General features: G+C 43.1%; 3 protein-coding genes and 1 pseudogene across 6 annotated transcripts; 2 read left to right on the top strand and 2 right to left on the bottom strand.

Annotated features, from left to right (window-relative positions):
• Positions 1–8310: 8310 nt before the first annotated feature.
• BTBD1 (BTB domain containing 1) lies at positions 8311–54799 on the top strand. The gene is made up of 8 exons (XM_082616843.1): positions 8311–8810; positions 19899–20055; positions 23997–24102; positions 31296–31493; positions 41887–42079; positions 48902–48989; positions 52399–52545; positions 53058–54799. Exons 1-8 carry the CDS (start codon positions 8401–8403, stop codon positions 53214–53216), a joined length of 1458 nt encoding a protein of 485 aa, XP_082472969.1. The 5' UTR covers positions 8311–8400; the 3' UTR covers positions 53217–54799.
• On the bottom strand, positions 26932–29154 carry LOC309803263 (heterogeneous nuclear ribonucleoprotein A1-like; annotated as a pseudogene). The gene has a single exon. The product of its transcript is annotated as a heterogeneous nuclear ribonucleoprotein A1-like (transcript).
• A 3764-nt stretch (positions 54800–58563) lies between the features above and the next one.
• LOC309802173 (UPF0235 protein C15orf40 homolog) lies at positions 58564–64970 on the top strand. 2 transcript variants are annotated; one of them, XM_082617481.1, is made up of 5 exons: positions 58564–58721; positions 59864–59990; positions 62442–62569; positions 63149–63200; positions 63898–64000. In XM_082617481.1, exons 1-4 carry the CDS (start codon positions 58608–58610, stop codon positions 63161–63163), a joined length of 384 nt encoding a protein of 127 aa, XP_082473607.1. In that variant the 5' UTR covers positions 58564–58607; the 3' UTR covers positions 63164–63200; positions 63898–64000. The 2 variants fall into 2 exon arrangements, with proteins under 2 accessions (XP_082473607.1, XP_082473606.1); XM_082617480.1 differs by lacking the exon at positions 63149–63200 and having other exon boundaries at positions 63898–64970.
• A 9707-nt stretch (positions 64971–74677) lies between these two features.
• RAMAC (RNA guanine-7 methyltransferase activating subunit) lies at positions 74678–79130 on the bottom strand. 2 transcript variants are annotated; one of them, XM_082617483.1, is made up of 5 exons: positions 79023–79130; positions 78210–78258; positions 77873–78007; positions 75622–75800; positions 74678–74907 (listed from the first exon to the last, which is right to left on the bottom strand). In XM_082617483.1, exons 4-5 carry the CDS (start codon positions 75789–75791, stop codon positions 74721–74723), a joined length of 357 nt encoding a protein of 118 aa, XP_082473609.1. In that variant the 5' UTR covers positions 75792–75800; positions 77873–78007; positions 78210–78258; positions 79023–79130; the 3' UTR covers positions 74678–74720. The 2 variants fall into 2 exon arrangements, with proteins under 2 accessions (XP_082473609.1, XP_082473608.1); XM_082617482.1 differs by lacking the exon at positions 77873–78007.
• Positions 79131–128369: the final 49239 nt, after the last annotated feature.

Here is a 128369-nt window from a genome sequence, read left to right on the forward strand (position 1 = left end):
TTAACGGAAAAAAAAATTGTTGTTTTAAGCCGCTAGGTTTTGGACAGGTTTGTTACACAGTAATAAATAACCAGAACAACAGCCCTATAACTACCACTAAATACAGAACATTTCTGTTACCCCAGAAATTCCCTCATGTACCCTCCCAGTCAACAACCCCCCAAAAGCTAACTGCTATTCTGACCTATAACCCTGCATATTAGTTTTGCCTATGGTGAAGTTTGATACAAATGAAATCATAATATATTCTTTATGTCTGGCTTCTTCTGCTCAACATGTTTTTGAAATTAATTCATATTATTTCAATATTAGGGTTTGCTCTTTTTCATCCATTGCATGAATATACTACCATTTATCCATTCTACTATTGGTAATTATTTGGTCACTTATTATGAATAAAGCTGCTATGCACATTCATGTACTTCTTTTGGTGGGCATAAGTACCCTGCTGCATATATACCCAGGAGTGGAATGGCTGGGTCATAGGATATAGGTATGTGTAGTTTTAGTAGGGTGGTGGTTTTAAAGCATGTCCATGAATTCTTAGATATTACTCCATCAAAAGGTGGGGGTCTGTGTCCCCCCTCTGTGAATCTGGAATGGTCTTAGTGACTCGTTTGTAACCAATAGAATGCAATGGATATGACCTTGCATCCTTGCATGACATCTGAGGCTAGATCCAAAAAATTATGCAGCTCTACCTGGTTTTCTTGGGGCACTTGCTCTGGGAAATTTCCAGCCAGTATTTCTTCAAATACTGTTCTGCCTCATTCTCTGTTCTCCTTCTAGTACTCCATTTTTCATTCTGTCTCATATGATAAATAGACACATTCCTTTCTGTATTTTCTGTCCTTTTTTCTCTCTGTATTTCAATTTGGACATCTACTGACTTGTCTCCTAGTTATACTAGTCGTCTGTTCTGCTGTGTCTAATTTGCTATTAAACACGAAGTGTTTAGGTATTAATTTGTTATAGCGCTTTTCAGGTCAAGAATCTCCACCTGACTCTTTTTTCATGGATTCTAGCTCTCTGGTGAAATTCTCCATCTTTCGTCTATTTTCTTCATCATATTAATCATAGTTATTTTACAGTCCTCGTCTGGTAAATCCAATATCTGAATCATCCATAGAACTGATTCTGTTGTCTATTCTTTCTCCTTCTCTATCTCTCTCTGTCTCTCTTTTTTTTAGCATGCCTCATAATTTTTATTTTTTTCCCAACAACACTGTAGAAGAAAAAATGTTGAGTCTCCAGATGATATATCTTTCTTCGAACAGGATTAAATTTCCTTACAGCAGCTCATACAGATCACCTTGAACCTGTCAAAGACAGGTTTTAACCTAGTTAATTTTTCTCTTACTACTAGTGTTTAACCCTTACTTCTAGGGCATGTCCTTATGGGATCTCAGCCAAAGTCCCTTGTAATCACTAAGGCTCCTCCATCTTGGTGGACCTTGAACTACAACCTCTGTCTCCCCAACACTGCAACACATGTGAAGTCTCTCCTTGTCTCTGTTCTCTCAGCTGCTATTGTTTCTCCTTGTCCATGCAGAACTTAAGTTATCCAATAGCATAAAGTTAATTTGTATGAAGATTTGGGGGTTCACTTCTTTGTAGTTCCCTCCTTCCCAGGACTTTGCCCAACTACTCTGGCCCAACTACTTTCATAGTCTGTCTCTTGAGTTCTTTCTGCTTGAGAAATAAGCAACAAATTAGAAAATGCCCTCAGGGAAAAAGCAGGAGTAAATCTCATGTACTTCCCTTCTCTTAAAGACCCTAGTCCCTCAAATCTTATCTGCATTATTTATTCTTTAATTCTGACAAAGACTCTCCTTAACCAAACTTTAGTCAGGCTCCTCTGAGCCTTCTTTTCAGATGTGCCTCAACCTGGGCCCCAGGCCTGTCTTTGCTCTGCCTAACTCAGTCTTAGCAAGAATCCTCTAAGTTAGTTCAGTAAGAAGGCCCTCACCCTTTATCTGATTACCCTCAATACCTGATCAAGTTTCTCACTCCCTACCTGTGATATCTGATTACTCTGGCTTGCCTTCAGCAAAAATCCTAAATTAGTTTAGCAAGAATCTCCCTACCCTTGATGTTTCCTTTTAGTAATTTTCCATTATTGACCCCCTCATTTTGCTTATTGGCTATAAATCCTCAGCTATCATTGCTGTATTTGGAGTTGAGCCTGATCACTCTCCCCTACTGCAATGCCCCCATTGCAGTGGACTTGAATAAAGTCTTCCTTACCATTTAACAAAGTGTTTTGCAAATGAACAAAGAAAACAAAACTAAAGAATAGTAAAAAACAGACTTATAGATACATGGAGCAAACTGGTGTTTGCCAGAGGAGAAGGAGGCAGGGGCTTGAGTGAAATAGGTGAAGAGGATTAAGAGATACAAACTTCAAGTTATAAAATGAGTAAGTTACAGGGGTGTAGAGTTAGAGTTAATACTGTAATGATTTTGTATGGTGATAGATAGTTATTGGACTTGTGGTGATCATTTCATAATGTATTTAATTGTTGGATCACCATGTTGTACACCTGAAACTAACACAATATTTTACAGTCAACTATATTTCAATTTAAAAAAAAAAAAAGAAGAAAAAAAAAGCAGGGCCTTAGAAATTTTGGTTCTTTTTTTTTTTTTTTTTTTTTGCGGTACGTAGGCCTCTCACTGCTGCGGCCTCTCCCGCCGCGGAGCATAGGCTCCGGACGCACAGGCCCAGCGGCCACGGCTCACGGGCCCAGCCGCCCCGTGGCATGCGGGATCCTCCCGGACTGGGGCACGAACCCGTGTCCCCCTCATCGGCAGGTGGACCCCCAACCACTGCACCACCAGGGAAGCCCAGAAATTTTGGTTCTCTTTTCCTTCCCTGTTTCAAATTCATGTTATGGTTTTGGTTGGGTAATGGACAAGAAGTGTCATCAGTGGGTGTGTTGCCCAAGGTGGGCTGACTAGTGGGACTCTGTCCAAAGGTGACCATGTTTAGATTCTGACACAGAATGATGAATAGGTCACAGTGGCTTTTTTTGTATTGTATTGTATTGTATGTGTTCATTTTCTTTTATTTATTTATTTTTTAAATAAATGTATTTATTTTAAATAAATAAATAAATGTGTGGGTTTTTTTAAGACATTTATTTAGGCTGTGCTGGGTCTTAGTTGTAGCACTCAGGATCTTTGTTGCAGCCTGTGGGATCTGTGTTTTTTAGTTTAGTTGCAACATGTGGACTTAGTTGTGGCATGAAGGATCTAGTTCCTGACCAGGGATTGAACCCAGGCCCCCTGCACTGGGAGCACAGAGTCTTACCCACTGGACCACCAGGGAAGTCCCTTAAAAAAGTGTTTTAAAAGGTTTCTGTTGTTGTTGTTTTGAGGTTTAGGAATTTGTCCATTTCATCTAGGATATCCAATTTTTTGGCAAACAATTGTTCACAGTACTCTCTTATAACCCTTTTTATTTCTGTAGCATGTAGTAGTGTCCCCACTTTCATTTCTGATCTTAGTAATTTGAATCTTCTCTTTTTTCCTTAGTCTACCTAGCCAAAGGTTTATCAATTTTGTTGATCTTTTCAAAGAATCAACTTTTGGTTTCATTGATTTCCTGTACTGTTTTTCTGTTCTCTGTGTTATTTATCAATGCTCTAATATTTATTATTTCCTTCTTTCTGCTAGCTTTGAGTTTAGTTTGTTCTTCTTTTTCTAGTTCCTTAACTTGTAAAGTTAGGTTGTTGATTTGAGATATTGCATGTTTTTTAAAAATTTTATTTATTTATTTATTTATGGCTGCGTTGGGTCTTCGTTGCTGTGCGCGGCTTCCTCCAGTTGCGGTGAGCGGGGGCCACTCTTCATTGCGGTGCGCGGGCCTCTCATCGCGGCGGCCTCTCCTGTTGTGAAGCACGGGCTCCAGGCACGCGGTTTTCAGTAGCTGTGGCTCGCGGCCTCTAGAGCTCAGGCTCAGCAGTTGTGGTGCACACAGGCTTAGTTGCTCCGCGGCATGTGGGATCCTCCCGGACCAGGGCCCGAACCCGTGTCCCCTACATTGGCAGGTGGACTCCCAACCACTGCGCCACCAGGGAAGCCCTGCATGTTTTTTAACATAAGCATTTATAGCTGTAAATTTCCCCCTTAGCACTGTTTTTATTGCATCTCCTAAGTTTTGGTATATATATATATATATATTTAAATTGATGTGTAGTTGATTTACAATGTTGTGTGGTATATAGTGGGGTTTTTTAAAGATTTTTTTTTGTTGATGTGGACCATTTTTTAAATTCTTTATTGAATTTGTTACAATATTGCTTCTGCTTCATGCTTTGGTTTTTTGGCCACGAGGCATGTGGGATCTTAGCCCCCTGACCAGGGATTGAACCCACACCCCCTGCATTGGAAGGCGAAGTCCTAACTACTGGACCGCCAGGAAGTCCCTGGTATTTTGCGTTTTCATTTTCACTTGTCTCTAAGTATTTTCTAATTTCTCTTGTGATTTCTTCTTTGGTCTATTGGTTGTTTAAAAGTATATTGTTTAGTTTCCACAATTTTGTGAATTTCCCCATTTTCGCTTTGTTATTGATTTCTAACGTCATCTCTTTGTAGTCAGAGAAGACATGTCCCATGTCCACTTGGGAAGAATGTGCATGCTGCTGTTGTTGAGTGGAGTGTTCTGTATATGTCTGTTAGAGCTAGTTGGCTTATCAGGTTGTTCAAGTCCTCTGTTTCCTTACTCATCTTCTGTCTGGTTGTTCTATCCATTACTGTGAGTGGGATATTGATGTCTCCAACTATTACTGTAGAACCGTCTATTTCTCCCTTCAATTCTGTCAGTTTTTGCTTCATAACTTTTCAGCCATTATTTCTTCAAGTGTTCTCTCTGCCTCTTTGGCTCTCTCTTCTCCTTCTAGAACTCCCACAGTGTTGTCTCTTTTATGAGGGCCTATAGTTCTCTTAGGCTCTGTTTGCTTTTCTTCAATCTTTTTTCTTTCTGTTCTCTGCCTTGACGATTTCTATTGTCTTATTTTTAAGTTTGCTGATTCTTTTTCTCTGCTTGCTCAAGTGTGCCCTTGAATTCTTCTAGCAAATTTTTCATTTCAGTTATTGTACTTTTCAGCTCTGGAATTTCTTTTTGGTTTCTTTTCAAGCTTCCTATCTCTTTATTGATACTTCTGTTTTGTTCACACATCATTTTCTCGATTTTCTCCACATTTTCTTAAGTTATCTGAGCATCTTTAAGATAGTTGTTTTAAAGTCTGTCTATCTGCCATTAGGTCTTTTTCAGGAACAGTTTCTGCTGATTTATTTTTTTGCTTTGAATGGGTCAAACTTTCCTGTTTCTTTTCTTTTTTTTTTTTTTTTTTTTTTTTGCGGTATGCGGGCCTTTCACTGTTGTGGCCTCCCCCGTTGTGGAGCACAGGCTCCGGACGCGCAGGCCCAGCGGCCATGGCTCACGGGCCCAGCCGCTCCGCGGCATATGGGATCCTCCCAGACCGGGGCACGAACCCATATCCCCTGCATCGGCAGGCGGACTCTCAACCACTGCGCCACCAGGGAGGCCCTCCTGTTTCTTTTCTTTTCTTTTTTTTTTTTTTTGCGGTATGCGGGCCTCTCACTGTTGTGGCCTCTCCCGTTGTGGAGCACAGGCTCCGGAATCGCAGGCTCAGCGGCCATGGCTCACGGGCCTAGCCGCTCCACGGCATGTGAGATCTTCCTGAACCGGGGCACGAACCCGTGTCCCCTGCATCGGCAGGCGTACTCTCAACCACTGTGCCACCAAGTAAGCCAAACTTTCCTATTTCTTTGTATGCCTTGCGATTTTTTTTGGTTGAACACTGGACATTTGAATCTAGTAATGTGGTAATTTTGCAAATTAGATTCTCCCTTTTCCCCAGCATTTGCTATTTTTTGCTATTTTTGTTGTTTTGATTACTGTAAAATCTGTCTCTTTGCCAAGGATCAGCCTGAGGTATAAACTTAAGGTCTTCTCAGGTCTTTTCTCAGCCTTTTGGGCATGTATGGTTACTTTCTAATTTTCCCCATGAATACGGTTGCATCTTAATATACTAGTCTTTAATACCTGGCTCCCCAAAAGGTAAAAAGTGAAAATGAAGGACGGGGGTGGGGGGGAAGGGAAGGTGCTGGTCCTTTATTTTATTTTATTTTAACTATTTTTAATTAATTGATTAATTAATTTTTTTGGCGTTGGGTCTTTGTTGCTGCGTGCGGGCTTTCTCTAGTTGCGACGAGCGGGGGCTACTCTTTGTTGCGGTGTGCGGGCTTCTCATTGCAGTGGCTTCTCTTGTTGCCGAGCACGGGCTCTAGGCGTGCAGGCTTCAGTAGCTGTGGCACGTGGGCTCAGTAGTTGTGGCTCGCAGGCTCTAGAGCGCAGGCTCAGTAGTTGTGGCGCACGGGCTTAGTTGTTCCGTGGCATGTGGGATCTTTCCTGACCAGGGCTCGAACCCGTGTCCCCTGCATCTGCAGGTGGACTCTCAACCACTGCGCCACCAGGGAAGCCTAGTGCTGGTCCTTTAAATCCCCAGGAAGTTACTTCAGCTAAAGCATCTTGCAACAATGGAGAGAGGTACTACAACAACAATAGCTGCCCCCTCTGTCTGTACATCTGTGTTCAGAAGCAGAAATCAGAGCACAGATCCCCAGTGTTTGGAGGATAGGTGCCTTTTTGCCCTCCCTGGCTCCTACAAGCTGTTGACTGAAGAAAAAATGCACAACGTTAGAGTTGTGAGTTAAGTTTTATTTGGGGCAAGATGAGGACTGTAACCTGGGAGACAGCATTTCAGATAGCTCTGAGAAACTGCTCCAAAGAGTGGGGAGGTCAGTATATATGTGATTTTGGTGAAGGGGGAGTACATGCAATCAGCACATATTTTTTGCAGTTTTCTGCTAGTCTTGTGAAGTTTACTGCTAGTCACAAGGAGCAGACACCACCGTAAAGGATTTTAGTGCTTTTCTAGATATGAGGAGATACAAGAATTGCAATAATTGGACTTCTGAAAATATCTAACTATCCGAAGACCTGTTCTGCCAGTTTTTCCCAGAGCACAGAGTGCCTCATTCCTGATCTCCACCCTGAACTCCTTTCAGGGGGTGTTGAAGGTCAGCAGCTGCATGGCTCATAATTTGATCCTTATAGAGGTAGATGGCAAGTGCCAATTTGTAGGTGACAAAGCTGTGTGCAAGCTGCTCCAGGAACACTTGTACTGCCATGCAGCTGGTGGTGACGGATGGGTAGCTGCTACTGTGCAAAGAGCTGAAGTTGACCAAAATTAACAGCGATTTACTGTTCAAGTCTCCCCCTAGAAGTTACCAGACTTCAACAAGAGTCCAGAGTTCCAAAATAAGTACATCAGACAGATTCAGCTAGTGGAATTGTTATTTAGGTGGGGAGTCAGATTCCTGGTGCTTCCTACTCTGCCATCTTCCCAGATCCTCTATTTCACTTATTTTCATTGTTTTCATTTTGGTAAACAACTGCTTTTGGCTATGCTCTAGCCTTGAGCTCAACTTTTGTGTTCCACAAGTTTTGATAACGCAGTGTCTTCATTTTTTTTGCTGTTAAATTATGACTTTATTGTCCCGTACCAGATAATGCAGCCTATACTACTTGTATTATTTTTGCTTTGGTACCTTTGAGGGGTTTTTTTGAGATTTAAAATACGGTTAATTTTTGGTAATGGGTTAAAATACATTTTTAAAAATGCCTGAGTCCACACAGATACCAAAATTAGAGACAGAACAGGAAGAAGGAGGAAAGGGAAGGCTGTTAGATGCAGAAGGTCTCCAAGCTGTGCTCCAGGGATTACCACAGGAGCAGCGGCCCTCTGGAGCGGTGACTTGGACGACACTGGGGGAGGGGGCTACGTGGAATCAGGTCGTCCCCTCCCACATGCTTTGCCGGCCATGCCCTCGGGCCCCCTCCACTTCCAGGCGTGCGACTCCTAGAAGGAGAGCCTAGGGATCTGTCCTAGATACACGTGGGGGGGCGCTGCAGCTGGTGACGAGGGGCCTGAAGGTAGGGAGGGGCGAGGGCTTCGGGGCCCGCAGGTCTGGGGAGGCGCCCGCGCCGGGCCGCATGCAGCGCACCGAAGTCCCACTACCCGGAGCGCGGGGCTCGGGTGAGCTCGGTGCGCCCAGGGCGGCCCAGACGCCGCAGGGATCACCGTCCCCTCCAGGTCCGGGCTGGGCGGCCACGCGCGCCTCCGCCTCCCGGCCCAGCGGGCACGCGCGTAGGGCAGCTCAGGGCGGGGCCGGCGGAGGCGCGCGGCCTCCGGAAGCGCCTTTCCCGGAAGGTAGGGAGGCGGTGCCGGCCTTGGGGGGGCGGCCTCGGCGATGGCGGCTGGGCGGCGGGAGCGCTGTCTCTAGCCTGCAGAGCCGCGCCGCTGGAGGATGGCCTCGCTCGGACCGGCAGCTACGGGCGAGCAGGTCCCGGGGGCTGAGGCGGAGCCGGGCGCCGCGGGACCGCCGCCGCCACCGCCACCGCCGCCGCCGTCCTCTCTGGGGCCCCTGCTCCCCCTGCAGCGGGAGCCGCTGTACAACTGGCAGGCGACCAAGGCGTCGCTGAAGGAGCGCTTCGCGTTCCTCTTCAACTCGGAGCTGCTGAGCGATGTGCGCTTCGTGCTGGGAAAGGGCCGCGGCGCCGCCGCCGCTGGGGGGCCGCAGCGCATCCCCGCCCACCGCTTCGTGCTGGCTGCCGGCAGCGCCGTCTTCGACGCCATGTTCAACGGCGGCATGGCCACCACGTCGGCCGAGATCGAGCTGCCCGACGTGGAGCCCGCCGCCTTCCTGGCGCTGCTGAGGTGAGCGGCGGGCGCCGAGCCGGCCTCCCCAACCCCGCGGTGTCCTTGGACAAGGCTCTCCTTACCCTCCCGGCCTCAGTTTCCTCCCGAGTTTGTGATGCTCGGGAAGGGCGAAACCGAAATCTGTCGGCCGGGACGGCTGCCAGCCGGCTGTGAGAGTAAATATTAGTGTCTAGGGCCAATTAGCGTGCGTTTTCGCATTCCAGTAGCGGGTTGTTGCCCACGCTTGGGAATTAGAGAAGTGGTGAGGACAGAGTATGGGTCAGGTTGTCCTGATTGCCCATTTGCGACGTTTTAGGTTTTTGTCGGGGGAGAGGGATACTTGGGAAGTCTTGTAGACGAGATGACCTTTTAAATTTATTTTTACTTTTATTTTATTTTTATCCTCTTACGCCTTTTTCATTCGTGTTCGTTGTCATGATCCAGGACAGTGAATATCAAAACAAGTAAGTTTGGCTTTAGCTACCTTTTGTTCCTGCAGATAAGATTATGTTTGCTCAAAAACGAATCTCCCTTTCGATGTTAAGAGTTTGCTTTTTGATTACTTGAGAAGAGAAGATTGACTTCTGATTAATTTTATTTAATGGAAGGGAGCTAATAGTTTGGCATTACTAGCCGTTATTCACGAAAGGCCATTTAGGAACGTATAGGTATTGTTTGCTACAAGTTTACAAATGGGACTGCGGCCCAGAGAAGTCAAGTAACTTGAAGAGGTAACAGAGCCAAGTCATACCAGAGGCCGTGTGTGTTTCATTAGACCAAGATGGTTTTAGCTGCCTGAGTAGAATGTATCATTAAAATAGCAGTCTTGGGTGGTACTGAGACAAAAACAGGTAGGTCATTGGAACAGATAAATACTCCACAAAGGCTCACAGCTCTCAGGAAGATCAGGGAAAATGATTACAAAGTTAACACAACACAGGTAGAAAAGAAATACTAAAATCCCATTAATAAGTGGATAAAGACAGGATAGATAACTTAGGGAAAGAAAAAATAATTAACAATGAGTTTAACTTCGATAGTAATTAAAGAAGTGCAAATTAAAAAATGTACTTTTCCTCTTCCATTAAACCCTCCAGTTTTTTTTTTAAGATAACATCTGGGGAGCCCTCTCTGACAGAAGTGGTAAAACAGTCTGGCACTGTAGACTGTTTTCCCCACAGGTAGGAAGTATTCAAGTACTGAAAATGTTCCCCACAAAAATATTTAAGGCAGGATTATTTATAGTAGTGAGGAAGTAGTCAAGCAGAGAGAATGGTTAGATAAACAGTGATAGGGGCATTTGATGGAATGTAGTGCAGCAACTAAGTATAATATTCATGAAGACTAGGTAATAACATTAATGTGGAAAATGTATATAATTAGCATTTGAAACTGTGCTCACTATGATTAAAAACTGGGAAAAGAAACAGCAAATGTATACTTAGGGAAAAGGAGAGAAGGAAATGCTAACCAAAGTTGTGTTGGAATGGTAAGATGATACTGACTTTTTTTTTCTCTTTGTTTCTCATATTTTTTGTCATTTAGTTCAATTACATTTATAAAGGGGGAAAAAACAACTCAAAAGCTAGGATCTAGATCGTTTTGGTTTTTGGTTTGAAGTCAGCCAGGAGGACTGGTTATAGCTCATTTAGATTTTCTAAACTAGAAGTATTCTTTAATGAGCTGTTGGTCCACCTGCATTGTAATCACCTGGAGTACTTGTTAAATTTGTAGGTCTCTTCCTCCCTCCTTACAATATTGTAATGTTTGGAGGTGGGACCTTGAGAGCATATTTAATACTCTCCCTAAATACTGATACGTGAGAGCCACTGATCTAGAAATATTGTTGGGTAGCTTTTTCCTTTAAAAAATATTGAGATTGCTAGGATAAGGATGTGGAGGGAAAATGCTGATTTCATATTTTCACTGAAGCTGTTGATCAGTCAATCCTTTCCCATCAATAGAAAATAAGTGAATTAATCTGAGTCCTTGAAATTTTCCTATTTTCAGCGTAGTCATGGTATTTGTCCTTCAGGTTCTAGTCATTGTTCTTTTCTGAAAGTGATTTTTAAACTTAGATTATTGGCTGGTTGTGAAGCATAGGCGCTGTACTTAACCTATTACTGTGTGACAAAAAGATGTCTCACAGTACTTGCTGAGGTGGAAAAGCAGGTTAGCTTGGGCATACTTTTATATTTACAACTTGAATTAGTTAATATTACTTAAAGGCTTTTGAACTTGAGTTTGAAGCACTTTAAGAAACTGCTCACTTTGATCTGCCAGACCTTTAAATGATGTTCTTTAGTTGCTCATTTGAGAAATACTGCCTCCCTTGTTATGGACTTTGTCTTCTTTCTCTCTTATATCCACATATCCAGTCCTGTTCATTCCATCTATTTAGCAATCTTTTGAATCTTCTCTTTATTCCAAGCACCTTTACCATAGCTGAGCCACCTGCTGTAAGAATCTCCTCTTTTATTTCCCCACATGTACCCCTAATCCCTTCTGATCATTCTTTATACAATAGCCAAGGTAACTTTATAATAATACAGACCTTATTATATTATTTTCCTAGTTTAAACCCTCCCAGTGACTCCTGATTGTTCTTAAAATAAATCCGAATCCTTAATGTGGTCTCTAAGGCCCGATCTGGTCTGAGACCTGTCTAAAAAAAGAAAAAGAAAAAAGAAATACTGCCTCCCTGTGCCAGTCACTGTTTTAGATATTGGATACAGCAGTGAACAAGAGAAAGTCCCTGCCCTCTTGGAGCTTATAATCCAGTAGGGAGAAACAAAGATATAATGTCAAGTACTGGTAAGTATTTTAAGGAAAAATGATCAAGTCATGAGGGAGGGAGCATTCTAAGCAAGGAAAAACATGTTTAAGGCCCCAAATTTCTCCTGTTAGAGGAATTGCAAGAGTAAACCAGTGTGATTTGAGCAGATAGAATACAGGGGAAAGTGGTAGAAGATGAGGTCAAAAAGATAGGCTGGCCAGGATCATGCAGGGCTTTGGAGCCTGTGGAAGGACTTGGATTCCTTCGGGTGTCTGGTAGGAAGCATTTGAACAGGGGAGCGATATGATCTGGTTTATTTTTTAAAAACTCATTCTGGCAGTTGTTTGGAGATTAGACTGTGGAAGGAGTAAAATGAGTAGCAGGGAATTGAATAAAAGAGGCTTTTGCAGTAGTTCAGGCAAGAGCTGATGGTGGGTTATATATACCAGGATGGTAGTGATGGACATGATGAGAAGTAGTCAAAATCTGGATATATTTTGCAGGTAGAACCAAGAAGATTTACCAGACATCCAAGGAGGGATATAAGAGCAGCCAGTTAGAAATACGAACCTGGAGTTTAGGGAAGAGCTTCTTGCTGAATATAAATTTGAAAGTTAAGAGTAAATGGTATTTAAACCATGAGGCCAGATGAGATTACCTAGGGAAGGAATGTGTAATAGACTGTGAAGAGAAGGAGGTACAGGGATGAGCTCCGGGACCCTCCAGCATGTAGAGATGTAGCAGAGGAGGAGGAGCATAGGATGAGACTGAGACACAGCTATTAGTGGAATTAGAAGGGAAAGCAAGGAGCCCACGTGGTGTCCTGAAAGTCCTGTTGAAGAAAGTGCTCCAATAAAGAGGGAGTTGTTGACTACGTTAAATGCTGCTGAGAGTTGGGTAAAATGAGAACATTGAATTGATTATTGGTTTTGACAAAATGGAGGCTTTTGATAGCCCTGGCAAGAGTGATTTCAACAAAAGGATTAGAGTAGATTGGGGAGAAAATATGAAGTGAGGAGCTGGAGACCACTAGTATAAATAATCCTCTCAGGGAGTTTTGTTGCAAAGAGGAACAGAGAAATGGAGCGGTGGCTGGAAGGAGACGTGGGTTCCTCAGGTGACAACTGTTCCTCAGGTTCTGTCTTCAGCTGTCTTCTTCCTTTCTCCCATTAACCCATGGCACTACATACTCCCCCAGCTATATTGCCAAACTTGTACTCAGCCCGAACCCAATTTCCAACTGGACAATCACAGACGAATGTCTAGTACCCATACAGATGGACATGTCAACAGTAAAAATATCTAACACTTAATGAGTGCTTGCCACGGTCCGCTTACCGTTCGTTCCTAAGCACCTTGTGGGAACTCAAATTTCAGAACAGTCTTTGAGGCAGGCACGCTTATTAGGCCCTGTCTCAGTCAGCTTTTGCCACAATAATGCTATAAAGCACCCCAAAACTCAGGGGTTAAAAAAGACAATCATTTATTCTTCCTTTGAATATTCTTATTCTGTGGGTGAGTTGGGGATTGACTCAGGTAGGCTTGGCTCCAAGCTGTAGTTTGGTTCCAGTCTGTTCCATGTGTTTCTTATCGTGTTTGGACCAGTCATGAAGGTTCAGCCCCCTTCTCTTAATTTTTTCCAGCATTGCTTCAGACAGACCACTGCCTTTAGACTTAGCTCTCTCCATTCTTCACACTGTTAACAAAGTTATTTCTCTCACATCCAGACATTGTCACGATTCCCCTGAATCTCTTAATGTCTTCTTTTTGCATACAGGATGCAGTTTAAACATTTCAGCAGGTATACAAGACCTTTATGATTTGATATCTATTCCCCTTCCTCTCCATCTGCTCAGTGCCCCGACTCTACTGATGGCCTTTCCCTTATTTTAATACTTGCCTTCTAAAGCCTCCTTGCCTTTGTACTTGGTCTTTCTGCCTAGAAGATTTCCACACTTAATTACCACCCTTCAGATATACTTCAGGCTTCATCTCCTCTATAAAACATCATTAATTTTGCACTCTGCCTCATCTAATCTCTTGTAGCAAGTTTTGTATCTATTGCTGTACAACAAACAGCTCCAACACTTAGCAGCTTAAACATGGTTTCATTATCTTTCAGGGTTGTGTGGGAGGTTCTTATAGCATATTCTTCAGGTCTCCCATGCAGTCATAGTCTCATAGCAGTTGGGGCTGGAGTCATCTGGAGGTTTGATTCAGACTGAGTTGGCTGAACCTTTTTCTCTCTTTCTCCATGTCTTCTCCAGCTGATCTTTCCAGCAGGGTAGCTTGACTTCTTGGATAACAGCAGCCCATGGCTGCAGAAAGCACAAAAGTAGGAGCTGCCAGGCATCCTCAAAGTTTAGGTCCCAGACTGGCATAGTGTTAACTTCTGCCACATTCTGTTAGTTAACGAGAGGCAAACAGGATTAGCCCAGATTCCTTACGGGACAGATCTGTATAAGGTTATGGACAGTAGGAGGCGTGATTTATTGGTGCCATCTTTAGAGATTAGTTATCAAACCATGCCTAATTCTGTTATAATTATGACATTACTTCTTTTTTTTTTTTTTTTTTTTTTGCGGTACGCGGGCCTCTCACTGTTGTGGCTTCTCCCGTTGCGGAGCACAGGCTCCAGATGCGCAGGCTCAGCGGCCATGGCTCACGGACCCAGCCGCTCCGCGGTACGTGGGACCCTCCCGGACCGGGGCACGAACCCGTGTCCCCTGCATTAGCAGGCGGACTCTCAACCACTGCGCCACCAGGGAAACCCGACATTACTTTTTAATCATTTTATTACCATACCATAAGCTTTTTACGGGCAGAGCTATCTCTTCCGTATTTGTATTTCTAGGACCTGTCTCACTGTCTTGTTATTATATAGTCCCTCAATAAATGTTTTTGAGTAAAATGAAAGAATCAGTAGTGATACACAGTTTCTTGTACATGATCTTGTGATTTTTCTAATTTAAAATGAAATTTTTACCTTAGTCTTCTAATTTTTAAATTAGATTAAATGTAACCTAAGTTTTATCTTTTGGAAAGCCATTCATCTTTGGGGAGAAATCAGAAATAGTTTGATGACCTGTAATTATTTCTCTGTGCTCTTGTCCTTAGAGGTAGTGTATCAGAGCTGAAATGTTCACTTTAAAATACAAAGTATTGTGCTAATATTATGTTTAATTTTTAATTATATTTTGTAAACACTGGCTTACATAGTTTTTTTATTATAGCAGTTTTAGTAATTAAATAGAGTGTAGAGAAAACATGTATGTATTGACAAAATATGAATCAAGATGATTCTTGGATTTTCAGGTAGCCTTTTTTCTTATTAGAAATGAAAATAGTTTCCCTATCAATAATAGTTAGAAACCTGTACTGAATTGTCTAGTCGGCTAACATGTATTCATTAAGGCTTAGCCAGGTGCCCACACTGTGTCCGATGCTGTAGGAAAGATATAGGGAAAAAATATAAGAAACACAGAGTTCCCTTTCTTATTGTTTATAGTCTAGTATTTATTTATAACTTGCATTGCTCCAAAAAGAATTTAAAATGTCATACAAGAAACACAAGGATAAGAAATAAAACAGAGCCAAGATGAAGCCAGTACAAAAATGCATGCTATAGGTACTCTACAAACTTAATTTTGATAATTTTAGCAACTATTACAAAAAGAGAAAGCTGGCTAGTCAGTTACAATTCATAGTGTTTGTAGATTAAAAACAAACCAACTGCTTAGGAGATGTACAACTCTGTCTGACAATAAGATCAGTTAAAAAAAAAATTCCTGATGCAGTCCCCTCATAAAGAAGGCATTACTGGGACTTCCCTCGTGGTGCAGTGGTTAAGAATCTGCCTGCCAATGCAGGGGACACGGGTTCGAGCCCTGGTACAGGAAGATCCCACATGCCGTGGAGCAACTAAGCCTGTGCGCCACAACTACTGAGCCTGCGCTCTGGAGCCCGCGAGCAACAACTACTGAGCCCGTGCGTCCTAGAGCCCACGCTCTGCAATGAGAAGCCACCGCACCACAACGAAGAGTAGCCCCCGCTCGATGCAACTAGAGAAAAGCCTGCGCGCAGCAACGAAGACCCAACGCAGCCCAAAAAAATAAATAAATGAAGGCATTACTGACATCAGTAGTATCCTCAATCTGTGTCTTTAGATATAAATGTAGATGTTTCTTAAATATATTCGAGCCAAAGTTATATTACTGAGGTATAATTTCATAAAAGCAATTTGAATGGGGTTTTGGACCATATAAAATAGTCTAAAAACACAATTCTTTGGTTCCTGGAATGTTCTTCCTACCCTCTTTTCATCTTTTAGATCTCAGGTAGAAATTCTTGTAGTGAAGCTTTTCCAGATCTCACTGTCAGGGGCCCCACTTATAGATTCTTAAAGAACCATGTACTTCAACCTTGTGGAGCTGGTTTCCTTAAGTTTGAGTCTACTCAAACAAATGGTAATAAAGGCCCCACATTTCAGCTCTATATTTTATGACTGTAATAATTTTTGCTTGAAAAAAAATTGAGACATGTAAAGACTTCTTCCTATCTTGCCCTTAAAACAAAAACTTCCTAGGTTTCTAGTTTAGGAAGGGAACTGAGCATGATGTTAGCCTTCTCTCTGCCCCAGTTAAACTGACTGTAAAGAAATACAAAAGAAAATAAATCCATTACAGTGAAGACAAAAAAAAAAGGAGAGAGATTGGAATCCAATGTAGAAAAGGAACAAAGCAGTTGGAAGCGTGTTGATGATGAAATGGAGTGGCCAAGTCTGGAGCCCAGAATCCAGAGCATGAGGAACTGCAGTGGTGGTGGGAGCTGCCTTTCCTGGCTGAGCCCCAGCACGGCTCTAGGTGGAGAGTTGGTAGTGAAGAGGGTGAAAAGGAGAAGGTAGGGTTAAAACATGGGCATTAATTTAAAGCCTGTTTATAGGCCATCCCCTCAAACCCCCTCTTGTTTGCTAACTCCTGGTGACATCTGACAGGCTCCTCTTTAAATAAACTAGACAAACCACCTGAGGAGAACTAGGGTGCTGATTTGGTTTAGGGACTCGAGGGTAATGGCATGGGTGGGGGTTGGGGGTTGGTCTCTCTAACCTAAAGACTGCTTTCCCACTCTAATGCAAGGTGCCAGTCAGCAAGCCTCCCACATGCACAGCTCCCAGCCACCCTTTCCATTTTGGAGAAGGTTTTAGCTGGAAAGCACTCCTATACTTACACAGCAGCAAAGAAAACTTACCAGCTACCATGATATTCAACTGGAGATAATCATTAATCTTTTGACATATAAGGAAAATCAGAATATGAAAAAGACCAAGAACAGCTGAACCTCAATAACAGCTGATCCTCAAGGAAATAGGTAATTCAGGGAACAGAAAGGAACTTTTAAAACTTGGAGACTTGAGAACATTTTTGCATCCATAAAAAGGAGACATAGTGCTGTGGAGTAAAAAAAAAAAAAAAAAAAAAAAAAAACACTCAAGAAAGAAGCAAGAATTCTTAGAGATTGAAGCATGTGATTGCTGGGGAGAAAAATAGAAGGGCTAGAAGACTGGCAAGGAAACCTTCTGAAATGCAGAGGAAAACAGAAACGAAGCAATATAAAAATAAACAGCTAACATTTTCTGAGGCTAAGTATTTGTCAGGCATTATTCAAAACACTTTGTGTATTTTAACTGATATTAATCCTCACCAGAGCATTATGAAGTAGATACTGTTATCCACATCTCTTTTCAGAGAGGAACACAATGATAACTCGTTTAAAGTCACATAGCTGTCAGGTGATGGAATAGGCTCAAACCCAAGCCATCTCTCCCTGAGTCCAGGCAAATTAAAACAGCCCTCACCTGACAGGCCTGATAGTCTAACACTGAGAGCAGCCAGAAGCCCAGAAATGGCATGTTATGGTAGACAGCTCTTGCATTTCCTCAGCCTCTGTTTCGCCATCTTTAAAATGCAGGTAGCAGCACCTACCTTCCTTGTGGGAGGATTAAATTAATTGGCATATGTCAGATGGTAGCGACGCAACAAATGTTCATTTTCTCTCTCTCCTTTTTATTCATTCCCCTACCCCTGACTATAAGGGACTAAGTGGTTTTTTCATTCCCTGTACTCATCACCAAGTGGCACCTGACATTAAATGAGTATTATGAGGGTGATACAGATGGCTGACTTGAAAGGTTTTTGAAAAAATGTTTGAAAACAGTGTAATCTTGAAAACCAGCAGCCTTCACTTTTGAACCTGAGACATAGGGAAGTATGAGAATGCACAGCCTCCACTGGAGGTAGTTGTAAGGATAATGATATTATTAGAGGAATGCCAGCATTTGGTTAGGGTGGGATGTTAGGGGGATGCAACAGGCTAGAATTTCACCTTGGGCGGTGAGTCTGCCCACCAGAATAAAAGAAGAAACTGGGGCTTCCCTGGTGGCGCAGTGGTTGAGAGTCTGCCTGCCGACGCAGGGGACGCGGGTTCGTGCCCCGGTCCGGGAGGATCCCGCATGCCACAGAGCGGCTGGGCCCCTGAACCATGGCCGCTCAGCCTGCGCGTCCGGAGCCTGTGCTCCGCAATGGGAGAGGCGACAACAGTGAGAGGCCCGCGTACCACACAAAAAAAAGAAGAAATTGAAAAGCAATGGATAGGAACATGAAATAGAACTTCCTTTCCTCACTCACTTTACTGTATAGAGTGTTCTGAAAGATGTTAATGGGTTTTCTTTTTTAAAAAAAATAAATTTATTTATTTTTGGCTGCGTTGGGTCTTCGTTGCTGCGTGCGGGCTTTTTCTAGTTGCGGCGAGCAGGGGCTACTCTTAGTTGCGGTGTATAGGCTTCTCATTGCAGTGGCTTCTCTTGTTGCGGAGCACAGGCTCTAGGCTCGTGGGCTTCAGTAGTTGTGGCTCGCGGGCTCTAGAGCACAGGCTCAGTAGTTGTGGTGCACGGGCTTAGTTGCTACGTGGCATGTGGTAATCTCCTGGACCAGGGCTTGAACCTGTGTCCCCTGCATTGGCAGGCGGATTCTTAGCCACTGTGCCACCAGGGAAGCCCCCTAATGGGTTCTCTTAAACTCTTATTTTACGACTTGGGTCCTGGGAATATAAGTGTAATAAGTGTTCTTTCTAAGTCTTTACTATTGCTAAAATGAGATACTTGTTCTTAATGCCTTATTTCTCCAGCACGCTCAACTATCCTGAGTGTAGCTGAGAACTGGGCAGTAAGCACAAAGGTCTCTGAGGAACCACAAAGGAGCCCTGAAGTGGATATGCAGAAGCTTCAGTATAGTTCAGCAAGAACTGCCCAGGCCTTCTCTGAGAATCTTATGCTTTATCTGCACTTCTAGGAATCTGATTTATCTACTGACCTAGCAGTTAGAAGCAGCCACCCGGGGTGGGGGAAGTGTGGGGGAGGAGGTATTGGTTTGATAGTATTTTGAAAGAAAGTTGGATCTAAATATTCAAAAGCACATAACTATATGGGGTCATTTAATATACTGTTAAACTGTTTTATTCCTCCAAAGCCCCAGTACTCTAGTCTTTGGTCATAATGCTAATTCTGGGATAACAAAGAAAGGTTAGAAGATGCCCAGAATAAGAAGACACCATTATCAGGAAATAAATGGATGTTTGACATTTAGGGATGTGAACTTAAGCCATCTGTAGATTTGCTAACATGAACATCCTTTGATGAAGGAGAGATAAATGAACCACTCATCCTAAGCTGCTATAGGTGCTAAAAGACCACTAAAAATTTGACTTGGAGACATGAAGATCCCATGATCTTCACTTAACTTTAGTCTCCTCTATAAATGGACACTGCCTACCTCTCTGGATTGAGGCAGAATAAAATGAGGTGATGTGTGTGCACATGCCCTGTAGCCCTGGAAAGTTTGATGTACTTTTCAAGTTATTTTTCACTTTGCTTATTATCTTTTTTTTTTAAATTTTATTTATTGATTTATTTTTGGCTGTGTTGGGTCTTCGTTTCTGTACGAGGGCTTTCTCTAGCTGCAGTGAGCAGGGGCCACTCTTCATCGCGGTGCGCGGGCCTCTCACTGTCGCAGCCTCTCTTGTTGCGGAGCACAAGCTCCAGACGCGCAGGCTCAGTAGTTGTGGCTCACGGGCCTAGTTGCTCCGTGGCATGTGGGATCTTCCCAGACCAGGGCTCGAACCCATGTCCCCTGCATTGGCAGGCAGATTCCCAACCACTGCGCCACCAGGGAAGCCCTGCTTATTATCTTTTAAAGTATTCCTCAGAGGTTTAACACTGATGGATTGCTTATCTAAAACCCTACTGAACATCTCTGCAATTTCCACTTGTTTCCCAGATTTCTCTATTCAGATGAAGTTCAAATTGGCCCAGAAACAGTCATGACCACTCTTTATACTGCTAAGAAATATGCAGTCCCAGCCTTGGAAGCACATTGTGTGGAATTTCTCACCAAACATCTGAGGGCAGATAATGCCTTTATGTTACTTACTCAGGTAAGTAAATGTAGCTAAGGTATGTATCATTTAGCTTTAAAAATTGGGTACAACTATATATGAATATTTACTGTTTCCTGGAGAATTAGTCCTAGATTATTATTTTAAAGCATATGAAATCTTCTGGTGTCATTCAGGGGAATACATCAGAGTCATATAATTTTAGAATAGAAAAGCAAATTAGAGTTAATATATTATATAATAGGTAAAGAAACTGAAGCCTTTAGGATTGGAGTTGAGGTTAGTATCCAGCATTGTTCCTGCTATGATTGAGAGTATGATAGCATGAAGCTTTCTGGACATCTTTGTTCTTGATTTGTGTTGGGTCTGAAATTAAGATTGAATATTTCAAGTCCAGAAAAGTTGTAAGATTTACTGTCTTCTATCTTTAAGCTTGCTGACCCACTTCTGGAGGAGTTAGAATTTAAGAATATCCTTACTTTGACATTTAAAAAAGTTTTCACTGAGTATACTATACATGCAGAAAAGTACACATATCATAAGTGTACAGTCTGATGAATGTTTACAAACTGAACACATCTATGGAACCACTAACCAGTCTTTAACTTATACTATTTAGCATCTGTTAAATGCCTGTAATCTGAGCTCCATACTTGAGATATAAATAAATTGTTGTTGTTCTTTTTAGACAATGTTATGATACCCTTTTACAAATTTGTTTTCAAAATCCTAAACTAGTTTATATAACCCTGTGCTAGGGGTTGAATTGTGTCCCCCAGAATTCATGTGTTGAAATTTTAACCCCCAGTACCTCAGAATAAGACCTTTTGGGGAGATAGGGTCTTTACAGAGTTAAGCAAGTTAAAATGAGGGGGGGAAAAAGTCTAAGCTGATAATATATAATCCTACTGAATATTAGTAATAGAAATAATCATGGCTGTTCCTTAGCTTAACCATCTCATTTTCCAAATGAAAAATCTAAAACCTGGCTAATTAACTACCTGCCCGACGTCTCACAACAGGCTAGGTGGGGCAGAGCCCAGAGCTCAAGTTTCCCAGTTCTACATGCATTTTGTCATACCAGAAATGACTGATGGCATTTTTTTTAATCTTTGGCCATTAAGTATTTATAGTTATAGAAGAAAGAACATGCTGAAGTCACCTCTTCTTACACATAATCACAGAACTCCATGTCTGTATATATTGTATTCCAGACACTAAGCTAGTCCCTTTGTATATATTATCACATTTACTCATTACAGCTGTGCTGTTGTTTATTATTATTATCCCCGTTTCAAAGATGAAGAAATGGAAGCGTAAAGAGGTAAATATGTTATATAACGTGAGACAGCAAGTGGTAAAATGAGGTCTCAACCTTAAACCAGTAAGGTACAGTGATATCGATGATAGTAATAGCAAAATGTATTGAGTGAGTATTGTGTGCCAGGTACCATTCTGAATACGTGGTATGCATTAATTCATTTAATCTTCACAATAACTTTAGGAGATGTAGCTATTCTAGTTGAAGATTTTCTTATCATCCCCATTTTATAGATAAGGAAATTGAAGCACAGGGAGGTGAAATAACTTGACCAAGATTTTATAACTAATAAGTGGTGTCTCCCTGCATTTTTTTCCTCTTTTGAATTTGTGATGAAAATCCAATAAAGAAGTTGATAGTCATAAGATTCTTTATTGTCTAAAGAATTTTGTTGTGTGTAGAGAGGGTCACTTAACTACTCTTCTTTTTTAAATTCAGTCGTAAAATTTAGAAACCAATAGGACTTCCCTGGCGGTCCAATGGTTAAGACTCTGCGCTTCCACTCCAGGGGGCACGGGTTCATACCTGGTCGGGGAACTAAGATCCCGTATGCTGCGCAGTATGGCCAAAAGAAAAAAAAAATTAGAAACCAGTAAATTAAACTTTGATAATTAAAATACGCTTTCTAGTTCAGGAGGCCAAGGTGGGGCCTGAGAGTCTGCATTTCTAATAGACTTTCAGATGATGCTGGTGCTTCTGGACTACACTTTGAGTAGCAAGGGTTAACAGATGTCACTGAGAAAAAGAAACTTTTCAGTGTCTTATTGGTCTTAGAACTCAATATTACTCCGAAGTTTTCATGGTGGGGTCATGTGAATTAGCCCACAAATTGTCATGTGAACGTCTTGTTCCTGCCAAGTGAGTCATTTGAACTGAGCATGTTCATTTACTTGAGAGGACCTATGCTAGCTTCCCTCTAAAACAAAGAGCCAGTATACTGTACCAGCATAGATTACAGAGGGAAAAACACTCTCTGTGAAGTGATAACAATCATTAAAAATAGTGCTATTTTATCAGGTAATGCCAGACTGAAACTAAACTTAGAGAAAATTTATTTTACTCTTAAGTAGCAGCAGTAGATTCTAAAGGAAACTTGATACTGTATCTGAGTGACTGAAATATTGCTACTCTGAATTAAATAATTTTTACGAAAAATTGTTTTTCCTAGAGTAAAATATCAATTTTTGCGTGAACACTAACTCACCTATAAAAACTGAGTTGGCCAGTTAAAATATCTGCTGAAATTAGAATTTCTAAAATGTACTATTTTTCATATTTTAAAAATACAAAAACTATGATCCTAGACTGGATCCCATGCTAGAAGGAACAGTGTTATAAAAAGCATTATTGGGCCAGTTGAAAAAACTGAAATACAGACAGTAGACTTCTGTTTTGTCCATGCTATTAAATGTAAACAGAGCTGACCCTAGGCCAGAAGGAAAATTCGTCATTGGCACACCTATCATCATATCTCCTTTTTCAGTGGTATGGTTTTTTTTAAATTTCATTTCTCCTTTTTCAGTGTTACAGTTTTTTTTTTAATTTCAATTGAATTTGAACGCCCCCATTTTTAAACTTGTTTTTTGAATTATAATATGCATCCTGATAAAGCACATACTGTAAGTTTGACTTCTGACTTCTTAAAGCCTAGATTAGCTTTGCTAAAATCATACAGTATACAGTTGATCCTTGAACAACACGGGTTTGAACTTTGTGGGTCCACTTATATGTGTAATTTTTTCAATAGTAAATACTATAGCACTACATGATTAGTGGTTGGTTGAATCCAAGGATATGGAGGAACCTCGGATACAAAGGGCCAACTATAAGTTATATGTGGATTTTGACTGCACAGAGGGTCAGTGCCCCTAACCCCCAAGTTGTTCAAGGGTCAGCTGTATACTCTTTTGCTCAATATATACAGTACCTTCTTTTGCTTACCATTAAGTTTGTGGGATTCCTTCATATTGTTATGTGTAGTTGTAGATCGTTCATTCTCATTATTGTGTAATATTCCATCACGTGAATTTACTTATTTGCTCCTCTGTTGTCAGGCCTAGTTTTTGCTTAGGTTCCCAGAACTTTCATGCTGTAAAATTCTTGTACTTTATTCTCTTCCCCCAATCAGAATAGGAAATGGAAAAAAAAAAATCTGATCTGTTGGTACTGGTATGCTTGACAATTGATATTACCGTTTAGTGAAAAGATCTTAAGACTTGGACTTAAGTACTGGCTTTGGAGCATAACTAGCTAGATGTTACTAGGCAAGTCAGTATACCTCTCTGAGCCTCTGTTTCCTCATCTGGATAATGGGATAATGTCTGCCTTATCTAACCTAGAGTGTTTCATTAAGGAGAAAAAAGAAGTGATGTATAATAAACAAGGCAATGCATATATAGGCATATGAAAATAAAAATAACAGGGTTGTTAGTGGTAATATGAATTAATTGTTATCTCAGGAGGGCATTTGTGCTTTTAGCTTTTATTTCTGATTGTGGAATGAGAAGTTTTAAGCACATATAGACATTATAATTGTATTTTAAGTATGTGTTTTTATATAATGAGCAATTATAATTGTTTACAGTATTAGCTTTGAATATGTACAGCCTGAAGGTAAAATAACTATGAAAATAAAATAACTAGCTTTTTATATGTTTAGGCTCGATTATTTGATGAACCTCAGCTTGCTAGTCTTTGTCTAGACACAATAGACAAAAGCACAATGGATGCAATAAGTGCAGAAGGGTTTACTGATATTGATATAGGTAAGTTCACTGTGAATTAAAATGTTACCTTTTAAGTACGGTAATGCCTTACTAGTCAGCCTTGTTGGCAGACAAGCTGTTTTTAAATTAGTGGGTTTTCCAAGTGATTTAGGTCTACCTCTTTAAGAGTTTTGCTTTCTTTATTTTGCTGAAGTATTCCTAAAAGTCTTAACTACCTCACTGCCTTTTAAAAGATGTCAAATCAAACAAATATTCATTGAATGCTCACCATATGCACAGCATTATACTAGGGTCCTATAAGAAAAACAAAGAAGGGTAAGATGTGGATTTTCTTAAGGAAACTATCGTCTAATTGGAGAATCAGGGAACAAATATGTGAAAATTAAGATTTAAGACATTAAATAGAAGAGATGACATATGGCAAAATGTGACTTTCGCCTTTTCTGAACTAGATACATAGAAAATAATTACTGTGCAAATCCAGAACATGAAGAGAGCATCTCACATTGGAGTGTTAGGAAAATCTTGACCCAGATAGTTCTGACATGGGCCTTAGAGAATGGACAGCACTTGGTTAATGAAGAGGGGAGGGCATTAGAGGCAAGTGGAACCGCACGAAGAAATGTGTGTAGAGGAAGGGCAGTGCAAGGCAGGTGAAAGCCAGCTTGTGGAGGACAGTGCAGTGATAGGCTGAGGAGTTTGAATTTTGTCGTGTAGGAGAGCAGAGAGAGCTGATCCAGGCTTATGACTTAAAATATGATCACCATCCTGAACCCATAATATCTATCTTTAATCTTATCTTCTTCTGGGCTCCAAATTTATATACCCAACTATTTACTTGACATCTTCATTTGGAGATTTTATAGGCATTTCCAACCACACAGCTAAAAGAGAGCCATTGATTTCCCCCAACTCCCTGTTAAATCTTTTTGTTCCTTTCCAATTTTTTCCTCATTCTTCCCTAATGGCACCACCATGCACAACTAAAAACCTAGAAGTTATTCTTGATTACTCTCTTTCTTTCATACCCCACGTGCAGTTTATCAGCACATGCTCTCTGCTCTCCACTCAAAATGTATCCTGGGGGAATTTCCTGGCAGTCCAGTTGTTAGGACTTGGTGCTTCCACTGCCAGGGCCCAGGTTCAATCCCTGGTCGGGGAACTAAGATCCTGCAAGCAGCACAGCACAGCCAAAAAAAACCACCAAAGGTATCCTGAATCTGACCATTTCTTACCATATCCATTGCTCCCACCTAGTCAAAGCCACTGTTCTTTCACCTGGATAACCTCTGTGGTCTCCTGTTGTCTCCCTGCTTCCACTCACCCTTGCTTTCATACTGTCCATTCTCTACACAGCAGCAGATCGTATCACATCCTTGCTTCCAGTGTCTTCCCACTGCAGTTAGAATAAAATTCTAACTCCTTACAAAACTTACAAGATCCTATGTGATCAAGCCTTATATTAGTCAGGGTAGGCTAGGCTTGGCTGTGGTAACAAATAGACCCCAGAATGCAAGCTCAACACATTTGCACAAATAAACCCCCAAAATGCACACTGCTCCAACACAATAGAAAATTTTTTCACACTCACGCAGCAGTCCAGTGTTCCCGGCCAGTGAGTGGCTCTCTTCCATCTTCTGGCTCTGCCATTTCCTACAGCCTGCTTATTATCTGTATCTTGCTAGCAGTTCGGAAAACGCCTGGGCAAGGAAAATACCCACATCTTAAAAGCTTTGACCTTGAAATGGCACCCTCATTTTGCCTCTTATTTCATTGGACAGAATTCAGTCACCAGATGCCACCTAACTTAAGGGGAGGCTAGAGGGTGCAGACTACTCACATCCCAGGAAGAAGAGAAAACAGAATGTTTGTGAAGAGCTGGCAGTAACTACCTGCCTCCTTTCGTATCTGACCTTGTCTCCTACCATTCTGCTTCTCATTCACTATGTTCCATATCCACTGGCCACAGTTATTTCAGTGTTTTTGAGCCTTTGTATTTTCTATTCCTTCTGATTGGAATCCTTTTCCCTGTGAATCTTTGTATGGCTACCTCCTTTTAATCATTCAGATCTCAGGTTAAACAAGACCTGAGATGGGCCATCTCACGCCTACGTAAAGTACCACATTCCCCTAAACAATCCCTGTTCTGTTACTCTGATTTATTTTTCTCATAATATGTATCACTCTCTGAAAATCTTATCTTGGTCTTTGTCTGAATATGTATATATTGGTTGTCTACCTCCTCCTTCTAGATTGTACACTCCTTAAAGGCAGAGACTTGGTCTTGTTTACCACTGTATCTCCAGCACTGAAAGTAGTAGAACATAGTATGTGTTCAGTTAATATTTGTTGACCAACTGGGCTGACTGGCTATGTCTAGAATGTTGCCTTTCCTTCCCACCTTGGCTAGTTCTCACTCAGTCTTAATGTCTTGGCTCAAATTATAACTCTTTCTTAAGAACTGCTACCCTCCCCTCTTCCCTGAAATTTGATATATTCCTGTTTTGATAACATCCCTTTCTTAGTTTGCCTGTCTGCTGCCCATTACCTTGGGAAGGATTTGTGCTCTTCTTGCATTATCCTGAAGGGCAGGGACTAGATTTGGTCCCCCCCCCAGCACCTGCACGTTGTGTGCTATTGAATTTTTGTTGAGTTACTGGATGTTTGAGAGCCCTAAACACTGCCCACGTTGGTAATGAAACATTGCTTAATCCTAGTTTCCTTCCCTTTAAGGAGCTATCAAGTGCTCCACTTCAGTCTGCTGTCATTTGAAATAATACTGCCTGCATCTGGGTGACTCTCTCTGAGAAGTTGTTTTGTAAATAGCTCCTCCATTAGGCATGCCACTGGATCCTGGGAATCTTTTTTTTGAGGGTATTAAATTGTTTATTTATTACACATGATAATGGATGATACACAAGCTTCATTCCCATCTATATCTGGTACCATAATCCAATTTAGATATATTGCATAGGATGTGCCAACAATCATATATTAATAATCAAAAAACTCCATGACTTTGCTTGGGTGACCCTTTTCACGGTGAACTCCAGGTCACAACGCAGTAACTGTCAGTTCAACTACACCAAGGTTTCGGAAGACAATAGCTTCTCCACCAGAGCAGGTTGTAAATAAATTTTGAATGGAACCTGGCATCACCCTGAAGGAATACTAACTTCACACTGTTGGGGTAGTTTACCAAAATGGCTTCAGAGTAGACTAACTTTACACAGCACATTTTAAAAAAAGACACATTTATTCAGCGTCATGATCAGACTATTACATTTAGCAATCAACAGCATGGGTGCAAAAAAAAAAATCTACATGAAAACCCTTTGTTGGAATGCTTTACACTTTCCACAGAACAGAAACTAAAATAACCTGTTATACAATTAGTCACAAATACAGGCCTTGAGTTTTTTTGCCCATACACATGAGTATTGTCTAAAACATGTCTTCTTTGTAGCAGCTAGGCCCTGCCACCACTGTGCTTGGCTGAGTTCACAAATCTGTTGTAACCTGTAGCTTCCCTGCCACTTCTCTGGCTCTCCTCTCCTGCTGAGCTTTGTTTCCTGGCAGTAATTACAACCTCCTGCCACTGCCATAGCTACTGCTGCTGCTGGAACCACCATAGCCACCTTGGTTTCGGGGTTTGGCAAAGTATTGGCCTCCACCACCATAGGGGCCAGAACTTCTGCCTCCAAAGTTTCCTCCTTTCATGGGTCCAAATTTGAAGATTGATTGTTGTAACTGCCAAAATCATTGTAGCTTCCACCACCTCCAAAATTGCTTCCATCATTACCAAATCCATTATAGCCGTCCCCACTGCCACCACCACCACAGCTGCCACCAAAGCCAGCTCGACCACTGAAGTTTCCTCCACGACCAAAGCTGTCATTCCCACCAAAACCCCCTCCACTACCACCACCAAAGTTTCCAGAACCACTTCAACTTCTTTGGTTGGATGAGGCACTAGCCGTCTCTTGCTTAGATAGGGCTTTCCTTACTTCACAGTTGTGGCCATTCACATTGTGGTATTTCTGAGTGACAGTCTTGTCTGTGGAGTCATGGTCATCAAAGGTTATGAAAGCAAAGCCTCTCTTTTTGCCACTGCCTTGATCAGTCATGATTTCAATCACTTCAATTTTCCCATACTGTTCAAAATAATTTCTTAGATGATGTTCTTCAGTGTCTTCTTTAATGCCACCAACAAAAATCTTTCTCACCTGGTTAAGTGGGCACCAGGTCTTTGAGAATCTTCTCTTGAGATGGCCCTCTTTGGTTCCACAACTCTTCCATCCGCCTGTGTGGCCTTGCATTCATGGCCGCATCCACCTCCTCCACAGTGGCATACATGACAAACCCGAAGCCTCTGGAGCACTTGGTTCTTGGATCCCTTATTACCACACAGTCTGTGAGTGCTCCCCGCTGCTCACAGTGACTCCTCAGGCTCTCATCGGTTGTTTCAAAGCTCAAACCTCCGATGAAGAGCTTCCGCAGCTGTTCAGGCTCTTTGGGTGACTGACTTAGACATGACGGCAGTGGAGGGTGGGGAGACGTCAACGATGCTTACTCGGCGGCGTTCACGGGCAGAAAGGAGTAATCTACTGAATGTATCTCCCTGGGAATCTTGAAGTAGGTACCTTGCACGGGATGAAAACCCTATAAACATTTGTTGATTTGATTTGCAGTGTTTGTATTAAAACCCAGTATTGTATGATGTTTACAAATATAATCCTGTGTGTTTTTATGATCTTTATTAGGCTCTCAGCTGTCATTTCTTATTATAACACATCTATCAATAGAGGACCTATGTGTTTTCACCTCATAGTCTAGTTTGTCACAAATGTACTTGTTAAAAATTGGGAATGAAAGAATTCTAGGATCTGAAAGAAAGACCTGGCTTCAGGAGCTTTTTTTTCATAGCTATTTTAGATTCTGGGGATGCTTTTTCTCCTCTGGCATTTGAATATGTGCTCCAGAGGGATATGCTTACCTTTTTCCAAGTAGAGAGATACTGTTTCTCTCTTGTAGGTTTTTGCCAAAGGAAGAAGATAATATGTCACATTGATAGAACAGAATTAATTTACATTATGCCAGGGGCAGTATAATGTGCTTGTTTTTTAGCCTTTAAGTTTCTATGTTTATCTTTACTGAAGTTTTTAGCATACAAGGTAGAGAAATGTAGGTTCAAAGTTGTCTGTTTTTCTATTGAATGATTAAATATTATGGTCATGGTATATTTCTAATCCTACAAGTATTGAGGTATGTTGACTTACATTCATTTATCTTTGAAAAGGTTTCCTGGGACCTTAGTTTATACTCATCTGCTCAGCTACAGGAGAAGGAAAAAGCTTGATTTTTTAAAAAAAAATTATGTTTAACCTCTTCATTTTTAACATATTGTTGGGCCCCTTCTATCTTCTGGGGACTGTGATATCTTTGCTGTAATGATACCTATGTTTGTTATTAAACAAATATTTGGTTCTGGTATGAATGTGTAGACCATTGCATAGTAGAATTTTGTTTTTAATAAATTTTTCTTAGGTGTGTGTTTCTGGGCAATTTAATTATATTTTAATGTTTTCATTGATTTCTGGTCTACTGTAGTTTAAAAATAACTCAACCTATTTTAATTTTGCCTATGATAAGAGGGAAAAGGATTCTGAGTGAGGGCCTGAGTTACGGTCACGACATTTATACTTGGATGTCACATAGGGCTTTCAAACTTAATATGTCCAAAATTAAGCTTCAGATCTCCCCTCTCACCACCCCCACCCTGCTTCCACGTCGTAGTCTTTCTCATCTCAGTTGATGCCACTGTCATCCCTCCATTGCTTAGACTATACACCTGGGAATTATCCTTTACTCATGCTCTCTATCACTCCCTATATCCAATCTGTTAGGAAATCTCCAGTCTCCTTTCAGAGTATACCCTGAATCTGATCATTTTTCACCACTTCCGCCTGGTCCAGGCCACCATCACCTCTGACCTGGATCAGCGCAAGAGCCTCCTAATTGATCTTGTTTCCACTCTTGCCTCCGTTACTGTCTCTTCTCATCATGGCTGCCAGGGTGGTCGTTTTAGAACATAAAATGTCACAGCTCGGGCTTCCCTGGTGGCGCAGTGGTTGAGAGTCCGCCTGCCGATGCAAGGGACGTGGGTTCGTGCCCTGGTCCGGGAAGATCCCACATGCTGTGGAGCGGCTGAGCCCGTGAGCCATGGCCGCTGAGCCTGCGCGTCGAGCCTGTGCTCCGCAACGGGAGAGGCCACAGCGGTGAGAGGCCCGCGTACCGAAAAAAAAAAAAAAAAAAAAAGTCACAGCTCAAAACCCTCCAGGGGTTCCCTTTTTCACTCAAAGTAAAAGCTGAATGATCCACAGGGTGCTGCATGATTGCTCCCCGCTTCCCACCATGTTTCTGGCCTCGTCACCTACTAATTTTCCCTCTTGCTCACTCCTCCAGCCACACTGACCTCCTGGCTGTTCCTCAGATATGCCAGGCACACTCTCATGAGAGAGCCTTCGCACTGGCCAGTCCTGGAGTGCTCTTTCTCTCGAGGTGTGTTTGGCCTACTGACCCCACCCCCCTCGACCTCCTTCAGGTCTTAACTCAAGTGAGGCCTATCCAAACTATCCTATTTTAAGCTGCATTTCTGATTCCCCTTACCCTGCTATCTTTTCCTACATTTATTATGTAACACAGTATAATTTACTTATGTTTATTGAATCTGTTTCCCCCATTAGAATGTAAGCTCCATGAAGGCAAGGAATTTTTAACTTTTTGTTTAATGGTGTATCCTCAGTGTCTAGAATAGTGCCTGGCACATTGTGAGTGGTTAATAAGAAATATTTGCTGAATGAATGAATGAATTGTAATCTGTAGACTTTATGAATTTGTTCATTACTGATTGGGAGCCTTTTTCTCTGACTTATTATTCTTGTTCTGAATATTTGAGTTTGCTTGCTGAATGGCATGAATATATAAGGAGATACTGTATCTAAGCTTCCATCTATGGTAAGTAATAAGTTGAATGTTAACCTTATAGTAATTTTTTAAAGAAAACTTTGCTGTTTAATTCTTTTAATTCTTTAATATTTTTAAGTGTAGAGTATAGTTTTAAGTATCCTGTTTTTATTGAGATTTGAAAATTTTATATAAGCATGTTTGTCAGTATTTTGTTAAACAACAAAATATTACTAATTTGACATATTTTTGTATTTTACCTGTAGACACACTCTGTGCAGTTCTAGAAAGAGACACTCTTAGTATTAGAGAAAGTCGACTTTTTGGAGCTGTTGTACGGTGGGCAGAAGCGGAATGTCAAAGACAACAATTGCCTGTGACTTTTGGAAACAAACAGAAAGTTCTAGGGAAAGCACTGTCCTTGATCCGGTTCCCGCTGATGACCATTGAGGAGTTTGCAGCCGGTAAGGCTGTAACTTGTCCAAAATCTACTTGAAACTATTTTAATGGGCAGTCAGTCTCCCTGTGCGAGAGAGGAAGAGAAGCTGTTTATGTATGTGCATTTGTGTGTATAATTTCATTCAGTTCTCCTAATAGCCCTTCAGGACAATATTGTAGGTTATATATTTATGTATTTAAAACTTATATGTATTTTATATCTTTTAAAATATTTTGTATATTATAAATATATAAAAATTATATGGTATTTTATAGGTTTAAGAACTGAACCTGAGAGAGGTTAAGTGCCTTACCTAAAGTTACAGTGACAGATCTTTCTGACTCTTAGGGTTGATGCTTCTTAGTTCTATGACCAGTTCTTGTTTCCCATATCGACATTGAGTATCATCTGCTTTTAAGTCATGGCCAGATTGATTTAAAAGAAAAAAAAAATCTCACAATGGTTTAAAATTATATTCCTTATGTTTATTGGCCATTTGTATTTTTTCTTTTTTTTGAATTTTTAAATTTAATTTTATTTATTTTTTTATACAGCAGGTTCTTATTAGTCATCCATTTTATACACGTCAGTGTATACATGTCAATCCCAATCGCCCAGTTCACCCCACCACCACCCCAATTCCCCCGCCACTTCCTCCCCTTGGTGTCCATACGTTTGTTCTCTACATCTGTGTCTCTATTTCTGCCCTGCAAATTGGTTCATCTGTACCATTTTTCTGGGTTCCACATATATGTGTTAATACACGATATTTTTTTTCTCTTTCTGACTTCACTCTGTATGGCAGTCTCTAGATGCATCCACGTCTCAACAAATGACCCAATTTCGTTTCTTTTATGGCTGAGTAATATTCCATTGTATATATGCACCACATCTTCTTTATCCATTCATCTGTCGAGGGGCACTTAGGTTGCTTCCATGTCCTGGCTATTGTAAATAGTGCTGCAGTGAACATTGGGGTGCATGTGTCTTTTTGAATTATGGTTTTCTCTGGGTATTCGTTCATGACTTTTATTCTTTTGGGGTATTCACATTTTTCTTTTTGATTTATTATATATATTCCAGTATTCTCACCAGTTGTTTTTGTTTTTGCTGGTCAGAATCAATGTTTATTTTCTCTTTTTGTAAACTTTTTAAATTAAAATATAACATGTACGTAATAGAGTGAACAAATAGAGTGAACACACCTGTTTAACCACACATATCAATTTACAGTACATTACCATACCCCACCAGTCTCCATCATGCCCCTCCTAGTCCTTAATCTCCCTTCCAAAGGTGACTGCTTTCTGGCTTCTGTAAATGAGTTTTGTCTGTTTCTAAACTTTGGAAGTCATACATTCAGCATGTGTTCTTTTGTGTGTGGCTTCTTTCTCTTAACATTATGTCTGTTAGATTCATCTGTGTGGTTGTGTGTGGCAGTAGCTCATTCTTTTTCATTGGTGTGTAATCTCTTGAATGGATGTGCCATGATTTCTTTATCCATTTTACTGCTGTTGGACATGTGGGTTGTTTGTCTGGGGCCATTAAGAACATTCTTACACCTCTCACTTGGTGTACATATGTGAACATTTCTGTTGAGCAGGTGGCAGTGCAATTGCAAAGTCATAGAGTATACATATTTCAGCGTTGGTAGATCCTACCAAATAGTTGCCCAGCGTAGTTGTAATAGTTCACACTCAACTGCCAAACTAAGAGAGTTAAGAGTTCATTCCAGGGGCTTCCCTGGTGGCACAGTGGTTGAGAGTCCGCCTGCCGATGCAGAGGACACGGGTTCGTGCCCTAGTCCGGGAAGATCCCACATGCCACGGAGCAGCTGTCCCGTGAGTCATGGCCGCTGAGCCTGCGCGTCTGGAGCCTGTGCTCCGCAACGGGAGAGGCCACAGCAGTGAGACGCCCGCGTACCGCAAAAAAAAAAGAGTTCATTCCAGTTGCCTCACATCCTCTCCATTATATGTATATAATCTGACAAAAGACTTGTATCCAGAATATATTATAGATACATATAATGTATATACTTATAGCTAATATCCCAGTCTGTGGATTGTCTTTTCATTACCTTAATGCTGTCTTTTGATAAATAGAAGGTCTTAATTTTAATGAATTAACTTATCAGTCTTCCTTTAAGGTGAAGGCTTTTTATGTCTTAAGAAATTTTGCCTGCCTCAGGGTCATGAAGATATTCTCTTAGGTTTTCTTCTAGGAACTTTATTGTTTTACATTTAACTTTTTGGTCTGTAATCCAGTTGGGTTTTTATTTTTTGTGGTGTTTTTTTCACACGTGTATGGTGTGAGGTTCAGGTCAAGATTCATTTTTTTTCCCCACGTGAATATGTATTAAAAACTATCCTTGCCTCCATACACAGCAGTGCTAACTTCGTTGTAAATCAGGTGACTGTATATGAATGAATCTACTTTGGAATGTTTAGTCTGCTTTACTGTTAAATTGTGCATCCTTGAACCAATTCTGTGGGGTTTTCATTTCTGTAGTTTTAAACTGAATCTTGAAATCTGGTGGTGAAAATCCTCTAGCTTTGTTCTTCTGGATTACCTTGGCTATTCTTGGTCTTTTGTGTTGGTAGTTTCATATACCTAAATGTTTTAATCAGCTTGTCAGTTTCCACCAAAAAAAGTCATGGGATTCTGATTGGAATTGCATTGAATCCATAATTGGTGTGGAGATAATTGACATTTTTATAATATTGAGTCTTCCAATCAATGAACATTGATTTAAGTCTTTTTAAAATTTCTCTTAGTAATACTTTGAGTTTTCTGGTAGAGGTCTTGCATATTTTTTGGTAGGTTTATTCCTTATGTATTTTACTTCTTAAATGTTATTGCAATGATTAGGTTTTTAATTTCCATGTCCTAACTGATTGATTGCCAGTATATAGAAATACAGTTGATTTTTCCTGTATTGACCTTGTATCTAGTGATCTTGCTAAATTTATAAATTCTAATAATTATTTGTAGATCATTGTGCATAGTCTACATGTACAATCATGTGATCTGCAAACAATAATAATTCTATTTCTTCCTTTCTAATCCTTAGACATTTCTTTTTCTTGCCTTATTGTATATGACCTAGGACCTTGAGTGTATTAAGTATGGATAGTGAACATCCTTGCATTATTCTAGTCTTAGGCAGAAAGCTTTCAGTATTTCCCCACAGAGTATGCTTGCTGTAAATTTTTTGTAGATACTCTTTATTGGATTAAGGCAGTTTCCTTCTATTACTAGTCTTCTAAGAGTTTTGTCATGAATTTTACCAAATGTTTCTCTTCTTTTGAGATAATGATACAGTTTTCCCCTTTGTTCTCTTAGTATAGCTTAATATAGCATTGATTGATTTTCCAAGTTAAAACTTTGGATTCCTTACATAAACCAGACTTGGTTGTCATGCATTATTCTTTTTATATATTACTAGATCCAATTTGCCATATTTAAAAAATACTTTTAGGACTACTTCATGAGAGAAATTAGGCTATAATTTTTCCTTTCTTGTAATGAAATTGTCAGATTTTGATTATCAAGGTTATGCTGGTCTCATACAAAAGTTAGGAATATTTCTTTTTTCTGTATTCAAGAGTTTATGTAAAATTAATGCTATTTTTCCTTAAATGCTTAGGGGAATTCACCAGTGAAGCTGTCTGGATCTAGTGTTTTCTTTGTGGAAGGTTTTTAATTAGAGATTCAATTTCTTGAGTAGAGTAGGACTTTTCAGATTTTCTCTTTCTTTTTGTAACAGTTTCATCTAGACCTTTAATTTGTTAACATGAATTTCATAACATCCTTTTATTACCTCTATGTTTGTGAAATCTAAATTATGTCCCCTATTTCATTTCTGATATTGGTATCTTGTGCCTTTAATCAGCCTTGCCTAGGAGTTTATGCATTTTATTAATTTTTTCCCAAGAACTAACTTCTGGCTTTATTAATTTTCTCTATTGTGTATGTGTTTTCCATTTCATTGACTTCTGCTTTTTTCTTTATTATTTCCTTCCTTTAATTTTAATTTGTTGGGGGTTATTTACTTAGTCATTATGACTTTTTGAGATAAATACTCAAAACAGTGACTTTCAACTTTATTTTTTTGTGTGTATACATTTAAGTCTATAGTTTTCCCTCTAAGCATCCTTTTTTTCCCCACAAGTTTTGATATGTTGTATTTTCATTGTCATTCAATAAAAAATATTTTCTAATTTTCATGGTAATTTTTTTCTTGACCCATGGGCTATTAAGTATATAGCTTAATTTTCAAATATTTGAGAATTTTTCTCCCTAGGTTTAAGACAGAAATTTCTGTTTAACTCTTTAGTCTCTTAGCAGCGCCTTTCTGCCTGTTTTTTTGGTCTCATAGTTTTCTCTTGCTTGTGCATAGCTTAGGAATTGACAAGTACTTTTGTAAATTTTATTTTTGGCGGTGTTGGGCCTCTGTTGGGTCTTTGTTGCTGTGCGCAGGCTTTTCTCTGGTTGCAGCCAGCGGGGGCTACTCTTCATCGCGGTGCAAGGGCTTCTCATTGTGGTGGCTTCTCTTGTTGCGGAGCACAGGCTCCAGGCGCACGGGCTTCAGTAGTTGCAGCACAAGGGCTCAGTAGTTGTGGCACACGGGCTTAGTTGCTCCACGGCATGTAGGATCTTACCGGACCAGGGATCGAACCTGTGTCCCCTGTATTGGCAGGCGGATTCTTAACCACTGCGCCACCAGGGAAGCCCAGGAGTTAACAAATACTTCAAGGAGAAATTATGCACAAAATGTTGTTCTTGTTTGTCTATTAAGTATTCTCTTCCGGATCATTGTCTGGCTGCCTTGGTAGCTTTGAATTACAGTTTTTGTCTCTTCAGTCAGTTGAGGACTACCACAATTTCTAGGTTGCCAGTTTCTCTGTGGCATTTATGCCCTGTGAAGCAAATCAGCAAATATCCCAAGGGGAAAAGTGGTGACAGATACAGGGCTTCATCTCAATATATTTCCCTTCTCAAGCACTGACTGCCTCAGTTGTTCTCTGTTAACATGAAATAGCTATTTTATGTACTGTTTCATGTACAGTTGTTCTCTGACTTAGGCTCTTCCATCTTACAGACTTCTTAATATTTTTATGTAGTCAAATAATGTTTCTTTTTTTGCTGTTATGTACTTTTCTGTTATGAATATTATTTCTGTATTATATTTTTCAAAAATGTTTTAGGGAGAGCTCCCTTTATGTTCTCTGTTTTGCTGTTGAGTGTGTGTGTGTGTGTTTTCTGTCTAGAGATTAGGAAATAATAAATTCTGCATTTACTTTTTCCCCTCTAATTTCCTTAATTAATTTCATAATAAAACGATATTTATTGACCTTCCCTATTTAAGATAAGAATGTTAGCATGATGTTCCATCCTTTCAACCTTTCCAGCCCACTTTATGGTAACTGATTATACACCCACATAACATACTACAAAAACACAACTGTATTAGACTTAATTATAGGTTGTATTGGATTTAGTGTTTATCACCAGTTCTTTTATGATACACCTTCTTGAATTCTTTATTTTGATTCACTCATTTGTTGAGTTTATTCTTGATTACTTTCTTTAAATAGGTATATGGTATATATGGTATATATCTGAGAAGGTTTTTCATGATCTGAAGACTTCTTTTTTCAACTAAGGAAATTTTATAATACAGGCATACCTTGGCGATATTGTGTGTTCCAGACCACAACAATAAATTGAATATCGCAATAAAGAGAGCCATACAAATTTTTTGGTTTCCCAATGCATATAAAAGTTATGTTTACACTATATTATAGTCTGTTAAGTGCAATAGCATTATGTCTAAAAAAACCAAAGTACATACCTTAATTAAAAAAGACTGTATTGCTAAAGAATGCTAACTAACATCTGAGCCTTCAGCGAGTCCTAATCTTTTTGCTGGTGGAGGGTCTTGCCTCGATGTTGACGGCTGCTGACTGGTCAGGGTGGTGGTTGCTGAAGGTTAATGTGGCTGTGGCAACTTCTTTCTTTTTTTTATTTTCATTTTTTAAAAATTTTTGGCTGCGTTGGGTCTTCACTGCTGTGCGCAGGCTTTCTCTAGTTGTGGTGAGCGGGAGCTACTCTTTGTTGCGGTGCACAGGCTTCTCATTGCAGTGGCTTCTCTTGTTGCGGAGCATGGGCTCTAGGCACACAGGCTTCAGTAGTTGTGGCACACAGGCTCAGTAGTTGCGGCACGTGGGCTTCAGTAGTTTTGGCGCACAGGCTTAGTTGCTCCGCAGCATGTGGGATCTTCCCGGACCAGGGCTCAAACCCGTGTCCCCTGCATTGGTAGGCAGATTCTTAACCACTGCGTCACCAGGGAAGTCCTGTGGCAATTTCTTAAAATAAGATAATAATGAAGTTCGCCACAGTGATTGAATCTTTCAGGAAACATTTCTCTGTAGCAGGCAATGCTGTTTGATGGCATTTTACCCACAGTAAAATTTCTTTCAAAATTGGAGTTAGTCCTCTTTCACCCTGCCACTGCTTTATCAGTTAAGTTTATGTGATATTGTAAATCCTTTGTTGTCATGTCAACAGTCTTCACAGCATCTTCAACAGGAGGAGATTCTGTCTCAAGAAACCCCTTTCTTTGCTCATCTGTAGAAGCAACTCCTCACCTGTTCAAGTTTTATCATGAGGTTGCAGCAATTCCGTCACATCTTCAGGCTCCACTTCTAATTCTGGTTCTCTTGCTGTTTCCACCACATCTGCAGTTACTTCCTCCACTGAAGTCTTTGAACCCCTCAAAGTCAAGCATGAAGGTTACAGTTTACTTCCTCCAAACTCTCTTTAATATTGATATTTTGAACTTGTTCCATGAATCATGGATGTTCTTAATGGCATCTACAATGGTGACTCCTTTCCAGGTTTTCAGTTTACTTTGCCCAGATGCATCAGAGGAATCACTACTGTCTATGGTAGCTATAGCCTTACAAAATGTTCTTCTTAAGTAATAAGGCTTGAAAGTCTAAATTACTCTTTGATCCATGGGCTATGGAATGGATGTTCTGTTAGCAGTCATGAGAACAACTGTACATCTTCATGAGTGCTCTTGGATGACCAGGTACGTTGTCAAGGAACAATATTTTGCAAGGAATCTTTTTTTCTGAGCAGTTGGTCTCAACAGTGGGCTTAAAAATTCAGTATACCACGTTGTCAGCAAATGTGCTGTCATCCAGGCTTTTTTGTTCCATTTATAACACAGAGTAGATTTAGCATAATTCTAAAGGGCCCTAGGATTTTCAGAATGGTGAATGAGCATTGGCTTCAACTTAAAGTCACCAGCTACATTAGCCCCTAACAAGAGTGTCAGGCTGTCCTTTGAAGCTTTAAAGCCGGGCATTGACTTCTCCTCTCTAACTATCAAAGTCTTAGATGGCATCTTCTTCCACTAGAAGGCTATTTGTCTACACTTGTCTACATTGAATTATCTGTTGTTTCGTGTAGCCACCTTCATTAATTATCTTAGCTAGATCTTCTGGATAACCTGCTGCAGCTTCTACATCAGCACTTGTTGCTTCACCTTGCCCTTTTATGTCACAGAGGTAGCTTCTTTCCTTAAACCTCCTGAACCCCCTTCTGCTAGCTTCAGACTTTTCTTCTGTAGCCTCCTCATCTCTTTCAGCCTTCATAGAATTGAAGAGAGTTAGGGCCTTGCCCTGGATTAGTCTGTGTCTTAAGGGAATGTTGTGGCTGGTTTGATCTTCTATCCAAACCACTCAGACTTTCTCCATATCAGCATTAAGGCTGTTTCGCTTTCTTATTATTTGTGTGTTCACTGGAGTAGCACTTTTAATTTCCTTCAGGAACTCTTCCTTTGCATTCACAACTTGGCTACTCTTTGGTGTAAGAGACCTAGCTTTTGACATGCCTTCTTACTGAGCATAATCATTTCTGCTTTTGATTTAAAGGGAGAGATGTTTGACTGTTCTTTCACTTGAACACTTAAGAGGCCACTATAGGGCTGTTGTTTTAATTTTTTTTAGTAAATTTATTTATTTTTGGCTGCATTGGGTCTTCGTTGCTGCGCGCGGGCTTTCTGTAGTTGTGGCGAGCAGGGGCTACTCTTTGTTGCGCTGCACAGGCTTCTCATTGTGGTGGCTTCTCTTGTTGAGAAGCACGGGCTCTAGGCATGCGGGCTTCAGTAGTTGTGGCACGCGGGCTCAGTAGTTGTAGCTTGCGGGCTCTAGAGTGCAGGCTCAGTAGTTGCTGACGGGCTTAGTTGCTCCATGGTATGTGGTATGTGGGATCTTCCCGGACCAGGGCTCAAACCTGTGTCCCCTGCATTGGCAGGCAGATTCTTAACCACTGTGCCAGCAGGGAAGCCCAACTATAGGGTTGTTAATTGGCCTAATTTCAATACTGCTGTGTCTCAGGAGGAGACAGAGAGAGATGGGGAACGGCTGATCAGTGGAGCAGTCAGAACACACACATTGACAGATACCTGTATAATTTAATTGTTCGCTGTCTTATGGGTGTGGTTCGTAACATCAGAGGTCACTGATCACAGATCATCATAACAAGTATAGTAATAATGAAGAAGTTTAAACTATTGAAAGAATTACCAAAATGTGACACAGAGACACAAAGTGAGCGAATGCAGTTGAAAAATGACAGCAACAGACTTGTTGATGCAGGGTTGCCACAAACCTTCAATTTATAAAAAATGTATCTGCGAAGCATAATAAAGCGAGGTATACCTGTAGTCTTGAATTATTGCATCATCCTATTTCTTACTGTTAGTTCTTCAGGAACACTAGTTACCTGTATGTTGGTCTCTGCTTTTTATTTTATTTATTTATTTTTTGTTTTTTAATTAATTAATTAATTAATTAATTTTGGCTGTGTTGGGTCTTCGTTGCTGCACGCGGGCTTTCTCTAGTTGCAGTGAGCGGGGGCTACTCTTCATTGTGGTGCATGGGCTTCTCATTGCAGTGTCTTCTCTCATTGTGGAGCACGGGTTCTAGGCTCGTGGGCTTCAGTAGTTGTGGCTCGCGGGCTCAGTAGTTGTGGCTCACGGGCTTAGTTGCTCCACGGCATGTGGGATCTTCCTGGGCCAGGGATCGAACCCGTGTCCCCTGCATTGGCAGGCGGATTCTCAACCACTGCACCACCGGGGAAGCCCGGTCTCTGCTTTTTATCATCCATTTTAATCACCTTAAACATTTTAATTCTTTTGTCTTACTTGTCATTCTGAGAAAGATACATGAGTTTTCACCCCCATCTCTCTTCTGATCTTATGCAGTTCCAGTTAGCTTCTTTTCTTTTCTTTTTTTCTCTAAAATGCATGTTTTAAGTTTGTAATTGTACTTTTTCTTCTTTACAATCTTCACTTATCCAGAGATTGCAAATCAACCACGGGGCCAGGTCTGGCAGGTTGATATATTTTGTGTGTGATATTCTAAAAATTTATTTTAAAAATTAGGGCATTTTACGTTAAAATCTGACTTATAGTTTCTTAAACCAAATTTCTAGTGTTTTGTAGTCTCTTATTTAGATTGTTTTTACTAGCCTTGGAAGGAATCTCCTGGCATATTTTATGAGGAATAACATTTATTCCTGGTTAAATTTAAGCTGTTTGGAATTTTCTCTTCCCAGAAACAGTGAATGAGAAAACTATAGCATGTGATATGCTGCTTCCACAGCTCTTCCAATCTTAGCTCCTGACCTCTGCTAATTTCAAAATTCCACAATGAAAGCACTGTGCCATCTATTTCTACCTCTAAATATTCCATTGTTTGATTACAGCCTCAGACAGATGGGGAATGGAGAGGTAACGATAGCTCTGGCTGCCACTGTAAGCACTTCTCCAACTCTCCTCTTTCTGGGAAACAGAACACTCAGGACGAATGGATAGAAAAATCCAGGGATCTTTCTGTGATCTCAGGATTTCATCTAAGCTTTGATTTATTAATGATTTTAACACTTACATATTAGGTTAACCTCGGGTGAATTTAGTAAAACTTTAAAATTAAATATATGCTAAAATTAGGGGTTTCCCTGGTGGCGCAGTGGTTGAGAGTCCGCCTGCCGATGCAGGGGACACGGGTTCGTGCCCTGGTCCGGGAAGATCCCACATGCCATGGAGCGGCTGGGCCCGTGAGCCACGGCTGCTGAGCCTGCGTGTCCAGAGCCTGTGCTCCACAACGGGAGAGGCCACAACAGTGAGAGGCCCACGTACCCACCCCAAAAAAAAAAAAAAATATATATATATATATATATATATATATATATATATATGCTAAAATTATATATACCGAGATTTTTCTACCTCATTGTTACTTTACATCTTTCACATTTGAGTTCACATTATTATGGGGAGAATTACAAAGTTAGGAATTGCAGTGAAGTTACTTTTATTGAGGTTTATGTTTTTATTTCTACAGGTCCTGCTCAGTCTGGAATTCTGTCAGATCGTGAAGTGGTAAACCTCTTTCTTCATTTTACTGTCAATCCTAAGCCCCGAGTTGAATACATTGATCGACCAAGATGCTGCCTCAGAGGAAAGGAATGCTGCATCAATAGATTCCAGCAAGTAGAGAGCCGGTGGGGTTACAGTGGAACAAGTGATCGAATCAGGTATCTGCATATTGTAGATTTGGGGGTGGGGCGGGGCGGGGCAGCGGCTCGCATTTGGCTTTTATGTTCATATTGTGGGAGATAATTAACCACATTTTATTTTATACTTTGTTTAATACATTTCTAACTTGATACAACAGTCACGAAGTCAGTGAGGCTTACTGGTCTCTCCACTGAATTATGAGTGAGGGAATCTTTTAGGAAACAAGTAGAGTAAGAAAGGATTGACTTGGGCCTTCTATTTTGTGAGTTTTGTTTGGATTGCCACTGCTGGTGAGCTGAAGTCTAGACCTTAATTGATCAAACATTATTTTTACAGCCTTAGGGCTATAATTTAATACATTTAATCTTACTTGGTTTAGTGTGAGATTTTTATTTGCATAGATGTTGCATGGAAAATATCTCAGTATACATTTGTAACAACTTCGGGAAAATTTTTTTTTAATTTTAAAAGATGCATGCATATAATCCTTTTGGAATTTATATTTGCTTTACCGTGTTTCTTTAGGTTAAATGACAAAATAGAATATTTACCTGTTTTCATAAAACATGCCTTTTGAATTCTCATTTATTTAATATTAATAGCACTTTGGTATAAAACTAGAAACTAACAAGAAGTTTGTTTAAAACTAGAACTCCAAGAGGAAGAGGACTCTTACAAATAGTGGGTTAAAATGGAAATAAAAATGCATTTGTAGACTAGTGGTAATTCACAATGAGAATACTATATGTGAGAACTTAGGGGATGAGGCCAAAGTGTCACACAGAGAATTAGCAATATTTAACTACTTTTATTAAATAAATTAGAGTAGAAATAAATGATTTCAGCATTAACCCAAGAAGCTAGAAAATGAATAGCAAAAGAACCATATGAAAAGAGAAAGGGAATAGGTAAATGTAGAAATTAATGAATTAAAAATAGTAGAATTGTTAAATATAAGCTGGTTCCTGAAAAAGACCAATAAAATAAGCAAACCTCGGGCAAAGGTAATAAAACATACTTAAATCTACAAATAATAATGGGAATATAATAATATACTGAGGAAATTTTTATTTTAATTCTGGGTTTACTCTGTGCTAATAAATTGAACATCTTGATGGAATGGATCATTTTATAGGCAAATATAAATTATCAAAATTGACTGAAGAAGAAAGCCTGAATAGACCAATTACCATGGAAGAAATTAAAAGTTATCAAAGAACTGTCCCTTCACAAGGTGGTTTTGACAGGTGAGTTTTATCAAACATTCAGGGAACAGGTTGTTTTGTTGAACATTAAAAGAAGAAAATACAGGGGCTTCCCTGGTGGCACAGTGGTTGAGAGTCCGCCTGCCGATGGAAGGGACACGGGTTCATGCCCCGGTCTGGAAAGATCCCACATGCCGCGGAGCGGCTGGGCCCATGAGCCATGGCCGCTGAGCCTGCGCGTCCGGAGCCTGTGCTCCGCAACGGGAGAGGCCACAACAGTGAGAGGCCTGCGTACTGCAAAAATAAATAAATAAATAAATTTAAGGGGAAAAAAAAAGAAGAAGAAAATACTTTTTGGTTAATTATTAATTATTGAAAGAAGCATATTCCTTATACAGGAATCTGACAAGGCAAAAAATTTTCTAGGTCAATCTCACTTATATAGAAAAGAAATAAAATAGCATATTGAATCTAGCAGTACCTTAAAAGAATAATACTATAACAGCAAATAGATGTAAATCAACTATAGTCCAATTAAAAAGTGATAAATCAGGGTCGGAAAAATACATCCATTGGAGATAAATATGCAAGATCCATGTTCTGACATCTTAAGTTTGGTTCTAAAGCTATAAAGTTACAGAAATTGAAGAGTTTATCACACGAAAAGTACACATATTGCTCAGGAGAAGGGTGGCTATTTCAGATACAGAGACTTAAGTTTCTCCTGTGGTTTCTTAGAAAGGGGACACTGAGCAGTGCAATGAACATCATTTAAAATAACATCCATCCAACTGAGTTTTGTAAGGCTATTCCTAATAACGTCCATCAATGCAAAAGGAGTGCAAAAAAAAAAAAAAGGCAGATAAGAGTTTGGAGATTGAAAGAATGGCGCAGGGCTTCCCTGGTGGCACAGTGGTTGAGAGTCCGCCTGCCGATGCAGGGGACGCGGGTTCGTGCCCCGGTCCGGGAGGATCCCACATGCCGCGGAGCGGCTGGGCCCGTGAGCCATGGCCGCTGGGCCTGTGCGTCCGGAGCCTGTGCTCCACAACGGGGAGAGGCCACAGCAGTGAGAGGCCTGCGTACCGCCAAAAAAAAAAAAAAAAAAAAAAAGAAAGGCGCAAAACTAGGAAATATATTACTGTAATTCACCACGGTAGCAGATCAAAGAAAAAAAATTTACTTTGATAGATGTCAAAAAGACTTTTGATAAAATTTTACCCTCGATCCAGATATAACCATTAATAGGCTAGATCTAGAAGAATACTTCTTTAACATGATAGACTATTGAAACCTCAAGATAAGGATGCCTGGTAACCTTGCTGTTTTTCAGTAGTGTTCTTAAAACTCTGATTGATGTAGGTATAAAGATAAAGAAATATAGGTAATTAATACAACGTTGTAAATCAACTACACTTCAATATAAACAAACAAGAAATATTGGGAGAGGAAGAGGTGTTTTTCATTTTTTGCAGATAACGTCTATATTAGTAGTTCTTCACTCCATCAGACCTAGTTCTCCCTTTTTTGAATAAATATTTTGTATTCCCCCTTTATTAACCTGAAATGAAATTCATAGATAATGTGTTTCATTTTTTTTAATGATATAATGGCCTAGTTGTAATGTAAAGGACAGTAAATGTAACTGATAGTAAAATCAAATGTGTACTTCAATATGTAGACACTTGGGCAGCACCGGAAGACAAACAAGCAATCAGAGGTAGTACCTGTATGCACCAGCACACTGAGACAGCTGTAGGTGCAGGGAACAGGTGTATTATACTCATGTCCCAAATACCATGAGCAGCACTGCTGCCAATTTTGTCATTTTCTTTAAAAGTTTCAACTAAAGCAAACTACGGTCCATCTTGTTTATCCAGTTTCCATATTTGAGAACTCATCTACTCGCTAGAATTTATTTGTAACCCCCAAATCAATACCAGCAGCGCTTTCTTAGTCATTCACAGGAAAGATTTTAGTTGCCTGGGAGCATGCTCCTGTGTGAGATCAAACAAGGAGGATGCTCTACCTTCTTATTTCAGCGCTCATACAGAGATGGAGATGGTAGGGGGCAGTGCAGTGCAGGACACTACAGCTCTGTGGCCATTGGACAGTTTGAATCCCAGCTCTGGCATCTGTTAGTGGGGTGGCCTCAGGCAAGTCACTTAACACTCCTTAATTCCATTTCTCTTTCGTGAAACACAGAAAATGGAATATACTAGAATGAGTCGTTCTTAGGATTTAAGATTATAATCCACGTGAGTGTGTGTGTGTGTGTGTGTGTGTGTGCGTGTGCACATTCCCCCTAAGAGCAGTGGCTTAGTATTTGCTAATTCTGTGTTTGCGCCAACTATAAAATATACCTACCACAAATAGTGAGAAATGACTGTATGTTTCCTCGATTTGTATAGTAGTCACCTCTTGTAAAAGTGAATATTAAAATTGCTGTAAAAATCTTGGTTTATTAATAAAAAGGAATTAAGTTCAAGTCTCATAGTTAAAAACAAGTTTTTCATCTATATGAATTCTGACAGGACACTTGAAAGTTGGTTGGGATTCTTTGTTTTGGGAGACTTTCCTAAGTATTGCAGTAAATCTGGTGTCCCTGGCTCCCTGTCAGTGGTGCTTCATATCCTTTGTGAAAACAGAGCCTGCCTCCTTGGGCACAGAACTCCTTTTGAGAACAACTAGTCCACCCAGACTGCCTCAGGATCAGTAAAAATCTATTAGAACCAATAAATAAAGAGTAGTGGCAACTTATAAAACGTATGTGCAAAAACCAGTGATGTTCCTGTGTCATTAAAATTCATTTACAGAGATGGGTGGTGTTGATGGTTAACAACAGTGTGAATTACTTAATGCCACTGAATGGTGCACTTTAAAATGCTTAAGATGGTACATTTTGTTATATATTTTGCCACAATAAAAAAATTTTAGAGCATTCCCTGGCGGTCCAGTGGTTAGGACTTGGTGCTTTCAGGGTGGTGGCCCGGGTTCAATGCCTGGTCAGGGAACTAAGATCCTGCAAGCCATGCGATGCAGCAAAAAAAAAAAAAAAAAAAAAAAAATTAATGTTTGAATTTTCAGTTAAAATGGTGAGTAAAAACAGACCCCACTTGCAATAGTAACAAATAACATAAAGTAGCAGGGGTAAATCCTATAGGAAATGTACAGTATGGTATCTTTATAAAGAATTGGAGAACTTCGACTGGAATCAGACAGTGTCTTTCCAAACTAACCTTTCTGAGTTAGGCAGTTCCTTGTAGAAGTCACATGTTTTTGGTAGGGAGGAGTGGGTTGGCAAAATTATTCTAAAATTAATCTGCAAAAAGTAAAGGTATCTTTTTTAAAAGAGTGGTATTAATCAAATATGAAAAATATTGTAAAGCTGTAAGAGAATGTTGTACGGAACATACTACAGAGTTCAGAAACCAACCTAATGTAAATGAACATTTAGAATGTGAGGAAGGATTAACCACTGGGAAAATAAAGTTAGATCTTTACTGATGCCATCTTCCAATATTTGTATAAATTAAAATTTTAACGTTAAAAGGAAACCGTGAAGGTGCCGGAACAGAATGTTTATTTATTATGAGGATGAGATAGGCCTCTCTGAACTTGGCATAGATCATAATTTGACTACAAATAATTCAAAATGTTACATCCAAAACCACCATAAAGTTAAAAGGTAAATGACAAATAGGAAAGTTTTTGTAATGGATGTTACTGACAAAGCATATAATAACTATATATAACATGGTCTTTCGAATCCACATGAAAAGGACACTTATCAGCAGAGAAAAATGGGAAAAGAACATGAGTGGGTTTTTCATTAAAGAGAAAATCAAGTAGATAGTAAGCATATGAGCAAATGTGTTAACTCAGTAATCAAATATAAATAGAATTTGTCAATCATCAGTTTCTCAACAGCAAAAAGAAATGAAGATACTTGTGGTTGTTGAGAGTGAGATAGAAATGATCTTCATTCCTTGTTGGGTGTAAAGTTTTATAATCTTCCCAGAAAGCAATTTGATAAAGTTCATCTAACGCCTTAAGAATATGCCTTTCATTTTCCCCAGAAAATCTACTTCCAGGAATTTATTCTAGGAAATAATGAAGGCACTGTGAAATGATTTAGCTATAAGATTGTTCATCATGGCATTGTTATATAATAACAAAAGCTGCAAATAACCTAGATTATTTAACAAGTAGGAATTGTTTAAATATAATGAATCAGTAGTTTTTTACCTTTTACATGAAGTTACAAAAATATATATATTCTGACATGGTTTTTAAAATAATACATATATGTTCATAGAAAAAAGTCTGTTTTTCTATTGTTTAAAAACAGAACTAAAAGTTTGAAAAGGAAGTGCACCAAATTGAAAATGAAGTTATCTCTAGATGGTAGATTTAGAGATGCTTTAAATTTTTCCTCTTGTTTGCTTAGCTGCATTTTCTAACTTTTTTTAAACAGAGAATATATTGCTTTTTTATAATAAAAAATTATAAATAATATATTTTTAAAAATTTAAGGTGATCCTCATACTGGGAGTTTAACATAGTGATTAAGAGTGTGACCTTTTGATCCATGCAGACCTGAGGTTGTGTCCCAGCTCTGCTACACATTTTGATCCAGGCAAGTTAATTTCTCTAAATCTCAGTTTTTTCAGCTATAAAAACAGGATGATAAAAATCATACTGTGTTACTTAGTTTATAGAGCTGTTATGATGACTAAAGGAAATAATTCATGTAAGGAACTGAAGCTCGGTGCCTGGCACAGGAAGTGCTCATAAAGTGGCAATGGTATGGTAGGAATAATAATAAAGCTTGTTACTTCAGTTCTTAAAGTATGAAATGTTGAGGATAACTGCTTTATATTATAGATTATCTCTTATTATACAGTCATTTAGTGCCATTTGTGCTTGATGCTAGTTTTTATACATTTATAAAATGGAGTAAGGTGGGTCTGTTTCTTAACTATGGTGTCTAAACTGGATCTGCTAATTGTTCTAGTGTGAAATCTCATTCTGATCCACCTGTGTAACTTAGGTCCTGTCCCCAGACCTCCACCACCAATTCCGTTACAGCAGCCTGCTTCCTTCACAACTCTTATCACAATTTATAATTAATGATTTATCCCTTTGTTTACTTATTTATTATCAGTGTCCTCCATTAGGCCATAAGTGCAGTAGGGGCAGAGACTGTCTTGTTGACCATTATTTCCCCAGTGCCAGGCCCAGTAAGTATTCATTGAGCTGAAGAATTGTCAGAGTTTCGGACGCTGCACATCAGGTCTGATGGCTGACACATCTCTGTTCATGAAGGAGATGTGCAGACAGATTTGGACTAAAATTATCATCACAACAAAAGTGGGTATTTAGGTTAAATAAATTGCTTGGCTCAAAAATGTACAGTACAGAAAACAGATTCTACTTAAGTTCCCAATAAGTTACTCTAGCAAGAGTTTTTTGGTAAGCAAATGACATTTCCAAGGATGTTTAATTTTTGATAGTTTTCTTTATTATGAGCAAATTTAGATGTTCTGAGTAACACTTTAAAAATGTATAAGCCTTTGGAGTATGAATGCTTACTGAATTATGTATGTTATTTTATATTTGGCCTCATTCTCTCAGGTTCACAGTTAATAGAAGAATCTCTATAGTCGGATTTGGTTTATATGGATCTATTCATGGTCCCACGGATTATCAAGTGAATATACAGGTACACTTTTTTTTGCCCACTGTATACCATCTGAAATATATAACAAGTGTCATTTTACGATAAGATATTGTTTCGGCAAAATCCAAATTTCAGTATAATTATCCCAGGCATCAGAAAGCCTATTAGTATTTTAAGCCTAGAGGGTTCCATTTTACAATTGATCTAAAAAGTGTAGTTTCAGAAAATTGAGGTCCTGGGGTCCTTAACAGAAGCATTAACATACAAGGAGCTCTCCTTTGTCCAGGAAACCCTTCTGTTAGTTCTTCCTGCTGTGCACTGACTGTCTCAAAACACCCACCTGCTTTTTTCATGGTACTTTGAACTCTAGGGCTTGAGACTGTCTAATTTCCTATAACTACTGGTAACACCTCTGATTTCTGATTGTCTGACCATACCCTGCCCCATTCTTAGGTCTGCTCCACCTCAGTTCTTTCAGATATAACACAATTACTTAATCTTGAAGAAAGTGAAGCACCTCTCTCCTTCCCTTCCAGTCAACCAATGTTCTCCACACTTTTGATTGCACATCCCAGTTAGTGAAATTATTTTTGAAACACATCTACATTGTACTTTTATTTACTATACACATATACCTATGCAATACTATACTTATTTTATATTATACATAAATTAAAACACAAAAAATAGAAGTGAAAAAAGGAAGTGAACAATGTTTCAGACTTCTTTCAGCTGAAAAAACTGCCCTCTCTAAAATATTAATTAATATACTTTTTTTTTTTTTTTTTTGGCTGTACACGGGCCTCTCACTGTTGTGGCCTCTCCCGTTGCAGAGCACAGGCTCCAGACGCGCAGGCTCAGTGGCCATGGCTCACGGGCCCAGCCGCTCCGCGGCATGTGGGATCCTCCCGGACCAGGGTACGAACCCATGTCCTCTGCATCGGCAGGTGGACTCTCAACCACTGCACCACCAGGGAAGCCCTAATATACTATTTTTAATAGTAAAAACATTGGTGAACTTTGTGATCAAAATGCATCATTGACTTTCAAGATACACAACAATTCAAAGATCTGGTCTGGTCCGGGGACTTACCTGGTGGCACAGTGGTTAAGAATCTGCCTGCCAGTTCAGGGAACACGGGTTCGAGCCCTGGTCCAGGAAGATCCCACATGCCGCAGAGCAACTAAGCCCGTGCGCCACAACTACTGAGCCTGCATGCCACAACTACTGAAGCCCTCGTGCATAGAGCCCGTGTTCCGCAACAAAGACAAGCCACCGCAATGAGCAGCCGGCATACTGCAATGAAGAGTAGCCCCCGCTCGGCACAACTAGAGAAAGCCCGTGTGCAGCAAGGAGGACCCTACACAGACAAAAATAAACAAAGATCTGGTCTGATGACAGCCAAAAAAGATACTTTACTACCTCACAAAGACACCTTGTTCCAAATGGAAGAATTGCTTTATTAGCTGTGCTAATGAAATCATGCTTATTTTTAAATTCAATCCACTAACGTTTATAGTGAAATTCAGCTATAAATTAAATCATTCATGTCAATTCGTTGCTCTTATAAACCAAAGCCACTGAAATTGTTTATTTGAAAGATTTTAAAGGTTAGGAAATTTTTTTTCTATAATTTTTAATGCCAGAAAAACACAGCAGACCTCTCAGGGGTATAAAAGATTTTCCTGATCGCTCCCCGTTTTACTTTATATATTAAGATCCTATCCATAGGATCCATAAGCCCCCTTAAGCAGGCCGTATAATGTGCAGGCCTGGGAAGGAGTGAGGGCCCCACAGTCATTCTCTTCAATTGTGGAACCCCTGTCTTCCTTCAGTGCCCCTCACATATTACATGAGACACCAGATTCCTTGTGTACAGTCTGAGGGAGGGCATCGGGGTTATAGGTATATTAAAATGATAAAATATAAAATGAAGAGAAGTAGGACTTCTCTTTATTTTCTTCCGCCCAGTGGCTTGTCCCATGCACCCTCTAGATAACACTACCAGATAAACTGCCTGGGTTTGAATCTCAGCTCTACCATCTCAAGGGTGTGACTGGGGGCAAATCAAGTAACCTCTCTGAGCCCCAGTGTCCTTGTTTACTTTGACAGTAGTGGTACCTCCTTTATGGTTTTGTGAGCAGCGGTTGAGATGACGCATGTAAAGTGTTTGGAACGTAGTCTGTTGCTGTCGTCGTTGCTGTAGTTTTATAATTTGAGTCTCACAGTAGCCTTAGGAAGAAGGCAAACAAGTTTTTTTCCCAAATTAAAAGATAAAACTGAGGCTTGGAGAAGTGGTTTACTCTAGATTACACTGCCACAACGAAATCCTATGTCTTACTACTTTTTCCAGGGCACCATCATGTCTTTTTTTTTTAAATTGAACTGTGTGATATACTGTAGTCCCTCAGTATCTGCAGGGGATTGGTTCTAGGACCCCCTGTGGTTACCAAAATCCACGGATGCTCAAAGCCCCTTATATAAAATGACGTAGTACAGTCAGTCCTCCACATCCACAGGTTCTGCATCCGCGTATACAGGGGGCCGACCGTACACACAGAAAAGTAGACATAAGTGGTACGTATGGCTCCCTTTTCATAAACTGTGACCACACTTCTGTAACCAGCAGCCTGATCAAGGAACAGGGTATTACAGCACCCCAGACATCCCCTTGTGATCTTTTCTGGTCACTATCCCGCCTGAGGTGGCCGCTGTCCTGATCTCTCGCTGCATGTACTGGTTCAGCCTGTTTTACTATTACCGTTTTTACCTGATGTATGCAGAAAGATGGCTTTGTGAGCCCTGGCCTCCACACATACTGTTCCCTTGCATGAAGACTTTTCTCTTATAACCTGGTAACCTGTGAGTTGAGCTTTTAAAACTCTCTTCTGTGGAGCCTCCCCCCTTCCTGACAATCAGTTTTTCCTCTCCTCCTCCACTTCATCTTATGCATGGCTCTCTACTGCAGGTGCTGTACTGAATTGTCATTGTTTACTTGTCTTCTCTAATGACTAGAAGCTCCTTGAGGGTGTCCCTCAGTGCCTGGCACAGGTTATGGAACTAAATCGAAAGGACAGAATTTTCATATTTTGAAATATCCACATAGGAAATGCTACAGGAATTTCCCAGCAAGACATAGGCTAGCAAAGGCTCATTTCCCTCAGGTGTCTAAAATCCACACAGTCTAAAACACCAGTTCCCAAGCCATGTGTCTTTTTTAGAAGCTCCTTTCTCCTGCAGCCAAGGCCCAGTTATCTGACATCCTCCCCATCCTTAACTGCAGTGAATGCATTTTCTCACAGCGTGTTTAAAGCCATCTTTGGTGGTTAGAGACAGTAGAGAAAAATTATAGCAGAGAGATGTAGTCGTCTATTCTGCTGTGCCTAAGGGCTTCATACTCTCTTCTACGAAACTTTGTTTTAACTTTAATTTCTCTTTTAAAAATTACAGATCATTGAATATGAAAAAAAACAAACCCTGGGACAAAATGATACTGGATTTAGTTGTGATGGGACTGCTAACACATTCAGGGTCATGTTCAAAGAACCCATAGAGATCCTACCCAACGTGTGCTACACAGCATGCGCAACACTCAAAGTAAGAGTCTTCCTGAATGTCCCAGGTGGTGAGCTGGCGGGGCCCATGGTTTCCTCTTGCATGTTATAGAGAGCGTGTTTCAGTAGAAGCTGAGAGTCACTAACAGTACAGCCTTGTCGGAAGCAGGGAAGGTAAGAAGGTGGGAGCTAAAATATTCCACTGCTTTGAGAAGAGCAGTGCCTCTCAGCAGAGCTCTGCTCTGAAAGAAATAGTTCTTCATAAGAAATAGCCCTTTGTTTGAGTAGGAGATTGTAAGTTTGACAGAAGATAAAATAAAACAATTATTTCCTTAAAACCATTTCACTGTCCTCTAATAGCTGAGCTCTACATTCAGTATTTTTAGTCATTAATTAGCTTGTAGCAAAAACTACATTTTTCCTTAAATGATTTGCATAAATTTTTATACAAGAGCTATAATGAAATACAGTAGATCGGTAACATAATTAAAATACCACATTAAATTGAGTGCTTATTAAATGAAAATTACTAATGAACCTTTTGTTCTCATTTAGGGTCCAGATTCCCACTATGGCACAAAAGGACTGAAGAAAGTAGTGCATGAAACACCTACTGCTAGCAAGACTGTTTTTTTCTTTTTTAGTTCCCCTGGCAATAATAATGGCACTTCAATAGAAGATGGACAAATACCAGAAATAATATTTTATACATAATTCAGCATTATAATACATTCTGGCTAAATAGCACCATACAGTCTAGTCTCAAAGGCATAAAAAACTGGCCACAGAAAAGAGTTTGCGTGTTATGAATATTTATAACTAAGATAAGAGACATTTTAGTTTCTTAGAAAAGATAGATAAGTGTTGACTTAAATCTCTGCATGATTTAAAGGGAGATTTTCCATTTTCTTATAACGTTAGGGGAAAAAAGAACCGGTTTAATTGTTTTAAAAAAACCACAGCTATTTCAGCTTTATCTTGCATAATTTCATAGATTAGCTGACTCATGATCTTTCAGCAGTTTTATAACTGAAAGATTCTTGTTTTATATAGCTGGTTTGTTTTTTTTCCTGTTTTAACTGTTTTGAAGGTTACATAAGATGAGGTGGGTCAGTATTCCTACAGAATTCCTATTAACTCAAATAACTAATTTCAGAAAATGAAGAAAACTGACCTCATCTTTGGAGTTTCTAACTATCTGGTGGTTAGCATTTGCAGTATTGCTAGAAATAGGCTTAACAAATGCCAAAGAAAATCTTCAGTGCATTTACAGAAAAGGATATTTTATAATAGTATAATATGTTCCATAGTACAGTTTTAAACGATAAATGAAATTTGTACGAATTCACAATGTGATATAAACAAAGGATCTAAAGGTGTACTCCGAGACTGGCTTCTTTATCACTAAGCTGCACCACTGTACATGTCTCTCTCTGGGGGGATGCGGTTGAGAATTCCCAAGATTGAGATGATGGCGGTGGTGCTGATGGTGGCTGAGTAAACAGATATCAGTTCAGCTCTGTGGCGATAACCTTACACAGCAAGAACTGGAATGAAATACTAACATCTCTAACAGCTGCTTTGAAACTTTAAAGATATCCAACAGAATCACTCCTGAAAAGTATACTTTCTGTCACCTACACAGTTCTATCCAAGAAATAAAATGTTTAACATTCATGACCTCACGGTCACAGGTACAGCTGCCTAAGGAGGGGATAGGAAGTATATTGGCAGAATGACATTTATACAGTTTTATAAAGCAAAATTTTTATGTAAAATTTTTTCTTTCCCTTCAAAATGATTATCTCATTAAAAATATACGTGTGACTGGGCTTCCCTGGTGGCGCAGTGGTTGAGAGTCCGCCTGCCAATGCAGGAGACACGGGTTCGTGCCCCGGTCCGGGAAGATCCCACATGCCGCGGAGCGGCTGGGCCTGTGAGCCATGGCCGCTGAGCCTGCGCGTCTGGAGTCTGTGCAGCGGGAGAGGCGACAACAGTGAGAGGCCCGTGTACCGTAAATATATATATATATATATATGTATGTGTGTGTGATTAAGCTATATCAAATAGTTGTGGAAGATGTGTAGAAATCACAATTTTAAGTTTCAACTTTAAAAAAATTTTCTAAATGGTAATTAGGATCTAAAGTAGTATTTGATATTTTCAATAAGGTAGTGAGGTGTGGTGGTGGCAGAGGTCTCATGTAACTGCAGGTAGTCATACAAGGGACAAGAACCGTTTACTGACATGGGACATACCCTGGAATTTTTTAAAAATAAATATCTATTGTACTTTTATTTATTTTTTTGTCACTTGTCTTTTCTAAAAGTTGAGTGTAAGACACCATTTTGGAACAAAGCTTCTAATTAATTGAGGTTGAACCTTACTTTTAACTTACGGAAGTAATGCAACCCACAGTAAGAATGCCTTACTGTTGCCTTAAAGCAACTATAGCAGCAACAACTGTTGCCGCCTGCCGCTTCATCGGTTGTTTTCAGTCTCAGGTTTTTCTCCCCTGTTCTACTCTCAGTAGGTGAGAGAAAGGAAACTGTTCTTGTTACTTACTCTGATACAGTGTAAGGACCATCTCGCCATCGTTTAGTATTAATAGAGCTACCTGAGTGACTCCTGGGTACCAGGCTCTGCACTGAGTACTTTACACACGTTCTCACTTGCTTCTCACAACATCAGTAAGTACTGTTATATCAGGAAGTACTATTATAATACCCATTTCACAGGCCAAGAAATTCATGTTTTAAAAGGTCAGTAAGTGGTGGGAGGCAGAATTTAAACCCAGATGTATCTCCCAAGCTACAAAATGGGAAAATATTATTTTGCTGGGTCCCCAAATGCCACCGTTCTCAAACTTTATAATGAGACCCAAAAACATACTTGGCTAATCTGTATTTACTGTAGAATATAAGCAATTTCTATTTTTTAAAAGAGTGATTACTCCAGTATCTACCCAACAAATTGTAATTATTTGTTTGCATTATCAAAGTGTTCTTTCTTTAAGGCCCACATAAGTAGTACTTTTAATTGGCAAGAAAAAAAATTTACCGGGAAACAGACAACCTTATAGGACATTAGAGAGAGCCAGGTCTTCAAATGCAGTATGTTAAATGCAATACGTTTTAGACAAAACATTGTTCCCTTTCAAGTCCTGTCTCCTTTTTGCTTCCCTGTTCTAGTTATCCAGATTCAAAACCTGAAAATTGTCCCTTGAATTAGACAATGCATCATTCATAAGAGAGGACGGTGCTATAGTAATCCCAGCCCCAAGAGCTACACGGCTCATTTAGTCTTTTGCACACTCAAAAAATCCATCTTCTCCATTGGCAAAGGCTAAGATAAGATTGAGTTTTTAAATTGAACTTTACTAAAACCTGAAAGAAATGTAAAAGAAAATAGGAACCAGTATAAACATTTATAATGGGTTTTCTGCCATTTGGATCATAGCCCTTATTTTTATTTTATTTTTTTTTAACCATTGGGCAGTATTTTTTCCAACTCTTTCCAGAGGCAAAGATTCAGGGCAGAAGCAACAACAGATGTACAGTTTGGGTGGCAAATGGAGCTGATGGCTTTTCCCCTCCCCCTTCTCCACCCCCCACTCCTGAGTGACCTTTGGGAAAGTCTGAATGGTCCTTGCAGGGCACCTCTTCCCTCTCTCTGCCTTCGCTCATCTAGTCAACTGCCAGATAACAATAATCCACAATTGCAAGTGCCCCTTTTATTTCCATCTAAGTTGTCAAAGCTTTAACTGAGGCTGTCATGACTTCACCCCAAACTATATAATGGTGATTCAGCTTTTGTGCCCCAATTCTTAACTGATCTCAAAGAAAATATGGCTTTGGTTTAACACCTGGTTCACTTTCTTCTATCAAAGCCTTCACAGAGTGGCCTCAGTATCCAAGTGGGTGGACAACCCAGCCAAACCTAGCTTTCCATTTTCTTCCTAACCTCCAGTAACCTTCACCATTTCATGTCAATCACTCCTGCTCATGACCACACCATGTACCTTGTCATATGGACTCGCACTACTTCTGAAATGGTAAATTCAGACATTACACTCTGACCACAACCTTCGATGCCTCTTCAGCTCTCACACATACTCCCATACATGTGTCCTTGAACCTCAAGACTGCCATTCCCTTGACCTCTCCGTCCTTTCTGTCAACCCTCTTCCTTCCCTACCCTAGTAGACTCCACCTTCGATCTTTTGGTTTTTTTCCTTCTCCACTTTTGATCTTTGATCACCATTAACCATTTCAGTAACCCTCAACCCCCTCATTCCCACCTGGATGAAACCAGTTGTCTGCCTTATCTTCAACTTCCTGGCTGCTGGGTCCAGGCATTTAAAAATGATATAACTGTACAAGACTGGGGTCATGATGATTTCATGGTCTCCAAGTTCAGCTAGACCATCAGTGTTGCAGAGTGAGAGTTTCAACAGTTAGCTCTTTGACATTCTCCAGAGTATTTAAATCTGTTCCACTCTCTTCACATCTTCAACACCTCCTCTCCTTCAGCTAATGAAAGAACTCCAGCTCCTCGCATCAAACCTATACACACAGCTACATGTGCACCTAAACTTTTCCTTCTCTTGTGAAGGAAGGGGTGTCTGAGTAAGGCTTCTTGTAGACAGGTCAGTCTCCACCTGTGCTCAGAACCCCCCCCCCACTTCCCTCTGTTGTAACGTCTCCTCTCTTGGCTTATTCCTATGACTATTCAAATGTGGTTAATTCTCATCCAGTTTAAAAAAGAAAAAACATCTTAACATCATGTGCGCCTCCAATACCAGTTACTCCTTCACAGTGAAATCGAATTATTTTCTACACGCATTATCTCATCTTCTGCACTGAAATTGCTAGCACCTAGGTCACTAACACCGCTCATTTCTGTTTTACATGCCTTCTCTGTGGCACTACTCCCTGTTGACTACTCCCTCTTGAAGTACCCTTTCTTGGCTGCTACGTACTCCTACATCTGGCCAATGTCATTTGGTGCCTTCTCTTCTTTACATTTTCTTAGGGTTCTGTCCTGGGCCCTCATGCTCTGCACTCTCTTGAGTCTTTATCTCATCTACGTGCATTGCTTCAATTACCATCTATTTTCAGAGGGCTCCAGAATCCATCATCAGTCCAGATCTCTCAAGCTTCAGTTACAGACATTCAGTTATCCCCTTAATATTTCTACTTAGTGTCCCACAGCTATCTCAAACTCATTATGTCCCGGACCGAACAACTCACCTCAGACTCCCAAACCTGCTCCTCGGGCCCCAAATCTGGGCATCTTCCCTGACTCTTCACTCTCATTCCCACAGCCAGTCATTCCCCAAGCTCCGGTCATTCTAGTTCTTGAGTATCCTTGAAATGATCAGCTCTCAGTTCTCCATTCCCACTGCTACTACTCTGGTTCAGGCCACCATCTTCCATTTAAGAGGGAGATCTCCCTACCTCTATTCCTCTATTGGCCACATTGCAGCCAGTGATCTTTCTAATCACAACAAATGTGACTCTACCAATCCTTTGCTTCAAACCCTTCAATGACTCTGATCTTGCCTCCGCCTTCTTCAGTTTCATCTTTTGCCACTTCGCACATCAGAATATATTTCCTCTCCTTTTACATTGTGGCATCCTCAGCGCCTGGCACAAGGTACTCCATCAGTACACGGAAGGTACCCAACGGCTAAAGCAGCAGGATACTCTACATCCACTTAAGGACCATAGGAAGCAGCGTGGGGCTCTGCACCTGCTAGCTGGCTGCAGCAGCTAGAAGACACCTGGCCCTGTGCGCTCTTTGCCGCTCACTCCAATCCTTTCTTCCCATGAGGAAACAAGACCAGAGGGGGTTGAGGGGTGGTCACGACTCGACCAGAGCCCAGCTCCCCATCTCTCAGTCTCCTGAGCCGCTTTTCTAGGTGGCGAGGGTCCCGCGCAGGTCCTGGAAGAACGAGGGGTCTTGTTCCCGCCAGCCGGAAGGTGTCGCCCTCGTGCCAGAGCAGAGACGCAGGCCAGAGAAGCCGCTCCCGCCCGCTGCGTGCGTAGGTGCAGAGGGCTCTTCCGGCATCGGGCCGCCTTCCCTTCCGCCTCCTTGGCGTGGATGCTGCGGCTCGGCTGCGGGCTGAGGCAGCTGGTGACAGGACCTGGTGCTCGGGCTGCTGCCTGGCTCCCTGTGGGCACCGAGATGCCTAAGAAAGCTGGTGCAGTGAACAAGGCCAGTGGCAAGTCCCTTGTCAGTGGGAGGGTGGGCCGCAGGAATGCTGCTTGAGGAGCGCCGTAGAGAAGTGGGACCCGCGGGTGGGTAGAAGCTCCGCCAACTGCTTGTTGTTTCTGAGTTCCGGGCCTCCCGCTCCCCGTCTTTCTCGGCTGCGCCGCCGCCCACCGGGGAAGTCGGAGGGCCCGGGCCGGCGGCGCGCGAGGCTGTCCCTGAGCAGTGGCTGCCGACCCCGCCGGCCTCGCTCCCACACTCCCAGGCTCGCGCTTCGTGTTCCGGCAGCGCCGTGCGGCCTGTGCTTCCCTGGGAGGCTCTAGTTAGCGTTCTGTCTCCTTCCCTTGGCTGGTCTTCGCCCCCCTCCGTCAAGAACGCACCACTCCCACACTTCCTTTCCATCGTCTCTGCAGGGCTGACTCCAATCGGTTCCTAAGACCCGGCTCTAAGACTGCCTCCTGCCGGGAGCTTCCCCAGTGTCCTGAGGCGGGACTGCCTTCCCCTTTGCGCCGTGATGCCCCGTGCGTGTGTGGTCGGCGCTCCTAGCACAGTGTATTAGAGTGATTATTTGTTCTTTTTCTCGCTGCAGTCCGAGCTCCTTGAGCTCTATGTGTCCTTATTCATCTTTACATCTCCTTTGCCTACATAACTGCCTTGGTGCGCAGTTCATGTTTGTTCAATGGAAAGTTCCTAGTACAGCTTCTGGCACACAATAGTCCTTTAAATACCACTGTTGTTCCTTCCTCCTCCCCTTCCCCCCAGAACACACGGATATACACCCTCCAACCATAGTTGTTCAGAAACCTTTGATAACTTGTGCTGCTTGAGATACAAAGGTGAATAATGAATAACCGCTGCTCCCTGAGGAATGGGAAATACAAAGCCGACAGTAGGAACCAGTTCTAAGTCAGGTCTTCCAAGGCAGGAAAAAAGCACTTTGTGGGGTTGATGGGAAGGCTTCATGGGAGAATTGATTTGACCTATGAAGGCTGATGGAAGACCATTCTGGGTGGCCAGAACTCCCTGGACGTGACCCATTAGCCTAGTTTGTCTTGGTTAAGGGTGAAAAGGAATCATGGAAAGATCAAATGTGTGGGAAAGTATTTTGTAACCGTAAAGTTGTAGTGTGATTGTTGTTGTCATTTTAGGGTAAAAGCCAGAGCAAGGAAGCAGAGAGACCAGTTCCTCCCTCAGGTCCTGTGGCAGTTGATCCCAAAGGTTGTGTCACCGTAGCCATCCATGCCAAACCTGGTTCCAAACAAAATGCTGTGACAGGTATACCTGGCCACTGGGGTGGGAATCTTGTATGAACCACTTGTCTCCTCTCTATCCTCCCTTTGCCTTGGCTTGCTGGAAGTTCATCCTGTGTGGTCAAGTATATTTTTCACACCTGCAGTTAGAGGCTTCTCCATTTTTAAATTCTGGATTCTAATGTAAAGGTGTTATCTAGTGTTTAAAAGCAAATATACCATATATATATATATTTTTTTAAACCCACATTTATTTATTTATTTTTGGCTATGTTGGTTCTTCACTTCTGTGCGAGGGCTTTCTCTAGTTGTGGCAAGCGGGGGGTCACTCTTCATCGCGGTGCGCGGGCCTCTCACTATCGAGGCCTCTTTTGTTGCTGGAGCACAGGCTCCAGATGCGCAGGCTCAGTAGCTGTGGCTCACGGGCCCAGTTGTTCCGCGGCATGTGGGATCTTCCCAGACCAGGGCTCGAACCCGTGTCCCCTGCATTAGCAGGCAGATTCTCAACCACTGCGCCACCAGGGAAGCCCGCAAATATACCATATTTAAAGCATACCAAGTTAGATAAAAAAAACATTGTGTATTGTCCTTTTTAATATGGTATTTTATGAACCAGGATTTACTGTGGTGATCAATTCAAAATACAAACTGCAAATCGTTATGTTGTACACCTGTTATTTGTCAATTATACCTCAAAATTTAAAAAGGTATTTTAGAAAGAACATATATAGAAACGTGTAGCCTAGATGATTCTTAGTTTGTCCTATTCCAAAAGTGGAAACATTGGCCAGAGAAAGAAAGATGTTTTGGTTGATTTTTTTAATGACCATTGGTCCAAGGAGGGAGAGAAAACCTCAGATCTGAGAACCTGATCATCAACACCTGTGTGAACTTATTTCCAATCAAAACTCTACAAGATATTCCTGGGCCCAGTTCTTTCATCTGTCAAATGAGATAGTTAGAAGCTTTTAAGCTATTCCCTGGAGTCCAAAAGGTGCCTCAGGAATCTGCGGTGGGCAAGGGGGAGGTTGGCAGACAGGACTCCTGAGTAGCTGTTTACATTTGTTTTAAATGCTGGGGCTTCAGGGGAGATTGGGTGGGGTGGGGAGACTTCTGATTGGGAAAAAAGTTTGATCTGAGTTATCCTGACGGTCTTTTTCACCCACTAAAGCTAAAGCTCTGTATTCCAATGTTTAAAATATTTTGAAAACAAGACCTCAGAATTGGGGTGCTAGGCCTGGTTTGTGTTGATGGCCATGTTAGCTTGGCTCTTTGTTGGCTGTACCCTCCTTGGCCAGCATTTTCTAAGTAGTCACTGTGGACACTGCTGTTTGAATACCATGTTTCATCAGATCTAACTGGCCATCATCTATAAGGTGCAGTACTTTATGTACCAGTAAGACAAAATCCACATCAACTAAACACTTTTCCATTTATTATATCAGGATTTCAAAGATATTAAAATATGAAAAACTGTGCATCATAGAATCAGTGACAGGATAGGAGGAGGGTTGTTCTCCCATTTCATTCCTGTGGATTCTGTAGCCGTGTTTACACAGGCAAGATGTAAGCATGTGGAAATGCCCAAGTAACCCCAGATGCAGGACCAGCTCAAGCTCATTTGCAAACTGCTTTGAGTGTATACTTCTCTCTCAGAAATAACAGTGGAGGATTGCAGGCAGGTTGCTCTTTATAAAGGCTGTATTGATGAGGGAGTCTGGACCACTCTTCAAAAAGCAGTGTTCATTGTCCCTGGATTTCAAAGCATGAATTCAAATTTGTGAATCACGATGCCACTTTCTAGCCATGTGACCTTGGACACATTACTTCTCAGTTCCAATTTCCTCGTTTGTAAAATGGAGATAATAAAGGTATTAATATCTTCATAAAATTATAGGAATAAACAAGTTAATATCTGTAAAGCCCTTAAAACATGTTTGTGTGCCCTTAAAATTAGTGTATGTAAGCGCTGTGTAGATGCTAACTAAATACTACATTTTAAAAACATCAAAGAGACATTTCACATAAGAGGGGAATCTAATCTGGTGCTCCCATTTTCCTGATGAGGAGACCCCAAACAAGCCTCTACAGTTTCGTGAGCTGTCTGGTTCATCCACTTCCTCGGTGACATCGCGGGGCTAAAGCCCAGCTCCGCTGACTCCCCTGCCTGGGCTCTTCCTGTTAGACCAAGTGCAGTTTCCAGCTCCTAAATCCAGGTTATTGCCTAGGACTCTGTAGGCCCATTTTGGTCAGCAGGGTGGGGTGGGGTAAATATCAATTTTCTTCTCTGGATTTCTGTAATGGTAGAGGCCTGTTTATGTTTATGTTCCCTTCACTGTGATTAACCATTGTTCATTCAGCAGTTATTAATTGAAAACCTATAACATGCCAGACAAATGCAAACACTTTTACAAAATATGCTCACTGCGTGAAAACAAACTCCATGAGTATCAAGCCCGCACTGTTTTCATTCCAGATGTGACAGCCGAGGCTGTGAGTGTAGCTATTGCAGCACCTCCGACAGAAGGAGAGGCTAACGCTGAGCTTTGCTGGTATCTTTCCAAAGTCTTAGAGCTCAGGAAGAGTGATGTGGTTTTGGATAAGGTAAGTCTCTCTCTCTCTCAACATCTTGGAGTACATCAGTCACTACTTTTAAAATACCAGTTTTTTTCTTTTCCAAATAATTGAAAAACCAGTTGTTTTTAATGCTCATAATCCTTTAATCACTAAAATCTGTGAATTCTTCCTAATCTCCTTCACTCCTAATGCCTCACTCCTTCAGACTGTGCACACGCTATTCCTTAATTGCCATCATTTCCAGCATTTTCTCCTAAGTTCATTCCTATACCTGCTGTCAGATTAATCTTGTCTTTTCCCTCAAGTCATCACCATACTAGAAAAATCTAAAATGGTTCCTGTTATCATCTCCATTAGTGAGTTCATCAAGCACACCTGGTCCCCCGTGTTGTCCTTGCTCACCAGGAGAAGCTTATTAGGAAGAGAGACGACTCATGTGAAGTCATTAATACCATGGGTTTGCACTAGGGGTGGATATCAGTATCACCTGGAAATGATTTCTAGAACACAGGTTCCTGGGCATCACCCCAGACTTAACTGAAATAGAATCTGCAGGAGTAAGACCCACTCGTGTTTATATTTCTTAAAGCTCTACTTGTTTTTCAGTGCTATACTCTGTAGCTCCTACCCAGGATCCAGCGGGCACTCGGAGTCATTGGTTAGTAGGCTGTACCTAAACGTCCATCTGATCAGGCCACTCCCTCACCGTCGCCCCTGTGGCAGGTCGTTTTGCATTTTCTCCAGCACACGTGCTCTGGCATTTGCCTGAGACTCCCCACTCTTCCACCTGTGCAGCTTCTACCCATTTAGATAAATACCTGCTCAAAATTTACCTTCTTTAAAGGGTGTTTACCTTTTTATAGTTGTCTTAAGCAGTTGTGGAATCATAGCACTTGGATATGTGGTTGCTTTTTGTTCGGAATTTTCAGAAATGTGTAACAGTATAGAGAATACCAATTTGTTTTACATTTGGAATTTTTATACAAAGTTTATATAAAATTGCAATATTTGTTTTAGTAATTTAAAAAATAACTTAAAAGTATTACTTGAAACCAGAATATTGAACATCTGGATTCCACATTCATTTCGAAAATTTAATGCCTAGCTTTTATTATTACAGAAATTGATGTATTAAGGTTAAAAACTCTGGAGAGTTGTAAAAATATTGTAGTAAGGTGGAATCTAAGAGACAGCCTTTGGTTAGACCAGAAATGGCTAGGAGAAAGTGGGCACTAAGCTGTCAAGAAAACACCAGCCCACCTGTAACAACCCCTCAGCAACTGAGGTCTGCTGTCTCTAATAGCATTAGAAAGTTTAGTGTGTTATCCTGACACCGTTTTTTCCTTTTGGTCCAGGGTGGTAAATCTCGTGAAAAAGTGGTAAAGCTTTTGGCCTCCACAACTCCGGAAGAGATCTTGGAGAAACTGAAAAAGCAAGTTGAAAAAAAATAAAGGCAAGAAATGAAAAGTACACCCTTGAGAAACTTTTTTATTGCTAATGGTGAAAAGACTGTTAAAAAGGAAAATATAAAGACACAGAATGTGGAAATACACATATATTTAATAAGAACAGGACACACAAAAAAAGTATGAAGATTAAAAATACTGTCATGTTGAATTTAGGTTCTAAAATCCCTGATCCCAAACAGCTTGGGACATGTTACTCTGATTTCATGGCGTTACAAAATAACAGAGCTGGAAAGGATATTTAAGATGACCTGATTTAGCCCCTTTCATTTTGTCATGGGGCTTCTGACATCCAGAATTTGAGTGTATTCAGGATCTCATGGTGCAAGATCGCAACTAGAACCTAGATCCCTTGGTTCCCAGTTGAATGCAGTTTATCCCAATTGTAAATTAAAATATTTCCACAGCACTACTGGGGATGGCCTTCTAATCCAGTTTACAAGTGACAGAGGAAGACCTGTCACTGCTTCATAGTGTCACTTTGTATTTTAAAATGATTATGTATTTTATTATGTAAAATGCAAAATTTTTTTTCTGTGTTTTTAAAAAATTCTGTTGACCATTTTGTTAAAAAGTAAATAATAATAATCAAGACTTGTAATTTAGGGAATTCCCTGGCAGTCCAGTGGTTAGGACTCGGCACTTTCACTGCCAGGGCCCCAGTTCAATCCCTGGTTGGGGAACTAAGATTTCCGCAAGCCATGCAAGACGTAGCCAAAAAAAAAAAAAAAAAAAAAAAGACTTGTAATTTAATGTTAATTTTCATTTTTGAGAAGTCACTGAATTTTCTTCCTCCTTGGATGGTAACTGCAGTCATCAAATCTAGTAGTTCTTATGAATCTTCTAAGATCCTCAAAAGAAGACAGAAGATCTGGAAGCTATTTTCAGTATTTGTAAAAACCTATCAGAAATCATATCTATATTGAACTTCAAAAGCTAATAATAAATGTCTTGTTTTTAAATGTTCAATCAAATTATAGTAATTTGTTAAGGTGAATAACTTAACCTGATTACCTTTGCTGATAGAAGAGCCAATCTGCAGTTGTGTACTTTGTCTAAGTACATGAGAAAAATCTATTGACAGACAAAAGTCTTTAAAAATATAAAATCCACAAAAAGGACCAATAATAAAAATTACAGACGGTAAAAGAACTGGGAGCCACTCCTCTAGTTTAGCTTACTCTGTTGAGAGGAACCAAGGACAACCAAAGTTAGGTGGCTCATCCAAGATCAGAGTAAACATTAAGGGCAGAGCATGCGTTACGCCCATCTGCCTTCTCTTCTAGGCCATTATGCCACATTGCCTCCAAACGTGCTTCTGTTTTATGTGGTCTTGGCTTCGGAACCTTTTCTGTTCTTTTTCAGCATTGTTCTGGTGTGTGCTCTACAGGCATTTTACTTGTGGTTTTTACATGAATCGTTTATTAGGATGCTTTCCTTGATAAGTAACAGAAACCTAACTCATCTGGCTCAAACAATAAAGGGATTTATTAGCTCACATACCTGGGAAGTCCAGAGGCAGGGTTTACTTAGAGGTTATTGACTCAGCAGCTCAGTGATGTCATAAAGGACCCACTTTCTTTCCTTCCCCTGACTTACTTCAGCAGTGCCACCTTCATCCTCAGGACTGTTTCCCCCATGGAGGCAAAAAGGCAGCAGTTCCAGGCTTCTTGTCCACCTGTCACCCCCTCCAGTAGAAAAAAAGGCCTCTAAGAAGAGCTGTGGTGTTTCTTTTCCAAAAGCTCTCAATCAGCTCCTTGTATCTCAGCCCAGATTAGGTCACACAAAGTTTCTAAACCAGCCCCTACTGTCAGGGAATGCCGTGTTATAACACAGGTTACCTAAACCAGTGACTAGAGAAAAGAGAAGAGTTACTCTAATTGTTTTAGACTAATCAAGGCCCATCCTAGAGCTGGGGATGGGCTCAGCCTACTTGGAAGCAAAGGAGTGAGCAGAGAGAGGTAGATACTTGAATACAAATTGGGAAAAGTTAGAGAAAGAGAAATGGATGCTGGATAGGAGTCAACAAATACCTGTCACAATCATCTATTTACTTCATTTAAAATGGCCATTATTTTAACGGACTTTTTTGCCTAATCACTTTTTTTGAGAAACAGTATCTTTTAAAAAAGAACATCCTTACTTTGTCACCAAAAAACTGTTGGCAGAGGTAGGAACTAGTTCAGCAGCTGTGTCAGGACATGTTTCCCTTTCTTCCTTAGCAAATGAGGTTGCCTTTAGCAGTCTGATGCTTTTTTTTTTTTTTTTTTGTCGGTACGCGGGCCTCTCACTGTTGTGGCCTCTCCCGTTGTGGAGCACAGGCTCCGGACGCGCAGGCTCAGCGGCCATGGCTTACGGGCCCAGCCGCTCCACAGCATGCGGGATCCTCCCAGACCGGGGCACGAACCCGCGTCCCCTGCATCGGCAGGCGGACACTCAACCACTGTGCCACCAGGGAAGCCCTGATGCTCTCTTGACCCACACAGGGCTGTTCCCCGTTAATAACGATCACGGCTAAGGCCTGGGCACCTTGAGCTGCTGTGGAAGTTTAGTTAATGCAGCTTTCTTCAGCTGGGCCCTGTTCTTCCCCCAAGGATATTAAGACAGGCCCAGTGACCTAGGACAAGGACACAAAATCCCCAACCCCTATAACAGTTGTCTAATAACGTGACTATAGCCCTGCCTACCCCCGTTAACTTAAAGTGAATACTTACACGGTCTACAAAGTGACCTGATGACTGCCTTTCTCATCCTGTGCTGTCCTTAGGGTCCAGCCTTTCAGGCAGCCCATGAACAAGGTTTGAATGATACTTTTCCAACTCTGCTGACTAGTGGCACGGTGATGCTCTAGGACTGCATCTGTAATCTACCATCCCCACCTTAATACATAATTACTCCTGCAACAATGATTGAAGAATAGTTTAATAACTTGGGTGCCTACTACTTGCCAGACACTGCTTTGCCTACACTGTATGTTGACAATTGGAGGCAGAAACAGGGAACTTGAACTCCTGATTCCTGTGAGCTATTCCTCACGTGTTTGCCAGCTAGGTATGGAGAGAGAACCAGAGCATGCAGGTGGCACCTTTGCACTGTTTAAAATTCCAAACAGCTAAAAACTCACTTGAGGAGGCAGTTCTTTTCTGGGCTGCAGGCTACCAGCATCCCCCCTCTTACAGATTCTAGGGATTTGGTTAAGTAGTTCCTTAACCGTAAAGCAGAATATAAATTTTAGAACCCATCATGGCCTCCCACTTCAGATTTTTTTAATGCATGTGACTGGAGACTAAAAATTTTTAAAGCTAGATTTTCAATTTATATCCAAGAGGTGGCACCATAATGCAGTAGCAGAAAACCACACATAGTTTAAAGAAGGGAACGGACTCTTAATTCCTTTAAGTGAGCAGGAAAATTAGGAAATCCCTTCTGTAGTGCCTACCAATGTCACAATCTCTTATCCTTCTTGTCTAGTCTTCTCAGAGACATTCCTTAGACTTAGTCCCCTCATACCTTGAGTTTAGCATGGGCCAGAGTGTGGCATTAACCAGGGCCGGCTGAGTACTCAGGAGTCTCGGGTCAATACTTTGGTGGAGCCAGCGAGGTCCTGAGTGCCTTAATTTTGCAGCTTTCATAAATCCCATTTAGTCAGTGTTTTTGAAAATGGAATTGGGCTGAAAAATTAACAAGGAATTAATTTCTAAAAGGATGCCAATTTATTAATTTGAGTGAAGAACGTACCTGCCAAATAGACTGTGTAGTGGGATCCTCAGCACCTTCTGTCCCTTTGGGAAATCTTGTCAAGAAGCCAATCATCATTTGAAGCTTGGAGAGCTTGGGGTCAGAGCCAGGGAACTTAGGGGCCAGGAGCAGGGAGCTATGACTGTCTTGAGCTCCCATTTCTGCTGCAGGGATAGACATATTTATCTTACCAGCTCCTCTCTTGGGACAACACTGAACACTGATGCTTCATGGCAGAGGAGCTCCCTTTTTCCAGGCTCCAGAAGAACACCTAACTCTGCTCATATAGGCTTTTTTCAGATAATCCTTATAATTCAACTGACACAGTTTTCAGCATTTTATAATCCTATTCTAGCTGTGTGCCACAGGGTCCATCTAGTCCCCTTATTAGAGTTTTGCAGGGGTGAATCCCCAAACTCTGCAGCACAAGGTACAGAGTCTGTGGGCATTTCTACATGCAACTCATCTCATCCATGATGTGGTTTTACTATCACAGTGTCTTTGGAATTGTTTAGAGTCTTAGGTTTCCCCAGAGATACCTGGGGGATTGGAGTGCTGTGGAGAATAAGGGAGCAAGTCAAGTCAACAGAACTCCAAGCCTTTAGTCTGCTTCTAGAACTGTGCTGCCAATACACTTGCTGCTGGCCATATGTGGCTCCTGAGCACCTGAAATGTGGCTAATCAAATTTTAAAATAAAAAAATAAAAGCATCGTAGACATAAAGGCCCTGCTGGAAACAACACAACAGAGAAGAGGCTGAATATATGACATGGAGTTTAGAGGGCAGGCTAGAGAAAGGTGAGCAAAGACAGGAAAATGACAGATAGAGAAGTCAGACAAAGGAAAACCAACACATGCATAACTGGAGAAGAGAACCAAAGAAATGGAACAGAAGAACAAAGATTTAAAGATATAATCAAGAAAATATTGGAGGACTTTCCTGGTGGTCCAGTGGTTAAGATGCCACACTTCCACTGCAGGGGGCATGGGTCCAATCCCTGGTCAGGGAAGTTCCACATGCAGCGCATTGTGGCCCCCCACCAAAAAAGAAAGAAAACATTGGAGAAATAGAAGATAAACTTACATAATGAAAGGTGCAGTGTCCTAGGTGAAATACTGACAGTGATCAACAATGAAACACAACCTAGTAAAGTTCTCCTAAAGTAAAATAGCCTGTGGCCATCTAGACAAAACGTTGAAGTCACAGGGAGAGAGGAGACACATACATGAATACTCGTATGTTGCTGATGGGAATGTAAATTGCTACAATGCTTTAGAAAATGTGGCAGCATTTATTAAAATGAAATAATACAGGTTTTTTTAACCCAACAATTCTACTTTTGAGACTACTCCACAGAAGACATAAAATAAAAGCATTCAAAAGATACATGGACAAAAGCAATATGGCATTGTTAAGTAGGGGCAAAAAAGGAAACAACCTAAGTGTCTACCTATAGGAGAATGATCATATAATCAATGGTATATCCATACTATACAATATCATGTTATTAAAATTAAGTCATTAATTTTTAATCTATAGCTAGTGACCTGGAGTGATGTCTATTATAATATGTTGTGTGAACGAAGAATAATATACACATGTGTGTGGGTTTATATATATAACCTCACTTTAGTAAGAAAGGAAAAACATGCATATACCAAATTTATATATGTATTGGTGAAAGAGACAGAAGCATTCACAACAGGCCAAAGTCACTGGTTGGATGCAGATTATTCATATTTGTCTAGTTTTACTTTTTACAGTATTATTTTGTATACACACAAAACATATAGTGAAGGAAACTTTAAAATGAGAAACACAAACACACACACACACAGGAGAAAGCTCTGGCCTTTAGCAATTACAGCAGCTTTATTTACCTGATTCAGACAAAGAGGCTGGTGATCCTTTAGGGAGTTGAAGGCACCGGCAATGGAAAAAAACCATGAGATCATCATCACATCGTCCCCTGAAGCTGTCTCAGGAGAAGTCACTGAAACCCGGAGAAAATCTAACCGGTAATTAATACGTGGGGCTCTCTGTATCCCTTAGGGACAGGAATGAAAACAACTGAATTAGCCCATCAGCACATGGAGACTGGTGAAAGAGCTGAGCTGCACTTTTTGCACGCAAGTCAGCCCAGAGGTACCCCACTCTACTTCGGGAGGCACAAACCTGACACTGAATGGGCACGGAGTATGTGCCCAGCCCAGTGATGCGTACTTTATGCAAATGCTTTCACTTAATCCTTCAAGGGGGCAGTCAAATCACATATTAGCAATTTTGATGAGGATGACTTGTCCTCGTTAACCTCCTCCCATGCCATCCTGTAAGCCTTAAAATCTGAGGGGTATTATCCACAGCTCATCCTGTTTTCCAAGTCTGACAGCACTGATAACAAGCTACTCAGATACAAACGTATCTCTGGCACATGCGGGCCTCAGCTGTGTCACACCAGCTTCAGTCACTTCCTCTTAAGCCCTGGCATATCCTAATATAGCAGCCCTACTGACTGAGACCCATGGAGCCGGCCTGGCCCTCTCTCCCCCCATCTCCACAGGTCATGGGATCTCTGCTCCCATCCCTATTTCTCCCCAAAGCTGGTCCCAGTAGAGGTCAGTCAGACCTCTAGAAAGGAGGAAACATTTGCTCTCAAGGCTACTTTAGAGTCCAACAGTACAATCTACTACTTGAATCTAGTTGTTGTTTTGGCTCCAAAATAATTTGATGTAGCAGGACCCAGGAAAATATCCATTTAGATATAACAGAATGTCACATCTGAATATATCTGAATTCTTAAGTATTAATCTAAAAATTAACATCATTAATTTCTACAAATGTCAAGAATATTTACTACTGTTGGTCTTAATTCATTCTAAATTAAAAACTAGAGAATTTTAAAAGCATACCTAAGCTTATAAATAGAGGAAACATTCTCTGAGTGACCTATATAATTAGGTTTTTCACACAGAATTAGCCAAAGCCTAATGTATTTCAAAGTTCCCATTTATATACATATATATATCAAATATGCTTCTTTGGTTAAAACACAAGACATTGAAAGACAAAGCCCAAACAAGCTTTTCAGTGAATAGTTTTATATATAATACCTCAATTTGTCTAACATTACCAGAGTAAACGCTTTCACAAGTAACATTTCCAGCTAATTGAAGTTATCCAACAAGCCACCTCCAACAAGCTGGGAATATTTATGTCCTACATTTCTTAACAAGAATAAAAATTCCCAGGCTTCCCTGGTGGCGCAGTGGTTAGGAATCCGCCTGCCAATGCAGGGAACACAGGTTCAAGCCCGGGTCTGGGAATATCCCACGTGCCGCAGAACAACTAAGCCCGTGCGCCACAACTACTGAGCCTGCGCTCTAGAAACTGCAAGCCACAAATACTGAGCCTGCACACCACAACGACTGAAGCCCGCGCGCCTAGAGTCCGCGCTCTGCAACAAGATAAGCCACTGCAACGAGAAGCCCACGCACCACAAGGAAGAGTAGCCTCCACTCACCACAACTAGGGAAAGCCCGTGCACAGCAATGAAGACCCAACGCAGCCAAAAAAATAAATAAAATAAATTTAAAAAAAAGAATTATAGCCTTTAAAAAAAAAGAATAAAAATTCCCTTTCACTATAAACAATAGTGCTAATTAAAAGAAGTCAAAGGCACAGAGCATAGATTTCCATACACAGCCAAATCTCTGTTTAGGTTGAGTGAATCAAACAGAATACAAAGTCTAGGAAAATTTTTAAGGTGTTAGAAACCTGTGAAACAGGAATCTAGAAAAATGGTACAGATGAACCGGTTTGCAAGGCAGAAATAGAGACACAGATGTAGAGAACAAACGTATGGACACCAAGGGGGGAAATCAGGGCGGGGCGGGGGGGAATGAATTGGGGAGGTTGGGATCGACATATATACACTAATATGTATAAAACACAAAACTAAGAAGAACCTGCTGTATAATTACATCCTTGTCTGTTGAGCATTATGTTATAAGGAATGCAGCTTTGGAAACCAAAACCATGCTGGAGATCTCACTGGCTGTCTTTTTCCTATATGGTTTCAAGAACCTAAAAACTATTCTTAGAGCAGTGACACAAGGTTACTACACTCTGGATAACCTCAAATCCTTCTAGCACTCAAGGAAAAAAAAAACAACAGTTCTCTATCTAAGTCTCTAGCATCTGTCTCAAATGGATATTAATTTGATGTGTTCCATAATGAACATTCGACATTCTCAAGTCAGTGCCAATTTCCAAACAGCAAATGCCAGTAATTCTGGCTCAACTTTTATATAAACTTTCTTTCTTCCATATTTGTTTTTTTCTTTTTGGGGGGGGGGGGCACACCACAGGATCTTAGCCTCCCAGTCAGGGATTGAACCCAGGCCATAGCAGTGAAAATGCCGAGTCCTAATCACTTGGAACGCCAGGGAATTCCCCTCTTTCTTCCATAGTTGAAGTGTTTGTTATTTTCTGAAGGATATAATGTCTTATTCTTTTGCTAATTCATATAATAATTCACATAAGAAAACAATCGCAAATCTTTAATTCTCAAGCTGCCTACCTCATTTTCTATCAGTTATTCTACATACTTTATATCAACACTATGCTTTACAATTTATCAAATCCTTCCCTCCCATTGATTAAACAAATGTTTATGCAGCACCAATTATGTACCACTGGGGTTTTAATGGTCACGAGCTTTAGTTTCTATTCTCAAGCTCTCGTATGTTTGGTCACTTATTTTTATGATAACCCTGAGAGTGACAAGGGAAGGAGTTGCCCCCATTTTTGCAGGTGAGCAAATAAGCTCAAAGTTTAAGTGATTTTCTCAAGGTCAGATATCTTGGAGCCAGGATTCCTTATGCTCAATCTATATGCTATTACAAGAGACTACCTATTTGAGATTAATTCCATTTGACACTTCTAATTCTTTCTTCTCCACTTTTAAATGATCCTTAAGTTGGTTTGATGTTCTTTTCTGTCTCTCCCACACGAAGCAGAAACCATGCCTTTATTTCTTCCTGGTTTTAAGCACACAGGGAGCAGTCTGATAATGACTGTTGCTTAAAAAAAAGAAAAACCACCACCACAGAGATTACTCATGCAGAATGCAGAAATAACTCATGTTAAAAGGAGGACTCTTCTCATATTTTCAAGTAGAGTTGATACTCAGACCATATGTACCCTACTGTTACAGTGTTAAAATATTTAAATACTGTTAGAAAATACTCTTCTTCTGAGCTTCCTGAGAGGCATCCCTCACTCCAACCCTGTCCCTTGGATCCAGATATCTCTCTAATTAGTGTCAACAGCTGGCACAGCAGAGGACCTCCAGGATCCTGCTCTGAAGTTGTGGTCAGCTATTGTCCCAACTCGTCAGTGGCTGTGCTTTATCAGTTGACAGATATTTTTAATAACCCATCTGCTTTCAGAGAAGATCTTGGGGTATAGTCAAGCCATTCTTAACTCTCTGGGCTAAATATTCTGTAGTATCAAGACCTATCTTAATGTACCAGCACTGGCTTGTTGCCTATTGATGTAATTACAAGGGTACATGGAAAACCATTATCTTATTGTTAACATTTTATTTACATCTGAGTGTGAGTACTTGGTTTATCAAATCCTTTCTAATAAAATAGTTACCTGAAAGAATGGCTCTTCAGGAAGTGGGGGTGGAGGGGAGAGTTGGATCCAGAGCATGTAGAAGTAGTACCTGGAGATGTCAACCTCAAGGGCCTAGAGTGGAGTGCTAAGAGAGAAGGCAGCAGAAGGCAGATTCAGGATGTTGCCTTTTAATGCCTTTGACCTATGATGAAACTTGTACTCTTTCTTAATATTATTCTTACACTAAATAAACCTTTTTCAACAGATAGGAGAACAGAGTAATAAAAAATCAAAAAGCTCATCTCTAATGAATGGGCTAACTGCCAAAATTTGAGAGAGAATACTTACTTACAAGTATTTTATTTGAGTAAAACCATTATAATGGCCATTAAAATGATGTGAAATACAATGATCACTCTGAAAGGAAGTTACAGCATCACTGGATTTACAAAGGGGAAGCAGCAAAGGTGCACATTTGGAGGTGAACATAACATTGTAAAATCAACCCACATTAAATACCATAAAAGTAAATACAAAATGCAGCATTATTTACATATGACCGAAAAGGAAGGGAACATTGCAGAGTTAAACTTTTGTATAATGCGTGAATTCTGACCTGGTATGTTTAAGTTAGCAAAAAACCTTAGAGTTTGTATAAAATTACTGTGTGCCTTAATCCCACCTACCACTAGATCAAGACATTGAAACTGAGAATGATTCCTTCCTGATTTTACAGCTTTATTCTTGATATCCCTCTAAAAAGAGACCAAAATGATTGTGAAGATGATTCATACCTATAGAGTAATTACAAAGTACCACAGTCACATAATAACAAAAGCCAAACGAAATATACTATAACTGTTTTCCTTTCAACTACTACTATGTACAATGTATCACAAGTAAGCATAGTTGTGCATTTAGGAGCTGACTGTACTACTTCTGTAAAATATTAGGAATGAGCACATCCGAGTACAGGGATACTTCCTTACAACGTAAAAGCAAGCATTTTCTATGTAAAATTTTTATTTCTGTGTAAAACAAAGAACTCCTGAAAGCCAAACAAGGAAAAAATTCACAACATTCAAAGCACTATTAAGTCATGAAATAAAGAAGAATCTGAGGTAGAAGTCAAGCAATATAGTCCACAACCTTTTTAGGGGAGTATTTATTGATATTTCCAGCAGCCATCATATCTCTCCAGTAAGATCTAATTTAAAAAAAGTCTCAAGTTCCAAAACATCAATCCACTCTCTACAATCAGATGTAAAACTATGACCAACAGAAAATACAACATAAACTTTTGTCATGTTAACAGAGTAAATGGTTTTATTAAAAGCTGCTGACATTTCTATCAGTAGTACCCATAGGGAGGCCGTTGGTTGTAACCATAGTGTCCATATTGATGGGGGTAGTAAGGTTCTTGTCTGTGCTGTGGGTAATTGTTACCCCAGGATCGCCCATGCCACTGATTGGATCGATTGTCACTTGGCCACCCCCGTCTGCTATCCCTACCTCTAAACTGTCTGTTATCTTGCAACCTACAACAACAAAACAAAAAAATTTTTATACTTCCCTTAAAAAAAAAAAAACACATGACAAATCTATCCTGGTGCATTTCATTTCTCAATCTAATATACAAAAGAGTAAAAAACATTTTTCTCTACAGAATGTTATAGCACTAGTTATTCAAAACTTTCCTAAGATTCATATCCAGTATTATACTGGATATATTCAATACTTTGCAGAGAAGAGGTAGACTACAACACCAAGCCCCAAACAATAGGATGGTTCCGAAACCTATTCAATTGTTCAAAGCAGTATGGTAATATTCCTTTGATCTACTTTGAGGTATCAAACAGAAGTAATTTACATTGTATAAACTTTGTAAAACCAAAAACAATATCTTCTTTATGGAATCTAATGCAAAAGTTTTGTAAAAGACTCTAGGTTTTTAAAGCATATTTGCAGAGAAAATAAAATATTAGCCCAGAGAAAGAATATTTTTTAAAAAACCATTATAACACACTCACACACAACTGCATAGCAAGGGGAAAAAAATATGGTGCTGGCAAAATATTAAAACCAAATATTTACCAGGCACGTACTGTGTGCCAAGCAGTTACTAGGCACTCGGTATACCACACTGCACAAAAACACTGATTCCTGCCCTCACTGGCCTTGTGGGCTAGCAGATTCAAGCTATCCTCTCCCAGATCAGCCACAGGCATTTACTGTTCTGAAGTAATACATACCGATTGCCTCTATTTCTTTGGTTCCCACCAGCTCTGCTATTCCATTCCTCAACAATTGGAGGGGACTCAGGAGGGCGTTTCAGGTATTCCTGGTACTCTTTGTCATCTTCTGTGAATCTACTGGCAAACATCTCTTCAAAATTTGGAACAGCTTCAGAAGTGTCAGTCATTCTGAAATTCTGTACAGTTTTTAATATGTTTCTATTAGAATTTTTTTTTAAGTAACACTATCTTCACCAGATAGTGGAAAAACAAGAAGTAAATACTCTTAGGCAGGGTATTCATAAAAGTCCTTGTGTACTTTTAAACCTAAGATAGACTAGATTCAATTCAGTACTTCTTGATTACTATAGTACAGACATTGAGCTAACTAGGAGCCTGGGATACAAAGGTGAACAATATATCATGAACCCTGCCCACAAAGAGCTCTCAGTCTAGTAGAAAAGACAGATATGGTGTAAATATAAAGGGAGGAGCAGCAAATGTCAAGAAATGAAGCTGTAAAAGTGGACAGGGGTCAAACTGTGAAAAACTTTGTATTCAATGCAAACAACTTTGCCCTTTTTCTGGGAGGCAGTGGGGAGTCATAGGTGGTTTAAGCAGGAAAGTCTCAAGAGCAAATTTACTATTTAGAAGGATCACTTTTCTAACAGGTAGAGAACAGATTAATGAGTTTAAAGGCAGATTACTGCAATAATATAGGTGACATGCTGAGGGTTTAATCTGAGGCACTGACTGTGGGAATAGTTTTAAAAGAATTCCAGGAGAAATCAGTCAATGAGTAGAGGCTGTGAGGAGAGAAGGGAATAAAGGATAACTCCTAGGTTTCTGGCCAAATAATTGGACAGGTTACAGTGTCACGGGAACTACAGAAGGGTGGGCGAAGATCCACACTGAGCTGAACTTAGCTATGGTATGTACATCCACGTGGAGGGTCTGGGATTGAGAACTGGGTGGAAGATGAATATGGGAGACATTGGTTTTGTTGGTGGATAATGCAGTGAGAATGAATGAGACTCCTCAGGAAGGCAATGGGATAAGAAAAGAGTATCAAGAAACAGAATTCTGGAGAACATCAACATATAAAGAAGTTAAAGAAGGGATAAGAGGAGAACACACACAGATGAGAGAAGAACCAAAAGAGATTATCATAGAAAGCAAGAGAATAAAGAGTGAAAGGTCATCAGTGTTAAATCGTAAAGTAATAGGAAGAACCAAGAAGAGAAAATTAATTGGATTTAGCCATTAGGAAGTGATTAGAGTATTGGGGATTAAAACAGGACTACAATTAATTAAGAAATAACTGGAAGGTAAGGAAGTAGAAATCTACACTGATTAAAGACCAAGCTTTCAAGAGGCTTGGCTGGAAACAGAGACAAAACACAAAGGGCAGTAGCTAAGGGGTTACTGGAAGGTTACCTCTTTTTTTCCCCAGGCTACAACACCTGAAGTTGTTTGTTGGAAAATAAAAGAGCCAGTAAAGAGAAAGACTGTAAATACAGTAAAGACATGAAAACAGAAAGGCAAATAAAAAGGCCTTTAAACACACAGCTACTAAGGTCTAGGGTAACTACTTTATAATGGTATTCAATATATTCTTATTCCAGGTTCTGTGACATATGAAAAAACTACTATAAATATTATCTAATGGCTATGAAAACTTGATATCTGTATCAGCTGGGTTTTCCAGGGCAATTATGGATTCACTTTTGAAGCAGTATTTCTTCACCCAAATTTTCAGAGAGCCCTCTACCTCTGAGAAAAGATTTGACTTAGGCTGCAGCAGCCTAATCCTCGAGAAACCAGGGGAGAAAGAGTTCACTTCTTTTCATCTTCACCCAAGACCTGGAAGCCATCCCTAGCAGTATTTTGAAGGTAGCCCCCAATTTCCAGTCCTTCCTTGATGTAGTCCCATCCCCTACCTTTCCTCACCTAAACCCCATCTTTCTGTTCTTTGCCTCACGACCACTAAAATCTGTTCTATGATTTGGGGCATATGTGACATCATGCTAAAACTTTAAAACCAAATCTCCCTTATCTGAAGTCCTAAAATTATTTTTTTCCTGTATTACTTCAGTTTATAATAAAAAGTTTCTGTCAAAGAGATGTGATACTGGAAGACAGCTTTTCCATTAGTTTTTCTTTCCTCCAAATCCCTCAAAACATATGCAAATATTTATAATACTACCCTTGTCCCAAGAAAATTAAAGATTATTATTTGGATGCAAGAAACAATATCTCCATGTCTTACCTTCCAGGCCTCTGCTCTCTTACAGTATGTCTTATTAAATACCAATGTGTCTGGTATTGGCAAACAGATGTCAAATTCTCAAATCCAGGGTACGGTTTAAAATAAATTCAGCAAATTAAAGGCGTGCCTTCATTTCTATAGGAATCACAGAAGTCACCAGAAAGATGACCCGTAACTAACCAGAGGGGCGGTAAAAAATCATAAGCCAAGGCAAATGTGCTATTTTAACGTTCTTCCAAGATCCCCCTCCCACAAATAAACAAATGTGTATCATCTTTATCATTACTGGTGAGAATGAAATTTAAATAGAATTTTAACTGATCCAAGCTTTACTTACCCCAGGGATTTGAGGCAGCTGTACCGTTTAATGTTTAGATTGTTTAGATCTATGGGAAGAAAAACAAAACAAAACAAAACTTTACTCCCTTGAAAGAAACCCTCAACAGGTGTGTGTCGTGGGGACAAGGAACCATAAAGGTTAACGAAGTGGTAGGATTAAAAGTGCTCTAAAGACTTGCAACGTTAATTCCAAAGAGGGAATTGGAGCTTAAAGTGACACCGAAGAGCTAGAAGATGCTACTCAAAACCAATGAGCTAGTTCGGGCATGAATAACAACTTCACAAAGTATGTTCTTTTCTGTCGGAAAACACAGGGTACAGCCTTTCAGATACGTACTCGAAGACTACTAGTTTCTTGACCCTAAATAAAACCACAGAGAACTTTCGCTGCGGGCCACTAACCTTGTAAACGACTACCCAGAATGGGGTTTCGCTGCCCTGGGAGATGAACCCAGAGAACTAACCGACGAAGACACGGACTGAGAACCACTGCTTTTTTCAGTCCTCTCTCACAGCACACCAGCGCCTGTCTATCAAGGCTTTGACTGATGCGCTTCTTCAGAAGCACCTCGGCCCCAGGTGCGAGGGAAACTGGAGGCCGCGAGGAGTAAGCGGCTTCCGGTCTCGCCAAAGAGTCTAGTCTCGGAACGGCAGAGGCGGAGGACACCTCGCCGGCCACTCAGCTCGGCCCGCCCGGCTCCTTCCCCCACGCGGCCCCGAATGAGCAAACCCCCCGCCCCGCCCCACGCCCAGGGCTGTATCTATCCCGCTCGGGCCGGACTCCGCCAGCCGGACGCTCACGGAAACCTACCTCCGACCCAGAAGACCGTCACAGGACGTCCGGACCCCTTCAGCTCTCCAAGGTAACAGGCCCACTTCGGCCAGACTCCGACCACCGCCTGACTTCCGCTTCCGGCGCGCTAAGGCCGAGGCAGGCCTGTGAAGTCTCGCGGTATCTTCGGCGCATCGTGTGGATTTTTCCCAATTCATCCAACGCTGGTGGCTGGCCTGGAGCTCCACGATGGTGGTGCGTTGGCAGGCTAAAGGTGATGGTGCCCACCGTGCGCTTTCAGTCTGCCTGGTGGCTGTGCAGGAAGAGACGCATCGCTGTATATTGAGCCCCCTTGACTGGGAGCCGGTGACGGGTAGGGACGGAAAGGCTACTTCCGGCCGCCTGCGCCGGGAGTCTTTTGTGAGGAATGCGAGGCGAGGGCAGGCGGTGGAAAGTAGACACGAGTGGATTCCTTCAGTGGCGCTACACCTTTCACTCCTGTTCAGGCAAGCTTCGGTAGTAAGATTTCTGTAGTCTGTTTTGTACGTGTTTTTGCCAAAACACAGCCCCGCTTTGCTCCAGCCTAAGGCGTCAGTATCTAGCTACCTCCAGGAGTCTTGGTCATTCCTTCTGGGATGTTCAGTAGGTGTTATAAACGCTGCATATTCCCAAATATGTCTTGGCCTCCTCCCTCCCAAATTGCTTTCCAGACTGGGTACTCCTTTTGGTTAATACTCTCATGAGTTTCCAGCTTGGAAACATAGATGTCTACATTTGATGCCATTTCTTTCTTTCCCTTGCTCCCGTCAGTTGCTAAGTTCTGTCGATCCTACCCTGCATTTAATTCTGGGATCGATCCACTCTCTGTACCCACTGCCTCCGCCTAGTCAAGGTTGTCATTATCACCCCCTGGACAGTGGGAATGTGATACCTTTCTCGTTGATGCCCTTCCTCTAGCATCACTCTCCTACCTGGCCATCTTACACATCGCTGCTGTAGGCTTACTCATCTTTAAGATGATAGAAAATCTTCATCGGCTCCCTGTTGCTTGTAGATTAAAGGCCAAATTTATTAACTTTGGATTCAAAACTATTTTCTGCTGTCCCTCTTTCATTCTCCGTTTGTCCATAACAAACCAGACCATGTGAAGCGCCTCATTGATGAACTACCCATTACCTTTCTGTAGAGGCTCTTGTCTCTTTCTGCTTGGAATACTCTTCCCTCCCCATCATCTCGGGATGTTGAAATTCTATCCATGAAAGCTGAATGAAGTAACATCTCCATCTAGAAATAAGTTTTCCTTCCACTGAATGTCCATTATGCTTTCTGAGCCGTTTTTCATCTATTCATTCAGTTATTAGCACTTTCTAAGTTAGAACTAAATTATTTATGTGGAAGTCTTTTCCCTCTACTAGACTACATTCATTCTACATGCATTTCTACATCCTGGAGTGTGTAACATTGTAATTTATATAAAGTAAGCACTCAGTAAACGTTTGTGGAGTGATGATGAACTATGAATGTTCCAAGCCACGTTTTAGAGACATTAACCTAGCTAAAGTGTATAGGATAGTATGGATGGGAAGATATGATAGTCTTGGTGTTGGGTAGTAAAGGTGAGAGCAGAAAGACCAAGGTTACAATAATTGAGTGGTATTGTAACCAAGTGGATGATGGGAGACAAGGATCAGGAGGAATCAGGAAAGACTCCTGTTCTTTAAGTCTGGAAAATTGCAACTGAGAAGGGATATCTATAGCATGAGTTGGTTTTAAAGCAAAAATGAGCTCAGAGCTCAAAAAAGATTTGTAGAATTTGAGGTAGTAGGGAAATATTCAAAAGAAAAATTTTAGGTGGTTTTTAGAAATACAGGACTAAAGCTGATGAAAGAGAAATGTGTGAGTCATTCATGAAGAAACAACAGTTGAAATCATCAGTGTATGTGATCTTTCCAAAGGACAAAGTATTTATAGAGAAGAGCAGAAGGCCAAGGCCTGTGCCTCAGGAAATACCCATATTTAGGAGGAAGGAGGAATAAGAAATGTGAACTTGGGGCGTCCCTGGTGGCACAGTGGTTGAGAGTCCACCTGCCGATGCAGGGGACACGGGTTTGTGCCCCGGTCCGGGAAGATCCCACATGCCGCGGAGCGGCTGGGCCCGTGAGCCATGGCCGCTGAGCCTGCGCGTCCGGAGCCTGTGCTCCGCAACGGGAGAGGCCACAACAGTGAGAGGCCTGTGTACCGCAAAAAAAAAAAAAAAAAAAAAATCTCTCTCATTTCTGGGACAAGGCAGGTTTGCTGAGTTTATAGTTTCCTAGACTGTGCCCAGTGGCACAATTGAACTGTGCCTATAGCTTGAGTTGGAATTGCAGACTCCCAAATGTTCTTTCGTCTTTATATTGTATTATTCAAACCATCTCCCCCTTTTCACCCCACCCATCCCACTCCATTCACAAACACACCATCTTTCACAAGCAAAGCACATGAACTCAATAAGTAAGTTCCTAAACGAGAATTGAAAAGTGACAACCGTCCACTCACTTTTTCTGATCCGGGCAAATCTCAGCACGTTTCCCTGCCCTGATTTTATCTTCTGCAAAATGGGAATGATAATCCATGCTACTTCTCTGCTTCATAAGGTTATTGTAAGAATTAATTATTGCATATATAAAACACTTTAGGCTCAAGTGAAGAAAGATGCTATGTAAATTCTAACAATAATTAGAGTTGTTATATGTTACATAAATGTTTAATCTCCAAGAAGAAAAAACTTCAAGTTATATGAGGCATTGGTTTAGATTCACATCTGTACTCTTGTGGCTTTAATTACATGAAATTGTTTTGAACAGAGATTACAAAACCTTAATCTAGTCCTCCACCTCAGTGTCATCCTCCCACATAAGGGGTCTCTGTGTAGGGGCCTTTTTTCAAGAGACCGCAGAAAGCAAGCCAGTGCTCGTTGCAAGTTTGTTTACTACCTGAGTATTTCTATTTACCGTAGAAGCCAGTTGATATTGTTAAAGAAATCACAGAAGAAGGAAAGATAAGCAATCTTGGGGATGAAAAAACTATGAATTGGTCTTAATAGGTTGGACTAAAGTCTTTTCCAATTCTAAAATGTGTGATTGTGATATGAAGGTGTTTTCTCACCTTTTTCCTAATGTTATATAAATAAGAGCACAAACTATGTTTTCTAAGTGGACTTAATTTGGACTCGAGTTACAAAATATCTGCCTATTTCTATTCCATTTGACAGGCCCATCAAGGGCTAAATGATGGCTCTAATCTTTATTATCCTTCCTTTGCTTTTTTGATGACTGTTTTCTCTGTTTGCTCCGTTGACTCCCTCTAGTCATCTACTTTAGTGTCTTGGTCCTATCCACCTCTTCCTCAAATATGTGTGTTACCTGCAGAAGGGACCTTGGAAATGTGTGGAGAGGCCAAGAGACTTGTCCAGAGATTACACCCAACCACTCCTTCCCCCATAACACCATACTGTCTCCTCCAGGGGCTTTTCCAGAACACTTTTCAGTGAAGTGATAACCACAGTTTGAGTGTTAGACGCATTTCCTAAGCACTGGAAAGTGGCATGAATAAGTCAGGATCCCTGTCTGAGGGTGAACTTCTGCTCTCTTACCCATTTTAAGAGGGTGAGTCTTCTCGCAGACCCCAATCCTGGGTTTTGGCAGGCTTACTGTCCTTGGTGACAGGTAGCTTATTCTGCCCTTTTAGAAGCTGGCCTTGCCTAGTAATCTTTCAAAAGCAAGGTACAAAAAGCCCCATTTTAAAACAGATGTTCAAGTGATGCAGGTATCTTCAAAACAAATGAGTAAAATCTAGGGAGTAGAAAGAACACCAGGCAAGGAGTCAAGAAACTTGAATTAAAATCTTACTCCCTGTGGGTTATCATGCAGGTCACCACCTCTCTGGACCTTAGTTTCTCACTTTCTTATTTTGCAGATGAAATTGGAGCTTCAGCATCGGTTCCCTTGGTTTCCCAATCTCACACCTACAGTGTGACCTCTTTCTGCCCCCTTGACCTCTTGTCTTCCAGTCTGTTGCCTCTGTGTCTCTGGTCAGTGCACCCTCTGCTCTTCTGGACATCACCCCTGCAGTTATTCCTTCTCTCTTCTCTGTTTTCAACTCTCCCTCTTTAATGGCTTCTCCCACCCCCACCCCCACCACACTGTGTAAACTTGCTCAAGTTTCTCCAGTCTCAAAACAAAACTGATACCCTGCCTTCAATCCTGTGTCCACCTCTGAATATCTCAGATCTCCTTTCCCCTCATGGGGAGTGTCTTACAAAGAGTGCCCACAGCTGCACTATTCTACCTCCCCCTCTTTTTCTATTCACCGCAGTCAGGTTTCTGCCCGCAGACACACCACTGAAACCACTCTGACAAAGTTCCCTAGGACAGAGTTGACCTAGGGCAAAATTCAACTACTGACCGTCTAAAATCTTCAGTTTATTTAGTATCTGTGCAGCATTTGACACTTTTATCTCCTCCCTCCCTTAAGCCTTCTTCTCACTTTGTTTCCAGATTTCTCATGATTCTTTTCTGCCCTGGATTGCTGTTTGTTCTCTGTCTCCTTGGCTGACTTCTCATTCCCCTGCTCATGGCCCTGTCCCTACTCTCCTTGTGTTGCCTATGCAGACGCAGTCTTTTTATGGCTTCAGCTTCCTGCTCTGTGCTGATGACTCAACAATGGATACCTCTAGCCATCCATCATATCTTAGCTCCTGCATGCTAGATATTTGTATCTGGATGTCCAAGAGGCATCTCTAGCACATATCTAAATGTGAGTTCATCTTTCTTCCTGAACCTGTCCATCTGCCTCTATCTCTATTTTTGGAGAATGATTCCTCCCAGTTACCCACGTCGGAAACCTGGCAGTCATGCTGGACTCCTCCCTCTCTCTCATCCTACCCACCCAGTCCCTCCCAATGTCCTGTGGACTTCAGCTCCTGACCGTCTCTTCTGTTTGTTCACTCTTCCTTTCTTCCACCACTCTCTTAGTTTTGGCCCTCATCACTTCTCGTACAGACCATGGTCATAGCCTCTAACTGGTCCCTGTATGCAGCTGTGCCCCCCTCCAGACTCTTCTCCACCCCGTTAGTAGAGCGCTCCATTACTATCCTGAAATGTACAGAAAAGAACTGATGATCATAATGTAGCCGATTCTTATGTATCTACCAACCAGCCCAGAGAAGGCTCTTCCTAAAACACAAACTGATTCCATTTATCCCTTGATCTGTCCACTGTTCAGTGGTTCCTAGGATGCACTCTAAGCTCCTTGGCATGGAATACAACCTGTTAAGATTTAGTTCTGTACTATCTGTTCAACCGCATCTCCTGCCACTCCCCCTAAGTGAACTAAATGCACAGCCATATCGAACTGTTGACTTAAAGTTTCTGGAATACTTCATGCTGTGTTGTACACATGTTGTTCTTTCTGTTTGAAGTGCCCTCCCCACTCTGGACTACCTGGTAAACCTAAGCCTATTACATCATCTTCAGGTGGTCGTCCATATACACCCCCCACGTCTAAGTGGAACTCATTATTTCTTCCTTTATATCTTTAACATATGTAGTCAATGCATTTATCACAATGTATTGTAATTGGTTTACATGAACTTAAGTTATAAACTCCTTGAGAGTAAGGCTGTACCTTTCACATCTTTAGCAATTAGCATAGAGTCTAGAGTCTATACATAATTGGTGTTTAGTAAATGTGTATTGATATGGCCCCTACCTTCCTCTCCAGTTCTATATTTGACTAATCTTTTCCCACTTCCTCCCCTCTCAGTACACACTCTACCTAGATAAAGACTCAGCTTACCTCCTGTGCATAGCACGTGTTCCCCGGACACCCCTTTATCGTGGCACCTGTATCACTTCATTGAGTCTATCTGTTTTCATGTCCATCTTCCCTACTAGAGTATAAGTGCCAGGAGTCTGCCTCGCCAACACCTAGCACTGGGACTGTCACACACGAGGCAGTGGAGAAGCATTGTGAACATATGAATGAAGGAGTTAGACTTGCTGATTTTTAAGTTCTCCTTCAACTCCAAACCTATATGATTTGAGGTTCCAAAAACTGTGACATAATCTCAGAGCTTTCTCCCAGCAGATGGTCAGAACAGTTGAAACACCAATTCAAACAGTTGGCAAATATAAAGGTAAACATTTAAGAAAGTGAGCCAGAATGAAGGTGAATCCTCCAAAAGGAGCAGGAACATTGGCAAAACAGTGCATCCATGTAGTCACAGACACCCTCTTTGCATCTGATGGTGGGTTCCATATGGTCCCCTCAAGGAATATGACACATATGCCTTGAGAGCTTCTCAAGAGGGTGGTTGACAACCTCCCTATGACTAAACCCCCACTACTAGAAAGGAGCTGAAAGCACATTATCTCTCTGCAGCAAAAATTATTTTTTTTCTTCAGCATGTTATTTTAATTTGCTCATTTTTGTAAGCTAAACACCAAGTTTAGTCATTTATTTACTGTTTTGTTTCTGTTCAGATAGAGTTCTAGGAAAAAAACCCTAATCTAAAGACTCTTAGGATTTGTGACTTATTTTTTCACTCCACAAGCATTTATCAATATCCAATATATTTCTAGGCTCAGTGTTGGGGGGAGTGGAGAGATTTCAAAAAATGTGGAACACGAATCTTAAGATCTAATTGAAGAGTCAAGCAGAAGATAGTTATGATGTAGCATATGCATAATATAAAATTGTGCATGGTAACCTACTGGAGTGCAGGAAAAAGTAATTCAGACTGGATACCTAAGTACAGAGAGGCTTCAGTGTGAGGAAAATATCAGCTCAAAGTGAAATTAACCAGGAGAAATTTACTGAAGGAGGTGAATCTCCAATAACACATATCCACACACAAAATATATGGATTGCCAGCAGTAGGACCTGTGCGTAATCTGGATTTTGGGGTATAGAGGATGGAGACTGGCCATTCTTCTGTTGACTGCTCTTCAGAGAAAGACTCGGAAGATGCTGCATTTCCCTTCAGGCCACCTCGCAGGGCTCTTTACTACTACTCTCTCCCAAGTCCCCTCAGGGACCCCCTGTGTAATATCTTCCCTGTCATATTTGGACTATGAGTTGAGATCCCAGCTCACTTGGGGAAATGCATGTCTCTCTTCGGGTTTCTGCATATTCCAGTTAGACAGTGTTGAGGATTGACTCTCTTTTCCCCATGGCAGGTAGGAGTCAGACCCCCTCCCACAGGTTGTTGAGATCTCTACAGAAATCTTCAGCATTTTCAGGTGCAAAGGGTATTGGCTTTAGCTGCAGGCCAACCCAAGTGATTTTAGCCAAGACAGAGGTTCAGTTACCTAATTTCTAAAATGAGATTATAATGATTATTTCTACCACCACAATATAAGAATTAACAAATGTTAGTTCCCCCTCCACTGTTTTCCAGACCAAAGTAAAACACTCTTGATTTGGCTGTTTTGAATAGTAGGGAGAGGTTCTGAAGCAAACATTTCACAATAGTCCTGTGAAAACAGCCCTGTCAAAATGTGGACATTACTACTATTACTATTTATTGAGCATTACTACATGCCAGGCACTGGGCAATGCTTTATATTACCTCATTTCTTCCTCACAATAACACACCTAGGTAGGTATTATCTCTTTTTAAAACAAATCTTAGAGATGACAGGTAATTTATCCAAGGTTACACAAGCAAGCAGGAGAAATGAGATTTGGTTTTTTTGGGGTTTTTTTTGCGGTACGCGGGCCTCTCACTGTTGTGGCCTCTCCCGTTGCGGAGCACAGGCTCCAGACGCGCAGGCTCAGCAGCCATGGCTCACGGGCCCAGCCGCTCCGCGGCATGTGGGATCCTCCCGGTCTGGGGCACGAACTCGTGTCCCCTGCATCGGCAGGCGGACTCTCAACCACTGCGCCACCAGGGAAGCCCGAGAAATGAGATTTGAACTGACTCTCTCCTTTCTATAGAAGGGACACCAAAGAACCTGAAGAACAACATATTTGAGCTGGAGTTTTGAGAAAAACCTGTCTGACAGGCTAGTCAAGATTACCCTCTGTGGTGAGAGAGTAGAATGCAAATGTTCTGTGGCATTGATTGAAGCAAGATCCATTTGCTTTCATATTAGACACTGCTGGAGCCAGAACTTGGAGTCTGTCAGGGTTGAAGTGACAGCTGAGACTCAGCTCACAGTTCCTTCTGCTTTGGCTCATTCCTGAAGCAGAGACACAGTGCGAGCAATGTGAACGAGACGGCAGGCTCCCTGATGGCCTCCGCTTTCGTACCCAGTGGAGGCGCACCCAAAGTCCGGTGCATCTCGAGAGCCCACGCAAAGTGAGATGTCCACAGGCCCAAAGCATAAAAAACTACGGGTGTAGTGCTTAGCACCCAGAAACAGCTGTGCCTCCATCTAAAGCCATCAGTCTGCTACTCAAGAGAAGGCGACATCACCATAGGCCTTGAAATTCCTGTTGTGTGTGCCAGAATTTGGAGCAGTCTCCCTGTCCCTACACCTATGCTGCAAGGCCTAAGAATTTTCCATTTATGTCCACTTGGGTACTTTCCATAGGCAGGCCTGGCTATGGCCTACTACAGACACACAGCACAAAATTATATTCTATTGTAAAAATTGAAGAATGCAATTTGTATCCTTACCCAGAGGGCCACCCTGCTTTCAAGTAGAGGTGTAAGAGTTCATGGATGGTTATGGCCAAAATTTTTTTCGGAAAAGAAGCTGAAATAGAGACAGAAAACAGATAAGTGATTGCCTGAGGTTTGGAGTGGGAAAGGGATTGACAACAAATGAGCGTGAAGGATCATTTGGGGGTTATGGAAATACTGTAAAATTGGATTGTGGTGATGGTTTCCTGATAAATTTGCTAAAAATCATGAGTTGCACACTCACAATAGGTGAGTTTTATGGTATGTAAATTATGTGAGAGAGAGAGGGGAAAAAAAAAAGCAGCTCTGAACCTGCTTGAATATATGGCTAGAATTTCCATGAAGCCCCAGGGTAACTGGCCATGGAGCACAGATGAGAAGATTTTGGCCTAGAAAATGTTAAAGGCAGTAGTTAATAATTAAAATCGCTGTGTCCAAACATGACTTTGAGTATCTGCCTTCCTGATGTACCCCCTTGGAAAGGTGACCATCGTAATATTAATAATGGCTGTGCAGAAACATCTGGTTCTCTCTCACCCTCATATCTGTTCTCTTTTTCTTCCACAGTAGAGAGAGGGTTTTGAGGCACTGGTCCAGAGTGGGACTGACTTTAGCAGAGTCAAAGTTTAATAGCAAGAGCCATCATTTTTTTGCTTCCAGGAATTCTTTAAAATCTATTTGAATTTTAAAATAAATTCCCGGGCCTCCCTGGTGGCGCAGTGGTTGAGAGTCCGCCTGCCGATGCAGGGGATACGGGTTCGTGCCCCGGTCTGGGAGGATCCCATATGCCGCGGAGCGGCTGGGCCCGTGAGCCACGGCCGCTGGGCCTGCGCATCCGGAGCCTGTGCTCCGCAACGGGAGAGGCCACAACAGTGAGAGGCCCGCATACTGCAAAAAGAATAGAAAAATAAAAAAATAAATAAAATAAATTCCCCACAGTAAGTTGTTGCATTTAAAATGTCAGGTTAGGGCTTCCCTGGTGGTGCAGTGGTTGAGAGTCCGCCTGCCGATGCAGGGGACACGGGTTCGTGCCCCGGTCCGGGAGGATCCCACATACCGTGGAGCGGCTGGGCCCATGAGCCATGGCCGCTGAGCCTGCGCGTCCGGAGTCTGTGCTCCGCAACGGGAGAGGCCACAACAGTGAGAGGCCCGCGTACCGCAAAAATAAATAAATAAATAAATGAAATAAAATGTCAGGTTAAGGCTGGCTAGCCACCCAGCCACTGGCTAGGGGCTCTCAGTGCCAGAATTAGTAAAATTTGTTTGAAAATGGTGTCAGAGTAAGAAATGGTACGCTTAGTGGCTCTGCCTTCCCAACAGCCTCTATCCGTGTGTGTGTGTGTGTGTGTGTGTGTGTGTGTGTGTGTGTCTGGTTGCCACTTTCTCTCCACCACAACCCCCTCCCTTTCCCTCCTGCCTTTGACCACCACTTCTTCCCTCACCTGGTTCAGAATTCTTAAGAGAGGAGGAACAGGAGTCACCAGCTTTAGAAACAAGAACCGTGCCCTAGTGCCCTGTGGGGAGTTGGAACAGTAGGAAGGAGCACGTAAGCTTCCTCTACCCTCCCAGAATGATTTTAATTACCTGCAGCTGCGGCATGATCCGGCACCCAGGCCTCAGCTGAAAAATCCAGAAATCAGAGTTGCTCATTATCAAGGATTGGCTATGCTAACCAAGCTTATTTAACTAAGCTACCATACTGGTTTCTCATTGAATCAGATACCAGTTTATTCATTTACAATGAGAAATACACCTTCCCTTTGAATGGGCTACTTCCTTCCCATCAGTGATTCAGGGTGCCCCTTTCCTGGTGTCTGGGTATCCGGATGCTACTTGGGGCCATGGACTATGGCTTTCCGCCCCTGCATCCCTGGAACACAGTTGGTGCTTGATAAATATTTGCCAAACGGAATCGAATTTTGCCAGGGATAAGATTTGTGTATCTTCAGCCATTTTTAGTCATACAAAACCTAAAGATATTTTTACCCCACATATTAGCTTAGTCAAATGCTGTTTCTGAGCCACAAGGATCCATGCAAACACTGCATGGCAAGATGTATGAAGTAGCCATTTGTTCGATTTTTTTTCCCCCACAGAAATGACTTCATCATAAAGAAAATTCATCTCAGGGGATTTACCTAGCAAGATATCACTCTGTTTCATTTTGTGTTTTCTCTTTTCCTTTACATTTGAAGTGAATGCTATAAAAGGTCCCACTCTGCCACTGGTAATAATAGCACACACAACTATAGACTGTCCACTGTGTGTCCCTGAAATAGATTCTTCAGTAGAAAGAACAACAGTGCTGTCATTTACCAAGTTCTATGGGAAGCAAGCATCAGAGCTGAAGACATAAAAAGACTTATGAGTCAGTGGAGTCCAATTTAGCCTTGATGGTAGTGTGAGGCACATTATTAGGTCCATTTTCAGGGAAAATTATGTTGTTAGGGAAAAAAGAGTCCTGTCCATTTGTTAGAGCCCTGGTACTATGGTCTTTGGGGAGAGGGACCTCTTCTCAGGCCCCCAAACAGGCTTCCCCTTCTCTTGGGCCCTCTCAAATCCTTTGCTGATGTAGATTCTCCTAAAGGTTCCCAGACCCTCCTGACAGCCCTGTTTTCCCCTTGCCTCAGGCAGGAACAGTTTCTGGTTTGAAATTGAGGAGGTCTTGCTCAAAACTCTTAGCTGCCACGACATTACTCTCTCTGAGGTCAGTGTGCCCAGGACTCAACCCTTGACCTCTTCTCGTTCTCCATGCTTTTCATGTGAATTGTATTTATTCCTATGACGTCCGCTGCCACTTATGTGCTGGAGCCTTTGACCCTCAGTTATGGTGTATGGCCCTGACTGTGTTTAGGCATCAGTGTATTCTGTGCATGAGTCCTCTTGCATCCCTCATTGGACTTCCCAGATTCCTTTTCATCAGGCTGCCTATTCAGTTCAACTCAACAAATATTCATTGCATATGTTTGGCAGGGATCTTCTGTAGTTGTCGAGGATACTGAGGTTCCATTCTATTTAAGTGAAAAGTTCCTCTATTTAATTTGCAGTGTTCTTTTTTATTATTTTTTAAATTTCATTTATTTTTTAGCTGTGTTGGGTCTTCACTGCTGAGTTGCTCTAGTTGCAGCAAGTGGGGCTACTCTTTGTTGCAGAGTGCATGCTTCTCATTGCAGTGGCTTCTCTTGTTGCAGAGCACGGGCTCTAGGCGCGCGGGCTTCAATAGTTGTGGCTCGCGGGCTCCAGAGCACAGGCTCAGTAGTTGTGGCGCATGGGCTTAGTTGCTCTGCAGCATGTGGGATCTTCCCGGACCAGGGATTGAACCCATGTCCCCTGCATTGGCAGGCGGATTCTTAACCACTGCACCACCAGGGAAGTCCTGCAGTGTTCTTTATTTTTATTTTTACTATCCAGTAATTGTAGGAATCCCTGAAGTCTGAACTATCAGCTACTGTTCTTCTCTTTCTCTCCCTGCATCCTCCCTAAGATTATTCATTAGTACAGTTTCAGTTTCACAGAGATAATTTTCAAGTATGCATATCTGATTCCAAATATCTTACCTGTCTCATTTAGTGCATGCACTTAGATGTCCTTTTGTTTCCTTATAATAAACACCTGTTGTGGCTTTGGTCCCTGATATCTAAAATGCAGAAGTGAATGGAGAGATAATTTAGTAAGTTATGGTGTATCAATGCAATGCAGCTTTAAGCAGCTATTAAAAATGCTTGCAAATAACTATGGATAATTTCTGCTTCTCTATGTACTTTCTAAATTCCCCCAATGAGAATCCCTTTCTTTTCCTACAGGAAAGAAGTAAGAGAGGAAACAAGTGAGATGATCAATTATGTCTTACAGGGGAAGGTGGAAGAGCGACAGCAATTTGCTGTCACCTTGCAGCCACACCTAGCTCATCCCCAAAGATTTCTCAGAACCCTTCGGTTTGGGTCTCTCCTTTCCCTTCCAAGTGCCTGGCTGTGAAAATAGCTGAGATGATCATCAGCCTTGAACCTCAACCCTTAGTTTGCCTTTCCCCACTTCTGAAAACAAAGTACTTTTTAGACTGAGCTGCCTGAGAAAAGGACCATATTTTATTCATATCTGTAACCGTAAAGCACTTACCACAGTGTATGAAGCAGTTTGAAATAGTGGAATACTATACAGCTGTAGAAAGAAGGAGGGACATCTTTTTATTGTGTTATAGGACCAAAAAAAAGGCCAACTGCACATCAGCATGTATAGAATACCGTCATTTGGGTAGAGAAGGGGGAAAGGATGTTTTACTCTCTAGAAGGTTGTATAAGAAACTGAATGCCTCTGAAAAGGCAACTGTGTGCTGAGGGAAGAAAGGTGGGAGGGAAACTTTTTGCTGCAAACCCTTTTGTACCTTTTGAATTTTAACCCTGTTGAATGTTTTAGTGATAAAAATAAATAAATAAAATTTAAATGAAAAACTATGTTGAATTTATTTGAAATATCCAGAATAGACAAATCTGCAGAGACTGAAAGCAGATTAGTGGCAGCCAGGGGCTAGGAGGAAGAAGGAATGGGGAGTGACTGCTTAGTTGGGTATGGGCTTTCCTTTTGGAATAATAAAAAATACTCTGGAAGTGAATAGTGGCCCTGGTTGCACAACATTATGAATGTACAAAATGCCCCTGAACTGTACACTTGAAATGGTTAAAATGGTGAATTTTATGTTACAAGAATTTTACCATAATTATATATATATATTTTTTAATGAGTGAATGAATGAATAAAATACCTATTATATTTACAGATTTATATTAGATGGCCCCTCTGTGCAATGAGATATCTCTGCTTTGTGACGTTTTTAATGGAAAATTCCAAACTTATACAAAAGTAGAACAGTGTAATGAACCCCACTTACCTACCACTCAGTGACAACAATTAGCAACTCATGGCAAATCTAACTCCATTTATACCTGAGCACTTGCCCTCTACACCTACTGGATTATTTTGAAGCAATTTGTAGATATTTCAGTATGCATCTCTAAATGCTAATGATTTTTTTAACTTACTTACAATGCATTATCAACCTAAAAAATTAAGTTATTCCTTAATATCATCAAAGAGCAGTGTTCACATTTCCCAGATTGTCTCACAAATGTCCTCTTTAGAGCTGACTTATTGTCTCACAAATGTCCTCTTTAGAGCTGACTTTTTGCTTTGTTGTTGTTTTTTTTTTTTTTTTTTGCGGTATGCGGGCCTCTCACTGTTGTGGCCTCTCCCGTTGCGGAGCACAGGCTCCGGATGCGCAGGCCCAGCGGCCATGGCTCACGGGCCCAGCCGCTCTGCGGCATATGGGATCCTCCCAGACCGGGGCACGAACCCGTATCCCCTGCATCGGCAGGCGGACTCTCAACCACTGCGCCACCAGGGAGGCCCCTGCTTTGTTGTTTTAAAGAGACCAATCTCCTTTTCCCAGAGCTGACCTGGTAAGTTCATTCTTAGCCATAATGAGATCTGGAAGAAGTTAGTTTCTTATCTGAAGATGACTGAAGTTGGACTAGATGCTATTAAAGTTCCATTCATAATCAAACATTTTCTAAAGAGTTTCTGACAAAGTCCTTTGCCTGCTGTGGCCCACAGTGCTATGTGGCAGTAGATGTCAGTCATGAAATGCCAGTGAGATGACTGAAATCCTAATTTGAGAGGCCCCAGTTTAGCACTGGAACTCACTGGCAAGAACCTTTTCATTCTCCCTCTTGGTTATTGGTATCTTAACAATTCCTATCTTTATTTACTAGAGTTCTGTATGACCCTCCTCCCTCTGGAGACTCCTTAGTAAATTTAACTTTTCTACATTGTCCAAACTAAGATCAGAGAGTCAGGGACTGATGGGGTACTCTAGGGTATCATAGGTGACAGCTAACACTGTCTTAAAAGAAATTGTGAGGTTTGACTCTTTTCTTTCTCCTCCTCCACTTTCTTCTCTTTTTTTTGTGTTTATAATGCAGTGATTGACCCACATAAGTACATATTTCTATATAACCTGTTTCAAGGTTGATTTGATTTTTTTAAAAATTTTTGTTGGGGGCCTCCCTGGTGGCGCAGTGGTTGAGAGTCCGCCTGCCGATGCAGGGGATACGGGTTCGTGCCCCGGTCTGGGAGGATCCCATATGCCGCGGAGCGGCTGGGCCCGTGAGCCATGGCCGCTGGGCCTGCGCGTCCGGAGCCTGTGCTCCGCAACGGGAGAGGCCACAACAGTGAGAGGCCCGCATACCGCGAAAAAAAAAAAAAAAAAAAATTTTTTGTTGGAGTATGGTTGATTTACAATGTTGTGTTAGTTTCAGGTGTACAGCAAAGTGAATTAGTTATACATATATCTACTCTTTTTTAGAATTTTTTCCGATATAGGCCACTACAGAGTATTGAGTAGAGTTCCCTGTGCTATACAGTGGTCCTTATTAGTTATCTATTTTATATATAGTGCTGTGTATATGTCAATCGCAATCTCCAGATTTATCCTTCCCTCCGCTTACCACTTGGTAACCATAAGTTTGTTTTCTACGTCTGTAACTCTATTTCTGTTTTGTAGATAAGTGATAAGTGATTTGATTTTTTAATTTTTAATTTAAATTAAATTTAATTTAATTTAATAATTTTAATTTTTTAATTTTCCCTTCCCCCTACATTTTAGTGAACACTCCCATTCATCCTGGGCCCATCACCCAGGCCTGTTCCTCCATATTGCCTCCCAGTTGCTCTGAGTTTTAACATAACATCTCTCTTCAGTTTATTCTTATCCATTCATTCTCCCCTCAGTTCTCCTGTACTCCTAATGCCATGTGTGCCGTACCCTCTAAAGTGACCACTAGTTTACCTGCTGGAAAATGGAGCCCAGAAGTGGGTCGGAGGACCCACCCTCCTTTAGGAGACAATGCCTCTATTGTTTAACAAAGCAGCTCAATGTGTGCCTTTATCTAATCCTCACCAGTACCTTCAAAAGGAGGTACCGATATCACCCATTTTACAGTTGGGGAAACTTGAGGCACAGGGAAGTTAGATAACATGCCCCAGGTTAATAAGTGGGGGAGCCCAGGTAAAACTCCAGACAGCCTGCTTACTTAACCGCTATGCTCTACCGCTTAACACTAAGAAGTGATTTTTGTGGTTACACAGACCAGTACCTCAGAGGGAGGAGAGATTCACCTGAGATCAAGCAAAGTAGCAACTGCTTATTTCTTTTTTTTTTAATTAATTAATTTATTCTTTGGCTGTGTTGGGTCTTCACTGCTGTGCGCGGGCTTTAGTTGCGGCGAGTGGGGGGCTACTCTTCGTTGCAGTGCGTGGGCTTCTCATTGCGGTGGCTTCTCTTGTTGCGGAGCATGGGCTGTAGGCGTGCGGGCTTCAGTAGTTTGTGGCTCGAGGACTCTAGAGCACAAACTCAGTAGTTGTGGCGCACAGGATCAGTTGCTCCACGGCATGTGGGATCTTTCCAGACCAGGGCTCAAACCCATGTTCCCTACATTGGCAGGAGGATTCTTAACCACTACACCACCAGGGAAGTCCCAACTGCTTATTTCTTATAGGTCAAGTTGGCTCTGGGTAACAGTATCCTTTATTATTTTTTCTTAAAAAATGTTTTTTCTAAACTTTTTTTATTGAAGTATAGTTGTGTTAATTTCAGGTGTATAGCACAGTGATTCAGTTATACATATACATATATATTTTTTCAGATTATTTTCCCTACAGCTTATTACAAAATATTGAGTGTAGTTCCCTCTGCTATACAGTAGGTCCTTGTCGCTTATCTATTTTATATATAGTAGTGTGTATATGTTACTCCCGAACTCCTAATTTATCCCTCCCCACCTCTTTTCCCCTTTAGTAACCATTTCTATATCTGTGGGTCTATTTCTAATGCTATCCTTTACTTTAGCATTTCTCAAAAATGTGTCCTTTGGAAAACTACTTGAGGTTTCATTGTTAAATTCATTTAATTTAAGAAATACAGTGCACTGTATTCACTTATTAGAGTTTCCTGAATCTACATTGACATATTAAAAGTTCTTAAAAAAAAAAAAAACCCACACTCCACAACTAAGGAGTCCGCATACTGCAACTCAGAATCCCGCATGCTGCAACTAAGACCCGGCGCAGCCAAATAAATAAATAAATGAATAAATAAATATTAAAAAAACACCCCAAAACAGTGAAGAAACCTATTTCAATTTGTTTAGCCCAGTATTTCGCAAACCTGTGAAATATGGAACCTTTCCCTGCTGCATAACACCTGTTGATAGTCCATGGAAACACTGCTTTATGTAACTTTCTGGAGTGACGATAACAAAGAGCTATTTCAGAAATTGCGTTTCAGTTCAAGCCTTACCAGCTTTCTTAATAGGAAGACACTTCTGAGTTTCTAGCCTGTTTTGCCGTAACCCTCTCTAACTCATTGTACGGTGGGGTAGTTGTTGAGAGTGGGGAGGATGTCATATTACAGTTGCACTATACGTAGGGGGGCCCACTGGAGCAACCAGAACGTGAGTGAGCCTCCCAGGCTTGTATCAGAAGAGCCTCAAGGTGAAATTACAGCTCAGACAGTGTAGCTGGTATCCAGTGTCTCTGTCTGTAAAAACTGACCTTGGATTTGGTAGATATAAGCTTCCCGGACTTATTTCCATACAATGACCCAGCTGGGTCTAAAGGTAGGTTATGATGTCACCAGCTATCTATAGTCACTCCCTACTTAATACGTGCCCAATGAATACCTGACTCTTTGTTCTAAATTGGGACTACATCTCATCTCAATTGTTATCCCTCAACTGTGGGGAACCAAGCCAGGGGACAGGGACAGGGCTGCCAGAACTTGGGATCAGCCGAGGTCTTCAGCAGTAGTGATAGAAGTAAGAGGCAGCACGTGGACCTTGCTTGGAGGATGTCGGGGGAGGAAGGGCCAAGTCTGCAAGGGCAGCAGGCCCACAGGAGTCTTGGGGCCCACTGGACCTGCAAGAGTTTGGGAAAGTAGTCTGAGTAGCTTCCGGAAGCATGAAGTAAGTCTGGCTGGGAGCCTTTACCTACACAGCCCCAGGCAGCTAGGTTGGACCCCCTTTGCTGATGGAACACTCTAGTTTATTCTTTCCCAAATTTGCCTTTCATAAGAATCACTCCAGGGCTTCCCTGGTGGCGCAGTGATTAAGAATCCGCCTGCCGGGGCTTCCCTGGTGGCGCAGTGGTTGAGAGTCTTCCTGCTAATGCAGGGGACACGGGTTCGAGCCCTGGTCTGGGAGGATCCCGCATGCCGCGGAGCGGCTGGGCCCGTGGGCCACAACTACTGAGCCTGCGCGTCTGGAGCCTGTGCTCCGCAACAAGAGAGGCCGTGATAGTGAGAGGCCCGTGCATCGCGATGAAGAGTGGCCCCCACTTGCCACAATTAGAGAGAGCCCTCCCACAGAAACGAAGACCCAACACAGCAAAAAATAATAATAATAAAAAAAAAATTAAAAAAAGAATAAAAAATAAATAAAATAAAATAAAAAGAGAGTGTAATGATAAAATGTATAATTAAAAAAAAAAAAAAGAATCCGCCTGCCAATGCAGGAGTCACGGGTTCGAGCCCTGGTCCTGGAAGATCCCACATGCCGCAGATCAATTAAGCCCGTGCACCACAACTACTGAGCCCGTGTGCTGCAACTACTGAAGCCCGTGCGCCTAGAGCCTGTGCTCCGCAACAAGAGGAGCCACTGCAAGAGAAGCCCATGCACTGCAACGAAAGAGTAGCCCCCGCTCGCCGCAACTAGAGAAAGCCTGCAGACAGCAACAAAGACCCAACACAGCCCAAAATAAATAAATTAATAAATAAAATTATTTTTTAAAAAATCACTCCAGGCACTTATTAAATATGCAGATTTCCATACCCCACCTCAGAAATACTAAATTGGTCTGTTTAATAAATGCTCTGAGTGATCTATATGATAAGTTTGGGAAACACTGCTGTAGTTATTCAAGGAATCTTGCTCAGTAGTAATGGACTCCTCAAAGTGCTTTTTTTTTCCTGTTGAGGAGGAACAGAATATGCCACCCCAAAATATGCCACTTTGGCATGAGAATTATTATTATTATTTTTTAAAATAAATTTATTTATTTATTTTTGGCTGTGTTGGGTCTTCGTTTCTGTGCGAGGGCTTTCTCTAGTTGTGGCAAGTGGGGGCCACTCTTCATCGCAGTGCGCGGGCCTCTCACTGTCGTGGCCTCTCTTGTTGCGGAGCACAGGCTCCAGACGCACAGGCTCAGTAGTTGTGGCTCACAGGCCCAGTTGTTCTGTGGCATGTGGGATCTTCCCAGACCAGGGCTCGAACCCATATCCCCTGCATTGGCAGGCAGATTCTCAACCACTGCACCACCAGGGAAGCCCCTTATTTTGTACTGAAGACAATCAAGACCCAACAGACTCAGAAAAAGCTGTTTACCTTCCCTTACCTGACTAAAAGAATTTAAATAGAGGGCATGTACCAGGAAGATAGTCAATACCAAAGATAACTTTTTATATCAGGAAGACTTATCTGCATGGCACAGCAAACATTTGTTTACTGAACATCTGCCCCTCTCATCTTCCTGTGATTTGTCTTCCCTTTGAAGCCCCTGACCCCCACCCGCTTCTCCTTAGCTCAGGATGGCATGGAAGCCTCAACTGCCTGACTGTCTTTGGGTCTCATATCTTTGGGGCTCCCATACATATGAAAATTGTTTTTCTCCTGTTCATCTGTTTTATGTCAATTTAAATATTACACCAGCCAAAGAACCTAGAAGGGAAGAAGGGAAAAGCTTTCTGCCCCTACACTTAATTAATTTTTGGCCTGACTTGGGATTCCACAAGGGTCTTGTGTTCTCTGAGAAGAGATGACAAGGATCTTATCCTTCTCATTCTCATCTTCTTCAGGGACTTTGGACTTCTAGCCCCTCTGGCTGAGGCCAGGTCATAGCCTGTTGTTGGGCCCCAGCTAGAATAAGTTTATATGTTTTCTCCCTTTTCTTGGGTTATCATTCCCCCTCTTGTTTTAATAAGAATTAATTTTAGAAGAGGTGGTTTGGTGGGCTATTGGTGCCCATTTGGTGCCTTTTATATTAAACCTCCTCTTTTATATTATCTCTAATTAGCCAAGAGTATTTTTAGAACACATACTATGTGCAGAACTAGGAATAAAAAGTAAATTAAACATGTCTCTACTTTCTGGAACATGTTTGGATTTGGGATAAAGAAAAAGTGCTGGAGATGGATGGTGGTGATATTTGCACAACAATGTGAATGTACATAATTCCACTGAACTGTACACTTAAAAATTATGAAAGTGCTACAACGAGGTATCACCTAACACTGGTCAGAATGGCTATCATCAAAAAGTCTACAAATAATAAATTCTGGAAAGGGTGTGGAGAAAAGGGGACCCTCCTACACTGCTGGTGGGAATGTAAATTGGTGTAGCCACTATGGAAAACAGTATGCACATTCCTTAAAAAACTATAAAAATAGAGTTACCATATGATCCAGCAATCCCACTTCTGGGCATATATCCAGAGAAGATGAAAACTCTAATTTGAAAAGATACATGCTCCCCAGTGTTCATAGCAGCACTATTTACAATAGCCAAGACATGGAAGCAACCTAAGTGTCCATTGACAGATGAATGGATAAAGAAGATGTGGTATATATATATATACACACAATAAAATGGAATATTACTCAGCCATAAAAAGAGTGAAATAATGCCATTTGCAGCAGAATGGATGAACCTAGGGATTATCATACTAAGTGAAGTAAGTCAGACAAAGACAAATATTATATGATATTGCATATATGTGGAATCTAAAAAATAGTACAAATGAACTTATTTACAAAACAAACAGACTCATAGACATAGAAAACAAACTTATGGTTACCAAAGGGGAAGGGGGGGATAAATTAGGAGTATGGGATTAAGAGATACATATTACCATATGTAAAATAGATAAACAACAAGGATTTACTGTATAGCACAGGGAACTATATTCAATATCTTGTAATAACCTATAATGGAAAACAATTAAAAAAAGAATATATATGTATATGTGTGTGTGTGTGTGTGTGTGTGTATCACCGAATCACTTTGCTGTACACCTGAAACTAACAGAATATTGTAAATCAACTATACTTCAATAAAAAATTATGAAAATGGTTAATTTTATGTTATGTATGTTTTACCACAATTGGGGAAAAACCTTTTCAGGCAACAATACACCCTAAAACCAACCGAGGAAGACATTTACAAAGTGATAAACCAGCAAATGTAGTAGAGCGCATGAATTTAAAGGGGTACTTGAGTAAAGTAGACCAAACACTGAAACAGCCTTTGTGCTAGTTTTGAAGGAGGTAAAGAACTGGTAGATTGGAGAATTATAACAATGAAAGAGATGGCATGTGCAAGGAGAACAATAGATCAGATCCAATACAAAGCAAGTTTCTAAAGGGAAGGGTCTGTCAGAGAGGCAGCCCTCACACTACTGACCAACCTGGGCTTGGGAAGTGTTTGCTGGAGGAATGAGGTGATGAGGAATCGCAGGGAAAATGGTGAAAGGAGAAGTCTCTGCAGGTGGCTGGTGACTATGAGGGATCAACCAGCCCCTTGCTTTGAGTGAGTAGAGAGGTATTGTCTTGATTCAAAGTGATTTTCTGTTAAGTATTCTGGTATTATTACTGTGAAGTTACTGAAAGGAAACTCCTGGAGACCCCTGAGGGGTGAGCTGTTGGAGAGACGGTTAGAAAAGGCCAGAAAAGATGTACTCATTTCTGGGCCCACTGCCCGACCATGTATCTATCTCTGCCCTGTGCAGGAGCTGGGAAAGAGCTGGAGGTGGGTTTGAGAGCAGAAGCCGGCTCTTACTGGGGAGCCCAGCATGGTCAAGGGATTTGTGGAACAGACAGAGCCAAAAACCTGCTGGGCAGCTGATATGAAACAGGTGGCTTTCTGAAAAGGTGTTATTTATGAGGAGGACCCCAGATTTGTAGGGGGGCCTCACTTAGAACAACTGGCGGATGAGCTGAGCTTTATTGGAGGCACAGATGCTAGGAACCCAAGCCACTGTGGCCTCCCAGATGGGGCTGGGGGAAGAGGGTGGGAGTGGGGCTGTGTCTGATAAGCTCAGCATGCCATTCGAGGTATCTGGGGCAGGTCTGGCACATAGTAGGCGTTCAGTAAATATTTGCGACATTGAAATGAATTGAAAACCCACTTGTTTCTATTCCGTATTTGCTTTTATTTTTTCTTTTTTTTTTTGCGGTACGCAGGCCTCTCACTGTTGTGGCCTCTCCCGTTGCGCAGCACAGGCTCCGGACGCGCAGGCTCAGCGGCCATGGCTCACGGGCCCAGCCGCTCCGCGGCATGTGGGATCTTCCTAGACCGGGGCACGAACCCGTGTCCCCTGCATTGGAAGGCGGACTCTCAACCACTGCGCCACCAGGGAAGCCCCGTATTTGCTTTTTGTTTGTCTTCGTTTTGCTCTTAGTTTTCTGGTGAAGAGTTATGACATTTTTTAAAAGAGAAGATATTTGATTCAGCTAAATCCAGCTAAAAGGGGGTGGATCCACATCTAGAACAGAATGGCACCCCCCGCCCCCGCCGGGGGCGCTGCTAATGGCCACTCTTTCACCCTCACAGGCTCCCTTTCCTCCCCTGTGCCTTCCTGCATCCCACCTCTGCTCCCATGACTCGCTCTCCCTGTGTTCAGATATTGTCTTGCTAATGGCTCCCAAGTCTCCCATCCTAGCTCTATGCCTGCCGTATCCAACTGCCTACTGGACACCTCCGCTTGCTTGTTCCTCAGTATTCTGCATCTCAGCATGTTCCAAATTGCACTCGTCATCTCTCCTCTCTGATTCGCTGCTGCCCCTCTCCCTCCAGGATTCCATGTATCCTTGAGACATGTCATTATGTGGACAACATCTCGAGTTGGAAACCTCAGTGCCACACATGACTCCACCATTTTCTTAATTCATCCTCAGTCTTGTGTCTACCTCAGACATGACTCTGGAATCTCGCCTCACCTGTCCAAGCCTGCCCCATCCCAGCTATTCCAGATACAAACAGGTACCTCTCTGTTCTGCTGCTGGTGTCAATCAGAGGCAATTCATCCATATAGCTCCAGCCCCTCTCAGAGAGATCTAGCAAGCTTTAGAATTGATTCCTTCTGCCCTGTGCTCAAAGGAGGTACAGAACTTCCTTGGCTCCACAGATTTCTTGGGTTTCTTAGTTCCCCTCCGGAGCCCTAAGTCTCAAGAAAGCCTAGCCAACAAGCTAGGGAGAGTGTGTTCCTTTTTGTTCCTACCAGTTCCTGAGCTCCTGGGGCTCTGGGTCTCACATCCACTTCTTTTGGGGGCACTATGAGGCTTAGAGCAGTGTCTGGCAACCTTGGCTGCACATTGGAACCACCTGGGCAGGATTACTGATGCATGGGTACCCACCAAACCAATTAAATCATTCTCTCTGGAGGTGGGGCCCTGGCACTGGCATTTTGTCACAGCTCTCTAGGTGATTTTAATCCTCAGCCAAGGTTGTGAATGACTGGTTTAAAACATCTATTTCCACTCTCTCTGCCTTGGGGTCTCAGAATTATGCCCCCTCTCCAGCTTTCCAGCCTGGCTCTTTCAAGTTTTTCTCCACGAATAGCAGCTTAACTTGGAATGACTCTACTACGTCCTTGACTATTTTTCATCCAATTCATCCATCTATTCTGTACCTGGCACTGGGAAACAAATATAACTACATGCTTAGAGTGGGCATCTATTATTTGGGGGCACCATCCTGTATCCATTTACTTTGATTTTCCCAACCCTTGATTTTCCTTTGGGTGTCTGTTTCAGTCCCACTCACAGTCCATGGCCTTCTGTGAGAAGCTCACTGCAGGGCTGCATGTGGCCCAGACTAAGCCAATAAGGGTGTTTCATCCTCTGGCCACAGCGATTGGCTCAGGGATGGGCCCGTGCCCCAAGTCAGGCCAGTCAGGCAATAGTGCAGCTCAATTCTTGCACTTTGGTTTGAACTGTTTGGGGAGTTGCTCATTTCTTGCTACATATGAATGTGAGACCAGAGCCAAGAAGAGAGCTTGTCTGAGGATGAGCCCGAACAGAGCAAGAAAAACCCAGGGAGGGACCCTGCCCTCGAAGATCACTGTCTAGTGGAGGAGACTCACCTGTTGATACATCCCAAAGGAGCAGCAAAGGGATAATCAGTGAGCTACCTCAGGGCAGTAGAGCAGCATGACCTGGATGTCCCTGGGGAGCACTAGACTGCCCATATGGTCATTTCTATTTTTGTCTCTTGTAGTTAAATTCTTTGGGGAGGCAGCCAGTGAGGCCCAGCCTCTCCTCAAGGCTGTTGGGTTGTTTGATGATTGACCCCTCTGCCCAGGGGCTGCAGCTTCCCAGGGCCCTGTGTCGCAGGAGATCGCTGGTTCCTCCCTCCTCATTCAGGCTCCCATCCCTTATGGGAGGCTGATCAAGACACTTCCTCTTCTTCTGTGGTGACCTAAATTGGAAGGAAATCCAAAAAAGAGGGGATGTATGTATATGTGTAGCTGATTCACTTTGCTGTACAGTAGAAACTAACACAACATTGTAAAGTGATTATACTACAGTAAAAATTAATTATAAAAAAAAAAAGACACTTCCTCTCCTTTTCTGGCCTTGGCTGAAACCTCACTTAGATCCTCCTAACAAATTTCTCTTGCCTCCAGCCTTTGCCTCTCTGGACCATTCTCCCTACTGCTGCTAGAGAATATAAGATGCTAATCTGATCATACCAGCCTTCTACTTCAGCATTTTCACTCACTCCTTGTGGCCCTCAGAATCAACTCCAAACTCCTTAACATGCCCCTGAGGTCTTTCACAATGTGGTACCAACTTACCTCTCATGCCTGGTCACTTCCTACCACACACTATTGAGCTAAACACATGGACATTCCCTATCATTCCCTGTATGAATCATACCCTTTATTGCCCCCATGCCTTAGCTTATTGGCCTTCTCTCCCATACATCCTTTAAGATCCCGCTGAGATGTCCCCTTTCTGAAGCCTTCCCCAGATGAAGTCAATATCTCATGGGACTTTATTCATACCTTGGTTACATTATATTTTGCTTATTAGGTTGTTTGAGGACATAGATTGGTCCCCAATCTATGTCAGAATTGGCGCTAAGGTTGAATGAATGAATGAATGAATGAATGCTTTCAGAATCTTCAGAGGCATCTAGGACAGATAGATTTAGGAGAGCCCTGGATGAAAAGAGTAGAGGACAGTTGGGATGTTGGAAGCCATTTAGAGCTCATCTCTCCAAGAACAGGCCCTCAGCCAGATTGGAAACAGAGGGGCTGGGGCTGGCATCTTAAAGAGATGGTCCATAGTCTTCTCTGACCTTCAGGTGCCCTTCAGAGAAATCCTGAAGCTATGAAGAGCTTTGGACACAGGTTGGCAAAATGTTACCAGGCAGGATGTGCATGAGCTGTTTCCATACAGTTTCAGAATCCTCAAACAAATTTAGTTTATTAATTTTCAGTCTTTTTTGTTTTTCTTTTCTGTTTGGCCGCACCAAGCAGCATACAGGACTTCCCCAATCAGGGATCAAACCCGCACTCCCTGCAGTGGAAGCACGGAGTCTTAACCACTGGACCACCAGGGAAGTCCCCCCCGACCGTCACTGTTAACATCTTACATTACCAGGGAACATGTGTCATAAGGAAGGAACCAACACTGGTACATTACTATTAACTAAACTCTAGACTTTATTTGGATTTCACAGATTTTTCTTCTTTCTCTTCCAGGATTTAATACAGTATTTAGTAAATCGTCATGTCACCTTAGTCTCCTCTGGTCTGTGACAGTTTCTCAGTCTTTCCTTGCTTATCATGACCTTGACAGTTTGGAGGAGTACTGATCAGGTATTTTGTAGAATGTCCCTTGATGTGGATTTGTCTGGTGTGTTTATCATGATTAGACTGGGTTATGGGCTTAGGGAAAAAATAACATACAGGTGAAGTATACTTCTCATCACATCCTATCAGAGGGTATGTGATACCAACATGGTTTCTGACTGCTGATCTTAATCTCGATCACTTGGTTAAGGTAGTGCCTGCCAGGTTTCTCCACTGTAAAGTTACTGTTTTTCCCTTTCCATTCTCTATTCTTTAGAAGCAAAACATTAGGACACTAAGACCAGCCTACTCTCAAGGAGGTGGAGGAGGGGAGTGTTAAACGTTACCTCCTGGAGGGGCGAGTACCTACACATATTATTTGAGATTCTTCTGTAGGGAAGATGTGTCTCTTCCCCACTTATTTAATGATTTACATTAGTATGGACTCATGTATTTATTTTATATTTTGCATTATAATCCTGTACAACGTTATTGATTGTGTTGCTCAGATTGTTCCAGCTTTGGCCATTGGGAGCTCTGTCAGTTAGCTCCTGTATCCCTTCCACATACCGCCATCCCTTAGCTAGTGGGAAGCAGCCGCATAGCACAGGGAGATCAGCTCGGTGCTTTGTGACCACCTAGAGGGGTGGGATAGGGAGGGTGGGAGGGAGGGAGACGCAAGAGGGAAGAGATATGGGGATATATGTATATGTATAGCTGATTCACTTTGTTATAAAGCAGAAACTAACGCACCATTGTAAAGCAACTATACCCCAATAAAGATGTTAAAAAAAACCCAAAAACATACCTCCATCCCTTCGTTTTTTTGGGTACCTCCTTTCTGGTACTGCAAGATGTTTTATATTGGTCTTGTATTTTCCCTGCCCCAGACTACACTCAGCCGTTTCTCCATGAGCTAGCTTTTGAGATACAAGAAGCAGAGATGTGGAATGTTACCCTCCTAGGCACAGAGGGTGCACAGTGCTTATCTGCCTGGGGTGCTTGAGAGATTTGCTGGCAATACAGAGGAAGGGTACAGGTGGAGCCGCTCCCTCTTTCCGTAGTTTCACAGGTTTGTATAGCTCTCTGGTGAGCCATCCACGGTTATTCCATTTGCCCCCGTTAGAGCGCAGAATGTCCCTCAGACCGGCTATTCATGCCAGGCGATCCGATTCTGGAGCCTCTGCTGCCCACACAGAGTGGCAGGAATTCCAGGCCCCTGAGGTTGTGCTGGTCAAGGTCTGGCCTCTCAGACTTCTGGGGACATCTCTGCCCTGCTCATTCCCAACTCTGGGTCTATCCAAATGCGTTTTTATTTTCCCAAGGCTGTTGTTTCAAAGTTGGCTTCTACCCCACCTCCTCTCTCTCATGCACGTTCAGTAGGTGTCCTTGCTTCCATTAGAAAAAGGAGCCTACCAGGCAAGTGTTCCCTCCACCTCTCTCACCTTCCCCTGTGGACCCTTCTCCCCACTCCAAGGCCAACGCCTCTGCCTGGGCCTGGACCCCATCCTCTTCTGGTTTCCCCAGGACCTCCCCTTCCTTCTCACATCTTCAGTCTTGTCCCCGCTCACTGGCTCCTCTTTGCTCAACCTAAAAGAATCCTCAAATCTCTTGCCCTAAAAAGAGTCTCCTCGGCTTCGCCTCAGCCTCCAGCCAGCATGGAATCTCTCTCCTTGAGTGCGGGCCTCTCGATAGGAGAGACTTCACCAATCATTTCCCTTGACAACTGGGGCCACGAAGACCACATTGATGGGAGATTTTCCGCAGAAAAAGGGTGACGGTATTGGCTTTAATGGAGGGAGGAGGTACTAATAGGGAAATTAAGTGGCCTCTCTCTAGGGAAGATTCCAAGATAGTGGAATACTGCTGACAAGGACCGGAAGCTTAGACAAGGCTCCGGGTGTCTGGGAAAGCTCCTGAGAGGCAGGTCCCAACCTAGGCCTGGAGTTGGGGTTGAAGGAGAGGAGGCCACTCCCCACGGGGACAGCAGCCCGAGATTGGAGGAAAAGAGGGGCATCCATTTCCAAATCTTGTCTGATCCACCCTTACCTCTGCCCGTAGGGAAGCCTTTGCCCAGAGTGACAGCCACTTTAATCATGGAGCATTTAACCTCACCTGGGCTCACACCTCTAGCATTGCCCTGCTTTTCCGCTGACTGTGTGAAGCAGCCCAAGTGATTCACCAGCCCCACCTGTTTGGCCTCACTACTTCTTCCCAAGGTAACTTGGGTGTGCCCTTTCCATCAGTGGAGAGAAAGGAAACTCCCATTCAGGGTTTGGGATACTACTTGGCCCAATGCACTGTGAATCTATCTTCTGGTACTTCTATTCCAGCCGAGCCTGTTTCTGCCATTCATCCCCCTTCTGCTGACTTCTCCCTTTGACACTGCCGGAAACCCGCACCCCTAACCAGCTTCACCTGGCCTTTGGAATTCAGCTTGTGATAAGTTTCCTCCAGGACCAAATGCTTATCCAGTCCTGGCTCTAAACAGACTTACCTGTGCTTACAGACCCTGGCCAATTCTGTGTATCTGTGGCCCGGCCTATTTGCTACTTCATTCATTCAACAAATATTCATGGAGGACTTTCAGGTACAGTTCTAGGACTGGAGAGACAATGATGGGCAAAAAGATATGGCTTCATAGAGTGTGCAGATGTGCCTGGGAGACATACTAAATAATTTCACAAATATAAATTACAAACAATAATTTCAATGAAGAAAAAGTACAGGAGTTCACAGTTTTGTCTGGGGCATTAGGTAAAGGTTCCACAAGGAAGTGACAGTTTAACTGAGATCTGAAAATGAGTAGGAATGGACGAGGCAAAGGGGCTGGGGTGTCAGAGACAAGAGAGGACAAAATCTTCCCAGACTGACAGAATGGCATGGGATGAAGGGAGGATGGCCAGTTGGCTGGAGCGCAGAAAGCAAGGGGAGAGAATAAGAGGAGAAAAGGCTGGAGAGGGCAATGGGGTTACAATGCGGCAGGGCCTTATAGCCATGTTCAGTATCTTCACCCCAAGGACAGTGGGAAGGAAACCACCGGAGCATTTTAAGAAGAGTGGTATGATCTGATTTGTAGTTGAGAAAATTACTCACAGGGAGTCGCTAGCCACATGAGGAGACCCTGAGGGTTAGCAGGTAAAGTTGTGGTCCCAGAAGACATGAGGGTAGGGTTGGGGTGTTGGCCCTGCTCCATATGCTTGTTCCTTGACTTTTTTACTGTCCTGAGTAAAAAAAATCCTGCCCAGGCTCATGTGGGCAGTATGTTCTCAGCAGAAAATGATCCTGCGAAAGGCCCAGAGGGGGGATGAAGATTAGGTTAGTCCCAGTGCCGGCCTTTAGTAGGGGATCCGGACCTGATACGTGGGAAGGAGATTAAGAGACTGCCCTTCTTTAAGCTCCACTTTTGCCATCTCCATTTCCCTTGCTCTAAGCCAAGTTGATTAAGCCCCCATCCCATCTTTACCCAGGGAAGAGCCCAGAACACCTGCTGCGGGTGTAGGATCCTCCCTGCCCCGCTGGCTTCCAGAATTTCATGGTGGGGGTACCCTGAGCCACCCACCTGGCGGCAGACGGCAAGATGAAAGGGGGCTATAAGGAGGGACATAGCCGTGCCCAACACAGATTATGAAGACCTTGAGCTCAGATCTGAATGTGTGACCTTGGGCAAATCACTTCCTCTCCTGGGTCCTCGTTCCAGCATCTGCAAACTAAGGGTCGCCCCAAGTCCCCTCCAGCTGCGAGCCGGCCTCTAAATCCCGCAGGCTGGATGCTTGCTCGCGGCACTGCGCCAAGCCCCCGGGTGGGCGTGGGGCGAGGGAGAGCCAATGCCGAACCTCAAAGGTAAGGGGGGGGTGCTCAGGAGGCGGGTGGCGACCGCAGGGCGGCGCCGAGGGGACGCCGCACACACAGCCGCGCCCCCCGCCCCTCGGCTGGGCGCCGGGCCCCGGGGGCCAAGAGGTTACGTAAGGAGCCGGGCGGCGGGAGCGGGGCGGGGCGGATACCGCCCGAGCGCGGCAGCCCAGCCCCCGGCGACCAAGACCCCGCCCGCCCGCCCGCCCGCCCGCGCCTGGTGTCGGCGGCGGCGGCGGCGGCGGCAGGCGGCAGGCGCGCAGCCCCGCGGAATGGAGCGGCGCCGGGGCTGAGCCGGGCGCTCACGGGCTGCCGCATGTGCCGCGCGGGGAGCGGCTGCAGAGCGGGCGGAGAGCGAACACGAGAGGCCCCGTCGGAGCGGCAGCCGGAGCAGCGCCGGAGATGGGGTGAGTGAGACCGCGCCGCGCGCGCCCCGCGCGCAACCCCAGAGGGGCTGCGGGGCCGCGGCTCGCGTCCCACGGACTCGGAGCCCCAAGAGCGAGCCCGCCCCTACACCCCGCGCCGGGACCCTGGAGCCAGCGAGCAGTCGGCTCCTGAGAGCCTGAGGCCGCCTGACTCCGCGCCCTCCGCCTCGGCGCGCGGACACCGGCCAGGGGCACCCCGGCCTGGGCGCGGACTTTCAGCTCCGCGCCCGTGGCCTTTCCCCTCCCAGGCAGCCCGGGCGCGGGCGCGGGGGCACCGGGCGGGGACAGGCACCCTGGCTGGCCTCCGTGCTTCGGCAATTCCGTGGTCCCCTCGCTCCGGGCGCGATCAACTCCAGGGCCTGTGTTTTGGAGTCTAAGAAGCAGTTAGTCTTTCTGCACGATTGGGTTTATTACAAACAAAATGAAAATCGAAGTTTTCCTGGAAAGGGAACACACCAAATAATAATAATCCCCAGTGTAGTAATAGTGGACTTTGAGTCTGCTTTGAGATGACTGAGGATGTGTAGGTAAGGCTTCAGTCTTTGAAACAACTGAGTTGATGCTCAGGAGAGAAGTTGAAGTACTCTGTCGAAGTGACTAATGCTTCTGAGTATATAAAGTAATTTAAAAAGCACAATTGATTTCTCCTTGGCGTCTCTCTGAGCAGTAGGCGCTGTGAGTCAGGCAGCCGCTGTGCTAATAACAAAATTAACTCCTTACATCTGCTCACCCGATGTGAGCCCATATTGATGATGATATGCTGTGCACACTCAGGGAACGGTTGCTATTCCCGTTGTACAGATAAGGAAACTGAGGCCTGAAGTGGTGGGGTGATTTCTCCCAGGTTGGGCAGGCAGCTGATGAGTGTTTGTAGAAGGACGCTGAGCGCATCGGCAGAGGGGAAGCCACAACTGTGGGCTTGGGAGTGGGGGGTGGGTAAGTGAGCCAGAGTTCCTGCGTCTCTGTGTCCCCTGCTGCTAAGCTTAGCGGCCTTCAAACAGCGCTTCTCAAGACCCAAAGACTTTTGCTGGGTGGGTCTAGAGAGCTTGCTTTCCTATATGGGATTGGTGACGAGTGGAAAGGGGAAGGATTGTCTTGGTGGCCTGACCCAGCTCTCATGGGTCAGTGGCTTTGTTGCACCTTACTCCTTACTTTACTCCAGGTAAGCTTCTGGAGTCATTTTACCGAGTGAATTTTATCTATGTGGTCTGTAAAGTGTTTGGAGGAAACAGAGGGAGGTCAAGAGGAATTTTGAGAAGGGAAGTGTGAGAACTCCAGACCAACATGAGCAGGTCGGGGGGGACAGAGAGGGGCCAGGAGATTTGCTTAAGACATTGGTGCAGATCCAGATTTCACACATACAGAAGGTGTGAGTGATTCTACCAGAGGCACCCTGGCTGGGAAACAGTTTTTCTGTAACATTTCCAGTGACCTCTTGGTCAGCGATGAAAGGGCTGCTCTTTGTGCAGTGGGAAGCTTTGAGGCTCTCAGATTTCATACTTTAAAAAAAAAAAAGCATGGGAAGAAGGAGTTCTCAAATGTAGGTCTCAAGATGGAAGATAAAAGGGATCTGGGTAATTTTAACACTCTCTCTCCCCCCTCCCCCCAGCCAACACAAAACCAACCCAACACACTTGCATGATCAAAAACAAATATTTAAGTTCTGTGGTTGAGATCAAATAGTTCTGTGGAAATGAAAATGTTTACTCATAAAAGCTTAAAGAAAATGTCAGAAAATAATTTTTGTTTGTAGAGAAGCAGGGAGGAGTAGCTTGGAGATTTTGTTTAAACATTGAATATGCCTTTCATGTAATTTTAACATCATCTGATAAATGTCTGTTACTCACTTCTTGTAGGTAACGGTTGGTTTGTAACTCCTACCTACTTCTGCCATTTTAATATATCCACCTCTTCTATAATTTATTTGAACGTACAAACCATGGCTGTAAGTTGAGATGGAGCTAAGGGCTGGGTAAGCAGTTCAGACAGAGGAGGGTGGAGGGAGCCATTTTAACCGAAAATAGAACCAATGTCATCCTTTCCGAGAGTTGAGTAGGATGGAGGGGGATGAACCAAGAAAGGGCAGCCAGTAGAAAGTCTTGCTGTGATCCTACAGCTTTGTCATGGCTCTACTGTCTAGACATGACCAAGATTTAAGGGAAAAAAACAAAAAAACCCTGAGTTTATCTCTTCCCCACTTAAGATGCTTTTCCTCATTCAGATGTTCACTGCTATTTCCCACTTCTCTTCTGAGAAGTATTTTGCATTAAGTGTGTGGTTTCCCCTGTAAGTTTGTGTTCTCACTCCCCAAGGAAGCTGCTTTATACCTTCTCCTCTTCTCAGACCTCTCTCTCCTCCCCGTGCACACCTTGCCTCCTTTTCGTTAACAAAATAGAGCCACAGTCCAAGGAAAAGCCTCATCTTCCTGCCACGCCTACAGTCCCGTGTGCAGCTGCTCCTGTGTTTTCCTTCCCACCTGTTGTCCTACCAGAGGCTCACCCCTCCTGGCGGACCATTCATCCCATCATCCCCTTTCACCTTGTCAGGGAACATTTCTTGTTCTCTCACCTTCCTCTCTCTCCAGGGTCTTTCCCATCAGTGCACAAACATGCTTTAGTTCAGTGCTGTCCAGTAGAACTTTCCACACTGATGGAAACATTCTGTATCTGCGTGGTCCAGTACCGCCGCCGCCACATGCCACATGTGGCTCTGGGGCACTTGAAATGTGGCTAGTGCGACTGAGAACCTGAATTTTTAATTCAAGTTTAAATAACCACAAGCGGCTAGTGGCCGCCATATCGGACAGCACAGCTTTCGTGTCTCTCGTTTTACATCCCTGTCCTTCTTCTGTTCCACTTCTTTGCTCCCCTTCACCTGAAAACATCTCAAAAGAGATGTCCAAGCCCACTGTCTCCATTCATTTCCTCCACCTGCCATTTGTTAGCCCTTCAGAGTCTACAGTCTGGCTTCTGTCCCCACCTCTTCACCAGAACTGTTGGGTCACTGATGACCTTGTCCTTGTCTTCCTCCCCTTCTCAGCAGCGTTCCTCCCCCATGGCCACTCCCTCCTCCTTCCCACCACACTCTCCTGGGTTTCCTCTTCCCTTCCTGACGGCTCCTCTTCAGTCTCGCTGCTGGTTGCTCCTCTTTCTGACCTCAGTGTGATGGGGTGGGTTGTTTAGGAACTTGTCCTGGTTCCTTTTCGCTGTCAACACTCTCTTCCTAGGTAATATTATCCCATCCCAACCCCATCCCCCCATGGCTGTTTTTTATTTTTATTTTTTATAAATTTATTTATTTTTGGCTGCATCGGGTCTTCGTTGCTGTGCGCAGGCTTCCTCTAGTTGTGGTGAGCAGGGGCTACTCTTCGTTGCAGTGCACTGGCTTCTCATTGCGGTGGCTTCTCTTGTTGCGGAGCGTGGGCTCTAGGCGCTCTGGCTTCAGTAGTTGTGGCACGCGGGCTCAGTAGTTGTGGCTTGCGGGCTTTAGAGTTCAGGCTCAGTAGTTGTGGTGCACGGGCTTAGTTGCTCTGCAGCATGTGGGATTTTCCCAGACCAGGGATCGAACCAGTGTCCCCTGCTGTGGCAGGTGGATTCTTAACCACTGTGCCACCAGGGAAGTCCCGTCATGGCTTTAAATACTGTCTATATGCTGGTGACTCCCATGTTTGTATTTCTGAGGGGTTTTTTTTGTTTTTTTTTTTGTTTTGTTTTTTGTTTGTTTTTTGTTTTGCGGTACACGGGGCATGTTTGTATTTCTAACACAGCCCTTTCTCAGGGCTTCCTGCTCTTGTCCACGCATGGAGCTCTTGATATTCCTTCCAGATCTCTCCTTCCCTCTTTCTTCCCCATCCCAGTCCATGGCCCCACCACCCACCTACTTGTAAGAGTCGTCCTTGATTCTTCTCTCCCTTACCCCTGACATCCAGGCTGTCAGTGGGTCCCAGGGGTTCTACTTCTGGGATATTATCTGGGGTGCAGTCTCCTCTCCCTAGAATCATAGCTCCTACTCTAGTCCTGGCCACTGTAGCCTCCTTCCTGGACTAACTTCCTAACAGTCCCCCCAGCTTCCACTCTGGGGTGTCTCCAGTCCATTCTCCTCATGGGAGCCCGAGTGATCAGCTTTTCAATCAGATCACATCACTCTTTTCCTTAAATGCCCTCCAGCTGACAGGCAGCTGGCTTGTGCCCCGCCTTCCCAGCCACTCTGGCCGTCCTTCACTGGGTTCTGCTAACACTGGCCTCCTTTCTTTTCTTGCTCTGCCTGGGGGTCTTTGAACTTGCTCTTCCCTCTGCCTGGAACGTTCTTGCCCTGACTCTGCAAATACCTTCCTCCTTCTCATCCTTGGCATTTTGACATCAGGATCTGCTGCTCAGGGAACTTTCCTGACCACCCCTGTTACATGCTGACAGTAGCCACACTTTGTTCCCACAATTGCTCACCACAGCACACCTGCTGTCGTTTGGGTTCTACCTACTTGTTTATCATCCGCCTTCCCCAGTAGCATCCCGAGAGGACAGGGTCTTCTGTTTTTCACCAGTGAATCCCAACAGCTAGCGCAGTGTCTAGCACCTAATAGGTCCCCAATAAATTTTTTGATTGAGTTAATGCTTGAATGTGGTGGGCAGCCTTGCTTGGATGCTGGCCTGGAAGTTGTGGATTACCTTTTATATAGCACACTAAATTGAGAGTTGCAAGGGCCAAGAGAGAAAGAAATCACATTTGGATGCAGTTTTCTTTTGCTAAAGCAAGCCATTTAGCTTTTATTGTGACTTGGGTTAATTTTCAGGCTGTCGGCTCTCACCCGATCATTGGGGTTGTAAATTACCTTTTTACCCGCCTGCAGAAGGCTAACAGAAAAGCCAGCTTGTCTGCTGTTGTGACTTGTGGATGATTTTGTCAGTGTTTACAAACAAGATCTATTGTATTTCTGTTTGGCTTCAGTTTACGCTCATTTGTTTTGTTCAGCCAAGATTACGTTGCAATGTAACAATCTTGGTTATCTAACACCGTGGGTCTTCTTTTGGTAATCTATACCGATTAGCTTTCTTCTGATGACCATTCCTTCTCCTTTCATTTTCCACTCCCTCTGAATCACACCTAATTACATAGTTCCTAAAAATTACAGACTTTTCTTTGGGGTTTGTGTTGACTAAAGTAGATAACAGTCTCTCAGATATATTGAGGAAATTTGTCTTCTCTTGGTCCTGTTTTGGGGTTTTTTGTTTTGTTTTGTCTTTTAATTGATTTTTGGCTGCGCAGCGCGGCTTTGGGATCTTAGTTCCCCGACCAGGCCCGTGGCAGTGGAATGCAGAGTCCTAACCCCTGGACCACCAGGGAAGTTCCCTGTTGTGGTTTTTTTTAAGCTTTCTGAGGTTCACTCAGTCTCTTCATCTGTAAGGCAATTGGAGAGTCAACTGGGGATCCGGGATGAGCAAACCTACTAGTTAGTTCCTGCCCTTGTGGAGTTTTGAGGAAGAGGAGATAAGCCACATATACAAGTACCAGCTTTATGTGTGAGTTTCAACAAACTATTGTAATCCATAGAGTGTCAGAGGAACTATCTGGGGAATTAGGAAAGATGCCCCAGTACACTATGGGGAGATGCTTAGGGAGACCATTAGCATATAGGATCACCCTCATTATTTAGAAGCCCTTAGTGTCACCCTGAGTGTCAGAGATGGAAAAATACACAGTACTTGGCATGGGGTAGACACTAAGTAGATATGTACTGAATGAATGAGCGAATAGGACTAAATGAACACTCGCTTTGGGTTGACTTTTGCTTTGGGAAGATGCCATCATTCTTGTTGGAAACAGTCCTGAAACAACTGGCCTTGAAGGTTTTAGAATGGAATTGAGGGCACGTTTGCTGCTTGTGCACAGTCCCCTGAAGGAGGACCCAGAGCAGAGCAGGTGGTTTGTTTTTGTCCGCTGGACTCAATGATTTGTGTAAATTACTAGGTTTCTTTTCTGTAATGGCTCCTGGGGAACTTAAGAGACAGGTGTGCGGTCCCCCTTAGCAAATGTATCAGACCTCATCCTTTACCTTTATTCCTCATTCAGTTGTATGGCCCTGCCCTTGTTTTACCTTCATCCTTTTTCATCTACCACTTTTTTTTTTAACAAAATGTAAATAGCTTTGCTTTCTTCTAATTATAAAAATGTTACATGTTCATACTAAAAAATAACAGCATAAAGGAGGAAGTGAAAATTACTTGTCATCCCACATTGCAGGGATAACCTCCATCAGCAATTGTATGTCTGTCTTTGCAGACTTTTCCATGTATTGGAATATATATGTCTCCGTGTCTAGATCTATGTCTACATAAAACAAGTATATTTTTATCCAAATGGAATCATATCATACATCTGTTTTGTAACATAAGTTTTTCAACTTAAAATACCTTGAATGGACATCTTTCCATGCCAATCACTGTAAATATACATCATCATTTAAATCCAAACCTACTTCTGATTTGTCATTTTGCTGAATTTTATACATCCTTGCAAACCTGCTTAAGTCTTTTCTAGAACAAGGCAGGGTATAATTTAAAAAATAAAAACAACATTTTGATAATCTTTTAAAGCAGTTGTTTGCTTTAAATGAATTACTGAAGGAAAGAAATGGTAGAGGAAACCAGGATCACGATTAACGTTGGGTAATTTGCGGTGACTGTGTAATTTTGAGTGAGTCACTGCTCCTTAGTGAATCTTGGTAAGAACACCAAGGATTCGTCGTTGTTGCTAAGGGTGTTGGTGGACCAGAACCCAGCTGCTCAAACTGTTTCTGCTTGTTTGGAAATATCAGGGCAGAGTAATTCCGCTTTAAGACCTGGAGGAGAAGGTGCTCTACAAGCAGAAAGCACCCGTGCCCACCCCTGAGCGCCCCTTCTGCTGCAAAGCCCTTTGCCTGGTGGGCATCAGGCCCCTCCTGCAGAGAGGCTTCCCTTGGCGAGGGGATTGGCAGGGACATACATACAGGAGGGACGGTACAGTCCCTGCTTCAGTTGTCAGGCAATTAAAAAAAAACACCTGGGTAAATCCTGTGACGTTATTCAGCCAGCATTGGCGTCTAAAACCTGTGGAGAAAGACTTCCTTTTGGCATATGGAGTGGGGATGGGAGCTCCTTTTCCCTTTGAAAAGAAAAACTTCCTTCACCTTTGTCAGACGAAAGCGAACAGCAGCCCCCAAACAGATTTACAATAGAGAAAAAGCATTTTTCAGAATATTAGAACTCTCAGGTGTAACAGGTCCTGACCTTGTGGATCTTGAGGGTTAGACTTTGTTTTTTTTCTAGCATGAAAATAAATTAAGCAAAAAGCAGCCTTGAGAGGAATTGGGGCAAAGAGCTTCTTTCTAAATTTGCATGGGTTTGGAGACGCTGGTCCCCAAGCCCCGTGTGTTCTGTGTCTGCACTTCCAGGTATTGCTCACGCAGGCTGCCCCCGAGTCGTATTTTTAGGCTTGGAGGCACGCGCTGGCAGCAGGAGCCGGTGTCCTAGCGGGTGTGCATTGTGTGGGAACAGTGTCAGGTTGGAAACCTCTGCTGAATGTACGATGAAGCCTCCAGGAGTTCTGCCGCCAGGTGCTGTTAGTCATATGGTATCATTCTGGTAGAATTTATTTAAATTATATTTCAAATTAGCTTGTTAGAATAAAAATACGCGTGTGGGGAACACATTTAGACATTTGTCAACGACTAGAGATTTTTTTTTTCTTTTTAAACATTTTTATTCACAAGCCTGGTTGATTGTCTTCTTCTTCTTCTTCTGAGGAATTGGGGACCATGGCGCCCCCTCACCCCATGCAGAAATGCTTAGGATAAGGCATTGCCACCAGCCAAAGCAGTTAGCTTGAGAGCTGTGCAGTAAGAGACCCTTTAGTACCCAGGTGCCTCCCAGCCGAGTTGAGGCTGAGTCCCAGCTACCAGAGGGGCTCTGACGTCCCTTGTCCTGGGGAGATCTTGGTCCAGATCACCAGTGAGGGGCAGAACTGCCCAGCCAGCCCTTTGTCCTCCTTCCTCCCTTTGTGCTCTGGGGGAAATCTTGTCTGTGGGTTATGGGGTAGGGGTTGTCCACAGGGATCCAATTAATGAGGAATATTGTAGACCCTGCTGCCCAGGCATTGGATCCCTTTTGGGATTTTTAATTGGGAAAGCTTTTAATTGGGGTTGTTGAGGTAAATGGAGAACAGGAGAGTTGTTTGTCCTGGGGGGGCGTGGGGTGATGGAGAAAAGGTCCTCCTGGGGAAGAGGAATGGAGCCTGTTTCGGGAGGCTCCAAAGCGCAGGAAAAGGAGCTCCTGGTGGAGGCGGCATCGAGGCTGATTTCAGGTCATGGGCCTGAGGATGAGCTCTCTAACCCCTCCGAGTGGACTACAGATAAAACTGTCTGTCTCAGCAAGATGAGTCCATTGTCACGGAAGGCCACCTGTCAGGGGGGCTCAGGGGGACTCAGTACAGATCCCAGCCCCCCCTGGTTGGCTGTGTGAGCTTGGACAAGTCATTTTATCTCTCTAAGCTTCACTGTCTTCAGCTGTTAAAGAACTGAGACGATTAATGAGAAAAATGTGTGTAAAGCACTTAGCACAATGTCTCACACATAAATATTTCATCAGTGGTGGCCAACTTCACCGTGATCATCATGATCATTTCTGTTTGGGGTAGGAGGTTGGCAGGTGTACTCCTCAAGGTACTCCTGAGGTACCTTTTGGAGTACATGGTTGGGAATGGTCCATTCTTCATCTTTAATCCTCTTGGGTGCTCCCCTGAGTCCTCAGCTGCTGGCCAGTCCTGAGTACTGCCAAGGTTGGTTCCCTGTCACTGGGTGACCTGGAGAATATGCGGTTTGCCTTCTGAAGCTCTCGTTCATATCACTAAGCCTCTCCAGTCGTGTGGGTGGAGGAATGTTACCAGCCAGTGGACAAGGAAGGTTAGGAAGGTGACCCACCCATCCCAACAAGAAAGTCAGTCTGGGCTTCCCTGGTGGCGCAGTGGTTGAGAGTCCGCCTGCCGATGCAGGGGACACGGGTTTGTGCCCCGGTCCGGGAAGATCCCACATGCCGCGGAGCGGCTGGGCCCGTGAGCCATGGCTGCTGGGCCTGTGCGTCTGGAGCCTGTGCTCTGCAATGGGAGAGGCCGCAGGGTGAGAGGCCCGCGTACCGCAAAAAAAAAAAAAAAAAAGAAAGCCAGTCTACCAACCAGTTGCTTTCATGGGGAGGTGCAAGTGTGAACAAAAACCCTAAGGGGTTCTCCCCGTTGTGGGCATCAGACTAGGGATTTGTGTTGCTGGTTAGGGAACCCTTCATTGTATATTCATTCTCTTATTCTTTCAAGGAATCGTGGCTGTCTACCTTGTGTCAGGCACTGTTGTAGGTGCTGGGAACAAACACAATGATGAACATTCGTGGTCCCATGATGCTTGCAGTCTAGTGGGGAGGTGGACATCAACCAAACATTACCTAGTGGACTAACATGGAAGGGATATGGGACCAGGGGCCATGTGGACTAGACAGTAGTTGGTTTCAGAGGCTCATATCTCTGATTCCCACCCACTTATATGGATCTGAACTCCTTTCTCATCACCCTTCATCTGTTCATCAGCTCCTGTAGCTTTCTTTTTTATAACAAAAATTTTTTAAATTAATTAATTAATTTTATTTTTGGCTGCATTGGGTCTTTGTAGCTGTGCGCGGGCTTTCTCTAGTTGCAGCGAGTGGGGGCTACTCTTCGTTGCAGTGCATGAGCTTCTCACTGCAGTGGCTTCTCTTGTTGCCGAGCACGGGCTCTAGGCACGCGGGCTTCAGTAGTTGTGGCTTGCGGGCTCTAGAGCACAGGCTCAGTAGTTGTGGCACACAGGCTTAGTTGCTCTGCAGCATGTGGGATCTTCCCGACCAGGGCTCAAACCTGTGTCCCCTGCATTTGCAGACGGATTCTTAACCACTGTGCCACCAGAGAAGCCCATCCTGTAGCTTTCTTGACTCTTTGACCAGTGGCCATCCCCTAGCTCTTGAGCACCTTCTCTGGGCCAGGCTCCAGGAGGACAGAGGTTGTTAGAACAGGGTCCCTGCCCTCCTGAGGCAGATGGATGGTGGGCAGCTAATTAGGGCAGTGAGATTAGCCCTTGTATTGAAATATGAACAAGGATGAAATGCTTAACTCTGCAAGAAGTTAGAGAAGGCTTCTTGAAGGAGATGACCTTGGAACTGAGTCTTGAAGGACGAGTAGGAGTTTCCCAGGCAGGCAGAAAGGCAGGTCAAGGCGAAGCATTTAGATGGAGAGAGCTTCCCATAGGAGGCAGTGGAGTATGGAGGTCAAGAACAGAAACCTTGTACTCAGGCCTGGCTTGGCCATTCGCTGGCTGTATGACTTAGAGCAAGATACTGACCTTCTTTGACCTTCAGTTTCCTCATCTGTGAAAAGGGAATGATAATAGTACCAACAACATAGTGTGGTTGTGAGGATTAAATGAAATACACATTGTGATGTGCGTTAGCTGTTAGTAGCAGGCAGGGAGGGAGAAAGAATGTGAAGTACATGGTGAGTGTGGAGAAGGGGTCAGGAAGGTATAGACATGAAGGAAAGGCCTTTGTGCCAAGTGGTTGGGACTTCATCCTTTGGGTGGCAGGGAGCCAGCCATAGGTGATGCTGGAGGTGGGGGGAGCAGTTAGTCTTGGTACCAGAGAATGAGGCCTGACCCCCAGGGCAGTGGCAGGCAGTGGGCTCAGAGAGGAAGAGGTGACTTGGGGTAGGAGGCAGAAACATGCTGTATCCCATGGAATTGGACTTCAGTCTATACATAATGAGGGAACACTTTCAATTTTGAAGAGAAGAATGTTACTTGCGTTAGGAAAATTATTCCAGAGATGGTAATGAAGGGTTGCATAGAAAGTTAAGAGATTAGAGGAAAGAGACCTCATAGGAACTAGCCACAGTCAGGCAAGAAATGTTGAGAGCAGAAAGCAGATATGGCACAGACTTATGTAACATAAACCTTGCCCTGTTCTGTTCTAGATCTGAGGCGGCTTCTAGGAATGTACATAATACAATAAAATAGAAAAATATATGTAAGACACCTTGCTGGAGGTGAGAAGTAGAAAGCTTGAACGTCTTTCCTATAGAGTCGCTAAGTTAGGACACAAATTAAACTATTACTTAATGAGAACTTAGTGGGTTGGAGTTACCATGCAGAGTGTGTCTATATAATATCTCATTTAATTCTCACAACAACCCTCACTTTCATAGTTGGAGACACTGGACTTGAGAAATCAGTAATCTGTTCAAGCTCCTAGCCAGGAAGTGGCAGAGTTGGAAACCAAGTTCAAGCCTGTTTGAGAGCAGAATCCATGTTCTTAAGATGCACTTTCTGGAGGCCAGAGACGCCCTGAGAGTCACGTGGGAGGTGGACACACGGCTCTTGACTGTTGGAATGAGAGAAGGGGAGAGGCAGAGTTGCCAGCAATTCGGATATTTCTAGACTGTATGGCTGAGTGGATGGTGGTGCCATTAACCAAGATTGGGAACACGTGAGGAGGTGCAGTTTTGAGGAGGGAATTGATGAGGGTTTAGTCTGGGGGTGATTATGGTAAATTTCCACTTGTGGTGGGTCATATGGAGTGGCCTCTATCAGTAGAAATTCAGCCCTAGCACTTAGCAATTAGGATAGAATCAGAGGTACAGATTTGAGAGCCATCACCTCTGAGATGGATTTGATCAGCCAAGGAGAGAGTGGGTCAAGAAGGTGAAGATGGAACTCTGGGAAAGGATGACAGTTGAAGAGAAGGAAAAGAAGCCAGTGGGTGAGTCTTAGAGGTGATGACATTGGAGGAAGGCTGGAGGAGAGAGAGGTGTCGTGGAAGCCAGGGAAGAGGAGGCTGAAAAGGGAGGTGTACTCAACAGGAGTGAAGACCTCAGAAAGCTGGGTGGGGATCCAAGGTGCATGCTGCTAAATACCACTGTGAGGATGGGAGTGTTAGGGCACTGATGGATTTTAAGAGCAGCTTCAGCCAAGTGTGAAGGCATAAATCCATGTGCAGTGATTTAAGGAGTGAGCATGTGGTAGGGGAATAGAGAAGTCTGGCTGAAGGTGAAGGTGAGTTTGAGGATGAGTCAGGGTAGAAGGAAGGCTGATTTTTATTTCATAATTGAGCATGTTGGAAGTCTGAGGGGGAAAGGAAAGGAGGAGGTTGAAGGCATTAGAGAAAGATGAGAGGCCGTGAGGTTGGCACAGTGAGGTTGGAGGCAGGCGGGAACTAGAACAAGAGCTTTCGGCTGGGAGGGTCATCCTTAGAGACCAGGCAAGGTGCAGGTATGGAGGCATTTTGAGGCTGTGGTGGAAAGGGGAATGAGGGAGCTGGGTCAACTAGCTTTTTTTTTTTTTAATTTTATTTATTTTTGGCTGTGTTGGGTCTTTGTTGCTGCGCGTTGGCTTTCTCCAGTTGCGGCGCGTAGGGGTTACTCTTTGTTGCGGTGCGCAGGCTTCTCATTGCGGTGACTTCTCTTGTTGCGGAGCACGGGCTCTAGGTGCGCGGGCTTCAGTAGTTGTGGCACGTGGGCTCAGTAGTTGCAGCACACAGGCCCTAGAGTGTGTGGGCTTCAGTAGCTGTGGCACATGGGCTCAGTAGCTGTGGCGCACGGGCTTAGTTGCTCCGCGGCATGTGGGATCTTCCCGGACCAGGGCTCGAACCCATGTCCCCTGCCTTGGCAGGCGGATTCTTAACCACTGCGCCACCAGGGAAGTCCCAACTGGCTTTTCCTTCTCAGTGTGAGCTAAGGAATTGATCTGAGAACCAGGCGGCAGATCGGGAAGAGAGGAAATGGTTTGGTACAGCTGGTTGTTGGGGGTGGGGCAGGGAGTTAGCTGGGGCAAATACAGATTTGTGAGCAACCTGAGGGACTAGTTGGAGATTCAGGAATGTGAGTTTGCAAAGGTGCCAGTCGCCACAGCTAGACTAGTTGCCAACATCCAAGCGACCTGGGGGCAGGAGCAGAGGCAAGCAGTCCCAGACCCAGATGATGGGCAGTCAGAGACGGCCACTCTGGTTGGATTCCAGGTGCTTTGCTGTCCGCAGCTGTCGGGGATGCTGCGTGGGAGGAGGGGAGAGCCTGCTTCATCCCCATCAGTCCCCTTTTTGCTTTCGCTTCTCTGAGTAGCCAGTCACTGTTCTGTTGTTAATAATTCTTCCAGACCTTTTCTAAAAAATGCATTAAAGTTCTTGCCAGCATGACCTCTTTGAGTAATGAGATCTGTAAGTTTATTAACCTCTGTGAGAAGTGGATTTCCTTGCTCCATGGGAGCAGATAATCTCTTGGAGGGAATGAACATTAATGTGGTGACCCGGAGGGTCAGCTTGACACCTGAGGGCAGAGGCAGGGTGGGGATGGCTTATCTGTGCCCTCTCCCCCACCATCTGATATAGGGTGTGTCCCATGGAAGATGGACTGAGTGCTTCTGCACAGCGCTGTCTCCTTGACCTCACTCTGAGTCTTGCAGTGGCCCAAAGCTGAGATGGTAAGAAAAACCAGACCATAACAAAACCTCATTTCTTTTGGTGAGTCTGATTCTCTAAGTATGAGAAGGGGAAGTGAGGGTATGGGAACACTGAGTCTTATGCAGACAAGAATATCTAGACTATGGGTCAATTCACAGGGCACCCAGCTAAGTAGCAGTGATTCATGACTTCATCTTCTTTAGTTTGGCATTTCAAGCCTGCTCTAACCTAGCCTGACCTACCTGTCTTCTGTGTACCTGAATACTTGGCCCATGTCCCTCTATATTGTTTATCACATAAAACATTTGATTATAAGACAATGGGTTTTTTTGTTTGTTTGTTTGTTTTTGGCTGCGCCATGTGGTATGCAGGATCTTAGTTCCCTGACCAGGGATTGCACCTGCGCCCCCTGCATTGGAAGCACAGAGTCTTAACTACTGGACCACCAGGGAAGTCCCTATGATACAATGTTATCTCAACATAATATCATAATCTGCTTCCCCCCAACCCTTGCCAACCAGACCAGCACAGTCCAATAGAAACATGAAAGCCACATATGTAATTTTACATGTTCTATTGTCCATTTAAAAAAAAGCAAAGGAAACAGGTGAAATAAATTTTAATGTATTTTAAACAAATATATCCAAAATATTATCATTTTAACATTTAATGATTTAAATCAGACATGGTTCCTCTTATTCCCATGGAATTTACATTCTAGTGAGGGAGACAGATTCCGCCTGTCTCTGCCCGCTCCCAGCCCTCGCCTCCCCCCAACAACAACAAAAAAACCTCTTAAAAGCATCCACAAATAAAGTAACTGCAAGTCATGCTCAGAGCCATGAGAGAGAGAAGCAAGGGCTGAGACTGACTTTAGAATGTATGTTTATGAGCTGCCTCTGAAGAGGTGACATTTAAGCTGCTACATCACGTGAAGAACAGGAGCAGACCATTCTAGGTGGAGGAGCAGGTGTAAAGACCCAGTGTGGGAAGGAGCTGCCCAGAATGTTTGAGAAATTGAAATCAGACCTGTGGGGCTGGCTGGCAGCAAGTGAGGGGAGGGCGCCCAGTCTGAGGTTGGAGAGAAGTAGGAAGGGATGAATGTGGATGGGACCTCATAGGCTGTGGCATGGACTATGGTTTTTTTGTTTGTTTGTTTGTTTGTTTGCGGTACGCGGGCCTCTCCCTGCTGTGGCCTCTCCCGTGGCGGAGCATAGGCTCCGGACGCGCAGGCTCAGCGGCCATGGCTCACGGGCCCAGCCGCTCTGCGGCATGTGGGATCCTCCCGGACTGGGGCTCGAACCCATGTCCCCTGCATCGGCAGGCGGACTCTCAACCACTGTGCCACCAGGGAAGCCCTGGTCTATGGTTTTTATTTGAGATGCCGTGAGATTGGATAAGACTGAAGGTTTTTTTTTTTTGTGTGTGTGGTATGCGGGCCTCTCGCTGTTGTGGCCTCTCCCGTTGCGCAGCACAGGCTCCGGACACGCAGGCTCAGCGGCCATGGCTCACGGGCCCAGCCGCTCCACAGCATGTGGGATCTTCCCAGACCGGGGCACGAACCCGCGTCCCCTGCATCGGCAGGCAGACTCTCAACCACTGCGCCACCAGGGAAGCCCCTGAAGGTTTTTTTAAAAATTTATTTTTTGGCCACGCTGCGTGGTGTGTGGGATCTTAGTTCCCTGGCCAGGGATCGAATCTGCACCCCCTGTATTGGAAGCACGGAATCTCAACCACTGGACCGCCAGGGAAGTCCAAGACTGAAGGTTTTTTTTTTTTTTTTTTTTTTTTTTTGTGGTACGTGGGCCTCTCACTGTTGTGGCCTCTCCCCTTGCAGAGCATAGGCTCCGGAAGTGCAGGCTCAGCGGCCATGGCCCACGGGCCCAGTCGCTCCGCGGCACGTGGCATCTTCCCGGACCGGGGCACGAACCCGTGTCCCCTGCATTGGCAGGCGGACTCTCAACCACTGCGCCACCAGGGAAGCCCAGACTGAAGGGTTTTAATAGGCCTGCGACACGGCCCTTCCTAATTTTTAGGAAGACTTCTCTGGTGCTCTGTGGAGAATGGAATGAAGAGGATGAGCCCTGGGCAAGAAGAAGTGACAGGGCTCCTGGGTTCCCGTTCAAAGAGGATGCTGGCTGAGCCTAAGGTTGCAGAGGGGAGGGAGCGAAGTGGGCGGATTCCACAGATGGTTTGGAGACCTTTCAGAGGGATTGGATAAGGGAGAGGGAGGAAATGGTTTGGGGGTTAAGCAAATAGTAGGTGTAGGGAGGCCTACAGGAGGAGCAGGTTAGGTGTGGAGTGGGTGAGTCAAGGTCAAGTAACTGCATCATGTTGAGCCAGAGGTGCTGAGTGGAGCTGGGCAGAAGACAGTGGATTGTATGAAGCTTGGGCTCAGCGGAGGTCAGACTGGAGGTAGATTGCGTGAGGTCACGATGGATCGGGAGGGTAGGCAGAGGGGGAGAGGGCTCAGGAGCACCCACTGTCGAGGGGCCGGTAGAAGAGGAGGAGCCAGCAAGGAAGACAGAGGAGGAACGCCCGGGGAGGGAGGAGGAACTGGGGCCGTGTCTCCAGGAGGAGGGCTTGGGCATCAGTGTCAAGTGCTGCTGAGAAGTGGCCTGGGACTGGGTGGCATGGTGGCCGCTGGTGGCCCTGACCTCAAACCAGTCAGTGACGAGGTGGGGCCAGACACCAGGTGGGCTGGAAGTTGAATGGGAGGCTGGAACAGGGGTTGCGTGGGGGATGCGTGGACCACTTTTTCAAGAAGTTGACTGTTTAGGGAGCAGAGGAATGAGACAACATGAGAGGCTGTGGGTAAAGGGGGAAGGTATTTAAGACAGGAGAACTCCAGCATGCACGGATGCTGGCAGGAATGCTGCCCAAGAGAAGCGGGGTGACGGGGGAGCCCAGGCCTTGAGAAGATGACAGGCATGGGGCTCAGGGCATCAGGGGAAGAATTGTCCCTTGGAGCGGGGAGAGGGAAGCACCCTCTCCTGGAAAGGAGGGAAGGAGGCCACAGTGGGAGCAGATAGAGGCAGGTCTGGGTGGGGTGGAAGATGCATGAGTTCCAGTCCAAGCCTCCTGTTTTCTTCTTGATGTTTGAGACAAGATCATCAGCTCACAGAAAGGGTGGAGGGGCTTCCCTGGTGGCGCAGTGGTTAAGAATCCACCTGCCAATGTAGGGGATGTGGGTTTGAGCCCTGGTCTGGGAAGATCCCACCTGCCGCGGAACAGCTAACCCCGTGCGCCACAACTACTGAGCCTGTACTCTAGAGCCCACGCCACAACTACTGAAGCCCGCGCGCCTAGAGCCCGTGCTCTGCAACAAGAGAAGCCACTGCAATGAGTAGCCCCCGCTCGCCACAACTAGAGAAAGCCCGCGCGCAGCAATGAAGACCCAATGCAGCCACAAACAAACAAATAAACAAACAAACAAATAAAAAATAATAAAAAATTTAAAAAAGAAGGGTGGAGGACCCGGTGTGGGAAGTTTGAGAAGTGGAGGTCCGGGTGTGGGAAGTTTGAGAAGAAGAAAAAGGTGTGAAATTGGGAGTAGGTGGTAAGCCTCCCAGAGAAACCCAGGCTTTGTGGGCCATTGCAGAGCGACAGTTTGAGGTCCGAGAACATGCCTTTAAAGTGAAATATGTCCACCCAATTTTGTGATGTTGCCCGGTTGCTTGGGTGTGGGCACAGGAGGCAGATGGCAGGACACATCAGGCTGAGAGGCAGGGTATTCCCACGGGGTTGGGAACAGTGATAGCCCGTGGGAAGGGTATGGGCCGTTCAAGGAAGGAAGGAAAGTCACTGAAGGGCATGGGGAAGAAGGCATTGGACTGGCGGAGGTCACGGGGCTGAGTCCAGGGTGCTGGGGGCTATCCGTGTGGGTGGTGGTGGTGACAGGAGGTGGCTGGAAGAAGCAGCTGGGCTCGGAGCTGAAGCCCCCGATCAATGACCAGAAACACCTGGAGGCTGCTGAGGGTGGGGAGGGGAGGCAGGTGGCTGGAATGGCCTCGCCTTCAAGCGCTCAGAGAGAGCCACGTGCTGGGGGGGCCACAAGGACACCAATCGCCCGTCTCCCCTTGTGTTCTGCTTTTGTGGGAGGCGAGAGGAGCAAACTGGCTGTGCGTGGTGTGGGGAGTGCTATCCTCAGGGACCAGCCTAGTGTCAGGTAAGGCATGAAGGTGAAGGGAATATTCTGGCTGGACAGCTGCTGCCCGCTGATTTCAAGGACTTCAGTGAGGCCACAGAGGATTTGAGAGTGTAGGGAGGAGCGAAGGACTGGCTCCGATTTGGGGATGAACAGAGCAGGGAGGACCGAGAGCCTGGATGATGCTGGGTGACTCAGAGGGTGTGGCCTCCTGGCTCTCCCCGAGGTAAAGGGGTGGGAAGTGGGGCAGATCTTCCCGAGCCTGTGAAAGACTTGGGGATTTTGAGTTGATGGTGAGTTCCATGTGAGTCCGCCCAGGTGGTGTGGTTGTCTCGAAGGCTGGCTCAAACTTTGAAGACCTCAGTCGAAGTATGAAAATGGCTATAATAGAGGTGACGGGTCTGCTTCACTCTGCATCTAGAATGTTGTATTTGGTTCTGGGTGTCAGAGTTCATCCAATTTAGGAGGGAGAGCAGAGCAGGAGGGGTCTGGCCACATGTTTCCTGAGCTATGATTTGAAGGAAGTTTTCTTAAAATGAAGTCCCTATATGCAGTTCAGGGGTCTGTGAACACCCCTCCCCACAAACTGTATGAGCATTGTGTATGTGCATGTGCTTTTCTAGGGAGGATGGCCATAGTTTTTTGTGGTTTTCTGCCATAGTTTTTTAATCAGATTTTCAAAGGGGTCCTTGACTCAAAAAGAGATTAGAACCACTTGTTTAAAGGATTTGGGCATGTTCAGCTTAGAGAGGGGAGAACATGGGCCAAGAGGTAGGGGGAGGAGAGAGCTGTTTCCATGTAGGTGAGCACTGCCATTTGGAGGAGGGGGATTTGCTCTTGTGGACACGTCTGGGGGAACTCCGACCAGTGGGAGGGAGGCCCAGGCAGCCGGGCGGGTGTCTGAGGGGGCCTGAGGGCACCTGTTACAGGTTGGGTATATACACAGGGCAGGGACAGAAAGAGGTGGCCTGTGATGGCTGCAAAAGCTTTGTCCAAACCTTCTTGTCCTGAGGAGCACACAACTCTGGGCATTGCCAGGTTTTCCTCATCCTCATGAAGACCGTGTTGTGGGCTGAGCTTTGCTGGGAGAGATGAACCCCCTGCAGATGCTCAGCTATGCGGCTCTGGGTTGCAGAGGCCCCCTGGAAACGTGCCTGCCTTTTTGGAGACCGTGCATGAACTGTCCTTTTAGGGAGTGGGCCCTCCACCCATCCTGGGGCCTCAGGTGACCCCTCTGAGGTATGGGGATGTGTTCCTTGGGCATTGCCTTGGGGTGTGCCTAGCCCCTCCCCATGTCTCATCCGGGGCTGTGAGCCCACCTTTGTGGGCCCTCAGGTGCCCACCTCGATGGCCTGTGGCCTCTCTTCCAGGATGTGGCGTTGGGTGAGACGAGCACTGAATTGGACCTGGGGTTGAGCAGAGCTTCCTGTCTTAGGGGGGCCCTGTACCTCCTTGCAACCAGCGTGTTCCCAAGCAATAGCTGGGCTCCTACCTGACTTTGGCACCAACAGAATCTGATCCGCTAAATTTGAAAGTGACTCCCATGGGACAAAGCTGATGATTAATCGAGTTTGGCCTTTGTCAGGGCTTCCTCCCTTTTTTTTCTTCTCTGTTTTTTTTTTTTTTTTTTTTTTTTTTAAAGCAGGCATGTTTCATCAAGGATGGAATATTCTGGAAAATTGGAATTGGAATCCCACAACCTGATTGAAAGCCATATCCCTTACTTCAAGGGAGGGAGCTAAAAGAAAACCACTCCTTGGCTTCTCCCGTGAATTTTAAATATTCTGAAAGCTTTGCCCACAAAGGAAACAATGCCTCATTCCTTAAATAATTAAGTAGAGTAAACCCAGCATGGCAGTGTGGCCCAGACCTGGTCATATTGTACCTCTGGGAGCCTCTTAG

Source organism: Mesoplodon mirus (genome assembly GCF_964341445.2).
Source record: "Mesoplodon mirus genome assembly, chromosome: 4".
NCBI classification, from domain to species: domain Eukaryota; kingdom Metazoa; phylum Chordata; class Mammalia; order Artiodactyla; family Ziphiidae; genus Mesoplodon; species Mesoplodon mirus.

Excerpts from the sequence above, each read along its gene's own strand:
- BTBD1 (XM_082616843.1), top strand. The coding sequence starts at position 8,401 with ATGGCCTCGCTCGGACCGGCAGCTACGGGCGAGCAGGTCCCGGGGGCT. Across the intron at positions 24,103-31,295 it reads GTTTACTGATATTGATATAG|ACACACTCTGTGCAGTTCTA; the intron begins GTAAGTTCACTG and ends TTTTACCTGTAG. Across the intron at positions 42,080-48,901 it reads GGAACAAGTGATCGAATCAG|GTTCACAGTTAATAGAAGAA; the intron begins GTATCTGCATAT and ends TCATTCTCTCAG.
- LOC309802173 (XM_082617480.1), top strand. The coding sequence starts at position 58,608 with ATGCTGCGGCTCGGCTGCGGGCTGAGGCAGCTGGTGACAGGACCTGGT. Across the intron at positions 59,991-62,441 it reads CAAACAAAATGCTGTGACAG|ATGTGACAGCCGAGGCTGTG; the intron begins GTATACCTGGCC and ends TTTTCATTCCAG. Across the intron at positions 62,570-63,897 it reads GTGATGTGGTTTTGGATAAG|GGTGGTAAATCTCGTGAAAA; the intron begins GTAAGTCTCTCT and ends CTTTTGGTCCAG.
- RAMAC (XM_082617482.1), bottom strand. The coding sequence starts at position 75,791 with ATGACTGACACTTCTGAAGCTGTTCCAAATTTTGAAGAGATGTTTGCC. Across the intron at positions 74,908-75,621 it reads CAAAGAAATAGAGGCAATCG|GTTGCAAGATAACAGACAGT; the intron begins GTATGTATTACT and ends TTGTTGTTGTAG.